The 108734-nt window shown below is 37.0% G+C and overlaps 5 protein-coding genes and 2 long non-coding RNA genes across 14 annotated transcripts in view; 3 read left to right on the forward strand and 4 right to left on the reverse strand.

The window, feature by feature from the left end:
* Nucleotides 1–5102: 5102 nt before the first annotated feature.
* Nucleotides 5103–25024, reverse strand: kdn (citrate synthase). The gene is made up of 9 exons (XM_074098475.1): nucleotides 24899–25024; nucleotides 18864–19025; nucleotides 18239–18468; nucleotides 15491–15647; nucleotides 13543–13742; nucleotides 10549–10681; nucleotides 8212–8357; nucleotides 7621–7783; nucleotides 5103–6512 (listed from the first exon to the last, which is right to left on the reverse strand). Exons 1-9 carry the CDS (start codon nucleotides 24941–24943, stop codon nucleotides 6351–6353), a joined length of 1398 nt encoding a protein of 465 aa, XP_073954576.1. The 5' UTR covers nucleotides 24944–25024; the 3' UTR covers nucleotides 5103–6350.
* A 3405-nt stretch (nucleotides 25025–28429) lies between these two features.
* On the forward strand, nucleotides 28430–51028 carry LOC141435724 (putative serine protease K12H4.7). Its single transcript, XM_074098489.1, has 9 exons — nucleotides 28430–28810; nucleotides 29198–29385; nucleotides 34988–35223; nucleotides 40420–40555; nucleotides 43631–43778; nucleotides 44879–45038; nucleotides 45482–45614; nucleotides 48076–48245; nucleotides 50276–51028. Exons 1-9 carry the CDS (start codon nucleotides 28619–28621, stop codon nucleotides 50386–50388), a joined length of 1476 nt encoding a protein of 491 aa, XP_073954590.1. The 5' UTR covers nucleotides 28430–28618; the 3' UTR covers nucleotides 50389–51028.
* On the reverse strand, nucleotides 51023–69079 carry LOC141435732 (probable citrate synthase 2, mitochondrial). 3 transcript variants are annotated; one of them, XM_074098502.1, is made up of 9 exons: nucleotides 68985–69079; nucleotides 66327–66488; nucleotides 63771–64000; nucleotides 60358–60514; nucleotides 59609–59808; nucleotides 58281–58413; nucleotides 55741–55886; nucleotides 54469–54631; nucleotides 53309–53600 (listed from the first exon to the last, which is right to left on the reverse strand). In XM_074098502.1, the coding sequence occupies exons 1-9, from the start codon at nucleotides 69027–69029 to the stop codon at nucleotides 53439–53441; spliced, it is 1398 nt and encodes a 465-aa protein (XP_073954603.1). In that variant the 5' UTR covers nucleotides 69030–69079; the 3' UTR covers nucleotides 53309–53438. The 3 variants fall into 3 exon arrangements, with proteins under 3 accessions (XP_073954612.1, XP_073954603.1, XP_073954622.1); XM_074098511.1 differs by lacking the exon at nucleotides 55741–55886 and having other exon boundaries at nucleotides 51023–53600; XM_074098521.1 differs by lacking the exon at nucleotides 63771–64000 and having other exon boundaries at nucleotides 59609–59828.
* Nucleotides 69080–80871: 11792 nt separating this feature from the next.
* On the reverse strand, nucleotides 80872–92941 carry LOC141435747 (lysosomal proton-coupled steroid conjugate and bile acid symporter SLC46A3). Of its 3 annotated transcripts, XM_074098542.1 has the most exons (10): nucleotides 90910–91198; nucleotides 90651–90684; nucleotides 88585–88779; nucleotides 87775–87949; nucleotides 86298–86483; nucleotides 85524–85814; nucleotides 83734–83888; nucleotides 82611–82779; nucleotides 82281–82440; nucleotides 80872–81774 (listed from the first exon to the last, which is right to left on the reverse strand). In XM_074098542.1, the coding sequence occupies exons 2-10, from the start codon at nucleotides 90660–90662 to the stop codon at nucleotides 81678–81680; spliced, it is 1440 nt and encodes a 479-aa protein (XP_073954643.1). In that variant the 5' UTR covers nucleotides 90663–90684; nucleotides 90910–91198; the 3' UTR covers nucleotides 80872–81677. The 3 variants fall into 3 exon arrangements, with proteins under 3 accessions (XP_073954643.1, XP_073954653.1, XP_073954635.1); XM_074098552.1 differs by lacking the exons at nucleotides 90651–90684; nucleotides 90910–91198 and adding an exon at nucleotides 92747–92941; XM_074098534.1 differs by lacking the exons at nucleotides 90651–90684; nucleotides 90910–91198 and adding an exon at nucleotides 91238–92241.
* Nucleotides 92942–93825: 884 nt separating this feature from the next.
* Nucleotides 93826–94804, forward strand: LOC141439701 (uncharacterized). Its single transcript, XR_012452628.1, has 2 exons — nucleotides 93826–94138; nucleotides 94229–94804. It is a non-coding gene; the product is annotated as an uncharacterized lncRNA (long non-coding RNA).
* A 3742-nt stretch (nucleotides 94805–98546) lies between these two features.
* LOC141435760 (uncharacterized) lies at nucleotides 98547–104354 on the forward strand. 4 transcript variants are annotated; one of them, XR_012452221.1, is made up of 5 exons: nucleotides 98547–98668; nucleotides 100168–100609; nucleotides 100810–101756; nucleotides 102979–103059; nucleotides 103629–104354. It is a non-coding gene; the product is annotated as an uncharacterized lncRNA (long non-coding RNA). The 4 variants fall into 4 exon arrangements; XR_012452222.1 differs by having other exon boundaries at nucleotides 100810–101324; nucleotides 101490–101756; nucleotides 102979–104354; XR_012452223.1 differs by having other exon boundaries at nucleotides 100168–100602; nucleotides 102979–104354.
* Nucleotides 104355–104454: 100 nt separating this feature from the next.
* The window catches only part of LOC141435768 (nuclear receptor subfamily 2 group C member 2-like), a gene marked incomplete in the record, with an annotated part of 21409 nt that continues 17129 nt past the window's right edge, over nucleotides 104455–108734 (reverse strand). The window contains 3 exon segments of the mRNA XM_074098583.1: nucleotides 104455–107312; nucleotides 108190–108336; nucleotides 108556–108704. Of these exon segments, the coding sequence (XP_073954684.1) occupies nucleotides 107074–107312; nucleotides 108190–108336; nucleotides 108556–108704 (535 nt within the window).

The following is a 108734-nucleotide window of genomic DNA, read 5'->3' on the forward strand; positions in this document are numbered from 1 at the left end:
AAGTAATTTATTTTCGAACATAGATTTGGACAGGATTTCGGCCTATCAAAATTCGGCTAAATTACATATATGCTAAACAAGATTATGCATAATAAAATTCGGCCATATTAATATTATGCTAAAATAAACTCGGTTAGTTAAACCATTATTGCATTATTCGGCTTATAGAGAATTATACCGAACTAAATTTCGGAAAGTTTAAGATTCGGCGTAAATAAATTATGCGAAACCTGTTATGCGTAATCAGTTTCGGGCATTAAAAAGTATGCCAAATAGATGTCACCCTTCTCGCTACGCTCACTCGGCTCATACTTGTAGTAGGATCATTAAAGGTACAATAAGTTGGGAATATGTAAGAAAAAACCTTTAGAATTGGGAACAAGCATTCCAACTATGTAGAAAAGAGGATGCCCTAAAGTAGGACGTATTTTTTTATTTATCTATTTTTACGTTTTATTTATTTGTCTACATCTTGAAATTTTGACATCTGGCTTCACAAGAAATAGATAATAGTAGATTGTACAACAAGAGCATAAAACGAACCATTTTACCCGAAGCGTTTCACACGAGCCGGTACGGCGAGGGTGGATAGACACCTCGAGGGGAAAATGGGTTTAATGCTAGTTTTACACTGCTTTTTATTACGTATTTTTTTACGTAAAAGTAAAAATTATTAAAAAATATACAAGGTGTTAATGCAGTCGTAACTTTTACACTAGGCACAATAAAAAAGGGGTTTAAAAACACAAACACAACTTAATTTAAAACTTAGTGTAATCGATTCTACTCTCGATTCTGAGCAAACTACTTTCTGGTTTTCTGTTAATTAATTAACATCTTGTATAAAAACTCTATTGTCTGTGGCTGTTGACACCTGATTACCTTGCGGTTGCGGCCTTGGTCTGAGAAGATTTTATTTTATGTCGCCTAGATCCTGCATAAATACCAACTTTACGAGCATGAGAAGTGAAAAACTTATTTTCCATAAGTTTTTTTATCAATAATTATTCTAACTTATATAAACAACTAAAAGAAACCATATATCAAACTCTTTAATTCGATAAAAAATAATTAATTTAATTACTAATTAATCAAGTAATCATCTTCAAATCAGCGCACTTTTCGCTATTTCGTGTTCCGTTTTCTCGGTATCTGTATGGAAAGAATACAAGTAAATTTAATTACTAACGCAACTGAACACAGGTATTTATTTTTGCCATTAATGCGTTATTAACTTCTTACTTTTCTTCTTACTTGCAATGAATTACGCATAAACTTGCTTTCGAGTAATCGTAGCCGTAGAAAGTAGCAGTAAAAAAAAATAAGAAAAATTATTAAAGTATCTTTTTTGTACCAAAAACTGCAAGGTTATGTATGCTGAAATTTTACTTAGTGTCACAAATGTGGTGTTACACTACGAATAAATAATAAGTAAGTCAGGAAATTCCACAAAACGTGGCCATACCTAAAACCAAAACGACTTATGATTCAAATATAAATCAATTTCAACAAAGAATTTCAAGGTTGCAAATAGATGTGCCTGTTGATTGGTTAAAATTCAGAAACAAAGGGATTGATTGGCTCGCGTGATGCAATTCAGATGCACAAACTACATAGACAACTGGCGTTCAGACGGATCACTTCTTACATCTATCGTTTCAATGACGTGTCATATATTGATAATGACAGCTTGTTTTTTAAGCGACTTACTTTAAGGAAAAGGAGGAGGTTATCAATTCGGTTGTATTTTTTGGCTGTTACCTCAGAACTCCGTCATTAATGAACCGATTTGATAAAAAAACAATTTTTTTTTCGTTTGTAAAGGAATACCTCTAATTAAGTCCCAAAGGCACAAAATCAGGAGCTGATGATTGGATCCTAAGGAAATCGAGGGAACTCTTCAAATATTGTAGGGACACCTATGGTAATTTGGATATATTTAGTAGTAACACGTGCATTTGCTCTTGAACATCATTTGATGAAATGGAACTAATGATAAAGACAAGTGAAGACCACAGTTGACCACCGGGGTTAGGTACTACGCAATAACAAGTATTTCATGGGTTTAAATGCAATTATTTTAACACAATTGCTAAGCAATTTATGCTCCTCGTAATGCATATGGTGAAATGGAACGGGTGGTGAAGCACCAGGACTCTTGAATAATGAACGTGTCTGCATCGGAAAAAGCAATCTTTCGTAAAAGGTGACGAGCAGTTGACATTAAACTATTGTATCTTAGATATATTATTCACACTAAAAATCGTGAAAAATATAAAGACTCCTTGTACCTATTGTTTGGGCGATACAGGAAAGAAGAAAGTATGAAGAGGGGTGAGGAAACTGACATTGACATTGTGAGCCATAGACCACAGACTTGATTTTGAATAATACCGACCATCTCCAACAGATAATGTATGTGAATATATTTGAACATTTTTGAATATAAATCTAATTTTGCGGCTACTTACTAGTGGAAAGTGATCCCTGGACATTTAAATTTTGCATTGTTCCTGCACCACTTCATAACACGTTGGCATGATGATAAAATAAAGCTGTTCACAATCAAAAATGCGAAAATTTGACGTGAGCTCGTTTGAATGACGCGCATGCGCACCTTAGCCCAGGACACGCTTAGGACACAGTGTACATGCTTAATTGCTTAATAGCGCAGTTAAAATTCCTGACTTATTATTTGTTCGTAGGAGTTACGAGGCATTTTTTGGTCTGTCATAGTGACTTCTCACTTATCGACTCTACCTAAATGATGTCGATATATTAGACTTTAAATAAGAGTACATGGGCGGCCGAGCTCTGCTCGGGCTAACACTCGATAATAAACGTTTTTCCAGAGAAGACCAAGCTAGATCGATTTGTCATCCCCGAAAACCAAAATTTATTCGAAATCGTTGGAGCCGTTTCAGAGATCCCCGAAATATATTATATACAATAATTGCTCGTTTAAAGGTATTTGATTAGATTAGAATTAAATCATTAGATTGTCGTAAACTTATTTTTCCGCGTACAAATGGATATTCGACTAAAGGTAAAAGAAGTAGTTTAAAACAGGATTTTTTTTTAAAAATCATCTCTTTCTTTTATAGATAGATACATCAATGGAATTGTTAACATTACAACAGATGAATTTCAACATAAAATTGAAAAAAAAAAACTGAACTGAAATTATAAAATATTATCCATTCATTGTTCTGTTCATTGCATATGTCTATTTCACATTTTCAACTGCTCAAAAGTTAATTGTGAGACCTCTCTTTAAGTTAAGGCCGCTTATTGTTACCTCTACTTTAATCTTATCTTTAGTACCTATGTTGTGTATCGATATATGTATGTATGTATATCGGAAGTCGATAAGTGAGAAGTCACTATGATAGGTCAAAAAATGCCCGCCCGCTCTCTGTACATCATCCATAAAAATTATGTACCAAAACTAGGTGGGGGCAGAATCGGCTGCGTTTACACCGGATATATGCGAGGATGCGTTCAGCACAGCTCTAGGTGAAACAGATCAGCACGGCTACTACGAAACACGAAGTTCGTATCGTACCGTCCCTATCGCTCTCGTATTAAATAGTATATGTGTCAGAGGGACCGCACGACACGAACTTCGAGAGTAGCCCTGCTGTTTCTATTGTGCATGACAAACACATTCCTCGCACATCTCTGGTGGTAACGCAGGCTCACTTAGCCTATCCTGGCACGCCCTTTATTCGGAACACCTGTGGCGTATTTTGGACTCTCAGTTGGTCGGCTTATCGTACTACTTTCTGAAGTTTTATGTGCGGATGCGGTTAATATATACCTGTACCTGTCAGCCCAAAATGAACGACAATAATATGAGACCTGATAATTCGTGAGCTTATGGAAATTACACGAAGTCAGGCCCCTTTCCCCCACTGGGCACAAGCCCAGGGCCCCGCGATGGATTTGGGCCCCCTTGTCCCTACTCCATTACCAAACAATAACCTATAGCTAAATAGTGCTTTATTATGGTCACAGGGGCCACATTATATCCTTATGTGCCCAGGGCCTCTAATAGGTGAAAGTCGGACCTGCACGAAGTTAAGTATCAGGTCGTAGATTCTGGGTCGACAAATACCCGGTTGTACATTCAACGCACTCAATAAGGCGAACACATGGCTTCACTAAACCTTAACTTGTAAGGCTCAAGACATCAGCCGAATCTTGTAACATTAGCCAAGGTAAATAAGCGCATGCCGCATCAACATAAAATAACGCTAACCAATTTCAAATTAAGGTGCGGCCAAACCGCTGCTTAAAAAACGGTAACGGTACGGAATCGCAGTGACCCATCGTATGCGCACCTTTTTTTTGCATGCTCTCCACACCGCTGCTTAAAATACACAAACGGTGCGGAATCGCAGTGACGTGCCGTAAACGTCACGACTTTTGTTCGTTAAAGACCTGAAGTTTACGACACGTCACTGCGATCCCGTATTTTAAGCAGCGGTGTGGAGAGCATGCGATAAAAACGGTGCGCATACGGTGCGTCACTGCGATTCCGTGCAGTCACCGTTTTTTAAACAGTGGTTTGGTCGCACCGTGAGCCGTCAAAGCACTGCAAGCCGAAATTTACTTAAGAATCTTACGCTGAAATTGACAGTGTTCGCCACAGTGAACATAATTCAAGACTATATTTTTGTATTTTTTTTATGAAGAAATTTTTTTTTTTTGAATTTTGATAATTTAGGGGTTAACGTATGTACATAGAGTTACTACTTTTAAAAAAGCATAACGGTACGAACTTCGAATCGACAATTTTTCAGAATGATCTTTATCAATATTATTTCAAGAGTCAATTTTATTGACGTATTCATTTAAGATAAGAGATCCTTTCAAAGTATTGACGACATGTAAATAGTAAATTTCAGCTTGCAGGCATTTATTGAAGCAGAAGCAGGCATTGGCTGAAGATTTGACGGCTGGTTTGATATTTAGCCTTTCAAAGATTTAGTTAAGTCTGAATACACCATTTGTTTTGTCTAAATTGTGCAACAAGGATACGTACAATAAAACTTACCAGTCTACAGCAATGAAGAGGGTAAAGAAATAATACAATCGAGTACTACACCGTACCAATTTATTTTTAGTATTGTCAAATTATTGGATCGCGTCTTGTTATGACACTCCATTTGCTGATTGATAAATCAACTAACTTACCCGCTGTATCCAACAAGGCGTAAGGCCCTCGAAACTACATGAAATGACATGAATAAATAGCAATGAATTCACTATGTAATGAGGTCTACGATATCCTAGCTCCCCAGGCCCACATTAGGTCGGACAAAGGTGATAATAAATACTTGTTCTAGCTCTAAATAGAAGAAAGATACAAAGTAATTTATAATTTGGCTTCATAGTCAGGCCGTAGCACCCTTCTTTGCAGTGACTGAGGATAGTGGTTCGCCTTGCGGCGGAGACGTAAGGCGTGCTACGGCCCTCCCTAGTTATTGAAATAAATCAATGACAATAGTGACGTACGTTTACAAGCTTGTAAAATACTTTGGTAACTTAATAAGATATAACCTACAATTACGCTGATAAATCTGAAAATACAAAGCTTGATGTGACATAATAATTTAAGTGTATCATAGGAAAGTATAGCGAAGTATGATCTATTTCTCTATGTAAACCAGTTCCCCTATTACCCCACTAGATAGATACCTATGCGGCTAAGCGCCACCCTAGGGCGACAACTAGAAATATGCGTACTATTAATATTCTATTGTCTCCGATACAATGTTGTAAAGAGCTATTTATTGATGTTAAATGGTCAGAAAAGAATACTGAGTCGACTACAAAGTTGTTTATTCACAATCAATACATTGTAGATGATGGTAATATTTTAATTTACTTTTAATTTTCTATGGAACAGTATGCACAGCATACCGCCTTATAAATTACACACGACTTCTACAACACTATGGAGTTCGTTCGTTAACGGCAGTTACGTGAGGTTGGCAGCTGAATCACACCACTAGTCAATTTGATACTCGTTATATAATATAACAAACATGATTTGCGAATAATAATAATTTACAAAATATATATATAACTTTAAACAATAATATCATCACAGAAATAAGTACACGGGACGTAGCAACATTTGCTAACTTTATACGTCAACAATAATAATTATTAAAAATTTAAACAGCTATCAAAAAATGCATCACTTACGCTTACTACTAAATGAATAATAAATTATTAAAGTTCTAGGTGACCGATTGATCTGTGGCGCGTGTGCGCCATTTGACTCGTTTTTGGTGTGAATCGAACTGTTAGTTGTTCAATTCTGTGCGGTGTGGGGGTGGTTACTTGCCGTACTGTTTGATGAGCATATCAGTGCTGAGAGACTTGGGCCGCTCGATGGGCAGACCGAGTGCGCGCGACCATACCATCTGCGCGAGCACGCCCAGCGCTCGCGAAACTCCGAACATTACCGTGTAGTAGTTCATCTCCGTCAGACCGTAATACTGCAACAAACGGACAATCTCGTCACACAACGCTCCAACTGTTTTTTTTTTGCTACTAGCGCAAAATGTAGACATAATGTAAACGTACGAGTGCTAGTTACTGTCCCAATAGTTGGCATCTTTAATCTTATGTAATTAGCAATAGAGATGACAGATTTGCTTCTTAGTCCCATAGCGTTTAAGATTACAATCAATAAAGTAATTCCGCTTTTTAGGTATTGTGATCGTGATCAAAATAATATTGAACTATTTATAATAATAATGTCAAATATAAACTAAACAACAATGTAAATTATGATCAGATGTCTATGCGCATATTAGGCGGTTATCACTGTTACCACACGCCGCTGCGGTGACGAAACTCGCAGCCAAATGGAGTACCATTCTGTCGCGCACTCATTGCTTTGAAAAAATCTCGTATCTCAAATCAATAGGTCAACAAAGATGAACTATGAAATAATGTTCATAAAGTTCACTCAGAAAAATAACCCATTGTACAGTAGGATTTTTTTTCATGTAGTAACGATATATGTATTACTTGTCCAGCTACAAATAAATGTTACGATATGCAATCATTCAAATAGAAAATCGATTAAAAGGAGCATAATTTTAAAAACAACAACATCAAAACTAAAGGCTTATTTTATTTCCGCCACTTTAGCGCGGACACGCATTGCACAACGAACGTGTTTGATAACGCTCGCCGGCTCGCTAATCAAACGACTGACACGCGAGTAGGTTATTTATATTTTGCACAAAACTACTAGCAAAGCTGTTCAACAACCGTTAAACATGTGTTTAACACATGTCAGGTCATAATCATAACACTCACATTAAGCATTTAATTATTCATCATCATCATCATCATCATCATCATCATCATCTCTGCCTATATACGCCCCACTGCAGAGCACAGGTCCTCTCTCACAGGCTTGGGGCATAGTTCTCACGCGGGCCCAGTGCGGACTGGGGACTTCACACACATTAAGATCGGACGCACTGCGGTCTGCAAATAAGCGTTGGAGAGGACACAGCGCGCTCCACACTTCGTTGTCAAGCCTCATTAGTTGTAATTTTACACTATGCTTATGCGTTGTAATGGATTTACCTGTAAGAGGACACCAGAGTGAGAGTCCACGTTGGGCCAGGGGTTCTTGACCTTGCCGAGTTCAGTTAGGATCGGAGGCACGACCTTGTAGATGGCAGCGACCAGCTTGAACAGAGGGTCGTTGGGCAGGTGCTTCAGGGCGAACTCGCGCTGGCACGTATACCTGGATAAAACATTTATAAACAAACAAATCAGTACAGATATTTAAAAATATGGTGCATAGCTATTGCTCACGATATAGTCTACATTCCACGGGAACATATTACTCGTCAGGGATTAAAATTAATGTACAATCCCTTCAGTATCTTTGTTACATATACTTAAGTAATGATTTTGTCATTACAAAATATACAAATAGCGAAATATAAGTTATTTTAGTTATATGTAGGCACGAAAATATTCAAAAAGAAACATGTTTCACTTCTAACGACTGATGATTTAAACATAGCAATATTAAAATAAACCTGATTCACACCAGTTGCAAAAAATTTAATTCAAAATAATTTTAAATGAAAGTGTCAGTTCCGCTATAATCTATATTCAATGTCGGATCATGGTTAAGAATAAAAGATATCATTTAATTATACATACCTAGGGTCAGTCTTCCTGAGCACGGCGTGGCCGTAACCGGGCACAACTTGTCCCGACTTTAAGGTCTTCCAGATGAACTCTTTGAGCTGCTCCTCGGTGAAGTTGTCGCCAACCTGTTTGCGGAGTTTCTCGAGCCATACAAGCACCTGGGATCATACAAAACGGATTGGGTGCGATGGAATTGGTTTACATATAGTTCTTTTTGTAAACACTCAACAATTGGGATGTCCCAATTTTTGACAACATATAATAAATCGAAAACCATTTGGAGAAATAGGCTTCGTGAAGCGTTTTCAGAAATCAGATTCCAAAAATGTGATAAACTGATTTAAATAAACAAAATTTAAGTAATGACCCTCATTTGACCCCTGGAGTATCTCGTCACAAAGGCAGTTATACAGCAGGTCTACACTCTTAAGCAAATTGACAGTTTGAAATGTTCCTGTCCTGCTTATATTAGCAAAGAGTGACAAAGATAGAACTTTAATCACATGATGCGCAACTGGCCTTAAACAGTTGTCATTTATCGTAAAGCCCGAAATGTATACGAGTATTCCCAATGTATTTTTACAAATTAAATTATTAAATTACTATGTTACAAGTAAATACAAAAGAATTTAAATATCAGATTTTTAAAAGATATCTATTTACTATCAGACCATTAAATAAACAAAGGAATAATCGACGCTAAAATAAGAGAAATAAAATAAAACTATTTGTCATGGTTCATTTAGGACCCTAAACTGTGCTTGAATTATTGTCAAATTGTAATGCCACAGATTATGTTATGTACGACCTGAATTTTTCCAGGCAATGGAATGTGGCTGTCTCACTGTGACGTCATCCAGCGTATTCCGTAAAAATGTATAAAAAAATTAATACTCATCCAAATTCAAAATCAATGAAAATGGTATCTTAAAATATCCTATTCTTTCCAAAAATAAGATAAAAACTATTGGTTATTTTTTTTGGTGCATCCCAATTATGTATTTTAGAATTACTTTTAAAATAGGGTCCTGGTCGTATGATGACGGTAGGACGTTTTTACGACGTAATTGTAAGTAAATAAATCTGTCATATCGAGGTATAATATAGCTTCAAAGATGTGTTCAGTTGAGGCGTAAATAGCGTTTCAATATTAGAGTCTATACTATAAATATCTTCAAGGTTAAAGTCTCATGTAAGTTTATTATTTTGCGAGTTATTAATTTAACATTGTTTTTTTTTATATTTACGGTCTCAGTAAGAGCTGCTCATAGCTTACGATTAGACTTTAAAAAAGTATTATAAAAGACTTTGGAGTACTTACAAATATTTCGGAGCGGCCTAAGTGATCAAAAATATCGATACATGAACTAACACCTTAATAGTGTATGTACCGTTATTTTGACCACCTTGGCCGCTCCACGTATAACTCATTCTCTTAAAATCGGTTTATCTGTTAAAGATTTGCGCATATTGATGAATTAAAACATCGGTATACAAAGCTAGCATTGTCTAGCCCGTCTCAATGTCATTTTTTTACAGAAACCGTAGTCAAAGAATGACGAAGAATGACAAGAAATGTGGCTATTATCTTCTTTTTGAATTGTTGATACAAGTGGCACTTCATTACAAACTGTGAACAACACAGTACCTGATGCCTCTCACAGACGTGAATATGATTGTTTCAACGTCAAAGTATTGCAGTGTTCTAATTATATCAGTTAATCGTACATACTTTATCTAATCCATGTAAAACGAGTCCAAAGTCACATTTAATATAACGTTAACAATGTTTATTTCTTCAAAAATATTATTTCTAGTAAGTACTTGGCGTAATTCAACATTAGCGCTTATTTATTTATTTTTCCGCCCTCGACCAACCAATGGATTTCTATGTAATTACGAGTATACAGGTATAGAGACAACAATTTTTATTTTCAACAAAAAAGCTGCAGTACATTCTAACAAATTAAACCATAACCTAACCTTTTAATAATCAATTTCACTATGATTTCCTTGACAAAAGTATGAGATGTCAACATGACATTAGTAGCACAAAGGTTCCACTCTGGGTCATGTTGATGATTAAATTTCTGCCACTGTACAGTCAAGGGCAAAGATATCGACACGGCCAAAGTTGCAAAAATATGTATACACGGCCTTAATGTTAAGTGCATAAAGTCGTGTATACATATTTTTGTACTTTGTAGCCTTGACTGTACACAGACTGGTAGATTAAAGCTGCCTCACCACCGATGGCGAAGTCAAAAGACGCGACTAACAGTGTGCGATATTTTCACAGCTTGTAGTTCAGAAGCACCGACGTCCGAACACTTTGCATAGCATAGTTACCTCTTGGTTGGCAAGTCCGTGGAGAGGTCCAGCGAGGCCGTTGAGACCAGCGGCGAAGGATAGGTAGGGGTCGCTCAGAGCAGAGCCCACCAAATGGCTGGTGTGCGCGGACACGTTGCCACCCTCGTGGTCGCTGCACGAAAATAGATAAAGTCATAAAGTAATCATCACTTGACTAAAAACATTTTATGGTCGAGAGATATCTTAAAGAGCATCAATCATAGCAAGGGTCACAGAGGGTTTCAATTCAAAGAAGGTAACATGCGTGTTTTAGACCTATATTTAAATGATGTTTTTATACCGAAATCATACCACCCCTAGGCAAGCTTGGTGTAGATATTGAGTTGCAATTGTCACTGACGGATTGAAGACGAGAGTCTTGTTATACATCGGCTAAGTTAAGCTAAACTCAATTCTCAGTTATAGGCTGACCAGGAATATAAAATACTTGACGCGAGGGCAGCACTTCTACGTTTTATATTGCAAAATTCTTTACACTTACTATACGGTACCTACCAGTCATATTGACAACTGTGTTGGTGATGTTATTTAAAGGAATATTTTGTAATCCTCCAGACTTTTTCTATGACAAATACTTTTATACATTGTGAATTATTTTCCTTCCAAGACTATGGATAATCTTTGGCATTTAAACGCACACATACACAAAATAACACTTTAAAATACGACGCGCAAACAATGTTAAACTTTGACAGCAATAGACAGATGACATTTGAATTTATTGTTACCAGTGCAGGAAATTACTTCTATTGATTTTCCACTATATGGCGAGGTTGTTTATAATTCTGGTCAGCCTTTATATTTAATTATGTTGAATAAGCTCGCAAAAAATATAGCTATCTCCAACTGCCAGAAGAGTAAGGCTGCCCTATGTGAACGAGCACAAAATACTCATTAATTTATTCGCGTGCTATTTAAAATGAGAATAAGTGTACTTATTGTAACTAATCGCTCATGTAAGGCGCATTGGTTACTAGGAGAGTACCTAATAAGATTTCTTAAATCGCATTGCAGTCATAATTAAAGTGTGGGTTAGATACATACAATACAGCATAAAGTTAGATAAGATAACATCACTCCAGCACACAACAAACAGCACATCATCTTTTGTACTAGGGTATTAGAATGAAGGACACCACACTCGTGACGTGAAAAAGCCTTATAATTTCGCATTGCTGAGTTACATACATATTACCGTTTATCATCCATCAGACACGTGACAACAATTCACGACCGCTTAGAAACAACACTATGTATGTATTTTGAATAAGTTTCTTAGTTCAGACATTTCATACTATTATTTGCATTGTTCAATGTAAAATACATATTTCTACAACAAAAACTTCAAACTTTTGTATTATAGTAACCTAATTATTATCATTATTAATTAGTGTATGCTTTGTTTGCAAAGTTATCTGATTCTACTTTCAATAGCATAAATAAGAATCTAAATTGTTTGGCAATAAATTGCATCTAAATTGGCAGTTGGTGCTATCTTTTATATTACTCATCTTCATCATCATTACGGATACTATAGTCATATATTATATAATGAATGAGTAAAATAATTAAGTGAGGAGTGTCGGTCGACACAAGCGTCACATGTAAGCCCCCGTCATAATGTTGTATTTCTTTATATGATAATGTTATCATACCATGCATGAGTAATCCCTATTGAAGACTTTATGGATGGGTTATCTATCAAAGGTAACTCCCATAATGTTTACAATAACACAATGATGAAAACTTAACCTTAACATCAGTCAGTTCAGAGCAGGGAAGTAACAACTCACGGTTTATACAGTATAGTAGCATCAACAGTAGCTAATTTACATGTAGGTACAGGTATTAACAAAATTAATGTTCTAAGCATGCTGTTATGTATATGTAACACCTGTTGTTTTCTCTTTTACTCAGCACTACAGTGGAGTTAACTACTTGGCTGGTCGTACTTAAGGTCACAGTTTTATTCAGAAGATTTTTCTCAAGCTCGAGACTGCGAAATCTTGGCTGTTACAAAGTAGGTAATATGCTAAAAGCAGACTCTGATGACCGCTGCGCGGTCATTGTTTAGATCAATGTAGGTACATTTGACGCAAAAATGGGCTACAAGATTATAATACGAGACTATCGAATCATCTTACATCTCCATTTCGAGAAGTCTTTCGACTGAAACCGGGCACTTCCACGTTATTTGCGTTCAACAACGTCTCGTCTATTTTAAGGATTGCTTGCGTTAGTGAATATCAATCCGTGATAGATAGCATATTCTAATGTTGATTTTCGACCGGCGAGGCGAGACGAGAATTGAAATTTGTATGCACTCTCGCGCGCCCGCCGCGAGCCGCTGCGGGCGCCGCCATACAAATTTCAATTTTCGTCTCGCCTCGTCTCGTTTCGCCACTCTCGCCTCTCTGGTGGAAAATCACCTTAATAGTTGAGTGAAGCAAACAGTAGTGAATAACATCGACTACTACCTGTATGCCATCATTAACAAGCTTTTTATTATTATTTAAATCACCGTTTGTCGTATTATCCGATCAAGCCGTGTTACAGCGCGATTTATAACATTTGCTAACTTAAGCGACACAAGTCTAGGCGATTTAGGACTACAGGTACAGTCGACTACAAAGATAGATACAGGCGATACAGCTACAGCTACTGAAATATGTGGGATCCTTTCGACTGCCATAATTTCATAAGTCATAATGTTAGTCATATTTTTTTTCCCGCTACAACCATACTTTTTTCATACATTTTTAAATGGTCAAGAACTCTGTTAGGTTAGGTTAGGTTAGTGGTTTCAGAGAAAAAGAGTTAAGTTATGACTAGCTGTATCGATATCTCTTTGTAGTACGCACATGAAAATGCAAGGCTTAGGTCATTTACCTATAGGTGACATTAGCGCTCAATCTATCTGCAGCAGTCCCTAATAATATGATCTACCTACTACGAGTAGCTTGATGTACTAACCTGTGGATGGTGAGGTACAGACGCATCAGCTCGGTAAACTGAGGGTCGTCGAAGCCGAGCATGGTGCAGTAATTGGCCGACCAATCCTTGTTGTCGTCGATGGCGCCGATGCCTTTGCCATCACGGTATGTGTTGCGGTAGATGGTCGCCGCAATCACCGGCAGTTTGGCGATCAGGTTCATGGAATCTTCGTACACATACTGTTAAATAAAATAAAAGCTTGTAAAAATATAATGGACCATTCACGGCCAACGCTACGACTTGGCACGCCACTATTGGCTGGGTGCGAAGTACTAGGTGGGGGTAATGAAATCTATCGCAGCGCTAATAGTGGCCAAAAGTAGAAATAATGTAGGCTCTGTCATCTGTCATACGCATATGAATCTGTCATTTAACAAAGCAATTTGTGTAGACTTAACTGCCTAATTCCCCAAAAGTCCCTGTTTTGTTCTTAATTCCTCTACATCCCGGACATGTCCGCATCCCCGGTATCCCCGTATATCGGGTATCGTCATATAGGTAAGGTACACAGTTCAAATAAATCTTAAGGGCTGTTGCTGTAAAGTAGGTACTAGAAACTTTATAAACATTTCTAAATTTTAAAAAATTGCCAGTAAATATCTGTCACTCCCACTCATGTCACTCGTCGTTAACTTTACACTAGACAGTTAGGTAGGTACCATCAGCCAAATAAGTGGTCTACCAATTTTTAAACAAGTTCCTATCAAATGAATATGTCGCTAAAGTCGAACTTTCAAGTTGACAGACACGTCTATTGGAATTATTGTTTTATGACTTGCAAACGATTATCAGCTTTAGGGTGGTAGACCACATATTTGGCTGATGGTACCTATATTCGTATGTCAAGAGTGTAAATAATAAGCTATGAATAAAACACAAACAAGATACGCACCTACTAGCTTTAATGAACACTTAAGGTATTTTTAGTTAGCGTGGCACGAAAGTCCAATTGTTATCTCAATATTAATAATGGCTCGAACGAAACGTATGAAAATTATCGCTAAATTGACTTCACACGATTATACGATACAGCTCTACGGCAGACAGACAGAGGAGGCTTAGTATAGGGTCCCGTTTGGCACCATTTGGGTACGAAACCCTAAACAAAACACTGAATTTTTGTTTGTAAACAAATAGTTATTATAATAATAGTTATTACTTTATTTACTTAAAATCATTAAATTCTCAATGTTAAGTTATTTTACTTATATTTTCTCAAATCTTTAAATCGGAGAAAAGTAGCTACAAATTTTAAAACCAAAATTTATTGGAAGAATATCGATATAGGTATCGATAAAAAATATTCAAACTACGCTCAAGTTCACGGATACAATATATTTTTATTTAATACATAATTAGAAATCAAGCCATATTTATGAAATAAGACTGTTTACCGCTTCATATTAGCATATTAATAAGTAAATTTGAGAATACATTCAATGAAAATAAGAGCTATGAAAATGGTACTTGTACAATCATATTTACCAGTGAAATGTATGTTTATTTGGGTTATGGCAGTAGGTTGTATCACAACTCAACACAGAACACGACACCATTCTGGAATCCTACCGTTTTATGCAAAAAATCGAAAGGATTGCAGAAAAAAACACAAAACAAATACGAAGAAAATTTTGACAGGAGCAGAAAGGAGGCTCACTGATTCAAAACGGGTCACGCTGTCATTTTGATTTTATCTCTTTCCCACACATAGCTTATGCCGTAAGGATCGGATTCTTCACTCGCACCACTGTGTAAGTCTATTTACGCTAGTAATATTATGTTTATGATCTACGTCGATGCTCGTCAACACTACTATATTTATACACTGCTGTGTTACAAGCACACAGTTAGATTTGTAAGAAATTAAAGCTAAGTTTGATATGTGTCATATTCCAAAATTGATACTAGAATTATTATTATCACTTACCTCCCAGTACTTGGACTTGTGTACACCCTCGCTGTAAGCTTTCGCGAAGGTGGACTCGCTGTTGAGGGCGGTGACTGCTGCGGAGAACTGGGACATGGGGTGCAACTTGCTGGGCATGTTGTTCAGCATAGTCACAACGTGTGCAGGAAGCTCGGCCCTACACAAAATTACGCGACGTTATAATACTAGATTCGAACCGTAGCTATTCTATATCCAGGGTCTACCTACTCAATTCATAAAAAAATACGGATTTTCGATTCAGTGATGTTTTCGCGAAATATTTAATATTAAAGTGCTAATTTTATTTAAAATCGAGCGTCCGCCTTCCCCTCTAAAAACTAAACTGTTGGTTTGAAAAAATCCAGTGTGGTAGTAAGTATATCAAATTTACAAGAAAAAATATAAGCGCCAAGTTTGCTTGAGAATTATTAGTAGTTTAAGAGTATGTAACAGCCTAAGGGCACGGGCCCACTTAGCGTCTTTCGAGCGTCGGCGTGTAGTAAACGCCCGCGCAGCGCAGCGCCGAGACGTAAAGTTCACGTTGCGGCGCCGCGACGCCAGTGGCGTCTTTCGGACGCCAGCGTCTCGTTAACGCCCGCGCAACGTCGACGCGGCGTCAATAGCGTTCGTCGACCGTCAGCGTCTTGTCAGCGCTCGCATAGCGTCACTGCGACGGACAGAGCGCAATGCAATCCACGCATTTCGACAGCCTCAGTTGAAACATTAGCGCCAATGAGAATATTTGCATATCTCTTCCCAAGCCTTTCTTTTAAGAACACGATCACTGTAATCTCTTTTAGACATCTCCCATACTAGCTTTTGCCCGCGGCTTCGCCCGCGTGGAATTCGGTTATCGCGCGCTGTTCCCTCGGGAACTGTGCATTTTTCCGTGATAAAAAGTAGCCTCTGGCCCATAAACTATCTCTATGCCAAAAATCACGTCGATCCGTCGATCCGTTTCGACTTGAAAGACGGACAAACGTACACACAAACACACACTTTCGCATTTATATAATATAGTATGGATTACAGGACAGTTTTGTATTTGTTGTATAAAAAGTTCAATGTCAAACTCGTCTCCTGTCGATGACTGCATTTCCGACATGATGTGTTATCTTCTGACTGACTTTAACCACAAAACACAGATAGTTCAGAAGTCAATCTCCTGAATGTACTTCACTTTTTATACCTACCTACGCTCAGCGGTCGCTCTAAGACTGTCATGTCAAGTTGTCAACTATGGCTTATGCACCAAAAAACTATCGTTGTAGTGGCACGGGAAAGAAACGGGAAGAATGGAAATATAAGTTAATGACAAATATTTTAATTTTACTGTCATTAGCGGCGAGTCCCGGGGGAGGGGGAGCTGCGCTGGCGCTGACACGTATCGGTATCTGACAGTCACCACCTGACGTCGAGGCGACGCTGCGCGGACGCCGCGTCGACGCTGCGCGGACGTTAATGAGACGCTGGCGTCCGAAAGACGTCACTGGCGTCGCGGCGCCGTCGGCGCTGCGCGGGCGTTTACTAGACGATGACGCTCAAAAGACGCTCAGTGGGCCCGGGCCCTAAGGTATAAATATACTTAAACTTGGAAGATTCCGCACAAAATACGAAATCTTAAAAAAATAAAACTTTATTTTTTCGTAACGACTACCCTTAGGCGCTAAGGCTATCTTAGACGTGTCCGATACACTCTTGGCCGGTTTTATTAAACTGAAACTCTTAGTCGATTTTCACACTCTCGTAGACTTTTAATGTAACACTGACTAGAATAATCAAAAATTATTCTTATTAAAAACTTCATTCCCTCTTGGATTACAAAAACAAAAATTGTTTAGTTTCGTTTTACGTCATAAAATTCGATATGCATTAGCATTCAATGTTTGCCGTTTCTGTCTACTTCAAAAGCTGATCACAGTGTCGAGTTTTACAACAGGAAAATTGTATGGTTCAAAGAATGTCCAATAAAAAGGTATATAGGTATATGTACCATAATAAAATGAGTGTACGATTCTCAGAATTTACAATTCACTGCACGTTCGTGGATTGTTTTTTTTTTTATTAACAGTTTATTTTATGGTTAATAAATAAAACAGTTAAGTCTCTAATATTGACCGCAGTCCCATGCGGACGGCGTTTAAACAAGATTATAATGTGATAGTGAAAATGTTATTAAACTTTATCCAGAAGTTCATCCAGCAGGGCTACTACGAAACTCGAAACTCGAAGTTCGTGTCGTGTGATCCCTCTCGCTCTCGTATTAAATAGTATGTCAGAGGGACAGCACGACACGAACTTCGAGTTTCGAGTTTCGTAGTAGCCCAGCAGCTATGTCAATACAAGGTTATCGTCGACATCACGCGATAGCCGCGGTGCTATCACCATCCCGTTCATGACATATTATTGGCACGCACGTGTTGATCATAAGTCCCAAGGCGTTTTGTCATTTTTATTTGTCGCCAAGTAGTTCTCTATCGTCCCAGCCTTGTTAGAGAGGGTTCAACATGGCGGGATATAAAACTTATCAACTTGCATGGCAACAGGTACTAACAATCATTCATTTAATTATAAGCTTATTACAGCTTTTTAAGCTGTAAGATAATTTAACAAAGTTTTAAAGACTCAAAATAGGCAGAATGAATTTTCATATGTTCATATCATAGACAGACAGACTAAATAACAAATTCACAAGACAAAATAGTGGAAGACCATATTATTACCATGGTATCTTATTTGTTTTGTTACCTCTGGGCCCATTCTTTGGATAGAGCTTTGACTTGCGCGTCGGTAGGCACGTCCCCAGTGACGAGCAGCCAGAAGAGACCCTCGGGCAGAGGCTCCTCGCCTCCTTTGGCCTTCGGCAGGGCCTTCTGGCATTCGGGGATGGACATGCCACGGAAACGGATGCCTTCATCAGCGTCCAGCACTGAGGTTTCCCAGACCAGACCCTTGATGCCACGCATTCCGCCGTACATCTATTGAAACATTAGGATAAACCTTGATTTGATTCTGACTGTCCAAATTAATTAAAATTGATGGTCATCCCACAAAATAGGTCGCACTAAAACAATAACTAAAGTGCTAATTTGGCAGGCACTATGCATTGTGCTGTAACTTCTCAGCTTACTTGACTATTTTGAGTGCATAAATTACTCGTTTTATTTTATCTCACTCACACAGTGCTACACAAAATACACATGTAGTAAAGTACTTTAAGTAAAGCAAAAAGGTTAATAATGATTTCGCATTTCCCTCATACTCTATGTAGGTTGGCTAAATGTTAAATTTAAATACAAAGTGCAACTGGAAATGCAAACAAGCTTAGTCGCAGATACTATTAGATACTTAGTCATGGACTAGTGTCACTGACCATGTCGATTGTGACCTCGCCGACTTTAGTGTTGCCATGCTTCTTGCGGAAGTCGCGAATCTTCTCCTGCTCTTTGGGGATCTTTTCCTGAAGAACGCTCTTCAGGTTTGTGGGTTCGGCGCTCAAGCCCCTCAGCAGAATCGATGCCGTCGGGCATGCTTTCTGTAAACAAAGAAAAACTCGTAAGGATATTGCTTGGTGTTACATTTAAAACTTTTTAGGACTGCATGCATACAATCCAAAAAGTTTTATGTTTAAAATGTCATTTGAACACGAATCGTCGCGTTAACACTGAAACATGATCTTTGAGAAAGAGTAAAAAGATAGTTTCTATAAAATAAGTGCTTTTGCAATTGTTTAAATTTTTCGTCAGCAGCAATCAGTCAGCAAAAACTACACAGTAATTTGTTGCCATTGGTGCTAGCTGTTCTTTTATTTGTATTACACACATTAGGTTAACGACAAATATTCCGTGTAAGTATTCACGTAAACCAGCGAGCGATCGCCTTTACCGACCTTTGGACAGTGAACTCCGTAATTAAATCAAACGCGATAGGCAATTCGTGAGACATAAACCCGCTTATTCAAGGTGATCATCCTCTGCGAGTCGCACCTATCTAGTGACGTGATGACGAATCTACTAAACGGCTCCACTGATTTGTCTGTACGTAATTCGATCAAAGCAATGATTGCGGGACTGCAAATCAATCTTCAGACGCGTCGAAGGGCCAGCGTCGGCCACACTTTAATGTAATTGAATCCTATTGTAATTGACAAGGCGATGTTAGAGTGCACAATTTGTCTGACTTTATTATTGTAACCACCTCGATACCAAAACAGTAGACGAGAGCGTAGGTATCTCCGTAGTTTAACCAAAACAAATCAATAACTACTTACAGAAATATAAATTGTTAGGTTTCTTTCAAATTAGCAAGTCATTAGAAATACATAGCATAGAATTTGAATATCTATTATTATAGCGAGTGTAACTGCAGCACAATCAGGTGCGCCTCTATTTATTTTCCATTCCAACGTCTCGTGTAGGTACATATCTTCCTTGAAACTGTTGCAAAAAAATTTAAGATTGAGGTCACATCACACTATGAAATTACACATCAACGAAGATTTCCTTGACAACTAACAGGAAAAATGTAGATATGTACCTTGAGATAAGGCAATTCAAGTTTAACTTCTTCAGTTCCCTAATATACCTACTATTCAAGATGGGTAATTTGATTTTTTACTAGAGGTTTGGTTTTAAATATAACAAATGTTTCACAGTAGCTTCGATTGTAAGCATAATGGCAGGGAGTTATCTAATTTGCATTTTAACTGAACTAAATAGTACTCAAAATATTTAATTCAAATTCCGGCTCGGACAATCGATTGAAACTCAAGACGCGAGTCTAATTTGAACTTCTTACGTAACTTACTCAATACAAAGTTCATACGGCAATGATGGCTACTGAAAATATATCGCTGTTAGTTTGTTACATCCTGTGGAAATATAGATGGAATAGAGTAAAGTAGGTATTCCCTTCGAATAGCCAGGCAAATAAGGAAAATTCAGTAAGCAAAAGCAAAATGTCAAAAAAATTGCGACACGTTTTTTTTCTTAACAAGATAATCGAGAGCGGTCTGGGGTTATAAGGAGAATAAAGTGGACACCAACAATTTTCGCAGCGTGTAAAGAACTTGACGCGGCATTCATTGGCTTTAATAAAATCTTATTCATACTCCATCCGTATTAATTCCCAGCACGTAGGTAGGTACCTACCTACCGAGTGATGTCATAGTCTTGTAAAAAATAATTTCGGTATACACAATCCGTAGTTGATAAAATGTGATCCTCCATTTAGTAATACCACAGAATATAGTATAGTACTGTAATACGTCAGTATAACACGAGTAGCTGAATACCTACGTAGTTGTTTACGAAACTGCTATCTTATACAACTCATTCAATCATGTCATTACACACACGAGTGTCCTCTTCACCTGGTTTGTATTCGTTTTCCTATCAACATTCCGGAACTCAGTGGCAGCTTACTATGTACTCGAACATCTGAGTGACCTAAACCTTAATTTGTCGAGCGATTAACGGTCCGATTACGAACAAAATGGCCCTTTTTTCTATTACTTAAACCGAGTAGTTTTTTTATATTCCTTGTTTGCAATACTTAATTCATTAAACGGCACAACGACGTCAACCAACCCAACTTGGAATCGGTAATTTACATAACATTATGATGAATAAAGCAGGCTAATGCTGTATTCAATATAAATTTGAAACCGTATACTGCAGGCGGTAAGTATTTATTTATTTATAATATTATAGCGAAATCATAAAGGAAAGCATCGTTCTATAAAAGTAAGTATATGAATCGATAAGATAGTATGAATCAATAAATGGACTCGTAATGCTACCAGCTTCTAAGGTATTATATAAAGTACTATTATAATCACGTGAATAATGCAAAAACTTATACCTATTATACATGTTTTTGGTGGGTGCTATAGCTATACTACTTTGGTTATTTGTAAGATTCAATATATTTACAGGCTAAAGCTAGTCATTATATACTTACTTAAGTAAGTTAACATTCTTCAGACATAAAATAATAAAGAAAGTTGCGATGAATAGGTTATTAGTTAAACTACCTAGGTAGATTAAGGTACAATTTTTAAATGCGGATATTTATATGCTCGGTAAGAATGCAAGCGCTGGCGCTTTGGCCATGGCCATGACCATGACATTGAAGAGCGCAGCAATGGACCGTCCGAGGAAGGTCCGAGGTGTTCTGTTCATACCCGTTTTGTATGAAACATTTTTACATAATACCTATCCACGTACTAGATATTAGCTCAGCACTCCTAACCACTAAGTACAAGAAAGTTAAGTAGGTACAAACAAACCCGTACTAAACAGATTACCACTTAGCCTAGGAATCCTATTGAGAGACATCCCCTAACAGGATAAGTTAGGATTTGTCTGTGCTTTAACCTATTTTGTACGAGTTTCTCATAAAGACAATGTTACTTAGGCGTTGAATTTTTGTAGCATTGCCAAAATTTTAAAAGCTGATAAGCAATTTAAAGTTGGCTAACTTTTCAACTAAAAAAATATTAAGCAAATACTTAGTCTAATTATAAAAAAAAAGTCGTTTTTGTGTACATTTATAACCTGAGATTTTAATAAAAGTATTGTTAAGGCACAGTAGGATATTATATAAAGGCATTAGAAGTATACGTACAAGCTGCACTGTTTGGCGTTGGTATTAACTGGTCAACATTTGGGCGCGTGCCGAGCGAGCGCGAAGCGCGAACATACATGACCTGAGTTTATCTTTAGAGTAGGGGGCGAAGCAGAGGACACGAATTGCAAACGAATGTCATGGAGAGCTGATAGTGAAATCTGCGAGTTTTCACGAACCGTAATACGTTATCATGATAGATGTAACGATTATCCGCATCTGGTGTTATCTGGAAAACGTGGCGGCACTGCCGGCCGCAACTCTCCACGTGACACAGTTGCCATCTCAACTCAAGAACTTTTGAAAGACAAATCAGAAAGCGTTTCAGACGAATGTTCGCGCGAGTGACTTGAAAAAGGAACATAACGGTCACGGAAACGTAATAGGAGTTAAACCCAACTCGCTCGTCATATCTTCGGAAATTTACTACGACGTATTAAGTAGGTACCTATACACTAAGTGTGCATCAACATTGCGTTTTCTTTTCTACGATAGAAATACGCGATTCTTTCGGCACTGACTAGTAGTGACTAGTGACGTGCCTGGTTATCATAGCGAAGCGCCACCGTGCGTGACACTGACACAGATCGGGCACAGCACAAGGTCAATGTTTCAGAAAGACGCTTGCTGGGAATTCCAACAACCGCGCTCAAGAGCTGTAGGTATTTACAAACAAAGTAAAGTGGTCAGTGTTTTACAAAGCCAAAGTTTTACTCTGCCACTCACCAAGGAAATAGGTATATGGTGTTGCTATTTGACGATCTAGCTAGGTATATTATATAAGTTTAACGTGTATATACTTGTAAATCAATCCTCTGGTAATTTTTACCCGACTGCCCGAAGGAGGGTTATGTTTTTCGAGCGTATGTATGTAAGTATATATGTATGTGGATATGTATGTCCATTTCTTTGGTCCTAGCTGCAGCCTAAACGGCTAGACGGATTGTAACATATGAGGTATCATTGGATTCGTCATAACTGTCGGAGTCACATAGGGTATATCATATTTCAATATGGCGTCTGCGAAAAAAAATATGGCGAAGGAATAAAAAAAATTTTTGTATTGTAACAATATGGGAATCAAATGAAAGCTAACCCATTCTAAATATATATGAGTTATAATACTTTTAATCTATTTTCACAGAAATATTAAAAATATATAAAATAATTTTATTTCTAATAGCATCAACTCAAGATGAGTCACGCAAATGAGGTGAAAATTGAAGTGGAAAATCTCATGGGTTATTAAGGAAATTTCTCAGGATATTAATTTAATAAATGACTGTACTTTATTGACTGTACTGTAAGGATACTATATCCCTACTAGGTTTAATCAAAGTAATAGAAACTTAGATTATACATTATAGCCTTGACTGATGAGATGGAAAAATACCAAATTTATTTAAGTCTTTACATACCTAATAGTTCAGGTGAAAGCTGATAATGATGTTGATAACATTCTATCTTGCTATGAAATCAAAAGTAGTGTTTAAGAATAAATAAATGTTTTAATAAAAACCAACCAACACCAATGATTCCTGAATAAATTGTAGTCTTAAGCACATCAGGTGACATCGGTATTTTAATTAGAATAAATAAATATATTTCAAGACCAAAGCTCACAGATAGTTCCACGGGCTCTGTTTATAATGTGAATTGTATATTACATAACTACAACTTTATCTAATTTTTAATCATTGATGATATTTACATAATAAATTATAAATTTATATTCAAATATTCATGATTATCTTCCTCATCAAGTTGTTCCACAGATATCCTTTTAAAAATGACCTATCATGTTGATGCTTCTAACTAGTGCATAAAAATATGATCCAGCTACAACTTAGTACATACATTGTTAGGTATAACTAACATACTGTAAGATTGCATAGAATTATAAAAAAAAAACTTTTATATGTACCTACCTATAATTTTATTTAGTTTCACCTGTCCCGTTGTCCAACTGTCTGTCTGTCTGTAGTCAAATCTTGCAAGTTAAATTCGACCAACTTCCAGTAGTTGGATTGACTTGAAATTTGGTACTTATGCAAAAAGTGTGACTATACAATAATCTGGTAGTGACATCCTGGTAGTCCGGTCAGAATTGTCTCCACAGGACGGAACTCTTCAACGGTTAATGGCATAGACTTGAAATTTGGTGTGCAAATGTAGTTTGGGTGACAATAAAAGTACAGTCAACAAAAAGTAGTCAGCAAAAAAAAGCTTTTATAAATTTTATTTTTTTACCGAAATCTTATTTACTTAACTGTAATTTACACTAAGACTGAGTGATAGGTACTTATTTCGAATGGACATTATGATAAAGAAGCTGACCTCCAAGTAATAACGTTATAAAATGAGCAAGGAAGTTTTCAACATGCAAGATCATTTTTATTTCAATCCTAAGTAAGCCTTTTTTTATATGGGTGTAGTCCACAACGCGTGTCGGTTTTTGAAAAAAAAAGCGTATGGCACTCAATATGGAATGGGACACGCTGCGGAAAACTACGGAATGTTTCACCGGACCGCCGGGTAGGCAACCAAGATTCACTGCAATTTAACGGCCACGATTAGTACTTAACACTGTCTAAAATGCAAGTTTTAACCGTGATATAAGTGTACAATTAACAAATCTGTATTCTGAAAAAACTAACATTACATAACTACAAACTCAAAATGTGGCCACGAAGGTTATAAAAAGAAATTAGATCTTTTCCAAAATTGTTACTTAAACCACCTTATAAGCATAGTAAATACGAATTTAATAAGAATATTTACCTGCACTTCTACTAATTTCGTAGATGTAATTCTGAAAAGAGCCATTTTTGATCCCGCCGAGCGCTACCTCTCACGTACCAACCACGCACAACTACTAGGGCAGTAGGTGTAGCTTCAGCAGAGCGCGCGGAACGAGCTAACCATCGATCCGGTCGAAAACCAGAGACAAGACTCGATTAAACGATCCGATCTGTCAAAATTACGACTAAACCAAGACTAAACTTACTGAAAATCTAAATTATTTGTAGGTACAACACGGAAGGAAAATGGAAATTTTACCCCAACATCAGACATGTCATGCATGTAAGTCAAGCCCAAGTCAAACCTTATAGGTACCACTTCCGCTCATGCTAGCAGAGTAAAAGTAAAAGTACGTAGTATCTCTTATTAGTCTGTGAGTAAAAGACATGGTATAATGACGCGTACACACCCCCAACGAAATATTCAACGTGACTCCGCACACTCGTTGATCTTCGAAGGTGCGTCAAATTTCAAGCAAACGTTCGTTGGCACCTGATTCCGGCTTGCATTCCCAATTAAAAAATGGACGACGACGATATCATTATAATTGATAGTTTTATATACTGTAATGAACTCTCTATACTTAAGTAACGTAAACGGCGTGAAATATAGACGAGGTATACGACAACCACTTACACCACGTTGGCGTTCTTTGGGCCGGTGTGCACCCACCATTAAACAGAAGACGCACTTTTCGTACAAAACCGAAGACTGAATAAAATTCTGTATTTTCATACTCTACAAATAATTTAGTACAAAAATTTGCACTTTTACTACCACAAAAAAAATACTCTAATTAATTGGCTGATAACTTTCGGTTTGCATTTTAACGCATTGTTACTTTTATTTTTAATTTGATTAGTAAGTGTAGTTTGGACTTGATGCAGCTGAAGGATGTATACTGGCTGTCAAAAAGTCATAATGCTGCCAGAGATCGATTACTTTAGCTAAATTGGAGGAATCCTTTCGTTCGTGACAACATAATAATATTACTTAACACATTAATATGAAAACAGTTTTAACCTTTTTAAGGTTCCGTAGCCAAAATGGTCAAAACGGAACCCTCGTAGTTTTGCCATGTCTGTCTGTCTGTCCGTCCGAGGCTTTGCTCAGGGACTATCAATGCTAGAAAGCTGTAATTTTGCACGAATATATATGTAGACTATGCCGAAAAAATTGTAAAATTAAAAAGGAAAAAAAAAAATTTTTTTTAGACACCCATAGACGTTAAGTGGGGTTAATTTTTTTTCTCATCCAACCTTGTAGTGTGGGGTATCATTGGATAGTTATTTTAATACCATTAGGGGGTTGCTTAAATGATTTTTTGATTCAGTGATTTGTTTGCAAAATATTCAACTTTAAAGTGCAAATTTTCATTAAAATCGAGCGGGGCCCCCCCTTTAAAATCTAAACCGGTGGGAGGAAAAATTTGAAAAAATTCAGGATGGTAGTAAATATAACAAACTTACAAGGAAAAATATAACGGTTAAGTTTTCTTGACAATTATTAGTAGTTAAAGAGTAAACCTTATTTAATTATTTTAGTACCTTAGGATACTAAGGTATAAAATATACTTAAACATGGAATATTCCGTACAAAATACGAAATCCTTAGAAAAATATTACCTAATTTTTTCGTAATTACTACGGAACCCTATTTTGGGCGTGTGCAACACACTCTTGGCCAGTTTTTTTTATTTAGCTCTTACTGTCTAGTACTTACGCTTTAAGGGTGTCTCTAACCATGGGTGGGGCTTTCAATTCAAGGTTCGATTCTACTCACGAAACTAAGCTACTTTTGTTAGGTAATATTTTCAAAAAACTTAAAATTAGATCATTTATAGATTTTAATTAAGAAGTTTAATTATTAAATCAGTGTATCGGACATGGCGGTGTTATCGTTGTCTCTTGGTACGAGGGCTTTGAAATATTTTTGACATTTATTTGACATCTCTAAGATAATAATTTTTCAATGTGTCGACAATTTAGTATTTATCACATACATTGAAAATTACATTTATTTTGTATGAAAAAATGAAATTAACAGTGGTGATGTTTTTAAAAAGTCGCAGAACAAAAATAGCTCAGTTATATGACTGACTAGAATTGAATCCTGGATTTAAAGCCACATGGTCAGAGACTCCCTGTATTACTGTCAAAATTTGAAGGATCCATTGCTTATTGCAAAGCAATGAGGACTATCGCGTATGAATTCGCCACTAGAGGCGCTAGTGTAGCGTGAGGTCTCCGAAATGTCAAATTTCATTGTTTTTGGGTGAGCTACGCGGGTATATTTATAATTAGAATAATTTTGTGAATATTTTGCAATATCTGAAATTAATTATGGCAAATATGCGTTCCGGGGCAATGAATGTCTGTGTTTTGAGACAGTTTTGTCTTTCGGAAACCTTTGTCCTCCTTTTTTTCCGAACAAAACGGGGACTATGCAACACTGTGGCATGCTCGATATTTATATGGTACGGTTTTAAGGTGAATTAAATATGATTTTAATCTAATCTTTGTTTTCACGCCCGTAATAACAGACTTTCAAAACCATACTTAAAAACCTCACGCAACAGTGCGCCATCTAGTGAGACAAAAAACGATAGCCCTCATTGAAAAATATTGAAATAGCTCACAGCATTTCGATATTAGCAGTCAATAGAAAGCGGGGGGCCACTCCAAAATTTGAGTTGTATCGTACCATCTCTCTCACTTTCTTATTAAATACTGTTGGCATGAGGGAGACGGCATATTACGAAGTAAGTTTGTCTTTCGAACTCTTCGTTCGTCTTTACAGCCTTATTCATAAAAAATCCTTAATTGAGGTTTGATCGGTCTGTTACTTAGCAGACTGATTAAGCTTGTTAGACGGTTGTCAAGAAGTATGATTCATAAACGCTTGCTAGCAGTCTGCTAGTTGTTGAGCTGCTGATAGACGGATTAGACGCGTTATGTTGGCCACCTTGACAAATCAAAGACAAAAAATGGCCTAATCGATAATTTAAAAAAAAAATTGACAGCAAATTACCAGGAAAAAAATAAAAAGCGAGATGTTTGTTTTCCCGCCATTTCCGATCCGCATGTTTATGTTGTGCAAAAAGCCATAATTATGTTAATCATCCTTATTTTTTTTTCATATTCATTGTTAATTTATTGTTGCTAATTTAGAGGATTTTTAAATACAAATTCCGCTGCGTAGCCCTGCCTTCACTATAAATATCTTCGGTACCTATGGTTTTTTGCTCTAGTCAAAGTCAGCTGTTCAAACTTGTGGCGGCCATTTTGTGACTTAGCAGAGAGATAAAGGAGGGTCTACGGTCCTCTAACTTTAGCAGAGCCTTGATCGACTGATTAGCGCTAACAGACGTTTATGAATCATGTTTTTTAGCATCGGGCCTTCAAGGCGCCTTCAAGGAGGCTCTAACTTTTTATGAATAAGGCTGTTAGTCTTTAGATGTTTTTTTTTTGGGTTTATGTTCTATAATCTGGCAACCCAGCCGAGTAGTATAATACCTATTACCTCGCCTCTCGCCTCGTCTTAAAACTTTGTCTCCCTATATATACTGTAGTCTTTGCTTTGTTTGTTTGACTCACATCACAACTTGTGTAGTAAGTTAAGCGTAAATAGACTATAAAATCAATTTACGATTAAATTGCTTACCATTATTTAGGTAGTTCCTCCTAGAAGCTTTCGGCGATGCATTGGTTCTTTATTTTAAGTATATGCCTACTCGAAGTTGTAACCGGCCGGCATTTTCACCTCGGCCGCAGTAAATATGGCAATTTAGGTGCTCCTGCCGATAGCAATGGTTTGAGGCTGCCTAAAGCGCAATGGTTTAAGCAAAAGCTAGACCATTCCAGTTCATCAGACCAGAGGACTTGGAAGCAGGTATGTTAGTTGTTTTTTTTTTAAATAATAAATTAACTTACAATACCCTCAATAAGAAAATATTGGTAACTGAATTATATTGAGCTGTTATATTTCAAAAAAATCACAGAACTGACCAATACCTCAAAACTCTTAATGTTAAATAGTTTTTATAGACGGAGAGCGGACTGCAAAATTTCGTTCACCTACTTGGTACCACGATGAACAGCACAATGGTTTCCCATCGAACTGATGCTGTGTCCGAATTTGATAGTCTGCCGCGGCGGAACTTGCCGAAAGTACCAAAAAAGTAGTCACTTCCGGTGCGAAAAAAGGGGCATTATTTAACCCATCTAATACTGAAATAATAGTCATATCGCTTTTTATCATTTTTCTTTTTATTTTCAGCGCTACTATGTGAATGACAGCTTTTATGATTTTAATAACCCTGGTCCTGTGTTCCTGATGATTGGTGGAGAGGGTCCCGCAGATCCAAGGTGGATGGTCAAAGGTGCTTGGATAGACTATGCCAAGAAGTTCAATGCCCTATGCATCAATTTAGAGCACAGATACTATGGAGAAAGCCATCCAACTCAGTAAGAATTTTGATTTATTTGTATATAAGGATTGCACAGCTTGGAGAAGGGGTTGTACATTATGTTATTAAATTTTGTACCAGGCGGCTTATATCAAATAAGGTGTCTGTCAAAGTTATCTGAAACTAACAAAAACATGGTGTATTTGGTTGTATCTTTAACAAGTTATTCCCAAGCCTTTTCTCAAGCGTTTTCTGGTTGCTATGCATTGTTAGGCGTTGCTGGGCGGCCAAGGAGACAGCCGCAGTGACGGTTTAGCGCCATCAACCGCCGGCAGGCAAAGAGTGAAAATTGAAAATTGATCTTTTTTCAAAATACCTGGAAGTGCTTATATTTCGGCGATGTTTTTACAAGATTTTTAATAACTTGCAATGTATGTTTGTTCCGTTGGAATCTTTCAACTCAAATTTGAAATGGATATCTTATTTGGGATACTTGCGCAACAAGACCAAGCCAATACTCATCACGGTGCACGATATGTTTAAGGGGTTGGAGATTCATAAAAGTAGTATACTAGATATGTATTCGGTAGGCATATAGGTTTCTTATGTTGATGTCAAATCATGTATAAAGTGTAATATTGATGATATCACCAGGCCAAAGCGACACATACCAACTGACGGTCTAAAACAAACTGTAATTAGAATGTTGGCACAAGAGTACAGAGATTTTTACAAACTGTTTACCGACGGATCAAAAACTATTCATGGCGTTGGAGCCGCTTTCTTGGATACGCAAGTGAATTGTTGTAAACAATATAAATTACATGCAGGACTTTGTATTATGAGAGCTGAACTGGTAGCTATGTACAAGGCATTAACATATGTGCAGGAAATCGGAAAAAACCAGGTTGTGATTCTATCAGATTCAAAGAGCGCGCTTCAACACCTGGCTCGGTGTACCTCGGGCACTCGAGGGATGCCGATAGCCTACGACATCTTAAAACTGGTGTACAAATTGCGCTCAGACGGTGTCCAATTGGTCTTCCAATGGATACCATCTCATGTTGGGGTGGGAGGCAATGAAGAAGTTGATAGAGTAGCTAAGTTAGCAGTAACGGATGGTATGTGTCTCTTGGATAAACCTTATGGTGCTGAGTTAATGCAATTAGCCAGGGAGAAGTGTTTTGCAAAATGGCAAGAAATGTTCAGTATTGTATCCACAACTAAGGGCATTTGGTACGGCACCATAGAGAGTAAAATCTTCAAAGTACCCTGGTTTGATAATTCCAGCCTCCCCAGGGATCTTCTCGTTTGGGCTTTTCGTGTGCGGTCTGGTCACATTCCACTGAACAGTTTTTTGAATTTGATGAGAGTTGTGCAATCACCTTTGTGTATAGGTTGTAATAAGACTGAAGACCTAATTCACTTTCTTTTGGAATGTGATCAGAATAAGGACATCAGAGACAGGTATTTGGATGGTATGGGCTTGTTCAATGGAGGTGTAAATGTAATTCTGAGTCGACCGCTTTCAGAGGAGGCGATGCTGATTTACAGGTTCATTAGACAGGCCTTTGCATCCAGAGACGTGGCTTCGGTGCAACAGAGAGCGTGAAATTTGTAGTGTGGTGTATATAACTGAGGCTCCCCATGAGGCTGACATAGTCACATTTGGTGTACTAAAGCCTCGTTAAAATACTAGATAAAAAAAAAAAAAAATGGATATCTTCAACCGATTGAGCTGAAATTTTCCTTGTATGTACAAATTCGACATGTATAATACGGCGTAACCTTCGGAGCTTCAACACAAGTCTCACTGAAACAGCAATAGAGCAGAACCGAGGGTCTAAAGTATTTATTCAGCAGCATAGAAGAAGCCACCTAACGAAGCGAAACTCACGATGATGGAACCGATTTGTCGACACAAATCGGAGTACACCGACAAGCTGCCAGAGATCAGCCAAGACGAGTTGCTACTGGCTCCGAGACATCTTTAAGAATGGAAAAGCCCCCGGTGAAGATGGAATTAATTCAGAGCTGCTGAAGGCTGGAGGAGCTCCTCTTATACAGGAGCTGCAGAGCCTTTTTTACTCCGTTCTTTACTGCGAGAGAACTCTAAAGGCGTGGAACGAGAGCTTAGTTGTTCTGTTTTTAAAGAATGGAGACAAAACCCTTAAAAGTTACAAACCTATCTCGCTCTTAAGCTACGTCTATAAGCTGTTCTCGAGAGTTATTACGAATCCGCTCACCAGGAAACTTGACGAGTTTCAGCAACCGGAATAGGCCAGATGTCGCGGAGGAATTGGCACCATAGACCATGTACACAGTACGGCAGATTATACAGAAGTCCGAAGAGTATAATCAGCCTCTGTGTCTGGCGTTTGTGAAATATGAAAAGGCCTTTGACTCTGTCGAAACCTGGGCTGTCCTGGAGTCCTTACAGCGATGCCAAGTAGACTATTGTTGTCTAAGTGTTAAGTAAGATATCTGTACGAAACCGCCACAATTAGTGACCAAGTACAGGGTCCGCAGTCCAAACCCATCCAACTGCGCAGAGGAGTGGGACAAGGAGATGTCATATCACCGAAATTGTTCTTAAGAGCATTGGGCGCGGACGTATACATCTTACACTTTGGATTCGCAGATGACATAGTCTTGATGGCGGAGTCGTTCGAGGAGCTGCAACAAATGTTGGACGGCCTTTCATCGACCTCACGTCGGAAAGGTCTCGGTATGATTGTGGATAAGACCAAAAATATGGTCAACGACTATGTTGATCCGAGCCCGTCATCTTAATGGAAACTTTCTTGAAGTAGCTTCGGAGTACACATACCTTGGGCAGATTTTGCAGCTAGGTAGAAACAACTTTGCGAAGGAGGCCAAGAGGAGGTTCAGCTGGGCTGGGCAGCATTCGGAAAATTACGTCGAGTTTTCTCGTCATCCATACTGCAATGTCAGAAAACGAATTTCAACCAGTATGTTCCACCCGTCATGAGATACGGAACTGAAACGTGGACACTTACAGTACGGATCCACCAGTTCAAAGTCGCTCAGCGAGCTATGGAACGAGTTATGCTCGAAGTTTCTCTGAAAAATAGAATACGCAACGAGACTATCCAACATAGAACTAGGATCGTCGACATAGCTCAGAGAATCTGCAAGTGGAAGTGGCAGTGTGCTGGTCATTCTATCTAAGAACCAACAACCGTTGGAGTAAACGAGTTCTTGAGTGGAGACCGCCTTTTGGTAAACCTGGTGTAGGTTGCCCTCTAGCCAGGTGGACGATCTGCGAAAGGCTGCTGGTAGAAGCTGAAAACAAAATAAAAACATATTTTATTATATATTTTTCGTCATTACCGTCAACATGTCGTCATTACCAATATAAAAAAATCATTACCATACTAAAGACATGTGGCAAACAATTATGTAGCAAATGATTGGCTAAGGCAAATAACAAATAGTCAAATAACATTTGGCCAATTTTTATACATAAGGTAGGTATATCAGTCATATATAATAAAATGAATAAATGTTAAATTATATGGCGGTGAGCGAGCGAAGCGAGCGAGCAAGACGAAACTAGGCAGTAGCGACTTGGATAGGTTAGGTTCAGCAGCCTAAGGCGGGAGCGAAGCGTAGCGTAGGTACCTGGCTTCCGCCTTAGCCTTCGATGTTAGGTTTTTTTTGTAACAGAACGGAAAAAATCATTGACTTGCTTGCTTGTTTGCTTGCTAAATTAAGGAATGCCAACGCATTTGACGAAAACACAAATGTCATTTTAAAAAAATCCCAGGTAATAATTTGCATAATAATCATTTATCAAATCATTAGTTGGGAAATGATATCAGTGCGAAATGTTGAGTTGGGAAATGAAATTTCGCCTAAATAAAAATATGGGATAAATAGTTTGGGAGTTAATAATCAACTAAATAATTTTCGCAAAAACATTAGTAAACCTGTTTTTTTAATAGATAAGTACTAATATAGATGAAGATGATGATAGACATATGCTTAATTTACAAACATCACTACATTTAACTAAGCAAAACAGCAATGAATTACATACATATTAAATTAATTGAGATAACTTAAATATGACTGTGTGCTGTGTGAACTCTTAAATGTTTTAATAATAAACTTTGTTATTATAAACAACAAATAAGTAGGGTATTGACAACATATTTACCTTATTTCGTAGCATGAACATATAATTGCCTAGTGATTTGTAATTTTCATAACAGCCTGGATCTTCATATTGTTTCTAGATCAACCTATGCTAAGACTAAACTTACCCGCGGCTTCGCACGCGTAATCCATTAGATACGGCAGTTGAATTTTAACTCCTGGGTTTTATTTAGTTTTTTTTCAGGGGGGCATTCCCAAAAACTACAGCGACAATTTCATTAATGTTGTTTAAATTATTTAAAACATTAACATTCATGTTTCTAATCCTAGGATTAGACACTTGAAATGTATAAAAAGTAGCCTATGTCACTCTGGGGCCCATAAACTATCTCTATGCCAAAAACCGTCGCTCCGTTACGGCATATTAAAAGAGAACGTGAAAGACGGACAACCATACACACAAACACACACACTTTCGCATTTATAATACTAGTATGGATTTTACAGATTATGTAAATACAGGCATTGATAATATGCATTGCACATATGTTCGGGCGTTTTTAAAAAAAATGTACCCTTTCCTTTTTTTTCAAAAATAATGAAAGGGTAGGTACACTTTTTTTGAAAACGCCCGTTCCTGAAATTATGTCATACCACAAAATAAAAAGTAAAAACTAAGCTAAGCTGCCTGATAAAATTACTTGCATGCCTCAGTTAACGACTTACAACAAAAGCATTAAAAATAAATACCTATTTACCCTTTTGTCGCGATATTATCATCATTATTATTCACTGTCATTACGCATAAGCTAAGCATGGATTAATAAAAGCCAGCAATTTCATATATCCTAGCTGAATACTTGGTATATATGCGATGAAATTAAAATATTCCTATTAGTTGTTGTAGGTATGATTATGACATGCCATTTAAATTATTTTTGGCATAAAATACCTTTGTCACAGTAAACTTAAGCTGACTTGAACATATGTAAGTAACAACTATGTATTTTCAATTGGATTACCTTCAGAGGTATTGATGATGATTATTTTCTTACATTTTTGGTTTTAATATGACCGTGACTCATATTGATAGAATTACTAAATTAAACGGTTCAACTCACGATTATAAGCCAGGAACCTAATCTAAATCTGCAAACAGGATCAGGATCTTAATAGTCAGGTCTTAATTTAGTAATTTTATTTTTTGTTTTGTTAGCAATTCGCACGCTTGCTCAACGAAATCAAAGATGAAAAAAAAAAACATATTCGTATCGCCGGGCAAAATTCGAACGCGCATCTCCTGTGGCTCTACCACTAGTAGTCTCTAGTCATACCAACTACTCTACCGGGGATCCGTCTAACCAGCCGAAAATCGTAATCGCTTTAAAAAAATGGCATGTGGTGCCAAATTCAAAATAAATTAGAAGTGATACATCATTTCTTACGCCTTTCCAACTAGCTGTAATTTTCCAATGTTAGTAAAAAAGGGCCCAGAAAATTTACGATTTCATGCATTATATAATAACCATTTTTTGCAGAGACCTGTCAGTAAAGAACTTGCAGTACTTGTCATCGTCGCAAGCCTTGGCAGATTTAGCTAACTTTATACATGCTATGAACAACAAGTATAAGTTCAGCAAGGACATAAAGTGGATAGCCTTTGGTGGATCATACCCTGGCTCGTTGGCAGCATGGCTAAGGCTAAAGTACCCACATCTTATTCACGCTTCAATATCATCCAGTGGTCCTCTGCTGGCTAAAGTCGATTTTATAGGTATGTATACCTGTAGGTATGCTTTTAGATGAAAGGGTTTAGCAGGCTAAGGAAGGACATGTGGCCCCTGTGAGGAATAGTTGAATTGGTAAATGTCAATTGTTTGTTGCCTCATAACTAGTAATCACTCCAACTTTCAGCGCTCTATCTTGACCTGTCACAGAAATAATGTCAATTTTTTTTTAAACTAGTTTTTCTCCTAATCCATAGCAGCTAAAGCATCGAAACAAAATCACAGCTAAGTACGTGGTTTGAGTGGGAGTATACCTTACAATTTTGTTAATATACCATACGAAAAATCAATTGATTATAATTGGTGCAACATACTGGAAAAAAAACTAACGAAAGTATTCCAGTATCAAGAGATCTTCTTCTGAAGGTTCGCTTTGAAAGTTTCATGTTCGTTGCCTAGCAACAAAGAGTGTATTATTTTGAATTAGACGTATCGCTGTCACAAAAGGTAAGGTACTGAATTGCTGTTTGAATACTTTCGCTAGTTTTTTATTTTTTTCTGTATGTTGCACCAATTATATTCAATTAATTTTTCGTATGGTAGTAGCTAATACTATTTACAATTTATAATTTTTTTTTCAAAGGTGTACGTTTAAAAAAACTTGTTGGAGAGAGCTGTCAAAAATGTTTTATTTTTATTTTTCACTTATAAAATATTAATAAAATTGTAAGATATACTCCCACTTAAACTACGTAGCTGTGATTTGTTTCGATGCTTTAGCTGCTATGGATTAGGAGAAAAACGAGTGGAAAAAAATGTAAAAAAAATACGTTTTTGACATTATTTCTGTGACAGTTCAAGATAGAGGGCTGAAAGTTGGAGTGATTACTAGTTATGAGGCGACAAATAATTGACATTTACCAATTCAACTATTCCTCACAGGGGACACATGACCTTCCTTAGCCTGCTAAATCCTTTCACCATCTAAGTAGAAGTGTTATATATGTATTAGATTGATTTTATTTGTCGATTGGATTGCTTGGTTATAGTCCATCGAAACTTAATATTCATTTGCCGCATTTTATAATGGAACCCTACATTGAACGTGAGCCGGCACGCTCTTGGCCGGTTGTTTTTCTAATGTTAAATTAGAATTAGACATTTTTATTGCATCAACTGTGAGGAGTGTACAGACAGAGTCGACATATGGTACAAAGTATCTATATAGCTACTCGTTAAGCCGGCCATACACGTTATGGTCCACCGCACAGGCACAGTGTATATGTAAGCTAAAGCAGTATGGAAGCTAAGCATATTTTTTGAGATAAATACCTACGCTCCAATGGATAATTAGGGTTGTTCACTAATTCGCGCTGTCTCTATGACGGCCGAATAGCTAAAAATAACTATTCTGAAAGTTTCGTATTATCAATTATATTTTTCACTACTAAAAATGCGCGCTTTAAAAACGGCAAATATTCAATTCAATTCAATTTATTCCCATAACAATTAACATTGCGTTGGATATTAAAATCTATTAAATATAGCCTCTTTTTGCATCTAAATGTAAACGTATATATAAAAAAAACAACTGAGATGGTAGAACGATAGATAGGTAGGTACATATTTCTTACAACTAATTTAAACTATAATTTATTGAATTAGGCGTTACTTTGCGGAGGTCCATATTATTGAACTATAGTTATTTGTGCAACAAGAGAGCAAAGTCGTTTTTTGGTGCGAGTGTTGATTTTGAATCCCGAGTAAGCGAAGGATTCTACAATTGAATCACGAGCGACAGCGAGTGATTCTAGGTTAGAATCCTGAGATCAGCGAGGGATTTAAACACACGAGATGCAAAAAAACTTTGGTCTCGTGTGACACATACAATTTTTCACCTCAACAGCGAGAACATAATTTAAATGTAACATAAGAATAAAACCACAAATACCTACCTGTTTACAAAAACATCACAATTTTTTAAATATAATCCGAAAGAAACAAATATAATAATCACATTTAAAACACTTACTCAAAAATGATACGTACAGTTGCGGTTACATCTTTAAAAAGCCACCAGAAAGTTAAGAACAGTACAAATCTCATAGGTACTCATAACATGCATTGTAATTTGAACCTAGAACTTCTTGTGCGTACTTATTTTTTAATACCGCAAAAAGCCTTTATCTTTGGGTCATTAAAAAGGTTGAACAATAAACGTACTTATAATTTATTGTTAATGTTATTAAACCTTTAAATATGATTTTATTAAGATTTAGATTTCTGTTACATAAACATAAATAGATTTGTTACAAATTCATTCAATTTGACGAATATTTACCTATTCCAACTGTAGAGGAATACGGAATTCCTTTATAAAAAAAAAACAAGAGAAGCGACTTTCGTGCAACGAGGTTGCATACTTTATTAAAAGATCGGGAAAATTTACATTTTGGAAATATTTCGTTGTCATGTAATTTTTTAGGTATCGATATATTTTTAATAAGTAAGTACCATACATTTAATTTAAGATTGTAATAAACACATTTGATCCTATCTCCGCTTTTTGCGTGTTGTAGTGAAATGACAGATCAAAGTGAAGTTCAAATATTTGGAATTCAGTGAGTTGACCCAATCCTGTACTCAGCATTTAAAAAAAAAATTAAAAAGTTACTTTGTCTCACGGAGTGAGCAAAATGCGATTTTGCTCACTGACGGCTCATAGCAAAACCTGCCTGTTTGAGGTGCTGAGGTGAAAAAAGAATTTCCTTGCTCACCCGCAAATTTCCAATTTTGCCAAACATTTGTTGGAACTAAATCATTCTTTATCGGACTCAAGATTCGTATGAAGTGTTACATTATTGTGGCAAGGAGTTTCGTCTCGATGTTTTAGAATGCATGGAGATAATTAGATACAACAGTATGTGGTCTATTATTACTGAGCAGGTAAATTTAGTCTCTCCCTTGCTACGGCTTGGATCTAATTTCAGCAATGGTATTTGATAAAACATGCCTTGACAGTAAATAAATAAAAATCAAGGTATTTTTGAAGGACGGTTAAAAAAATTATTAATAATTTGTGGGTAGTTTTGTTTTGTTTCATAAAACGTATGTGGGTACTTGGGGAGTTACAGTGATGCCGGCTGTACACACTCGCCGAGACACCCCGAGACTGACCGAGAACGAGTGTGTACATGATGCTCTCGCCTTGTCTCGCCCGCTCGGTTCTCGCCTCGGTTCGCCTCGGCCGCGTGTCGGTTTTTTGCGGCCGAGTCAAAGGGTCTCGTCCGCTCTCGCGAGGTAAACGAGACCAAGCATGTACACACTCGTTCATTTAGTTGCCCCGCTTAGTAATGATAATAACTAACAGCACAAAGACAAACGGCAGCAGCAGTTTCCAGGTCCATCGTGGCCGATATCCTCTGTTCAAATGACGTGCACGAGTGTGTACATGGTGTGCATTCGTCGAGAGCTTCCCGCCCAAGACTCTCGGCGAGAGGCGAGAGGCGAGTGTGTACAGCCGGCATGACAAGTTAAAACGGTGGTTGTGGTTCGTTAGTCTAACAACTGGTAGCATGGTGTACGGTTGTGTCACTCTGAAGATGAGCTCTGGTTGAGTTCGAAACGCGTCAGTGTAGTGTGGTGGTGGTGATAGATGGGTTTGTGTGATTTGTGTGTGTTCTTACAGTGTGGAGGTGGAGGAACTGCATGAACACGCATATTTTGCATAAGCTTAGCTATCGTAAGGTCGCGGGTGAGCAAGGAAATTCTTTTAGTTCATTAATTTAAACTATCATTAATAAAATCACTTACAGCATAAAAGAAAATAAACACTTAGTCGTCTTTTAAACAATTTAACACAATTTGTGGGCAAATCACCAAAAACAACCAAACGTTTTCCATCCCAGTCTATATACGTCCCACTGCTGGGCACAGGCCTCCTCTCAGAACAAGAGGGCTACCAAACGTTTTATATAAAAGAAAAAGCATTTTATTTAGTACCTAATAAATAAATAATATTAAATATAATGACCCGGATAACTCACGTCTTAAATCGAGTTTAGCTCGACATGTTTCGGGCTAATCCGTAGCCCTTCGTCTTCGGAGCAACGCGACTCAGCGGCACTCAGCGGGACTCAGGGTATTTAATATGAGTGAGTCTCACGGTAGTTTCATGTTCAAAATTTTAAATAAATAATAATAAAATAATAGTAACTCATTTTTACCTTTCAACATCAAAGCCCCGAAAATAAAAGCCCCGGTTTTGAAGGATCCGTGTTCAAGTAGTATACACTGCACAATATGTTCCAGGCATAGTTTTTAATATCGCGAATTGTCTGGGGCGCACGCAATGAGGGCTATCGCGTATGAATTCGCCGCTAGAGGCGCTAGTGTAGCGTGAGGTCTCCGAAATGTTAAATCTCATAGTTTTTGGGTGAGCTACACGGGTTTATTTATAATTAGAATAATTTTGTGAATATTTTGCAATACCTGAAATTAATTATGGCAATTATGCGTTACGGGGCAATGAATGTCTGTGTTTTGAGACAGTTTTGTCTTTCGGAAACTTTTATCCTCCCTTTTTTTCCGAACAAAACGGGACTACGCAACACTGTGGTTGCTCGATATTTTTATGGTACGGTATATGAGTTTATGATTTTAATCTAAACTTTGTTTTCACGCCCGTAAAATAACAGACTTTGAAAGCCACACATTTAAAACCTCACGCAAGAGTGGCGCCATCTAGAAAGACAAAAAACGATAGCCCTCATTGAAACAACGCAACGCGGCCACTACTCGTCTCTACTCTCGACGCGTCACTCGCGACTGCAGTACCGCGAGACCCCCTTCGGGGCCGAGTAGAGCGCGCGTCTGCGTGAGTGTGTTCGTTTCGATCGATTTGTTCGTAGCTTCAATACTGCTTTAGCTTATATATATACTGTGGCACAGGTTACCTGTGCAGGTTTGCCTGTTCAGGTAGCGTATATGGGGACGTTCCGGTGTAAAAAAGAAAAACGCAGGTACGCATACACACACAGGTTCACCGTACGGTGCCACTTGCACAGGTCAAAAAAACTGCATAGGTCGATCGGCAATTCGGCATACATGCTCCGGTCAACCTGCACAGGTAGACCTCTCCGGTAAACCGTAACGTGTATGGCCACCATTACGGGCACACAATATTCTTATAGACTTAATTACTTATGTATACTTAATTCTAAAGATTGATAAATACTTTTCAGAATACTTTCAAGTTGTCATTGGTGCGTTGCGAGAGAAAACGGGCAATGATGATTGTTCCACGCAAATTAAGCAAGCTCACAGAGAGATCATTGATTTAATGAAGAAAACTCCTCGCGTAGTGGAGAAGGAATTCAAGTATGTCCCCAATTACAACAGCAATTAGCTTTATTTAACGAACCTTCTATGAGTCTTTGAATACTAACTTTTTATAAGGAGCCATCTATTGATTACATAACACAAAATGTAATTTTTTTCAGCATTTTTTGTTTGCTAGGCGTTATTAGCCGTTGCTAAGGCGACCGAGTCGCCTAGCAACGGCTAGTTAAGTCGTCCTTTAAGTTTGCGATTTTAATGATGTTTTATAGAAGCTTCGATAATATAATAGTGACTGTCTGATTGTGTGGTTTATTTGTTTTTGTGCAAAATTAATGAAGCAATTTATGAACCACAAACCTCAATGAAGCCAACTTTGATAAAGCGCTCGCCAAATCCACGCCGTACTAATCACTATGTTTACCTATTGTTTTTTACACTAAAAAAATCATACTAAGTATTTAACACTATTTACAAGGTCTATAATACAGTCAAATTTATTCACACTATTGTATTTTTCACCTATGATGAGTTCTGTGACTTTTCGAGTTTGACAGTTTTAGAGATATACCATTTATCGAGTGAACTATCTATTTTTCTAAGAGTTATTAGTGCTTATTATTGAAGAAGTTGCATTATATTTTAAGAAATAATATTTTTCCAGTTTTCCGCCCACGGTTTCATTCGCGTGGAACCTGCAGTCTGGTTACATCAGCTAATAGAGATCGTTTATGGTTTTCATAGACTGGCCAGCGAAAGCAGTCCACGCATTTTTTACGAAACTTTAATCTGGTATCATTTTTGAGACTGTCAAAATTGACATATTGACATTCTAACCCGGCTTAGATAATTTTGACATTTCTGATATCACTGTTACTATCGAATGAACCGCGGCAACAGTGTTGCCATATCCACAACCAAGAAATCTGTACTACAAAGTCTAAAAATCTGTATAACATCTGTATGAATGAGATCAGTAACATAATATTCTGTTTAGTTTAATTGATTTTGTGTAATCGTAATAATATCAATCTTAGATCTGTGGGAAAAACTTAAAATTTTGTTCAGAATGAGCAATTCTGTTTTATTTGTACATATTGTTATTCGTTTTACAAACCATTTTTTTGCCCTCCTTCAATTTGTACCATGGTTCTTCATGAAGTGATTGCTTTGTTAGCAACAGCTCCTCCATAGTTTCGGTGCTTAATTTATTACGCTGTTCGGTTATCATTAAATTTACATATGAATGTTAAAATTGTTATCTGTATCTGTAATCGTGTCTGTGTCGTCAGCTTAAAATCTGTATACATGGCAACACTGCGCGGGAATTGCCGATAATATTGTGTCACGACACTACTCTGTTCCGTGTCACACATTGCGTAATTAAAAAATATATATAGTTTTCTATCGTATTCGATGGAGTCTATTTAATAGACACTGATATTGCTATATATTTTATTAAAGTACAGTTTTTTTTTATTATTTTGCTTCATAATAGAAATTATTTTAAAAAAATATTTTGCGAACATAGTATGCGTAATTCGGATAATTTTCAAGTGTCACAGAACTCATCATAGGTGAAAGATACAATAGTCGAGCTTCTTATTATATAATTACACAACATACGAAGTCCGCCGAATTTCCCGCGAATGAGCCGCGCTGACAGCCATTTTTTTTTGAGCCTCGCGCGGCGCGGGCAATGGTTTCAGAAGCAAACAGCCAGAACCAAAGAGAATGAGAATTTAAATTGTTTTTTATTACCCGACTGCCCGAAGGGTTATGTTTTTCGAGCGTATGTACGTATGTAGGTATGTATGTATGTATGTATGTATGTGGGTATGTATGTCCATTTATTTGGTCCTCGCTGCAGCCTAAACGGCTAGACGGATTTTAACATATGAAGTATCATTGGATTCGTCATAACTGTCGGAGTGACATAGAGTATATCATATTTCAATATGGCGTCTGCGAAAAAAATATGGCGAAGGAATAAAAAAAATATATTTTGTATTGTAACAATATGGGAATCAAATGAAAGCTAACCCATTCTAAATATATATGGGTTATAACACTTTTAATCTATTTTCACAGAAATATTAAAAAAGTGTAAAATAATACATTAATTTAAAAAAAAAAAAAAACCCGATTTCCAAAACTAAAAGGAAGAAAATAAGTCGGGACCCATTTAAATCGTGACGCTCAAAAACTCTTAGTACTCGTAATGGGTCCCGACTGTTTAACTTTAAATTAGCTACTTAACAGAGTTCTAGACCACTAGACTTATTTTCTTCCTTTATGGCAGTCGGGTTTTTTGATTTTTTTAATCTAATGTTTTATTATTCGAAATACTTGCACAAGTGCTTAAATTTCGCCGATATTTTAGAAGCTTTTCTTTAGCTTGCCCTGTTTGTTTATTTATTGTTTGTTTGGTTGGGTCAAATCTTGGGAGCTTAATTTTACCCACTTCCAGTGGTCCGATCGACTTGAAATTTGGCATACTTATGTAAATTTGGTGACAATGCAATAATCTGGTAGTGACATCTTGGTGGTCCTGCCAGGATCGTCTGCAGGAACTCCTCAATAGTTAATAGTTCTGATTTAAAATTTGGTACAGATATGTAGTTTAGATGACAATGCAAGACAGTCAATCAAAAACTTATTTATTATCAGCATTATATTTATTTGCAGTGTAATGTAACTATGTTTGCTCGAGCTGAATTTTTACACGCATGTATAAATCCAATGACAATGCAATATTATTATGACATGGAGTTGATCTGATGATACTCGTAAAGCTAGCGGGTGACCATAGGAACTCTGTGATAAACGACACGACCGCATCGAGTTGGGGCTCGTTTGATTCGTTTTGACGAGTACTTGGGTAACCAGGGGCATACAGTCAGCAAAATAAAAACTTATATTAGAAGAATTTTAAGAAAAACTTTTACTGAACTGTTTACGGAATCCTTCATGTAGGAGTCCGACTCGCACTTGACCAATTTTTAGACTCCCGACCTCCCGTTTAAAAATAATTACAATACATATATTACATTTATGTGTGTGTGTGTGTGCGTGTGTGTGTACATACAGTATATAAGATTAATTTAAAATTTTCAGAGTTTGCAAACCTTTCGCCAGCGCGTCGGTAAACGACCTCAATAATTTCTACAGTTCACTGGCCGACGATTTCGCTGGCTTGGTTCAATACAACGAAGATAACCGTATCAGTGCCGACGAGAGATATAAAAACTTGACCATTAATACTGTGAGAAAACTTGTTCATTATAATAGTACACGTCAATTACTACCGATCCACGTGTCGATGCTTATCATACGTGCATAAAGCCCAGTTTATACCTAGTGCCATCCACGAAGACGCGTGATTTTGTCAAAATTAGCCATTAATGACATTGTAATAAGAACCGCGGCAAGCGTCATCGCGAATGACTCTACCTATAGATCTGCAAGAAAATGACATAAATAGCTGCGCTCGATTGATCACTTCTCAAAGTTCCCTTTACGACCTCGCAACATGTAATGTTGTATACAACGTGCATCATTTATCATTTTCCTTGCAAGTCTAAACTGAGCTTTCGTCTTGAAAAATTGGTACCTACTTACCGTATTTTTAGCTTCTTGTGTTACTAGCCTTTACCCGCGGCTTCACTCACATAAACCATTAGGTCTAGCAGTTAAATTGAAATTCCAGAAACGTTTGCTAATATTCCCATGGGAATTCCCAAAAATCACATCGTGAATTTTATTAATGTCGCACAAAAAACACCCGCGCCATGTCTCTGATCCCAGCGGTTGAAATTTAAACAACTAGTCTTCCACTACCTATAAAACGCACCTTGTCCTCCCCCTTCCTTTCCTCCCTTCCTTCTCTTCTATGTCGCTGCAGCGATTCACTCGTAACAGTGGACGTCGGTTGATGATCGTTTTATTCTGATCCCTCATAACGACTTTCTTGGGAAAATAGTGTGCACTTGGCTCCGGTCGTCTAAGCTAGATAGCCCAGTGGTTAGAGATCCTGACTACGAAAAGCTTAAGGTCCTTTGGTTCCATTCCCGGTCGGGCAGATATTTATATGAAAATGTGAATGTCTGTTCTCGAGTCTTAGGTGTTTAATATGTATGCTTCGTAAGGCCCAACCTCTTAACATACGTCAAAGCTAATATGAACTTCACTAATTGACATTAAGTTTGAAATTCTATTGACCAAAATTTGACGTGGGTCTTACGAGGGTATTTAAGTGTGTATCTATTTAGTCGTTTCATAAAACTACACTCGTACTTTAATGCCTCTCATTATGCACCAGCCACATAAATAACTATTATACTATCTCTTTTTATTAAATTTTAGGTGTGCAGCATGCTAACAGATGACGGAGACCGCCCGGCTTACAAAAAACTTGCCGCGTTCAACTCTATCATGCTGGACAAGTCGAATCAAACCTGTATGGATTATAGCTACGACAACATGATAAAAGACCTCAGAAATACTACGTGGAGTCCCGAAGGAGGTGATGTGTCCTATTACTCTCATAGTAGGCTCAGACGGAGATGGCGGGATGACCTGGATGTATCTTTCGACGACTGGCCTCAGACTGCTTTTGGATCGAGAGGAATGGAGGACATGGGAGGCGGGCTTTGCCCAGCAGTGGGATACCAAGCCAGACTAGATAATAATAATATTTTTTAGTCTGAATTTACGAATTTGAATGTACATGACGAAACTGGGAAAAGTTACATTTCCCTAGTACCTAACGCGAAACCAAACTGGATACCTAAGTTTATTTAATTTGTTTGTATGTATAATTTGTTTGTATGTAGGGGAGTTTTCTCTGGAATTATAGAATATAGAAAGTTACGCTATCCCTCGTTAACATAAGCTGTTTAGCCCGGGAAAAGTTCAGTTATTGTACAACAGCTATGATAATTTATCATCATCATCGTTATATTTCAGCTCGGCAATGGACGTATCAAACGTGTACTGAATTTGGTTTCTATCAAACGTCTTCGGGCGAAATTGATTTCTTTGGTAACAACTTCCCTCTGGACTTCTACATTCAGCAGTGCCAAGACATATTCGGAAAGAAGTAAGTTCAAACTACGAGTAGTCACTTTAAAAAAACATTCCTACCTAGGAGTCTCCTTTACCACGAAAACCTTTTTGATTGGTATAAGAACTGGAGCCATTCGCCCCATCCTTCGAATTTTCACCGAACTTCAAAAACGCGCTCATGCGAAGGTTACGCTGCGATCTATCTGTTGCTTCGCGGCGCGTTTTCGACGACTGTCTTTTGAGATCCTATCTATGTCTATCATGTTAATGCGGGGGGGGGGGTTTCGCCCTCCCGTCCCCCCTTTTTATGTTCGTGCTACTTCTAATGGTGGCTGTTCGTTCCGTTACAAATACAATTGTAACCTAACCTATATAACTTATTTTTCTAGCCACAATTATATTGTTTTACCATTTATAGGTAGTTCACTATGACGCGTGCCGTGGTTCTTAATACAATGTCATTAATGTCTAATTTTGACAAAGCACGCGTCTTCGTGGATGGTACTAAGTATACTATTTTAATATTTACCATTACTTACACTAATCAAGAAATAGTACTTAATTTATCTTCGGACATAGATTTAGACAGGAGTATGTTATTCATAATAAAATTCGACCATGTTAATATTATGCTAATATAATTAGAGAGCGGATTTGAAGTAGCGATTACAAGTTTAATATGGATAAGACTAGTACCAGTATTTATTTTTCATATGAACTGTACAAAAAGGTGCGTAATAAATGGGATCTATTATGTTTGAGCTGTAGAAAACTCCTTTAATTAGAATAAAATATTTTTCTTTACATATAATTATTTAGTTTGTTGCAAGAATAAAATCTATTGAATTTGATTATCTATAAGATTGCATTGCGGTAAGTAAGTAATAAGATAACTGTAAGACCAATAAACAACATAATACCTAATAAATAAATCTATCTATCTAACCAATCGCAAGTCATATCCATATTAAACTTCTAGTCGCTATTTCAAATCCGCTCTCATTTTGCTTTAGTTCGGCTTATAAAGAATTATGCCGAACTAAATTTCGGCAAGTTTAAGATTCGGCGTAAATAAATTGTACGAAACCTGTTATGCGTAATAAGTTTCGAACATGAAAAAATATGCTAAATAGATCTCACCCATTTATTGTGTATGTGGCCAAGCCACTTATCATATAATGAGCCAGTCGAAGGTGGACCAGCAAATCAGCTCTCAAAATCACTTGGGCAGCTTTTTAAACCGACTTCAAAAAAGGAGGAGTTTCTATGTTCCAATGTTTTTTTTTTATGTATGTTCACCGATTACTCAGTCAATGAGGGCTATCGTTTTTTGTCTCACTAGATGGCGCACTGTTGCGTGAGGTTTTTAAGTATGGCTTTCAAAGTCTGTTATTACGGGCGTGAAAACAAAGTTTAGATTAAAATCATATTTAATACACCTTAAACCGTACCATAAAAATATCGAGCATGTCACAGTGTTGCATAGTCCCCGTTTTGTTCGGAAAAAAGGGAGGACAAAGGTTTCCGAAAGACAAAACTGTCTCAAAACACAGACATTCATTGCCCCGGAACGCATATTTGCCATAATTAATTTGAGATATTGCAAAATATTCACAAAATTATTCTAATTATAAATAAACCGGCGTAGCTCACCCAAAAACTATGAGATTTGACATTTCGGAGACCTCACGCTACACTAGCGCCCCTAGCGGCGAATTCATACGCGATAGCCCTCATTGTGGAACGATTTTCAAAAAATTTTTTATTCGGAATAGTACTTTTCTGAGGTGGTCCCATTGTCACCAAGTCAAGATCTGATGATGGGATCCTAGGAAAAATCGAGAGCAAACCTCAAATTTTATAGGCACACCTATGGCGATTTCGGCACTTTTAGCATTGAGATAAGCATTTACATTCAGAAAGCATAATTTGGTAAACTGGACCTGATGAAGAAGACCGTAGATGACCAATGGAACTCGTCAAAGCTAAGTAATGCGGCGCTTCGTCTTTCGTCTAGTGCCCAATTTACTGATCATTTGAATTTATTTATATACCTAGATAAGCGACTAAGAAGAAGCTTTAAGTTAATTATTCTTTCGAACTGATCTGATGCTGAAGCCGGAAGGTAGGCTACGGAACTCTGTTATAAAACAAAGTAACTAAGCCGTGTTTGGGCTTAATGGAATCGATGTGAGATTTACTTTGGCTACGAATCACTAAAAAGTGAGAAATAAAGATTTTTTTTAACAAAAAGGTAATACCAACTATTGTTCTACTCCTGCTGGGTCGTGCTGAGGCACCGACTTCGAGCTAGTAGGTACGTAGAAAAATATTTTCAAGGGTTTTGAAGTCGGTTCCATTTTTTTTGAGTCGGTTTAACTTTTTTGTTAAAAAAAAATCTTTTTCTCCACTATCATCTGATGTAATGTAAACATCATGTAAATTTCTCTTGCTAAAATCTTTTTGACTACCGAATAAATTATATCTTTTCCCAGATTCAATAAGGACTTTGTGAACGCGGCCGCCGAATGGACAAACAATTATTACGGATCGCTGGATATACCTGTGAGCCGCGTCGTCTACGTACACGGCTCTGTGGACCCCTGGCATGCTCTCGGCATTACCAAGACCCGTGATGACGCCTCCCCGGCCATTTATATCCATGGTAATTTGCAAGTTCGAACATGACGAATTAGGATAACACTAAGGGTGAAGCCAGACGAGCGTAATTCTTTGATTTGGGTTACTCTCGAATTTCCCTTTTCGCCAAAGGACCATTGCAGCTAGATGACATAACAGTAAGATACAGTCAACATAGAGAGTATTCAGCTGAATGACATGAAAGTAGAATACTCAGTCAGCAAACTGTCAATTTAGTAGAACGTCACAGAATTGAAATGAGCAAGTAGCCAAACGTTTGGAAATATAAATAGTCCGTGTGATTAGAATACCTAATTAACCGAAAGTAAAATTAATTGATTGACATGACCACAGAAGGAGTTATTAGCAAAACGTCTGGAAATTAAGATAGTCCGTATAATTAGAATACTTATTATGATAATATGTAAAAACTACAATGTTGAAGTGGCCAGGATTTCAACAATAGATAATAATCGATTGTGTGGAAAGGACTTTGAATTATCAAGTGTCATAATCAACACTTGCCATTTTAAAACTTAGTGGTCTTTGCATTTTAAGATCGAGACGTTTTGCTAACGGGCTATTTGGCGTCCATGTCTATTAAGTAATAAAGACATTCTAAGATAATTATGTTTCGCTACTAGAATATTTTAAATTGTAACATTCTAAGATCCAGACGTTTTGCTAAAAGTACATTTAGCGTTCATGTCTATATAGCAACAAAGAAATTACACAATCCAGACGTTTGAGCTATATTGACATTTGGCGAAAAGGGAAATTCGAGAGTAACCCTTTGAGTTGCGTGTCACGTATTTTCGGTCGAGTTATTGCTGCTGCATTCGGTTTTATGCAAAAGTCCAGTTTGTGCCACACACTCCAAATGAGTTGTAAAAATTTTATGATTGTAGGTACTCAAAAAATTACTCGCGTCTGGCTTCGCCCTAACTTCACGCATTCCACTGCCGGTATTTTTAGTGAATTTTCGCCAGGTATACGTACAGTCGGTCAAGTGAACTATGAACTTATTCCCCGCATCAAATGAAGATTTCTGTAAATTGCGTTTCCAATTGTCAAATATTCCTGAAAAATAAGGCTTTTACACGGCATAATTAGTTTTTCATGTTTTGTCCTGCGTAGCTAAAAACAGTTATGAGTCACTTGTTACATTTTTAACTTTAATTACGAGTAGGCCCATCGCAGTAAAAAAATGAACATTTAATATTGTTTTTAATGTTGTACTCATTTTTAATGTATGTAGGTACTTCAAATAGTTATTGATATATCAACGTTTAAAAACAGGCATATTTATGACTTGTATGAATGACCGTCTAGTTGACTTAGCGATCAAAACCAAATCAAAACATAACCTACCTAAGCCACTTCCAGATGACTTGACATTTCCAGATGACTAGAAACATGATATTTGGCATCAAGCTAGACTAGGCGTACCTATATAAAAAATAAAATCAGAAAACTGAAAATTATTGACAAAACATACAAGAAAATATAGAAAACTAGCTTTTGCCCGCGACTTCGTCCGCGTGTAATTCGGTTATCGCGCGCTGTTCCCTCGGGAACTGCATTTTCCGGGATAAAAAGTAGCCTATGTCACAATAGTAAGTACCTAATAGTAACAGTACTGGAACATAAACTATCTTTATGCCAAAAATCGCTTCGATCCGTCGCTCCGTTTCGACAAACTTTCGCATTTATAATATTAGTATGGTTATGGATAGCACAAAAAAGAGAACTATGCAGCTTAAACGTAGGACACTATTTCCTACTTGTATGCATGACAAACTCGAATAATTTCTGTAAAAGAAGTAATGATATTCCATAAAAAAACATATGTAAAATAATAACCTATAGTTCAATATTGAGAATTATGCGTCGTTGTTAATTTCGCTGACAAAATAATTGAAATCGTATTATAGGTGCCAAGTTCTGCGTAGAAAATTCTGAAATTTTAGTTACTAGAACATGCGACATTCTAATGCAAGGTCAAATCTTGACTTCGCTTGTTTGTCATATTCATCACAAGTTTATGATTTACAGGAACAGCTCATTGTGCCAATATGTACCCGCCTGGTGATAAGGACTTACCTGAGCTCAGAGAGGCGCGCGTCAAAATTGAAGAACATCTCTCCTCTTGGTTCGAAATGGTTTAATATTGAAAATAAGTAGGAAACTAAAGATCCATAGTTTTTCCAAACGCCGTGTTTAATGCTCTACACATAGAACCGTTTTATATCTGTAAAATATCACTTTATTCAATATGCTACGTTGACCGTAGATGCCGTAGAAGGTAAAAAATGATCACCCCGTTCCATAAAGGTAAGTTGTACAGGCAAGTGCAAAAATAAGTATCTATTCGAACCCCTCAAAAATATGTTACTACGGCCTTATTGCGTCGGAATTAGAGTCTGTGGTACTTATTTTTGAAACTTTGAATAAGTTCATATTTTGACACTTGACTGTACATGTTACATTTGCTACGGTAATTTTCATTTATTTACCATTTACGTATACCAAAATTTTTTCACGCCGCCAAAAATGACTGGTATTTAGTTTTGCTGTCGCATAATTTCCAAAAAGCCGTCATATTTTTTTTTCTATCAAATCACGAAGAAATTGTGGAATCGATAATAAATCGATTTATCTATCTGTCTATGGCCCTTTTCCGTAGAACTATAACAAATTTAGTTGTAAGTCCAATCGCTGCAGATAAAGGTTTTTTTTTACTTTTATAATTTGTACTAATTGTTATAAGTAAATAATTAACGGTTTTAATAAAACAATATAAAAACATTACTAATTTATTTCACACCCGAAGTTCACAATACCATTATGATTCTTTCTATTACTAGATAGTAACAGGTAATAGGTACTTCAATTATTCGATTTTGTAATTTCATAACTTGTTATTCATTTAATTTACGGCAGACGATGATTCAGGAAGGTTTACATTATTTCCTACATTATTTTATTATTATTCATTTCATTGTTCTTAATTCGTTGATAGACATGTATTACACTCGTACTAGTCTTATTTAAATGAATTATTAGATTATTAATATTAAGCCATTATTATTATTATTATTCTCTGAATTTATTTTTATTTTTAGGTTAGGTTTTTATAATATTTATAAAAAGTAAAATACAAAAAAGTACAAGCAAAATATAAATATTATAAAAACCTAACCTAGTTTTCCGCCGTTAACGGGGCAGAGGGCCCAAGCTACCGGTGGTCAGGGCCGCAGAGTGAGGAACCTTTGATCCAGCCATCTAGCGAGAGCCTCTTGATATGAGACTCTTCGCTATTAGACCGTTCAACGAAACAACTATCGGAACAATGATCGTCGAGTCAACATCTCACATAGCGGTCACCTCGTGAGCCAAATCAAGGTACTTGCTGAGTTTGTCCTTCTCGGCCTTCACGAGGTTCTCGTTATGTGGGATGGTGATGTCGACGAGCACTGCCTGGCGTTTTGATCGATCTGTCAGCACGATATCAGGCTTATTGGCTACAATAGTCCTGACCATGATGACAGATTGATCCCAATAGAGCGTGGCGCGACCGTTTTCGAGAACTGGCGCAGGGACGTACCTATATATACTATAGTAAATACCTATGGCATTGCACCTTGGAGTCCACTAGGCCGTAACGAAGAGCAATCTGCTGGTGGATAATCCTGGCACATAACTTAGTAAAGTTATCTGTGCAAATAGGTACTCGCCGTTAGCAAGATGAGAACAACCGGAGATAAATAATATGCCTAAGGGACTCCCCGGGACGGCGGCATGCCCGACAAATCTCGACCGTATTGTCCTTCAGGATATACCTCCGGTAGTTGTTCGTCATGATAACTTCATCAGCAATTGCACACACAAAACCCTCGGTTTCCCTGAAGAGATCCCCGAAACATAACCGGGCCACCGACGCGAGAAGGTCTACATCAGGCCCCGTTAGGGCCTTGTGAAACCGCCCGTGTTACACCGGGCCGTGTAGCTCCTTGCTGTTCCATACGTTCTTCCGGTCTTGTGGGCTCATTTTATTACCATAGGACTGCGCCATTTTTTCGTTTGCCAAGGATAGCGGGGTGAGGTCTGTTTTCTGCCACAACATCGCGGTGCATGTCACACTCGTTGCTAAGGAAACAATCCCTAAGGCTGCACACCTCGCGGTGTGGAGATTACTGGCCGCAGCCTCCACATTTCCGTGGGATGTACAGTCTCCTAACAGACGAGCGCATGGGCGTAGCCAGGGGGGGAAGCAGGGGAGGGTAGCTGCCCCCCATGGAAATTGTATGTTCTACAATATATTATGCCCCGTTTACCTATGAAGCAGGATCCCTTGCGCGTGTTTGCCCTACACACTACATATACCTTGTGTTTAATGTAGTTGTCTTTGTGCAGTGTGTATGACAAAACAAGCGGGGGCGATCTGACCTAAAAAAATCTGACTAGTCCCCCCCTAGGCTAGAAGCTGGGTACGCTCCTGTACGAGCGTGGGTGTAGCATGCGATGGGTAGAAGCAGTAGGCGGACCCTCCGGTCCAGGGCGTCTAAGCTCAGTCTGAGTCCTCCTTAGTATGCCAAAGGAATATGTGTACAGGGGCGTCACCCAGGCGTTAAAGGCGTGCACCTTATTATCACTTGACAAAAGACTGTTAAGTACCTTTGTGAGGCGATAAATATTATTATTATTATTACGTTAGTAATTTCGTTTATGTCATGATCATACAATAGGTAATTACCTAAGTTATTGCATTTTATAATAGATGTATCAAATATAATTATCGGATAGTGTACTGCTTTTGGAAGGTCACTACATTGATATAAATGAAGAAAAGCAGAGGACCAAGCACACACCCCAGACTTGAGGTCACCATTCACCATTATTTAGTGTATCACGCGTCTCATAAGTACCTACTCATAACTTGATGTTTTCTCATTTTACTTCTACGAGTATGTTATATTCTAGTCACTTAGATGCCCTACTGCAACCGGTGAATGTAAAGTTAAAGTTCTAAAACCTCTCATGCAGTAAAATTTAGCTCTTCCGTTCAGTAAGTACCAACATCATGGATGGATTGGGCATGGATTATAAAATTTATTAATTATACTCGTAAGCATATCTGATTTGTTATTCAGTGCCTTGGAATTATTGATTAATGGCGTCAAATATCCTATTTTGCGGTGTGGCGGGGTGTGGGTGGTTACTTGGCGTACTGTTTCATCAGCATATCGGTGCTGATTGACTTGGGCCGCTCGATGGGCAGCCCGAGCGCGCGCGACCATACCATCTGCGCGAGCACGCCGAGCGATCTCGAAATTCCTATAAAAACTGTGTAGTAGTCCAGCTCTGTCAGACCGAAATGCTGCAACAAACAGGGGACACTTTGTTATTGTTACACATGGTTCCAACTGCAGAACTAATAATAAGAGGAAGATTTCTGAAATTGATTGACTGATAATTGACTGATTCGTATTATATGTATAGTATAAGTTTCAGAGGGACCGCACGACACGAACTTCGAGTTTCGAGTTTCGTAGTAGCCCTGCTGATTTGAGCCAACACTACTCTTTTTCTTATATCCATCACCTTGGCTTAAGCAGTTTTTAAGATTTCACTGCTTTTATGGACAAATCATGTCAAGCAATTTCAAAGAGTCATTCAAAAATTAAAGAAAAAAAAATCAGGGTATTTTGGAACTAGAGTGTTTTGAGAACTATGCATTATGAGAATGAAGTATTACGCCCGCCACCTACACGGTGAACACGATTTGGGGTATTTTGGGAAAGGTGTATTTTGGGACTAGTTCTCAATGGTTCTCGTGTAAATCGAGAATGAGCCTTTTTGGAAATATAGTGTTTTGGGCCTAGTTTCTTCTGAGAAGAGGGGCTTTCGAAATTAGAGTGTACTTATTGACTAATAGTGCGTTTTGGGACTAGTGCATTCGCCACCGGAGAGCTTCATAGGTGCTTTGGTCTAAACTGTAAGCCTATTAATGTTTGTCGTAAATAAATAAATTATGCGCAGTAGCCCTCAAGTTCACTCATTGCATAGAGGGTAGGGGAGAGTGTAATCTGCCGTAGCCAGGTGAAATCTGCCCGTGCGTAGAGGGATGCGACAACGCACCGGACCCTGTCTAGACGGTAGAGCTTACTTTCTAGTTGTTATCAATACCTACTTTATTCTTGCACGTTGTCAATACTTTATTCTTGCACTGTAATAGGTAGTGTTACCTGTAGGAGAACACCATTGTGAGCGTCCGCGTTGGGCCAAGGGTTCTTGACTTTGCCCAACTCGGTTAGGATCGGAGGCACGACCTTGTAGACATCGGCGACCAACTTGAGTAGAGGATCGTTGGGCATGTGCTTCTGGGCGAATTCGCGAAGGCACGTATACCTGGATAGAACATTTATAGGGATGTCGACATAATCTGATTATAACATAAAAGACATACCCATACATTTAAAATTATAGTAGTAGTAGAAACTGTAACATTACATAAGTAACATAACATATTAAATTTCTTCTATTTTCTATCATTAATATAGAGAGGAGGTCTGTGCCCAGCAGTGGGACGTATATAGGCTGGGATGATGAATTATTTATTTATAAAGTACATTTATACAAATAAATATTCTGTGAATATTTGAAGCAACTACCTGTTGCCGTTATTAATAACGAGCAAAAAAAATCACGTTTGTTGTATGGGAACCCCCCTTAAACATTTATTTTGTTCTGTTTTTAGTATTTGTTCTTATAGTGGCAATAGAAATACATCATCTGTGAAAGTTTCAACTGTCTAGCTATCACGATTCATGAGAAACTTCCTAGTGACAGACAGACAGACAGACGGACAGTGGAGTCTTAGTAATAGGGTCCCGTTTTTATTACCCTTTGGGCACAGAACTCTAAATAGGTCTCTAATCAAGGGCACTTCACACACATTTTTCAGCTCAATTTCCCAAAATACTACACCCGACACGCACGAAGCCGGGGCGCGTCGATGTAGAGTAAATGCATTTTTTGGTTAGATTGATATATTTAATTTCGTAATATCTTTTGAATGGAATGTCCGATTTGAATAATTCAAAAAGTAATCTACAGGTATCGAAACCGTCTTGAATATAAAATTATTTATTTACAAAGGTATGGATAACATGATCTGATTTTAGTCGGCATTTCTGTGTGGTGTAATGCCGCCCTAATGTTTCTCTATGGACATTATTTGAATTTAGTAATGACATGGTTCTACCAATTTGTCTTTCGTTTGTAATGTTTTGCTAGATACCAATAAAACTAGTATTTTCATTGAGTATTTTACTTCACATAATGTTAATAGCTATTTGATACAGTTCCATCTCTAAGTATTAGGTAAGTATGCATTGTTTTGCGTCAACGTCAGATTTTTATTTTCTGTCTTTCACACTTTGTCGGCTTGTTCTTTCTGCCTATTGCTGTCGGACTCTATTGTCAGAATAAAAGATAAGTATCAAAATCATGCATACCTAGGGTCAGTCTTCCTGAGAACAGCGTGGCCGTAACCGGGCACGACTTTTCCTGACTTCAAGGTCTTCCAGATGAAGTCTTTAAGCTGTTCCTCAGTGTAGTTGTCACCAATCTGTTCGCGGAGTTGGCCGAGCCATATAACCACCTGGAAACAAAAGGGATTTGATTTTTTATTAGATGATATCAGTTTCCACACAGTCCTTTTTAAGGGTTCCGTACCCAAAAGGTGCCAACGGGACCCTACTGAGACTCCGGTGTCTGTTGTCTGTCTGTCCGTCTGTCACAGGGCTCTATATCTACAAATACTAAAAATAAAATAAAGTTACAAATTAAAGGTGGTCGTCATACAAGAAACGTGTTTTTTTCAGCGTTTTTTGGTTGCTAGGCGTTATTAGCCGTTGCTAAGACGACCGAGTCGCCTAGCAACGGGTAGATATGTCGTTTGAATATTTACCGTGAACTGCTTCAACTTTGCCCTCTGGCCCCAACATTGCCTGATTCAATTTAGAGTCGATAACTAGCACCCTTCTATTTTTTTAAACTTTTATTCTCCGTAATAATAATTCCCGTGTAGATAAAATTTTAAAACCTATAAGAGTGCTAAGTTATCGACTCTAAATCGAATCAGGCAATGTTGGGGCCAGAAGGCAAAGTTGAAGCAGTTTACGGTACCTTTAAGTTTGCTATTTTAATTATGTTTGATAAAAGCTTCGATAATATAATAATAGTGACTGTCTGACTGTGTTGTTTATTCGTTTTTGTGCAAAATTAATAAAGCAATTTATAAACCAAAAACCTCAATGAAGCCAACTTTGATAAAGCGCTCGCCAAATCCACACCGTATTAATCGCTATGTTTACCTATTATTTTTGACACAAAAAAAAACATACCTACTAAGTATTTAACACTATTTACAAGATTTATAATTTATTCACACTAGTCGAGCTTCTTATTATTTAATTACACAACATACGAAGTCCGCCGAATTTCCCGCGAATGAACCGCGCTGACAGCTATTTTTTTTGAGCCGCGCGCGACGCGTTGTGGGCAATGGTTTTAGAAGCAAACAGCCAGAACCAAAGAGGATGAGAATTCAAATTGTTTTTTATTCGAAATATTTGCAGAAGTGCTTACATTTCGGCGACATTTTTAGAAGTTTTTTTTTAGCTTGCCCTGTTTGTTTATTAATTTATTTATTGTTTGTTTGGGTCAAATCATGGAAGCTAAATTTGACCCACTTCCAGTGGTCCGATCGACTTGAAATTTGGCATACTTATGTAAATTTGTTGACAATATAATAATCTGGTAGTGACTATCTTGATGGTCCTGCCAGGATCGTCTCTGCAGGAGGGAACTTCTCAATAGTTAATAGTACCGTACCGACTTGAAATTTGGTACAGATATGTAGTTTATACGACAATGCAGTACAGTCAACAAAAAGTACATTCGGGAAAAAAGCTTGTATTAAAAATGAAATTTTTAACAAAAACTTATTACAAGCATTATATTTATTTGCAGTGTAATGTACAGTGGCGTAACTATAGGGTGGCAGGGCTGGCAAAATGCCACGGGCCTCCGACCCAAGAGGGCTCCGCCCAAAAGGCCGCGAGCTCAGATTTTTTTTTTTAACATTGTACCTGAGTATTTTATTTTACTTAAAATTAAACTAAGTACAACGTGACGATTTTTACTGATAGGGCCCCATCAAAAGAATTTGCCACGGGCCCCAGATGGTATAGTTACGCCACTGGTAATGTAACTATGTTTGCTCGGGTGGAATCTTTCAACTCAAATTTTAAGTGGATATCTTCAACCGATTGAGCTGAAATTTTACACGCATGTGTAAATACGATGACAATGCAATATTATTATTATCATGGAGTTGATCTGATGATAAAGCTAGCGGGTAACCATAGGAACTCTGTGATAAACGACACGACCGCATCGAGTTTGGACTCGTTTGATTCGTCATGACGAGTACTTTGGTAACCAGGGGCATAAAGTACAGTCAGCAAAAAAAACTTATATTAGAAGAATTTTAAGAAAAACTTTCACTGAACTGTTTACGGAACCCTTCATGTACGAATCTGACTCGTACTTGACCAATTTTTATTATTATCGGCACACACGCTATGAGGAAGAAAGCGGCATATGTATATGATGAGTGAATATTGAGGTATCCTTTAGCTTCTGAGATCGTTCCGTGCAGAAGTAAATTAAATAGCGTTTCAATCTAAAAGTGAAGTGATTGAAAATGTATTTTAGGTTTGAACTAGGTACATTAATAAAAAGCTATCGCGTTAACTTAAAAAACTTCAAAAAAGAACCTTAAAGCTGCCGCACATTAACAAATCAACCCATTAAAAACGCTACTGCCTATATTTCGCACACTAGTTCGCACCTTATAATGTAATGTCCGAACTGTTTGTATCGATACCACATCACATAAAATACAGCAATAATCTCGTGTGCAACATACATTTAGAGGCATTTGGTGTGCGGCAACTTGAAAGAGAATTAATGTGAAATATGTAATTACTTCTTGGTTAGCGCGTGCGTGGAGAGGTCCGGCGAGGCCATTGATAGCGGCGCCGATACAGAGGTAGGGGTCGCTCAGAGCAGAGCCCACCAAGTGGCTGGTGTGCGCAGACACGTTGCCACCCTCGTGGTCGCTGCACGACAGCAGATATTGAACACGTTTTAATCATCCAAACATCATCATCATCTTCAGCTTATGCACGCCCCACTCCCACACCACTCGTACAGGGTTTCTTCTCACAAGGAAAGGTACCCAAGTATCCGGCTCTGATTTGTTTTTTTTTTATATACATACATATGTTAGGCAGTAGTCTCAAATAAAGGACACGTATTTTTTTAACTATCCAAACTCAACCTATTCGGAGAAATTGACCTCCAAAGTACGTACTAAAAAGTGAGCTAAGTAGGTTTAGCTCACTTTTTAGTACGTACTTTGGAGGTCAATTTCTGCATAGAAAGTGCTGTTTTAGCAAATTGCTAGTTAATTACCTACTGACTATGGTGGAGGACATGAAAAAATAATGGACCGGTGTTTTTTTTATTTCGCTCAAACTACATTTTACAAAAAAAAGTGTCATACGAGGAGTTCAGACCGCTTCACACTTTTTTAAAAATATTAGTTTGAGCCGAAACAACAAAACACCGGTCCATTATTTTTTCATTTTCTCCGACATGTAATATAGGTTGTTTTTTTAGAAAAATATGGCTTTGTCCATTGAAGGACAATTTTGCCAGTGTCTAGTAGGTTTTGCCGTTGTACGGTAAAAAAAATCTATAAAACGAAATATGAGAGGTAATGGTGGATGAACGAACGGTTTTCGAGTAGGTAGGTTATCTGAGTGGCGTAGCTACCAAGGGGCTAGGCGGGGCAGTGCCCCGGGGCCCTCAAGCTCAGGGGCCCTCGAAATTCTGCTTTATAGCTGATGATAAAGTTGCTTAGCATTTTTAAAGTATTTGTATATATAATGATTTCACTTCAAAAAACCTTACCAGTTTTGATAGCAGTGGGCCCCATTTTTTTATTTGACCCAGGGCCCTAGGTTACCTAGCTACGCCACTGGTTATGTCGACACGTTATATAAATATAACGGTATTCTAAATCGATGATTGTCATACTTACCTACTTGTCATCAGTGAGTTCACTTAGAAATTTAAAGGCTCGTTCCTCAGGCTCGTTCTGTCAGTTCCTAAAATTTCTACTTCTCTCAAAATGGCCTTCTTCCAACAAACTTCTCTTTCTTATAACGTCTGCTATTTAGTTTCCTGTGATGGCTCTTTACTAAAATGTTCGCTCTCGTTATAGTAACATTTACGTAAGTACCTACTGACCTGTGAATGGTGATTTTAAGACGCATCAGCTCGGTAAACTTGGGGTCGTCGAAGCCGAGCATGTGGCAGAAATTGGCCGCCCAATCCTTGTTGACGTCGACGGCGCGGAGGCCTTTGCCGCCATGGTACGTGTTGCGGTAGATGGTTGCCGTGATCGCTGGCAGCTTTGCGATGAGATTCATGGCGTCTTCGTACACGTACTTCTCAAAACAATTTGTACCTATTTGAAATACTGGGTGGGCACCCACCCTGTTGTAAGGATCGAAAGATTTTAACAGCGTTTTCCTGACCATTTTCAAATCTAAAATGTCGTATAATATATGCTGGATTCGCCTTGCTTTTTGTGATGTCTTCATTTTTATGTACAAAAGCTGTGACGAAATCTCCTGTGCAAAACACCTTAAAGATTGTGGCGTTTAGAGATTACGTGGTCAAAATCGTTCGGATTCCTCGCGGGTACCCTGTATAATGGCCACTGCCGATTGTCCGCCATAACCACCATGCACCATGTGAGACAGAAATTAATCAAAATATATGTAGCCACTGATCAGTTTGAATTCAGTGCCAAGCTCAATGGGTAGGTTAGGTATATTAGATCCACTCCTGCCTTGCCGCCTACATACGAGTACATAAGAAGAAATGCTCCCCATGCATATGTTGGCTATTATGGCTTTAGCTGAGGCACCGACTTTTATCAGATCAGTAGGGAGGAACTAGGTATTTCCAGAACATACTAAAGTATCACATACCTCCCAATACTTGGACTTGTGTATACCCTCGTTGTAAGCTTTCGCGAAGGTAGACTCGCTGTTGAGGGTGGTGACTGCCACTGAGAACTGGGTCATGGGATGCATCTTGCTGGGCATGTTGTTCAGCATATTTACTACGTGTGCGGGGAGCTCGGCCCTACACAAAACAAACACGACATTCTTATTCACATTTAGATTCTGCAATACCTACCCAATTAGGTCTTTATTCGTAAAATATTCATCAGTGATCAGATTAACGTCAGAGATTTCGGGATTGTACAAAGGTTACGTATATTCTGATCCCGTGGGAATATCAGAGTAAAAACTTAGCCTAAGTATGTGTTATTTCCGAAATCCATCAATCTACTTACCTACATATCATGACTAATCCGTTATCTAAAATTAAAATACAACTAGGATTTGGCACGATAGGTGGATGCAATGCAGCAGTTCACGCTTTGCGCACCTAAATAGGTACCTCAAGTTTTAATTCGGTAAACAGGGACACCCTGTTGAATGAAATTAGAAATAATATACCGGAAATTTATAACTATATTATACTGAAATGATGAAACTTCAAAATTAATGTTCAAAAGCCACGAATTATTTTTAGAAGTTTTTTGCCAACAGGGTGATCCCCTCGGACCTGCCATTTTCAGTTTAGCTATTAAATTAACCCTATATCAAAATTGTTAACAAACAAAGCCTTAGCCTCCAGGGCCATGGAAATTGCAATTCCAGATGTAATCGACAATATAAGTATCAAAATTTCAATATTGTGCTGACCATTAACTATTTTGAAATATTGTCTTTTTGTACCTAAATTCATATGTATAAACTTTTATATATAGATACTGTATCCCGCAGTTACAGTTTTGCAGGGTTATGTGTAAAATAAAAACTAAAAAAATTCAAAATTTAAATGATTTATTCAGTAAATAGGCCGCAATGGGCACTTTTACACGTCATTTTTTTAAACTACCTACCAGCGCTTTCGGAAAGACCATCATTGCCAAGAAGAATTCGCCGCAAGAAACTTGTCAGAAAGTCATTTTTTCATAATAATATAATTACAAATAAAATACTTAAAAACTATATTATACAATTAAAGAAAAAAAATACAAAAAAAAATAATAATAATAAATACAGGGATGTATGGGGTCCCTTAGTTACAATACTAAACACTAACTATATCTAAACTATATCTACGTTCAGTGGAAGTGTAGAATGCTTCCACCGTCATAAATTTTAAAATAATAATAACAATAATTTAGTTCTGAAATATACACTTCAGGTCAAGTTACCATTAAGCTTTTGGATTTCGAAGGCAAGTTCACGTCTGCCGCCCCCAAAGTTAGCTCACACGCACTCATGTCATGCTCTGAAAGCAGAGCGGTGCCGAGGGCATGGTATTGCTTCCGTTCCCATAAGCTCTATGGGATCGTCTTGGGAACTTCGACGTCGCGAGCCTGTGACTAGAATTTAAACTAAAAATATAAAAGTTTAAAACCCATAAGCTTAACAATATACAGCCTTAAACATAGCAAGGGGATGTATAAAGTCCCTGAGTAAATAATAAAATTATTATACAGCAAGGGGATGTATAAAGTCCCTATGTTAATAATAAAATTCCTAATCTAAATAATTCAAAGATGTATATAGTCTCTAAATGTCAAAGTAAACTAATTAAATTAATTAAATTATACAATCTTCAGAGGTGTAAAAAGCCTCCAAGGTCAAAAACTAATAATAATTATTAAAATAAAGAAATGGAGATGTATAAGGTCTCCAAATGTCAAACTAATAAATATTATAAATTAAATTCTGCAACGCGGACAACGGCAACAGAACCAGAAACTAGACACGAAATGCGCCGGGACACTGCCAAGTCACACTTCACAACACTATACAATACAAATACACCGACATAAACACACACACACACACACACACACACACACACGAGTACATCACATCACACATCAACATCCCAATTTTTCATCGGCTTTAAGTTTTGGCCATGTCGCATCATCACATAAGTATACTCCTCAACTTTATAGTAAGCTTTCTTTAGGAGTGCACTCTTTATGTATTCTTTAAAAGAGTTGTGTGGCAATTTCCATGCTTCTACAGGAACTTTATTGTAAAATCTCACGCAGTTTCCCACAAAAGATTTGCTTACTTTCCGTAGACGGAATTTAGGAACTGCAAGCTTGTGCTTATTACGAGTATTGATATCATGTACGTCTGACACTTTCTTAAAGGACTCGATATTCTTGTGTGTATACAATATCACATCATGTACGTACTGTGAAGCTACTGTGAGGATGTTTACTTATCTCCTTAAAGCGTTCTCTAAGTGAATCTCGGGAGCCAAGGTTGTAGATCGACCGGACTGCCCTCTTCTGTAAAATGAAGATAGTTTCTATGTCGGCTGCCTTGCCCCAAATCAGCATACCGTAGGACATTATGCTGTGAAAATAACTGAAATAAACTAGCCGGGCAGTTTATACATTGCTAAATTGCCTGATTCTTCGTACAGCATAGGCGGCAGAGCTCAATCTACCAGCAAGACCAGAAATATGCGGGCTCCATTGTAAATTACGATCCAACGTAAGACCAAGAAAAACAGTCTCATGCACAAGATTCAGATTCTCTCCGTTTAAGGAAATAATTGTTTCAAACTGTCTTACATTAGGCAACGAAAATTTTATACACTAAAAATAATGTAATGTATGTAAAAATGTATGTAATGTATCTAAAATAATGTAAAATAAATAGGTACTTTTTGTACTTTCTTTTCTGGAAACATCAAAATTTCTTAATTGAAAGGTTGAAAAAACGATTTGCTGAGATAGACAAGGAGTGTGAAAGTAAAAGTTTATGGGAGTCATTTAAGGGAGGAGCAGTGAATACTGCAGTGGATGTTTGTGGCGTGACTAAAAAAAGAAAAGGAGAATTGCTGAAGAATGGTTGGGTAGATAAAGATGTGCAAAAGAAAGCATGGCTGAGTCCGCTCCTTTTGCCAATTTTTTTTTGTACTGGTAGGATAGGTTTAGTGTACATATGTTTTCATTTTTAACTTTTTTTAGGGTTCCGGAGCCAAATCAAAGCCAAATGGCAAAAACGGAGCCCTTATAGTTTCGCCATGTCTGTCTGTCTGTCCGTCCGCGGCTTTGCTCAGGGACTATCAATGCTAGAAAGCTGTAATTTTGCACGGATATATATGTAAGCTATGCCGAAAAAATGGTACAATAAAAAAGTCAAAAAAAATTTTTTTTTACCGTACCTACCTCCCATAGACGTAAAGTGGGGTTGTTTTTTTTTCTCATCCAACCCTATAGTGTGGGGTATCGTAGGATAGGTCTTTTTAAACCATATTACCCCCACCACCACAAAAAAAAAACATTTACCTCTCGGCCCATTCTCTGGATAGAGCTTTGACTTGCGCGTCGGTGGGCACGTCCCCAGTGATGAGCAACCAGAAAATACCCTCAGGAAGAGGCTGGTCGCTTCCGTGGGCCCTTGGCAGGACTTTCTGACATTCAGGGATGGACATGCCACGGAAACGGATGCCTTCATTAATATCCACCACTGAGGTCTCCCAGATCAGACCTGTGATGCCGCGCATACCTCCGTACATCTATTGAATCATTAGTGGAACAAAATTAACCGACTCAAAAAACATGAAAATAATTTTCCAAGACTAGGTTGAAGTCGGTGCCTCAGCATAGCAGGAGCCAGTAGGAGTGAACCTATGGACGTCTGCCTTACTTAAGTATATTTCGGCGGCCGATCGTGAAATCCGCCAGATTACGAAATTCCTAAGCATATCGTGAAATGGCGCCATTTTATGATATGCCTAAAAGTTGGCCAGGCATATCACGTCACGATGTGTCTCAGAAACAATACGGCAGATCGAATAGAGCAACGCATTCGTCGATATTCCTAGCTCTATACCGGGCACATCGTGATATGCCGAAGAAAAAAATAATTAGGTATTTACAACGAGCGGAACGAGGATTGTTGGTTAGTATGAATTGTGACAATTTATTGAATCAGGCTTTACTTTGCGGAGGTCCATATCAATGAACTAAAAGAATTTCCTTGCTCACCCGCGACCTTACGATAGCTAAGCTTATGCAAAATATGCGTGTTCAAGCAGTTCCTCCACCTCCACACTGTAAGAACACAAGCAAATCACACAAACCCATCTATCACCACCACCACACTACACTGACGCGTTTCGAACTCAACCAGAGCTCATCTTTAGAGTGACACAACCATACACCATGCTACCAGTTGTTAGACTAACGAACCACAACCACCGTTTTAATTTGTCGCTATAACTCCCCAAGTACCCACGTATATTTTATGAAACAAAACAAAACTACCCTCTAATTAATAATATTTTTTTTAACCGTCCTTCAAAACTACCTTGATTTTTATTTACTTACTGTCAAGGCATGTTTTATTAACTACCATTGCTGAAATTAGATCCAAGCCGTAGCAAGGGAGATGAAACTAAATTTACCTGCTCATTAATAATAGACCCCATACTGTTGTATCTAATTATCTCCATGCATTCTAAAACATCGAGACGAAACCCCTTGCCACAATAATGTAACACTTCATACGAATCTGAGTCCGATAAATAATTATTTAATTCCAACAAATGTTTGGCAAAATTTGACTTATCAGGATGCTCATTCCTATATGCCGAAACATGCTCTTTAAATCTAGCATTAAAACTGCGACCTGTCTGACGAACATATACTTTACTGCAGTCATTACAAGTGAGCTTGTATACACCCGATCTAGTACCTTTATCTACCTTCTCTTTGTGGTTACAATGTTTAGAGTACAAAGAGTTGTTAGTCTTAAAGGCTACCTTAACATTGTTTGATTTTAAAATACCATAAATTCTATCAGACAAACGACCAACGTATGAAATGCTACACCTATAATATTTGTTAGAAGACTGCGAAAGCAACACAGCGTAAATATTCACTATCCGTGCCTGCTTCTTCTGAACCAAACTATTTACCATTGATTTAGTATAACCATTTGACAACGCTATTTGATAAATAAATAGTATTTAACTCTATAAATCAAAATGTTCCCTAGAAAGAGGTACAGTTAACAATCTATGTACATAACAATGAAAAGCTGCTAATTTATGCTGCCACGGGTGATTTGATGATGCTGGTATCACGGCATCTGTGTACGTGGGCTTTCGGTAAATTTTGAATTGGTGTTTATTATTAAATCTAGTAATTGTCAAATCCAAAAAGCTTAACGAAAAATTTTCTTCTAATTCTTTTTTTAATTTTATTTTATCGTAAGGTCCCGGGTGAGCAAGGAAATTCTTTTAGTTCATGAATTGTGACTATTTGTGACCACAACGCACGAGCCGAGCGAGCGAACTAACTTAGCTAAATCATGAAATGGCGGCGGTTCATGATATGCCTAGGAATTTCATGATATGCCTAGGAATTTCATGATCTGCCTAAACGTCCTAGGCAAATCGTTAAACGGTGACTTTTGAACGATATGGCGGATGTCCATTAACCAATTCATGAAATAGCGCTATTTCACGATATGCCTAGGAGTTTCGTGATCTGGCGGATCTTACAATCGGCCGCCGACATATACATAAACTAGATATTAATTGGAATTCTGTCCCTGGCTGGTTCGTGCTGAGGCACCGATTTGAAACTGGTAGAAACATATTTTTGTTTTTTTGCGTTGGTTAATTTTTTTTCTCATAGTGTTACCTATTGTTTATTGTTACAAAGCACTTAATTGTAGTAAAATAAATAACAAAATTAAATTTATAAATTTTTCATTTCGCCAAGATTTGTTAATTTTATCTAAATATGCAGGTACTTACTACTTAGGTACCTATATAGTACCCACTACAGGGGTTTAGTGATAGTTTTCAGGTAGGTATACTTATATTAACTGACCATGTCGATTGTGACATCGCCAACTATAGTGTTGCCATATTTCTTGCGGAATTCGCGGATCTTCTCCTGCTCTTTGGGGATCTTCTCCTGAAGAACGCTCTTCAGGTTTGTGGGCTCGGCGCTCAGACCCCTCCGCAGAATTGATGCCGTCGGGTATGCTTTCTGTACACAAAAAACACTCGTAAAGATATTGTTACGATTAAGAAAAATAGTTTTAAAAAAAGCATTGATAGAATATGATTCATAGAATACATCAATTCATGACCTGTGGCCGTATTTTCTAACGCGCTGCCGTTCGCATTAGCATTCACTATCTCTTTCTACCCTCGGCTTACACCGTGTGACAGAAAGAAGTGGTAAAAATGGGTCAGGCTCTTTGATGTCAGGCTTGAAAAGCTCACTTCCCGAAACGTACACTTTCTCTTTATTTGACGGATAAATGTGATGCCGTCTCTGTATATATATGTAAGTACATATGTATGTGGGGTTTTAAAGTTGAATATTTCGCAAACAGATCACTGAATCGAAAAATCGTCTTGGCAACCCCCCAATAGTTTTACTTTTTTTGCTAATGTTTTATAGGTACGGAACCCTTCGCGCGAGAGTCCGACTCGCACTTGACCGTTTTTTTATATTGCCCGTGCGAAGAAGGGGCGGGTCGCTAGTACTTAGGTACATATTTATATTAAAAAAAAAAGTAAAACCGACTTCAAAAAAATAACAAAAAATGGAACCGACCACAAAACCCTTGAAAATATTTATTTATATTAGCACGAGCCAGCAGGAATGGAACAATAGTCGTCTACCTCACCTACATACTATGGGTTTCAATCGATCCTGCTGGGTAGTGCTGTCACCGACTTCGAGCTACTAGGTACCTACCTAGAAAAATATTTTCAAGGGTTTTTTGTCGGTTCCATTTTTTCTTATTTTTTTGGAGTCGGTTTTAGTTTTTGTTAAAAAAAATCTTTATTTCTCACTTTTTAGTGATTCGTAGCCAAATTACACCTCACAACAATTCCATGAAGCCCAAACACGGCTTAGTTCCGTTGTTTTATAACAGAGTTCTGTTGCATACCTTCCGGCTTCAGCATCAGATCAGTTCGAAAAAATCATTTACTTAAAGCTCCTTCTTAGTCGCTTATCTAGGTATATTAATCATGATTGTTTCGGTTTGTCTAATGACGAGCGAGCATTACTTAGCTTTGACGAGTTCCATTGGTCATCTACGGTCTTCTTCATCAGGTCTAGTTTACCAAATGATACTTTCTGAATGTAAATGCTTATCTTAATGCCAAAATCGCCATAGGTGTGCCTATAAAATTTGAGATTTGCCCTCGATTTCCCTAGGATCCCATCATCAGATCTTGATTTGGTGACAATGGGACCACCTCAGAAGATTACCCTTTCAAATAAAAAAAGAATTTTGAAAATCGGTCCACAATTGACTGAGTAATCGGCGAACATACATACTTAAATAAAAATACAAACATTGGAACATAGAACCTCCTCCTTTTTGAAGTCGGTTAAAAAAACAAATATCACACTCGAAATATTGACACCTTAGAGCAACTGGCTTCCTACCGGAAAGTTCCGTAGGATGCCCGTGTCCCGTGTTGCTCTAAGATTGACACACTCACCCTCGCCATGCTCTGCGGTGCCAAGTTATCTCATGTGATATTGGTTCTTTTCCTCCCTTGTTGAACAATCTACTATTAACTCTCACTTACCTAACACTTTCTTATGTTTTTTCAATCAATTATCGAAACTTAGCTTAATATTCGTTTTAAATAAAAAATTTAAACTACCAGCACACCTAATGTCGAAGAAACTGATAGTAGGTACTACTTAGGTATTAATTTTTCGTGAATGCCTTAAAACGATATTTTTTTGTGTTCTAGCTCCAAAAGGTTTCTTCTTTCAGGTGGTAGGACCTTGTGCAGGGTCCGCCCGGATTGCTACCACCATCTTGCTCGCTAATCCTGCCGTGAAGCAGCAGTGCACTGTTGTGTTTCGGCGTGGAGAGTAAGACAGCCGGTGAAATTACTGGCACGTGAGGGATCCCATCTTAGGCCTCTAGGTTGGCAACGCGTCTGAAATACCCCTGGTGTTGCAGATGTTTATGGGCGGTGGTGATCTCTTACCATCAGGAGACCCATTTGCTCGTTTGCCATCCAGTGAAAAAAAAAAAAAAAAAAAAAAGGTGGCTCGGTAAATGTCCATAGTACCTATAGGTAGGCAGGTAGTCCATGAAAAAATATATTTTAAGATTAAATAATGTACGTATGAATTAATAAGTATACTTGATAACTTTTTAAGACGTTAAAATCTTGGTTTAATCGATGAGAACTAAGTAGGTAGGTACACCAAAATTAACACAGCTAATGTGAGTCGGTTTTTGTTTTAAAAAAAGCGTATGACTCTCATTATGGGAGACGCCTCGGAAATAATATCTCACCGGACCAAGATTCGGTACAATAAACCCGCGACGAATAGTCTATATTACCATTAAAAATGCAAGATTAAGTAATAAGTACTTAAATATTATATCTACATAATATTGGTATTATAAGTGTTACAATAAGCGTTTTTTTAACATAATGAAGATTCGAACTTAAACCAGTTTCTAAGCAATTTATTAACAACAAAAGTATTTACCCGCGTTTTTAGTAATTTCGTAGATGTAAATCTGAAAACTGCCATTTTCGATACCGCCCAGCGCAACCCTCTCACGATTTGACTAGGTACTGTCAGTTTAGACCGAGTGCTTTTATACGAGTGCTCAGAGACGGATTTTATATCTAGGTAAGCGTGACGCACGTAGAGTTAGCATTGTTTGCAATATTATTGGTACTGAATAGAGTTAGTTCGTGGTAAATTAGACCGGGGACAATAGAAACACGTCATCACTGAAACAAGTCAAATTTCTCGAAAACTATAATACCTACGGGGGGTATCGTTGGATAGGTCTTTTAAAACCATTAGGGGTTGCTAAAACGATTTTCCGATTCAGTGATTTGTTTGCAAAATATTCAACTTTAGCGCAAATATTCATTAAAATCCAGCGTCCCCCCCTCTTTTAAATCTAAAACGGTGGGTGGAAAAATTAAAAAAAAATCAGGATGATATTAATTAAGTATATCAAACTTGCAAGGAAAACTATAACAGTTAAGTTTTCTTGAGAATTATAAGTAGTTAAAAAGTAAATAGCAGCCTAAGGTATAAAATATACCTAAACTTGGAATATTCCGTACAAAATACGAAATCCTTAGAAAAATATTACTTAATTTTTTCGTAATGGCTACGGAACCCTATTTCGGGCGTGTCCGACACGCTCTTGGCCAGTTTTTTTTTCATTGACTACCTGTTAATTGACCTATATAAACTAATGTCCCATTCTGAATCAAAAATAAATGGTCACATTAGGTAGTCTATGACGCAACACTCAGAACCTAAAATATATCAGAAAAAGTTTAAGAACATTTTTATTTCATCTAAGATCCAACCGTTCCAACCGTTTGGCTGTAAAACCGGCCATATATTTAGTACGAAGTGCAGTATTGGAACTACTTCGTGTCTTGCTGTCCCGCTGACGCTAATATTATTAAATACGAGACTGAGAGAGACAGTAGGATGCGATCTTTGATTTTCAAACATCTTAGTGCCCCCTTGTGTGCTAGACGACAGACGGACACGTGAGTGACAGCAAAGCGTTCCGTTTAGAACCTTCGAGTAGAGAATTATGTAAACTAAGCTTCTTGCAATAATAAGCAATGCACGGCCTATTCTTTGGCTAACGAAAAATTTCCTTTGCCTCCTCATCGATCATCTTATTTTTTATAATAAGTAAAATTGAATACAGCTGTTCAACCTTGAAGCCATCCTTCATCCAATAACGATGCAATAATGATTACGAATATGGAAACGCGATTATGAAAACTTTAATCGATCCTAATAGGAATATTAAAATTGCCAAAAGATAATTAATTCACGTTCATGAAATTCCTCTATTCTAGAAAACATTGTGCCCATTTGTTCCGCTTGTGCCACACACGCTTATGTCTCACAACAAATGAGTAAAACACGCGTCAATTCAAAAAATTGTTCATCCTACGCTATTCGTTTAACACACACACAGAGACACTAAACTTCTGAACTAAATAAAGTCTTGTTGTAACTTCGCTAAAACTGTGTCACTATTTTTAGCCAAGTCAAGATACGTATCGCTACTTATTATTTTATGGTAATACGTAAAAAATCGTTGTATTTTCACAGAGTTTGACTTTTTGCTTTCCTCTAAATAGAAACTAACTTCATTTATTTTCATGCCGGGTTTCGGTAGGGGTATCATGTTACCGCCATCGATTGGAGGCCCCATTCCGCTATGCCAGCAGTAGGTTCCTGGGCTTCACCCTAGATCCAAATTTGAATTGGAAGAATCATGTTGACTCCCTATGTGGCAGGTTAAGCAGTGCAGCCTATGCTTTGCGCAAATTAAAGCACATTCTGGCAGATGGTGCACTAAAGCAAGCATACTTACATACATACTTAGGACATAAAGCATATTACCTACTTGATTAAATACTACACTACGCACCCCTTAGGGCCCATAACCGTATTTAGTGTGGTGTGATAAAAGATAGGTTTGGCAGGGGGTAGGACCTTGTGCAAGGTCCGCCCGGATTGCTACCACCATCTTGTTTGCTAATCCTGCCGTGAAGCAGCAGTGCTTGCACTGTTGTGTTTCGGCGTGGAGAGTAAGACAGCCGGTGAAATTACTGGCACTTGAGGTAGGTATCCCATCTTAGGCTTCTAGGTTGGCAACGCATCTGCAATAACCCTGGTGTTGCCGATGTTTATGGGCGGTGGTGATCTCTTATTAACAGGAGACCCACTTGCTCCTTTGCCATCCAGTCGAATAAAAAAAAAGTATAACAATTTCTTGTTCTATAGCAGTCCATAGAACGTATCTCAAACACCAACATTGGCCCTATAAAAGATCTAAGAAGGTCGAGTAACGCCGATTTGGCGAAGTTATATCTCCATTTAATGTTATACCTAGTGGAACTGTAGCAATCACTGATGTATTAAACTGGTAGCAATGTTAGTCGTGACATTTTAGGTCTAAAAAGTTGATGTTATCGTAATCGTGACTTGTATGAACATTTATTGAGATACGGGGCACATTAACGCTATTATAGTGTTTTTTATACTGTAGTAGCGTTCGTGATTCCATTTTAGTGCTATTTTAATCTCTAATAGAGTCCGCGAATCCTATATAACGCAATTCTCAATCATTTTCTCGGCAAGTGAGTGATTTTGCTGTGTGAAGTAGTTAACCCAACCCAAAGATAAGAAAAATAAATAAACCTACTGTATCTTGCATCGTGGTAAGTTTGCTGTCTTATTTAGACATTGATTAAAATCACGATTAAAACGAATAATACTGCATAAAAAGCATGTGCGACCAAAGTTTTACCGATAGAATAGTATTAGGTTTAGGTTCTAGTATTATTAATGCGCCCTCGATTTATTGAGCTTTGAATAAAATATATTAATAATATAAAATTAAATTTGCCATAGTTCTTACTTTACAGACAAGAAGTACATTCGTGGCTCATACCGGCTAACTATTAGCACTCATGACAAAGTTTTGGCCGCCATCATCGTAAAATAAGGGTTCCATAAAACTTTAGCCAGGTCACACAAACTCTTTAAATAGAAATACATTTTGATATCCAGTGAAGGTTTATGATATACGTAGGTAATCATTAGTGTTGTTTTCTTTTTCAGTGCCGGTATAAGAGAAATGTTCCTAATAATGGACATTGACAAGTTAAATTTTCTACGGAACCACATTGCACTGGTTTTGCCCACACTTCACATATACTAGGTACCCACTGTTATTACAAGTGTGTGAAACGAGTAAAAAAGACGTAAGACGTAAAACAGTTGTGAAGCGAAACTAATTTATTTGCACGCCTTTGTTTGATAAAAGTTGCATATCATATTTTATGCTCATTAGCCATAATAAGTGGTTGAAACCTGAATGCAAGGTCTTCGGTGATTTTAAAATACTTATTTTAATCATTCGAGGTAATGAATATTCGATGAAATGAAAAAATAGGAAAAATTGACTTTTAACTGATATTCGATTAAAATTTTGTCGACATTTCAAGGGTAAAACTAAATTTCGCTATGATTTCTTTGGAAAATGTATGGGATATCAACATGACAGTAGTAGCACAAAAGTTCCACCCTGGTATGTGATTCAGTTTCCTTACTGTACATAATCCCAATCCCTAAGTCATGTACAGCTTGACTACAGTGCTTTCATTCTAGCATGGTGCGGGTGACACTTCATGCATGTTTCGTTTTACACAAAAAAACTTAAATTAAAAATTCTGAAAACCCCGACACACAAAAAAACGCCTGAAAAAAAAAACGCCGACAAAAAACCCCGCTAAAAAAGACAACTAAAAAGTAAAAAATAATTATGCACTAGGTACCTAGCTGTTGCCCGCGACTGCATCTGCGAAGAATTCGTTTATCCCTATCCCGCGGGGACTATGCTGATTGTGATTTCCCCTCATTGTTAGGTACTAACATACACTCGTATATTTAATTGTTCAAAATTGGTACTTGAAATAAATAATTTCATTTAATTTCATTTTTGGATTAATTCGAGCCAAAACATATGAAAGGTTTATGGCCCTTGTTCGCAGAACTGTAACGGACGTGCGTAGGTAGGTACCTACCTACCTACATGAGTGATGACGATGACAACTTTAATTTTATTAGATTAGAACCATATTAGAACGCATGAATCAGAGCCATAGAAATAGCGGCAAATTAAAAAAAAGATGTTGTTTAAGATAAGGTGTTGTGTGATTTGGGAGTTGGGGCGCAGGATGAGGGACGGAGGAGGTGACCCCCGTTCCGGGTCGTACTTGGTCTAGCGGGTCTCGTTGGCCATACAACGAGGCAATGCCGCTGGGGTGATGGGTACGTTTGGGCCAAGTACGGGTCTGGAGTAGTTTTTATTTTATTTTATTATTTAATTTATTACTATTTTTTTTCTCGTTTAGGTTTTTTTGGTATTTTGTATAATTGTTTTTTTTTTGTATTACTTACTATTTTTTTTGTAGTTTTAATTAATTATTTAATTTTGTTTGACATTGTTTGGTTTCTTTTGATTATTTGTGTTTATTTTGTTATTCTATTTTTGACATTTTTGTTTTATTTAGTTAGGATATATCTTTAGTTTATTAGGGAGATGTTGTTAGACTTGGCTGAACTGAACTGCAGACTACTTTTTTAGGTATAGGTATTGCAATACCTATACCTAAAAAAGTAGTCTGCAGTTCAGTCTATTCATAGGAATGGACAGAAGAAAAATAGGTTCTTTATAATACACGCTTTAGGAAGTCATTTTAAAAATTGTTTTTTTTTAGCATTCGATCTAAACTTAATTCTAATTAAAATATCGAAGACTTCAATATTAGTTTCAATTATTCATTAACTAGCTGTTGACCGCAACTTCGTTCACGTAGAATCCGTTTATTGCTATCCCACGTGGACTATGCAATTTTCCGGGATAAAAGCTATTCTATGTCCTTCCCCTGGACTTGTAGGTACTATCTGTATACAGAATTTCACCTAAATCGGTTCAGCGGTTAAGACGTGGTTATCAAACAAACATACAGACTTACAAACTTTCGCAATTATAATTATTATTAGTGACATTAACTTCAAAATACCATATACGGGACGGGACGGGACTTTAACGTCGAGGTAAATATAACTTGTGTAAAAATAGCGTGATAAGTCCCGTATATGGTATTTTGACTATGAATTAAAAAAAAAACCTATTTTGTTAAAAACAGAAACGTCTTCCTATAAAATACCTAAAGAGGCAGAGTTAAATTACATTCTGCAAGAAACGGAACGTTTATAATATTGCTAACTCATGAATTTTTTTTACATTATTTATAGTTTTAAATCGCCAGTTTGGATCAAAATGTGATGACCTTCAATCATATACGAATAGTTAACTATTCACAACTAAAGCACTGTAATCATAAACGAATAGTTAACTATTCACAACTAAAGCACTGCACCAAATTTGATGAAATTTGGAATTGAAAAAAAGCTTGAGCTTCATAGCAGTAACTACGAGTAGAATATTTTTAAACAGGGAAGACCAGATGAGTCCGCGAAACATTATTAAATTATGTATAAATATAAATCGAATTAATATTATGTAGCAAATTATACCAAGTGCCATCCACGAAGACGCGTGATTTTGTCAAAATTAGACAGTAATGTCTAATTTTTGACATTGTAATAAGAATATCTATACGTATTAATATTGTGTTATTTTGTAAGTATATTACGTATTATGAACATGAAAGTACCGTGAGACTCACTCATATTAAATGATATTGTAACGGATAACTCACGTCTTAAACCGAGTTTAGCTCGACATGTTTCGTAGCGTCGCGTGCTCCTGAGAAGAAGGGCTACGAAATAGCCCGAAACATGTCTAGCTTAACTCGGTTTAAGACGTGAGTTATCCGTTACAATATCATTTAATATATTACGTATTAATTAATCTACTCACAAACTAAACCAAATTACGACTTCATCGTATTACGAATTCAAAAAAATGTCTAGAACCCCTTCTTCTGTGACCTTCTAGAGTCCAATGTTATCCTGAATAGACTTTAGGTACTTTAACTAATTTTAAGCATTCTTTATTGAACGAACTAAAAATGAAAAAAAAAACACGCTATTTTATTATAAGAATCGATAGGATTTATTGCTCAGGATAAAATTTATCTAATAAACATTTGGTGATTGTTTGCCCCGCGTTGCATAAAAATAATAAGTTTCATTTTTAAACTTTTCGTTAGAACACCTCGTGTAAGAAAGAATTATGCATAAAATTATTATTAACATTTGTATATACCTACCTGGTGTTTTCTGTACTGCTTACTGTGTTGGTGTGCAATAAAGAGTTATTGTACTGTATTGTACCATTTAACGAATTTCTTATCAAAGTCTTCAATAAAGAAAGCTTGTAACTTGATAATTATGATGTCTTTGGATGTTAAGGCGATAAGAAAATTAATAACGTATCATTTACTTGTTACAAGTGAACGTACTAGGTAATGTTAATAAATATTATATTTCAAATAGGTATCTCGTAAAACAGATGAGTGTAAGGCCAGACGTTTATTAGATCAATTTTATTCGGAACAATGATCTTATCGATTCGTATAGTAAAATAACTTTAAACTTTTTAGTTGGTTTGATTCCCGGGTGAGACAAGCAGAGTTGAAGATCTTTCAATGCAGTTTTGTTTCATTTTAAAAATAAAGGAATGTTTCCTTTCAGTACAATTAGCTAACTAAAGGATTTAAGGTGGTTGCCCTCCAGGGCCCATAGATTTTTTCCACTCTGTATATACATACTTACTATATAATGTTTTTCAAAGAATGAGCCCAGCCGCATAATATGTAAAAACATACATATAAGTTGGGTGTATCAAGGAAAACTTTATCGTATTTATTGTCTTCAATACATAACATACCAGTATTCAGTTTTAGAAAATGTTTCACCACACATTAAAAGAATTATGTGACAGATGAATGTGGTGCCCTCTCTGTTTATTCGGACAAAACAAACAGAGACTGATCAATAAGTGGTGAAACAGGCTCTAAAACAGGTACATTCAATTATAAAAACCTAGCCAGTCACTGGATGGACTCTTCCTGTGTTATTACATATTTAACACCCTACAAATATAATAGTAACAAGAAATGCAAAACATGTTTAGAGGCTGCGTTTCCACCAGAGATGTGCAAGGATGTGTTGCAAGGAATGTGTTTGTCATGAACCAATAAAAACACTTCATTTACCTGTCCTCGCACAGCACCGCTCTGGTGGAAACAGCTGAGCAGAGCGAGGCGAGTTAAATGAAGTGTTCCTATTGGTTCATGACATGAAAAACACACTCTTTACACATCTGTGGTGGAAACGCAGCCTTAGATAGAGCCCGGCACGAGTCCTGTCACAAGTAAGCAAAAGTAACCCCAAAAATCAGTAGGTACTAATAAATCAGAATTGAATAATCACGTTCGCATGAATAAGCGAACCAAACAATAATACATTGTAGGACCTCCTCTCTCCTTCATATTATTTTTTGACTGACTGGTTGAACCAGGTGGTTAACTGCACAAGGGCGGAACCTTCGGTGCGCGAGCTAGACTCGCACTTGGCCGGTTTATTCCAATTTGGCGCTACTATCTCGTCCCAGAACAGTTTTGGTGGTGACTTTATCAGATACTTACCTACTATATATATATATATATATATATATATATATATATATATATATATATATATATATATGTGTCGCAGAAGGATGGGTAAAGAGAGAGCGACATTATTTTCTTTCTTAAGGGTAGCATTATTTACCTGTCGAATTATAATAATCGCACAGAGAGATAGATAGACAGGTAAGCAGATATGGTGTCAGGATATAAGTTCAGCATAGCAGAGTTCTGGTCTCCATCTTTAGCCCTCTTTAAGGTCGGTTATTTATTTATTACATTTCACAGCATAACAGTTAAACCAAAGCACTGAAATTCAGATACAATTTATAGAAAGAATACACAAAAAATATATAATAAAAGGTAGATTACCTACTTAGTTAGTATTTCACAGAAGAAGGTCGTCGTACATCCATCTTCTCGCAGAACCTCAAACATTCATCACACATTTCTAACCATCTACTTGCAAACAAATCACAGCTAGGGGTAAATTCGAGAAGCGAGTTTATCTGGTGCAAAGCTCGAACCAGAGGAGATTTTCTGCGAGACACTGTTCGCGCTGCCGGCGCCGCTAATAAATGGCGACAGCGTGGCCGGAGAAGAAATTTAGTCGGTGAGGGAACATACAGACGCATCAACTGAGCCACTAATTCAGGACAATCAGAATCTCCACGCAAAATCCCACTGGTTATAGTAAGCAATAATAATAAAAAATATGTTAATATGATAGAAATTATTACACTCGGGTTTCTCTTGTGAAGCCAATCTTTATTCAAATTAGGCTTAAATTAACATTGAAGCTTACTGCACGGTTCGTAAGTAACCTCAGTTGAGAAGATACCGGCAAGAAACTCAACGAGGTATTATCTTTTCAAAACAACACGCTACAATCGTTTATGTCGTTACAATTTATTATCACACTATCTCGTCGCTAACAGTGGAACATAGTTACGAAGGATGCTAAGAAATTATCAAAACGCGGAGAGTTCTGTGCTTGCCTCCATACACTGCGCGGCAAAACCAAAATCCATTCAATCCAAATCTCTTTCAATCTCAGAAATAAGGATTGCTATTAGGTGCACAAGCACTAAGTACACAAAATCACTAATAATTGGCGATTAACTCAAAGCACTTAGTCGATGCAAATTGATTACGTTAGACACTTGTGCTTGTGCTCAGCGCGACTGCTCGATCAAGAATATCGTCCCCGTTTTATAACAGACATTAAATGTCATTCTGACGTATATCGATCTACCCGCAGATCCGCAGATTCAGTATGAACTAAACACAGACCACCCCCAAGTGATACCTGACATGACCTGTCATCACTTGACGTTTCGATAAAGCAATAATAATTAAAGGAGCATTTAAAAGAAAGTGATAGTTCGATCTTAAATTAAAATAAACAGCTTTTTCAACAGTCACCAGTGTGGCCAGTGTAACGACGCTGCGACATATATATCTAGTTTAACACTTTCCACAATAAAAATACAATCTGGTCACAACCCTGTCTTTAAAAAAAATCTCGAAACAACTTACGAACTATTTACGTAAGGCTTAAGTTAAGTCACCTATCCGCCCAGTAAAGATATGCACGTAATCACAATCACTGTACGACGCTAGTAATATATACTACTCCATTCTTTCGCGCAAGCCTGATACGTATGTTTAATAAATTTCAGTGAAAAATTATTTTTAATGCAAGCTTTTTTGCTGACTGTGCCTTTTGTTGACTGTACATCCAACAGTGCGCATCCGAGTGTCATCCAACTTACCAAATATGAGGTCAATCCGACCACTGGAAGTGGTTCAAAATGAACTCTTAAGATTTGAGCCAAAAAAACAACAACGAACATGGTAAGCTTGTAAAAGGATACGACAAAAATAGGATAGAAACACTCGCGCATCGTGCAGTAATTTATTACGCGCATTGTATGATGACTAGGGTTTCGTCTATTCAGCACATCAGTATTTACCAAATTCAACATCATATTTCATAAAGTATAATTTTCTCGCGTCATTACGAGTATATTCACGGAAACAACGATACATGGCGTCTTAAATTACTTTGGAATATTGTACAATAGCAGATGGTTTGGTTACTTTGACTGGACACGTCTGTAATGTTTCTTGTTATTTTTAAATTGTGGTTGATATAAAATTTTCCATACATTATTTGGTATTCAAAGTAGTGTCGCTTGAAAAGCGTGACTACATTTTGAATCAAAAATTCCGATTTCTAACTTTTACAGTGTGCTAAAGTCAAGCTAATAGATTAACTTGAAACATTTCGGAATAATTTGAAGACACCATGTAATGTACAGTCGAGGCAACTCAATCAAGTACCAGGGTGGAACTTTTGTGCTACTAATGTCATGTTGACATCTCATACATTTGCCAAAGAAATCATAGCGCTAGGGATTGATATTAAGGGGTTTCTAAACAGGCCATATTTTACTGCAATTTGTGGCTGGCAACTACGGCCGTCCTTCTCTAACACCGTACGCAAGAGCAAGATGCAAATAATGGCCGGCCACAAATCGCAGTGAAAATGTAGCCCGTTTAGAAGCCCCTTTATAAAAAGGTTCCACCTTGGTACGTGACTCAATTTCTCTACTGTACCTAACTATAGACGGTGTGCTATGCATACAGTGAACTTGCAGGCGTAAATTCTTACATTTAAAAATGCTTTTTCAATACGTAAATATGTAAGGATAATAAATTGATTTTGTTTGATTCGCGAAATAGCGAGCGTAATTTAAAAACAAATTACTATGACGACGTGTAGGCTGAACCTTTCCAGCTAAATAAATAATAAATTAATAATGTAAGATTATCACAATTACTAACAGCTATACATGAATAAAACTCATCATTGTGGTAAAATAAATTTTGAATATCACTAGGGTCCAGCACTGAATTTCCCTTGATTTAAAATGTTTCGAATCATAGCACTATTGTAAAATAAAACATGAACTTAAAATTAAGATTATAATATCACTTCAAGGCGCCTATACTCTTAACTAGCCTTCCTCCTGGCGTGGTCTCCTCCTTTTAACCTTCTTCCAGTGTGACAACGTGCACGGATGGCCATTTCAGTCAGTAGGCGCTATTCGCACGTTTTTTTGTTCTCACCCTACCCATATACGCAATAGAACGTACTAAGCGTGCTAATTAACATTACTCCACTTTAATTTCGTGAAAGATGGCCATCAATATTTTGATAATACTGCCAATATGTCAACTTAACAACTACAACGATACATGTACGACAATGGTAACTACTTTAGTAGTCAACTTTATCTAACATAAATTTTATTAACTGGATGGAATAAAAACGGCGGGATCTGAGAAAGAATAAGAGGTTCCACTCTCATATCTTTCTTATTTTTCACCAGACATTGATGATTTTAAACGCCATTCGCTTTATATTCCAGTTTTGTATGAAGTTAAATTATATAGGAAAAAACTAAAAGGAAGAAAATAAGTCTAGTGGTCTAGAACTCTGTTAAGTAGCTAATTTAAAGTTCAACAGTCGGGACCCATTACTGAGAGTTTTTGAGCGTCACGATTTAAATGGGTTCCGACTGTTTAACTTTAAATAAGCTACTTAACAGAGTTCTAGACCACTAGACTTAATTTCTTCTTTTTAGTTTTGACAGTCGGGTTTATTGATTTTTTTAATTTAATGTTTTATTTTACACTTTTTTGATATTTGTGTATGTGAAAACGGTAGATTAAAAGTATTATTACCTATATATATTAAGAATGGGCTAACTATTAGCTTTCATTTGATGCCCATATTGTTACAATACAAAATATATTTTTTAATTCCTCCGCCATTTTTTTTCGCAGACGCCATATTGAAATATTATATAATCTATGTCACTCCGGCAGTTATGACGAATCCAATGATACCTCATATGTTAAAATCCGTCTAGCCGGCAGCGAGGATCAAAGAAATGGACATACATACCCACATACATATATACACTCGAAAAACATAACCCTCCTTCGGGCAGTCGGGTAAAAATTGTTTCATGCATATTCCAAAAATATAAAATGTTTCAAACTGGCAATATTTAGTCTGAAGTTGGCAAGGCAAGGATTTGGCACGCATAGACCGTAGTTGCCTACTCATTAAGTACAAAGGAATTGTGAACCCATGACAATGTAACTAAATATATTCGGTAAATATAAATATAAGAGACGATAATATAACTTTATTCCCAAAACCATTATGTTCACGTTCCGTTCAAAAATGCGGGTTTTACATTATAGCTGATGGTATAACATATATTTACTAAGTCCTACTACTACAATCATTTTCATTGAAAGGATTTGCAAATAATACTGTATGCTTGTTGTACCAGTTTCGTATTATTCGCATTAACATCGAACTCAGAAACTCAATCACTCATTGGTCCATATCTCTATTTACAAATTTAAAATAGTCTTTTCTTAAAAAGTAAGCAACAAATTGATTGACATAAGTGTAAATTTCATTTACCTACTTTTTTAACAGCTTTCACCTATAAAATTGCCAATTAATTGTTCCCCGTACATAATCAGCACTGGTAGGGGCCAAATTATTTTCGAACTTAACTCTGTAATTGCGCTTAGCCAGCCGCTGCCGCGACGCGTTCCCTTCGCTCGCTCGGCTCGCGTGTTGTGGTCGCAATTGTACATAACACTCCTCGTTTCGCTCGTCGTCGTACTTAATTTTCCATTGCCGTAATCTCTTTGAACTAGGAAATATTTCGCTCTTTCCAGTGCTGGTTATGATGGTTATGTACGGGGAACAAAGTAAAATTGCCCCTAGATTTTAATGGCATGTTCGACAAAACGGCAATTTCATAAATAAAGATAAATAACAGAGCCACAAATTTATCTGACTTGGTCACTGAATATATCTCTGAATTTTGACCACCGGGTCAGGTAAGTTTGTGGGTCTGTACAGTTGTCTAAAGCGCGCCATCTTTGTATAGAACATCATAAGTTTGCTGGTAGTTCGTCAAGACGATCTCTCTGATATTCTCTCCGATATTCCTTCTTCTTCATGCGAAACCAAAGACTCCAGGGTTCTTCCGCGTAGCATTATCTCCATTATACTGAAAATATAAAATGACATCAACCGCTAAAAATGGAAAAAATGCATTAATGTCGAATTGAAAAAATAAACTTCCGTTCTTGTTTTTAATGAATACTTTGTTTGTGTTTGTTTTTTTTTTTATACTATGTCCTTCCTTAATCTTAAAAATAAGCAAATTATTTTAACTTGCTTTTTTTCTTAATTTCATATGAAATTGAAAAGAGTGATTATTTTCTGAAAGGAAATTATTGGGTAAATATTGGTAAGTTCATTCAATTTAGCTCGACTCAAATAGTCTGCACACAGCGTTTTTAAACGCGTCGTCGGTTCGCGTTTTTCTTTCCATAGAGCAGCAGGGCTACTACGAAACTCGAAGTTCATATCGTACCGTCTCCGCACGACACGAACTTCGAGTTTCGTAGTAGCCCTGCAGACACAATTCGCATGCGTATCGTGTTCGTATCAATACTAACGCGCATAGACAGCGCGTTTAAAAACGCGGTATGCATAGGCCCTTATACTTACAATGCAAGTAGGAATACAACCGCTTGAGTACCCATCGTCAGATAGAAGAACGCGTTCAAATGGTCGGTGTTTAGTGTGGCCTTGTACACTTGCGAATAAATAATGGAAGCAAACATCGCCACCAAATTCTCCATAACTGACAAAAATGCGTACGCCACGCCTGAAAAAGTAATATCGTTTTAAATAAGTTTTTGTTAGAAATATTGTTTTTATTACAAGCTTTTTATCGCTGACTGCACTTGCACTGTCACCTAGCTTACATATACATACCAAATGTTGAACCCGATTTTCATACATACGAATTAAAAGTTATTAGTTTTGTGGTATTACCTCTTTCTGCTGGCGGGAGTACTTTAGAAGTCATGGACCGCACGAGGGGCGCCACACACGGCCCTAAAGCCGCCGCCGTGGCTCCGACGTACAGGAGCTTCCAGGAGGTGGCTTGGGCGTACAGGAAGTGGCCAGTCATGTGAGACGCAGCACCCAACATCACTATGAACTGTAACAATAGTATGTAATGTAGGGTGAGTGGCCAAACCCGATGTCTAAGTTGATTTATTCTGTAGGAATTTAAAATTTAGATGTTCCACATAATACAGTCAACTATTTCGACTTATCTGGTTTGACTACGCAGTTGGGGCTGGTGTTGGTGAGGTCCGTTTGCCAACTCTGACGTTTGAGCCACGTTTGTGATTGGTTAAATAACCAAATGAGCCAATCACAGGCACAAGCAAGACTGTAACATCAAACGGACCTCACGATGCTACCGCCATCTAGCGATATTTTACTTGTCAAAAACCCTAATTGCTTGACCACCCTTAGAGCTTGGTTTAGGGATGACGGATCTTGACAGTACTAAACTCAAGGTTTGAAGGTTTGAGTGAACCCTGGTCCGCTCAAGTTGAAGAAAAGGATGGTTAAAGTAGCAACAGAGCATCGGTTTGACCTGTTCTGATTCACGTTTGTTTGTTACAATAAATCCCTACTTAATATTATAAATTCGAAAGTAACTCTGTCTGTCTGTTACGCTTTCACGTCGAAACCACTGAACCGATTTTGATGAAATTTTGAACCCCAAAGATCAACATAGGATACCTTTTATTCTGGTAGAGGGCGCGACCGCGCGATAACCTAGATCCGCGCAGACGAAGTCGCGGGCATAAGCTAGTTAACTAAAAACATCAAAGTTGATTTTCGTTCAAGCACAGAATAAGTTAGGCAGGACAAGTAGTTCAAGTGTCAATCTGACATTCAGCCTTATTACGACTGACTCTAAATAGAAATTGTTTGATGGAGCCACTTTTCCTAAATTTGAATTGAATTGAAATAGAAATTGACAAAAAATTGAACCGACTACAAAAAACCTTGATAATAATTTTTTACCAGTCTGAAGTCGGTTGGTGCTTCAGCACGAGCCAATTAGTAATTCTTGAGCCAAAATTTAAATACCCACCGTATCTTTCCATCGTAGCACTTTAGACATTAGAGGTATTCCGAATAGCATCAATAGGACATATGCCGTACTATTGTACGTTCTGAAATTACTGTAGGCCGCTAGGTCCCACTGGAACACATTCTGCACGTATAAGTACATAACAGGGCGTTCGTCTGCAAAGTAAACAAGTATATCAAGTGTATAAAACATGGAAAGTAAACTTTAGATTGCAGGGAGATTTCCTTTATGATCTTTTCCGGTCGACCCGAATCAACACTATCTATGATTATATTCCTTAAATTAAAAAAATATAGTTTTTTTCCTTTTCAAGAGTTTCACTATAAAATAGTTATCTTGCTAACCTACTAATATTTTAAACTATAGTTTGTGTGTGCGTGCTTGTGTTCGTTTACCTACTCTTTCACGCAAAACCGCCCGGACAGATTTGGCTACAAGATAGCACAAAAATATGTTATCTCTGATTTACACATAGGACACTTTTATCCAGGGAGGATTGACATTCCCGCGGGGTATCGATCGAACATTGTACGTAAACAATTTTGCCATGACAGCCTGAAGATTGTTTTTAAATAATTTACTGGTAACCGCTTGTAACAAGTACGCGAATGACTAATCATGTCGTCTCCAGCATAAAGATAACATGTTATTGCAAGTTATCAATGCTTTAAATACCTATCACCATCACAAATATATGTCAAAGGGTCATATTTTATAGTAACGGCTCTCGCTGGCTAGCGTCATACCGTTGAAAATTTTATAACCAAGGTTCCGTGAATATGTAATCATTTTATGAAATCTTACAATGTAGCTGTTGCCCGCGACTTCGCCTGCGAAGAATTCGGTTATTACGCACCCTCGGGAACTATATCATTTTTGGGATAAAAATTATCCTATGCCCTTCTTACTTAAAATATCTCCATATGAAGTTTCATGATGATCGGCTGAGTACTTTAAGCGTGAAAGCGTAATGCACTTTTATTCGTATTTAAAAAAACAGTTCAGTAGTATTGCATGAAGAAATGTCAAACATCCACCGCATCCAATACAACAGCCATATATCTTCACAAACTGTTGCGTTTATATTAGGTACGACTTATAATAATAATCCGAACGCTAATTAGGGTTCCTACTACTACAGACCTACTAATACAAAATGCATCCGAAATTAGATTCTGATTAGCTTCTGCTTAAGGTATGATAGTCCATTTTACTACAGAACCCTAAAAAATTAAACATAACGAGCGTTGAATACTCCAACTGTATTAGTTGAACTGTAGCCCTGAATTTATTAGTTGATAATTATTATGCTATACTTATTTTATAATACAAGGTGATTCCATCCACCCAAATTTTGAACATAATTTTATACCTAATGGGAAAGAACAATATAATTTTATGAATGATCATTAAATTAACCTTTTAATTTTCGGGTTATCCATAATAATTAATTAAATGTACTTGTGCAATAGAACAAAAAAGATTAAAAAAGGTAAAGATAGTGTTTCATAAACAATCGAAATTTGAATAGAAACTAAATAATCACCTCAAATAAACTATAAAGGAATTCGAAGTACTATTTTTATTAGTACATTCAAGTGTAAAAATATGAACTTATTCAAAGTTTTAAAAATAAACACCACAGACTCTTATTCCGACGCAATAAGGCCGTAGAAACATATTTCTGAGTGGTTCGAATAGATACTTATTTTTGCACTTGACTGTACATATTAGTGGGAACATGACAATACATAATAATTATCCATTAGTAGTAATAACTTTATATTTACCTCTTTGGAATGTATATAAAGCCATAGATATAAGCAAGAACCATAAGAACAATCTGCGATAGCTAGTTCTCTTTTTTGTCAATGTGAGCATTGTTTGTTTTATGTTGTTTACGTCAAAGAAATCTGTAAATGGATTTCTGACACCAGCCTCTCTAAGCGACTTCTGTTCTGGTCTCGTCTGCCACTTAAGGCAAAAGAAACTGTATACAGTAGCTATGGTCATGAGGCTAGTATTGATCGCAAACATTATTGGAAATGATCTGTCCACGACTTTGGTGTACAACACGTTCCCTGTAACAAGACACATTCATATAAGCCTATAAATAGCTCATTGTGGAAGGTATATGTGTTACAAAGTATGGAAGCCAATATTAGTAAAAGTATCAGATAGATAACAATTCAGTGAATACTGTCGCTTAAGCCATTTATATGAAGCATGTTTAACAAGTAGGTTATCGTGATCAGATCTAATAGAGAATAGACAAAAGGCAGTAAACCAAAAACAATTGCCGTAATATCTACTTGCTCTGCATTTTAAAGTGGAGTAGGCCAGACGAGCATGTTTCACAAATGTGGATTGTTTTCAGTGGTTTGATATTTAATGATACTAATATTATAAATGCGAAAGTGTGTGTGTTTGTATGTTTGTGAGAAAGTGACATATGCTATTTTTTATCCCGGAAAAATGCACAGATCCCGAGGGAACAGCGCGCGACAACTGAATTCCACGCGGGCAAACCCGCGGGAAAAAGCTAGTATTTATATAGTTTTTACCAATAGCTACGCCCGATGACATAGTGCTCAGGTAAACGACATCCAATATGCCAACTCGCAGGGTTCTGTTGTTGAGAGAAGATACGTCAGCGATGTATGCAAAAGCACCAGCAAATATTGCCAAATCGGCACCCGTCAAGGCACTGGGGAATGCTGCTGTGTATATCATATATTCTAAGGGCCAGTCTGAAACAAAAATAGACATTTCAACATTTGCAACACAGTAAAATAAGTGTCATCACAAGTTAAATTACAGTCACACACACGTTATAGCAGTAAGTAACTAGGTACATTCAATCATTTATACAAGGGTGAAAAGTAATAAAAGTAGAAATATCTCGAAAAAGTTGGCACTTTTACTAAGCCGCAGTTCGTAAAATACAGTCACCTACATAAATTAACGTTGTTTTTTTTTTGGAATCTTTTTGTATTTTTTATTTCAATTCCAAATGTTCTGATACTTTTACGGTCATCCCGTAAAACCCATATCGAAAATACAAACTGAAATACAGATGCATAGAAAAACCAAAAAATAAGACCAGCGCTGGGAATCGGACCCACTCAGGTCCTCGGCATTCCGTGCCACGTGCTATACCACTACACCACCACTGGACAGTGATACAGACACGAATTTCTCCTATGCACCACATATCTCAGCTTGTTTGTTTTCTTATTTAGTATTTATTTATTTGGCAAAAAACCTAAAATACATAAGGCCTTATTCTAATAAGTCTTACAATATTATGCACCCTGGTAGGGTATAGCCACATTTATAATAATGTTATTTAATTCTATTAGGCAACTAAAAAGTAAGTCATCCTACGTACTTGCACTAAATTATTTAGTCACTTAAGCAGCGACACCAGCGACATCTATGCTGTAGCCCGCATCGAGAAACTTTCAGGACCCCATTGGAACTAACCGCTCACCCGGACAAGAGATGTCGTTATTAAGCAATCAAATTAAGATTGTTTTTTTTTAGAATCTTTTTGTATTTTTTATTTTGTATTACCTACATAAATGTTCATCCATCTTGACATTGTCTCATTGTGATGTGGCTATCAGATAAAGAGAGTGATGGTCAATATGCAATCAGTAGCAGAAGTAGATGAGCAGGTACTTTGTGGTAGTCAAAATGATATAAACACTCTTATTCTTATTACCTCAGCAGTACTCATGTAGTGTAATGGTCTAATATCGCAATCAGTGAGCAGAATTACAGAAATTTGATGAAGGGCAAAGCGATTCAATGTGCGTGCGAAGTTCCCAAACCGCATACTATAAGCTCTTGTTCTACTGTGCCCAGCAGTGGGACGTATATAGGCTGGGATGATGATGATGATGATGATGACTCATGTACTCGTATAGACCACTTTGAGCACTGTAACCACTCATCCACTTCTGCTGCTGACTGTATAAATAATACAGCTACAGACACTGGGTGTACATTGAAATACAATGGAACAATGGAGCATACCTTTCAAGCTGTTTACTGTTATCATTATGGAAAAGTAAAGTTTTCCAATGAGTCCAGCCAGTATAACAGTCTTCCTTCCCCTCTTGTCACTGTACGATCCTAAAAAGAATGCAAGGATGAGCGGCACTATGTGCGTGGCTATGCCGTTCCACTGCAGGAAGGTAGACACCGTCACCTGCAATCAGGGTTCTGAAATAAGAGAAGTACAAGGGTGTCAGAAAGCTTTAAACACCCAGTGGTTGATTTTCATTCTCAGTAAAATCTAGTCTATGCTTATTAGGATGTTGCTTTACTGTACTACATTAAGTAACGTCATAAAAAATTTACAAAGGAGTTAACACGTTCGGCGCCGGCAACGTTCTGAAGTCCTTACGCTTTGCAGGCCGAAATGATTGCAAACACGTATGTGTGTCAACTGGCGAGTGCAAGGTATAATAAAATATCACGGGACAATTCACACCAATTGACCTAGTCCCAAAGTAAGCTTAGCAAAGCTTGTGTTATGGGTACTAAGCAACGGATAAATATAATTATATAGATAGGTACATACTTAAATACATATTAAACACCCAAGACCCGAGAACAAACATTCGTATTTTTCATACAAATATCTGCCCCAACACGGGAATCGAACCCGGGACCTCAAGCTTCGTAGTCAGGTTCTCTAACCACTAGGCCATCTGGTCGTCTAATGTTTTGATCACTAATGTTTTGTCACTAGCACCGAACATGTTGAGGAGACAAGTTGTTAGAAACTCTTAGTCATAATTTCTCTTTTGACAATGGGCAACATTATATAGACCGCATTACCTGTACTTCAGTGTTGACATCGGGGTAAGCCGTTATATTGTAGCATATTTCTGGACTGTATCCGTGATTGACATTGCAGGCTCGAAACACATAGAATGTCTGCTCGACTACATTGGTTATCATGAAAGCCATCATATACAAGAACATTGTAGGCTCTACTGTTATGTATTTGTACCATGGTGCTCTTATGTTTTTCTGCGGTAAAATATTCAATATTAATACTGAAGTTTCCATGATAACATATTATGAGGACGTTAATAAGAGACTGTGGTTAGATTAAGACTGAACATGCTTAAAATTTTATTACCTTACCCACATTGACATAAACACAATCATTCAACCTATAATGTCTCAGATTTTTTTATCAGATTCTAATATGATGTAAAAAAAATAATGGGTGTGAAATTGTTTTTTTTTTGTAAATTAACAATACACCGTAAATTAGCGCTGATATTATCAGAATATTATTTATGTGGTAAAGTCAATTTAATAGTAAGCTAGGCTAGAAATGTTGAGAACTAAAACAATTACTTTGCTCACCCGCAACCTTAATTTTATGCAAGATATTATACATGTTCATGCAGTTTATGCAGTTAGACATCTGGTTTTAACATCTGGTAGCATGGTGGTGTATGGTTGTGTTGCTCTGAAGATGAGCTCTGGTCGAGTTCGAAACGCGTCAGTGTAGTGTGGTGGTGGTGAATTGGTGATAGATGGGTTTGTGTGATTTGTGTGTTTTTACAGTGTGGAGGTGGAGGAACTGCATGAACATGCATAATATCTTGCATAAACGTTAGCTCTCTTAAGGTCGCGGGTGAGCAAAGTAATTGTGTTAGTTCATTGCAATGGACTTCCGTTAAGTAAAGCCTGATTCAATAAATTATTTATATAACAAAAATTCTATAAAATATTTTTGGTTTAAAATAAAGAGTTGATAATGCCTTTAACAAAGCAGGTGTTCACTTTTAGCCAGGTTTATTATGGGGTTGACCACAGAAAACAGATAAAAGGAATTAGTTTAAATGAGATGGATAAACTTTATTTTCTTCTAAGCAAAGTAGGTATACTTTATAAAGGATTAAATTTACTTAATTCATATTTAATTCTAAGTTTTAAAAACTTAACCTTATAAGTCCTGACTAAGTTTACCATAAACAATTCTACAGACGGAGCCAAGAATTCTAATTTTGGTGATTTTGGAAATTATCTCAATAAATTTAAAGTTCTCATTTCATTGAAAAATTTGTGCTTCATATACAGTCAAAACCGTTTATAGCGACACCAGTTATAACAACATTTCAGATATAATAACCGAAAAAACTAGTTATAACAACCAACCATGTATAGCAACCAAATATTGCTGACCCTTCAATGTCGTTGTAGATGGTTTAGACTGTTGTAGTGTGTTCAGCATATGTTTTTACAAATTATTTGTACTTCATGACATGAATGAAGTACAATGAAGTACCTACATGAGGACTTATGAGGTTAAAATGAATTTTTATTGTGTAATCAGTACCTACAACTTGTTGACAATTACTTATAAGATAATACGTCTATCCTATTGACAGTAATGTGATATGATAAGAATTGAAAGGAGCTAGATATATCTTTATTTTAAAGTACTGAGATAAGGAGCATTTATTTCATCTCATGCAGGCTTTAATGGATTATTGTTATCAAACTGTTGTTTGGTCATATTATGTATGGAGATGTTTTATAAGGAGCAAAATGCTTCCAATTATCTAAATTGTAACTTTAGAAAACTATTTCATTTCTAGATCAAGGGCAATCTTCTTTATTTGTGTACAGGTTGATTTACAAGAGATGGCAAAAATGGATTGAATGAGTGAATGAAAGTATCTATGTGTAACCTATTTGAATACACTTAACACAAATGTGATAATGTCATGCCTCTGTTATTTTCCTAAAAAAATGTCTAAGTGTTATTACTTCGTTCAATCCATTTGTGCCAGCTCTTGTGAATTGACCTGTGTACCTATATAAAAATTATTTATTGTTCAAAGAAAAAAACTAAAACAAATGACAAACTTTGAGATACTTACATGAGTACACATTTGATACTTTTGCTACTAAAACCTTTCTACCAGAACATACATAAGGTCGGGGTACTTTGGCCCTGAAAGGTAACTTTGCCCCTTGGGATTAACTTGGTCCTGGTTTAATTATTGCTTTGAGAATATGGCTCTTTGCGATGTTGTTGGTGTTAATTGATCATTCACATTTTTATGTTTATATTGGACCCTTCTTTATGTGGGTTTGTATGGGCCAAAGTTACCCTTTAATGGGTCAAAGTACCCCAACCTTTAATACACCATAAAATCCAGCCAATTTAGACACAGACACACACTAACAGTTTCTTCAATTTTCTAAAATTATTCATTTTTTTCTATTTTATTGATAAACTGAGTTTTTTTATTTTGAGGAACGAAACGCTAAATTGGAATAACAGCTTGGTAATGACTTCAAACAAGTTGGTAAAAACTTTAGTGAAGTAAAATAAAAGAAGTAAAACTAGTTTTGACACGAAAATATTTTTATGCTGTGGTTAAAAAATTACCAGCGGCTAAGTTTATGTAACAAAAAATCGAAGAAATGTTTTGCTAGTGGAAAATAAATTGAATAAACTAACCGCAATATAAGTTTCATCATCCTTAGTAGTCCCGTCCATTTTCACACACGAAAATAAATATTTTATTACAGCAAAGTAAAAGTTTAATGCTTTTTAAGTAAATGTGCATAAATTCATTTTATGCTATTTGTGCTTTTTTACTACCTTGCCGGCTTTGCCTCTGCCGCCAAAGCAAACACGTAGTAAAACGAAATGGAAGAAATGACAGTCGCAGTCACACGCAACGCACTCGTAGTGCTCGTATACGTAGTATCTCTTAGTAACGTGCTCGCTCGCTCGAGTAGCACGAGCGCGCTCATTGGTTGGGGTGGGGTGACACTACATGGAAATACCGACCGGATATTTCGTTTACACGCCCACACAAACTGCTGGGCTACTACGAAACTCGAAGTTCTTATAGTACCGTCCCTCTCGCTCTCGTGTTTATTAGTATAAGTGTCAGAGGGACCGCACGACACGAACTTCGATTTTTGAGTTTCGTAGTAGCCCAGCTGGTCAGCTGGGGTGTAGTTAATGTACAATTTGTTAATGCACGGCCTGATAATCCGTGCTTATGTGCACGAATTATCATGCCGTGCATTGTCATCCCGTACCGAAATAGCAGGGAACCAATAATGTACGACGTGATAATCCGAAGCATTATGTCTTCGAATTATCATGCCTTACGATTTCTGTGATTGAAATAAAAAAAACCTAACGAAGGGCGCTTGCACGCCCTCGCCCTTCAACCTAACCCGGCCGGGTCGGATCTGCTCCGACTATATCGATCTCGCTCGCTGCGCTCGCTCGATCCGCGGCGAAAAATGTCTTCATTCGAATCGATTATATCACGTCGTACATTATCACTACGTACATTACAGCGCGTGCAATATTTTGTACGCCCTGATAATGCGCGACCATGATAATGTACGGCATGATAATACGAAGCAATAATGCTTCGGATTATAATGTCGTACATTATTGCGCGTACATTCGGAGTTGTACATTATTGTTGCCCAAAATAGAGATGACAGTTATAAAGACAGTTGTTTGTGAGTTGCCAAGTTATAATGTTTACTTTTTGTTCGTGCTTTTCATTGGTACCGTAATAACTAAATAAATATATTAATTTATACTATTTAAAAAAACAATAAACACAATAATATTGTAACTACAGGTAGGTAATGAAAGATGAACCTGCAAAACCGCGGCAAATTCAAAAAAATGCAGATGGTATCACCCGGTACATATCACCATGTAATAAGTAATAGTACAAGTACAGAAGCTTTCTGTCGTACAAAAGTGACGATTAAGCATAAGAATCGTGCATACTTTATGCTTCTCTGTCTATCGCATGCCTATTGGAAAATAAGTAATTATTTAAGACGATATGTTAAACAAAAAAAGGTTACTTAGTTAGTACGAATATTTTTGAGAAAAAGTGAATCTTAGGAACCACAATTGTATTGACCAATTTGACCAGTTCTGAAAGGGATATTAGTATCAAAATATTTTGCCATGCCTACTAACCTACAAATTCGGTGACCGCATCTAAACACTTTTTTTCTGTTTGAACAAGGCTTCCCTCTGCTTGTTTTTGTTTTAATTAGTTTATTATGGTAAAAATAATCTGCCACACACCACTTTTGATTGTTTTACCGAAGGTTTTACCCATCTTTCAGCAGTTCTTTAAAAAGAAAACTTAGATAATAGTACAAGCTCAAGTGTCTGTTTTCTTATACTCTTTGGTCTGTTTGCCCATGACAGTATTTGAATAATGTTGCCACTCAAATAATAGCTTGGTTCATCTTTCATTAGCCAAACTCTAAAACTGAAATTAAAGTAAATATTTAAAAGCTTAAACTAAACAAGTACTTAGATTAGAGTCACATCAGTGGCCTGGTTATAAGCATTGCCGCCAACAAGCCTAGAACCTTTATTGGATCCAACGCATTTACGCCTATCAATGCCAGTACCTACGATAAGGAAGAGGGTCGTCTTGACCACCCTAGTAATCGCATCGATTCCAGCAACTCTAGACCCATCCATGCGGTTTTTTTTTTATTCGATTGGATGACAAACGAGCAAGTGGGTCTCTTGATGGTAAGAGATCATCACCGCCCATAGACACCTGCAACACCAGGGGGATTGCAGATGCGTTGCCAACCTAGAGGCCTAAGATGGGATACCTCAAGAGAGAGCGAAGAGAGTTTGTTGAGAGGCGACAGAAAAAGGCTTAATGGTGCCACCTTGATGCCGTGGACTTTATTGACCTAAGTCGATAGGTACCAATGCCGCGTTGCACATATCTCAAGCATCGAACTCAGGGTCGGAGTTGGAACGACTTCCAAACTGGCTCAGATATTCTGCTGTAACAAACTAGCATCACATTTGTTAGCAAGCGGCGCTTGTTTTGACGGGATCGTGGCCTGATAACACAATATTTTTATTAAAGACTTGTCATCACATTTAATTCCGGCTTCAGGTGGCCCAGGGCTGGCTCTAGCAATTTGGGTAACGGCACCACTTTTCTTCGTAACTAATATTCCTCAACTTTTTTATAAATATTTTGGACCTTTTTTTCGTTTATACCTGGCAACAAACTTTTGAAAGGCGGGTCACGTCAATAATATTTGAAAATGTAAATAAAATGTTTTACAAGTTCTAAACTCGTATTTCGTTTAAAATGATCACAGTGGCTATAAAAAGCGGAGTTTGCGTATTTGTAATTTCATAGCCCTGTAAAATATACTAAGCAACTATGTTACGTACCTACCCCAGAAACTAAATCGATCAGTGCTTCAATCTTTGATAATTAATTAAATAAATAGATTTTTGTAGAAAATTACAAGAAACAGTAATCTGTACCGACAGGAACTGGTACTGGAGTCGACCAACCAATTAAATTGAGCGATCATTTTGGTAAGCGCCTAACATCTTACTCCTTCTTACTCCTTGATAATCTCCTTTATTTAAAACAAAATTGCAAAAATTTCGTTATTTTTTTTTCAGGAGAACTTTACTAGCAAGATGGGAAAAAGTTATTTAGACAATTATCCAGCCTACGGGACATGCGGTTGTATAAATCTCCGACTCGGTGCCTTCATTATATCTATCCTAGGCCACATTCCGAGCATTTTGTACATGCTCTTTTGTGGTTCTGGGATTGAACTATTGACCAAGTTTGGCGTCTCGCGTTTCGTAGCGCAAATTATTGTCCCAACTTTTATTGTTTTAAGTTTAACGTCGATTCCCATGCATATTATTCTTCTAGTAGCTGCTTTAAAATATAACGAATATCTGGTTTTAATGTATCAATGGTTTATAGTAATATATTTGTCATTCGATATGCAATTAATATTAGTGATAGTCTTTATGTCTCTACAAAAAGGTTTTGTGACGTTTGCTGTGTCACTTTTGCTGTGGGAGGTGTGTTCTTGGATAATTTTGTGTGGAATTATTTTACCTGTAGTTAACGGTTTTAGAAAACGCATACGTGCAATGAATACCTAGTTTAGCGTCGAAATTTGTAATGTATCTAAAGTTTGAAAATATTTTTTCAATGTTTGATTAAATTTCAGCCAATGATCTTTTGTTTGTTATATTTAAGGGCTATGCTCCTGGTTAGCTCATGAGCAATGTACCGTTAGATAGCACTGTTATCAATATTGCTTTTTTCCGGTTTTTTCGTAAATTATGAAGAATTATTTCACCAAAAATTAATGGCTGGAGTATCTAAGCGTAACCGAGTTTTTGACCCCACACTCGAAATGAAATATTCCGCCAAAGCCGCAAACGAGTTGCTTTAGTTTAAACGTGGTTTGAACGTCAATTACGGCAGTAGGTATACGGACACTAGGAGCTCACGCAAATAGACAGCGCCAGCTAGCGAAAGTCTATTGCGACACTTAGCTACCCGATCGGGGTACTCCTTCGATTAATATTCTCATTTTTTTGTCGAGTCACGAAATCTTGTACCAACTGTACTTGAAAATTTTACTACGACCTAGAAAATTTATAAGTATTTTATTGATAATTAGAAGCAGGGTCTTGGGTAACTGTTCGCATATTATAATACGAGTGTTCATAATATGTGTACGATAAATTGAGAAATTACTGAGATTCTGACCACGGTTTCTTGTCTCGGTTGATGGTCTTGCTATTATTCAGGTTATATTTAGTTACTTTTCGTAGTTACTACCTACCCTTGATAAAGTGGTCATGGTCGTCGGTTGAAAATCGGTAGCAAATCTACAGGACGACTTTCTTGGGAAAATAGTGCGGTGGTTTGTCCTTGCCTTCCACACCGCAGAGCTGGAGTTCGGAATTCGTAGTTGGCAATAGAGAGCGCTGCCACCAGGGCTCTTAGTCGCCTTGTACGACACGCACAGGCATGCACAGGCAATCAAGCTTATCAAGGGCATCCGTAAGGCCAGTCCCGTAAGACACTGATACACATGCTCTTTAGTAGCAAGAGAGCATGCTACTATACTGTTGAGCAAATGCCCTGTTCACACATGCTACTATCGAGCATGCTTATTAGTGGCATGCTCGAGCCGGGGTGGAAGGGGAAAGGTAATAAGCAAGTGTGAACGCGTTTGCTTCAGTCCATGAGCATGCTCATTAGTGGCATACTCATAAGCATGCTTATAAACATGCTAGTGAGCATGTGTAACAGTGCCTTTAGTTGGATATACCTAATATTTTATGAACAGTGCTTCGTGTAAGCTCTTTCTATCAAAATAGGTAATAAAACCGGCCAAGAGCGTGTCGGACACGCCAAAAATAGGGTTCCGTAGCCATTACGAAAAAATGAAGTAATATTTTTCGAAGGATTTCTTATTTTATACGGAATTTTCCAAGTTTAGGTATATTTATACCTTAGGCTGTGCCCTTAGTGTAAGTTTTCGTTACAAAATACGTCTCGATCGCGTTCGCGTTAAAATCTCAATTCGTATGGAAACACGAACATCGCACAAATGTTCCGCTAGAGGCGCTGTTCGTCTTTGCATACAAATTGAGATTTTAACCGCGATCGAGACGTATTTTGTAACCGAAAACTTACACTAAGGGCACTGCTATTTACTCATAAACTACTAATATTTCTCAAGCAAACTTAGCCGCTATATATAGTTTGATATACTTACTACTATCCTGATTTTTTTCAAATTTTTCCACTCATCGGTTTAGATTTTAGAGGAAATCACCCCCACTTTACGTCTATGGGAGGTACATTAAAAAAAAATATTTTTGAATTTTTAATTGTACCATTTTGTCGGCATAGTTTACTTATATATCCGTGCAAAATTACAGCTTTCTATCATTGATAGTCCCCGAGCAAAGCCGTGGACGGACAGACAGACAGACAGACAGACATGGCGAAACTATAAGGGTTCCGTTTTTGCCATTTTGGCTCCGGAACCCTAAAAAAAGCATACAGAGTTTACTACCCTAATATCATCATCATCATCACTCAATTTCTGTGGTAAGACTTTTGGTAGAGAATTAGTAATCATAAGCTGCTAATATATATAAATTATTAATAAGTTGCTAACCATGAAAAGAGTTGACGAAGAGTTTATCTAGGCTTCTGCATGTGGATTTCTCAGTTCATATATATAATTACTAGCTTAATCCCGCGGCTTCGCTCCCGTTGAAGAAAAAAAACTATTCTGTAGTGTAGATATTCGAATTAATAAAAAAAACCTTGCACCTCTGCGATCCTCAAGGAATATGTTTGCCAAATCTCATGCAGTTTTTAGGCCATGTTTTGCCTTTATATGTATAAATAAATTCTTACGAAATACTTACATAACAGCAAAAGTTCACCCACTCGCCGATAACTGGTATCAAATTGCGGTAAAAAATTATCCCGTGCTAATTTTGTACCTACATATCTCTATAAATTGATTTTGTTAGGATATCATGACCGATGATTTGGCACAATCAGCAGAAGACTACGAGCGGTTCCAAAATCATCTACACTCCCTTTGTTACCTTGGCAGTAGAGTCGAAAACAGTTGTCAATTCGTATCATATAACTACCTAGTTATTGTAAGTATTATCTGCTAGGATTTTTTTTATCTGTCAAAATTTAACTGCCATGGTTTATGTTATGAGCTACAGTACAGCCTAATGACAGACGGACAACTGAGTCTTAGTAATAGGCCTCATATTAAATCACAGGAAAGGAATTTGAAAAGGTTAAATGAAATATATTTTTTAACAGTTTTACCATATTTATCCACCATAAACCCCATAAAGCGCGCTACACACTATTACTCTGCAGTTTTGTTGATTAGCTAAATATATTTTAAAAAAAATCAAATATTAGTTTGATTTTATCTTAATTGTAAATTATTGCACCAAATGTTATGAATACCTGAAGAAATACAAGCACAATACCAGTTTTTCAACCAAAAATTACAAAATAATTAAGTTTTTATTCAGGCGTCTAGTATTTATGTAAAAGTAAGTAAACAAAATGACTTCTTTAAATTGTAGAAACTCTGGGGCCTTGGGGGCCAGAGGCAAAACAGCTCTTCCAGCAGATATCTTCTCGGCTGGTAAATACCTCAAGGGATCGGCGGGCTGGTGCTTACCTTGCACAACGCATCAGCCTAGCTATCCAGAGAGGTAATGCTGCCAGCCTCCTAGGAACGGCCCCCCAAAGCAGCAGCCTTGAAGACATTTTCTATTTCGTATGTTTTGTAAATAGTAAGTAGATAGTAGTTGTATTTTTTTAAATTTTGTATATGTGTTATAACTGTGCTTTTCTGTTAATAAATCACAATAGATTGGGAGCTAAAAAAAAATATATAGAATCGAAATTACCTACTAATAAAAATAATATTCTATCGTGTGTTTTAAAAAAAAGGAATGTACTATTGTACACACATTTTATTTCAGTGGCAACATTGTCGTAGATTTTTTGGTCTTGAATTCCAGTTTTTATTATACATTGGCAACTAAAAAAAGTTAATGGTGTACATTGTCATCTATGTGCCGTAAGGAGAGGAAAATTTTAGCATTAACAGCTTTCATTCTTTGTCGTCGATACGCATCTTACGAATTTTCGTCTCCTATTTGTTGTTTTTTTTTTTACTGTTTTTGTTAAGTGCGAGGTGCAAACTTAGCTTGGTCGTGTAATACATACCTACCTTTAACTAACACCACACACCTACCTATACCTATCAATATATATACGTAATAGACAGCTATCGTAGCTATACATCTATATAGAAGACATTTAGTCACCGACTCAACCGCTTGGAGGCGCTTTAGTCGAGACCACAAATATACGTGAAGTTAGCTATCTATTACCGTATACAAACACACTCATCTATGGTCGATGATGGCATAGGATTGTCATTCAATCTGAGTGAAAGACGATTTCCTTTTAAAAAACGGATACTTAACTGAAATAAATTAGTATTCGGCTTCGACACACATGTAAGTAAGAGATCATATTTTATCTAGCTACTGAATATCCGTTAGTAAGTAGGTTTTGGTTACAGGATTTATGTACAAACACGTAAGAACGCCAACTTTGAATAGGTATTCAGTCAGTCACGGTCGTTGGTTTTCAAATGCTAGTCCAACCAATTCGTTTAGTTGTTGATTAAAGTATGATTAAAACAGAGTCCGTTACTTATAACAAGTTAGGAAGAACTGGAACAATAATTTAACGAAAGCAGAGATGGTGGATTACACCACAGATCGTTCGTTGAACTTCGTTGGCTTTTTGACGACGCGACGATCCACAATGTGTTCCATCTAAAGGTTCGATTCCTTTGATGATATCGCCAATTTTCGGTTCGCCGGTATACGCCAACAGGATGATTATCGACCTTCGCTGTTCAGTCAGGACCAACGAACGAACCAAAATCTATTCGATGTATCTAAGCCGCACAGCTTTACATCAGACAATTTCAAGATGGTGTAGGCAGGAGTAATATAAGTCTTGAGACTATATTTTTTAAGTATTCAAATGTGATTGCTCAGTAAGATATAGTTTACCTAAGTTCAATATTTTATAAGAATATAAAGGAAAGTCCACCATGAGCACTATAACCGTGAAATGCAAGCAGCAAACACCTATTTTATATACTTTTATTTTTTTTAACCAACGAATACTTCAAATTTTCAAAGTCGTAACTCCCGAATTTTGACCGGTATTGGGATGTTAGTATGTATGTATGTATGAAGGTTACGGTTAATCTGTTCCCTCATATATTCAAAACTGATAATTATAATGGACCAACATGTGTACCTATTAGGTACTTTTTGATGTAGCTCGAGTCGCTACAGCATACTCAAATAATATCGAAACAGGGAAGGTGCTTATAACCTAAGAGTACACGCTTAGGCGCTTGTAAGTATTTTTGTTCTAAGTTGGATATTTCAACATGAAAATGTCTCATTTAGTCGTAAATTCACTTTTAAAATAAATAATTAAATTAAAATATTCTTATATAGGTATCCTTCCTAGAGGTGACAGATTGACCTCTGTTTTGTCATAACTACGGGTAGTAAAATTTTTAGGTTTCTGTAGTCTACTAAAACCCTTATAGTTTCGCTATGTCTGTCCGTCGGTCTGTCTGTCTGTTTGCTTGTCTGTCCGCGGCTATGCTCAGAGACCGTTAGTACTAGAAAGCTGTAATTTGGCATGAATATATACATATCAGTCATGCCGATAAAGTGGTTAAAAAAAAAAAACAATTTTTTTAGGGTACCTCCTACGAATAAATATGGTACCTCCTATAGACCTATAGAAGTGGATTTGTTTTTTTTTCTCAACTAACTATAGTGTTGGGTATTGTTGGATAGGTCTTTTAAAACCATTGCGAAGTTTCCGAAACCATTTTTCGATTCAGTGATCTCAAACATGTCAAACCATGTCACCGCCAGGAAGTGTACTATGATTTATTTATTTTGATTTGTTATTGTAGATCCTAGCAAATACCAAGTTGCCACTATACGGCCGTAATCTATTAAAGACACGAATAGGCAAATTATCAGCCGTATCCAGGAAAATTGTGATCCACAACGCGGAGAATCCGTCAGCGATGCGAACCGATCTGGAAAATGGACCCATACACGTATTCGGTCGGCAAGGGTCTTGCAAGCCATACTACTGCAAATTTATCTCGTCTTCTGAAAATGAGGAGGAAGATGACGAAGATTTAGTTGACCACATCAAAGACCGTGCAGCAAGTGTTTGGGCCCTAATATGTTCCGCTAATGAGTCCGTTATGAATAAAACACACAGATTATCAAATGAGACAACAAACATCGCCGAAAATTTGATGAGTATTGTCAGTAAATATAACTGTGGAAAACGCTTTAATTTGTGCAAAGGAGGTTCCTACCAGCGACGTGTCCAAGTGGCTGGTATTTATAATAATTATTATCGTTTACGTTACCTAAAATTGCTAAAAGTGGCTCCGAAACAGTAAAGTTTCGTGTGCTCTGCCTACCCCATTTGGGAATACAGGCGTGATGTTTGTGTGTGTATTATCGTCTTATATTAGAAACGTACACTAAGCCCAAATGTTTAATCAAACATGCATGTTTTTTCTCGCTTATTTTAGGACTTAATCATACGATTGGATACAAATGGCATAATACTGCCTGTGTAAAATGTGTGGGTAAGATGCCTGGTTACACATTCCAAAATTACGTTTTGCGTAAACAAAACTCTTTTTTGCGACGAACAAAGCATACTCCACGAAAACGATAGTACAATATCAACCGTACCGAAAATCGCCATTCCGATAAGGACTACGGGCCAAATGCCACAGACCCGGTGGATGATGTCTCAATAGAACAACTGACGGTCCTTTGCATGACTAAAATTCAAGAGCTACATAAAACTGCCGAAGAAATAAAAAAAATAGAACAATCAACGATTGGGCAACATGAGAATGATCTTTATAACTTTTACCGCAAAGACAGATTAACAGCGAGTAACTTTGGGATGGTAAATTATTGATTATAACTTTCATACTATCGCGATCATTACATTACGCGGGAAAAAGGAAATTTCCCGATAGTAGCAAGAAATGGTGAATTAAGCATGAATAAAAAACACGCCTATTATTATCAGGTCAGAAAACATTTGAACATTTTGGACTAGATATTGCTACGTTCTATTTTGGTATTTGTATTACTTATCTATTATACATTATGATTACATTGTATCTTTAGATACAAGGTCAACTTCGAGTAACGAAGGCATTAAAATGCTATTTCATTGGATTTATTTCCTCAGCACATCCAATAACAGTAATTGTGGTGGAAAAAGACGAAACTTTCATAGAGCAAATGATGCCGAAATTAATAACATTTCACAAGAAATGTTGACAAGATATCATCAGATCATATTGAGAAGTCCCCAAACATGCCAAATGTATAAAAGTCCCTTAAATATTTATTTTGTTCCTGTTGGCCATCCTTATTATAAATACAATGATTATAGAGATGAATTTCCGAAATACTTACGGGATAGATTATTAGAGACTTCAAATGTGGTTTTCAAGTAAGTAATTTTTACTATTTAATTTTTTATTACTATTTTCCGAAACTTTCGCGGGATATAGGGTGAAGAATAATATTTTAGCTAATACCAATGATAAATAATGCTAAATATTATGATGATAATGGATCGAATTCGTGCAAAAACGACCGAACAAATTTTGATGAAATAACGATAGTATAAAAATAAAGTAAGAATTTAAAGGTTAATTTAAACTCATACAACTAAAGTATCTTTTTGGGTTCCGTGCCCAAAAGGTGACAACGGGACCCTATTACTGAAACTTTGCTGTCTGTCTGTCTGTCTGTCTCTCCGTCTATCACAGGGCTCTTGAGCCGTAATAGCTATGGCTCATAGTAGAGGATCCGAAGTAAGATCGACCTTCACCGATTTATTAATCAGTTAAAAATTATATTTTCTGAAACAACTTAAGTTTCTGAACAGAAAATGTTCATAAATATAATTTACCTACTAAAATTATAAAAAAAATCATTATTATAATATGTGGCTTTTGTTCAGAAACTTATTTTATATAATATAAAGTAATACTTTCTATCCGGTAAAAAATCGATGAAGGTCGATCTTACTTCGATCTAGACCATTAATATGAATCTATTTGATAAACTGTTAATAGTAGTAGGAATCATTTAAAACTGACGTTTACGCGACTATTGTAATTTCACATTGGTGAGGATGAATTCCCTGTCGGCGATAAGTGATGCAACACTTAGTAGGTACGCATGTACTCATCATATAGTACGTAGCTGATCATATTGAAACATACAGTCATTATGATAAACGTAAATTGTTAGATATGTGTATATAGTACGCAAAAATCTTTATTTAATTATACTGACGTATGTACATTGACTATTATTACGTAATAATATCAGATTATTAATAGAACGGTGAACGAGCGCACATGTCATTACCTAACTGTAGGCATCAATATAGTGAATGGGAATTCTGACATAAATGTGACCGTTATGCTATGATTTACTCTTGATTGCAAACTAAAGTGTAATTCGCAAACTTTATTTTATATAAGCTAATGTATACTTTGGATACTGCTTACTAGATCTAATGTAACGCAGGAGTCATGAGCTTGATCGCGATTGGGTTAAAATGCTATTTGTACAGTAGTGATGACTGCTACCTAATAGACTGACTTACCTAATGTGATGCACTATTTTTCGCAAAAACAATGAATTTAATAACTTTACAGATATTTGTAGTTACTAGAAATGTAACGCACCGCTACCAGATGCTTTTTCAGGAGGATTGAGGAGGTTTAAACATCCATTGAGTAAGGAAAACACAACTTTAGTGCATTATTGGATATGTTTTTTTTGCAGCATATTAATATAACCATAGTGAATGTTTGTTACTCCTTCAATCTTAAATGAGGAGGAATGATGACGGATTTGGGTAAAATTTGGTATTTAGATACCTAGATGTCTGGAATAACTCATAGGCTATTTTTTATCCCGATATTCCCATGGAATAAGGGCACAGTGCACAGTGCCCTTAGTGTAAGTTTACGTTACAAAATACGTCTCGATCGCGTTCGCGTTAAAATCTCAATTTGTATGCAAACACGAACAGCGCCTCTAGCGGAACGTTTGCGATGTTCGTGTTTCCACTTCCATACAAATTGAGATTCGCGAACGCGATCGAGATGTATTTTCTAACCGAAAACTTACACTAAGGGCACAGAACCACCATTTTTTGCTAATACTTACGGCATGAAACTTCGTTATTTTAAATTGATTCAAATTACCATCCATCATCATCATCACCATATCATACTATATGCTAGAGAAAGGGACAACCGCATGACTGCCACTTAATTTGATAATTAATATTATTTTTCAGTGATTAAAATAGTAGATTGTACAACGAGACGCTCAAATAGCCACCCGAGCCACGATAGACACGTCGAGGGGAAAATGAGTTTAATGCTCGAGTTTTACACTCTGCTTCTCACTTAGATTGCGAGGAATGAAATAGCAACAGTGGAAACAATTGTTCACTTCCTATGTACTTACCTTTTATTTTTTATGCATTAAGAGATAATTATATTTTTTTAGTTTTATTGCTATATTTTGATTGTTTTGATTGATTTTTAGTTTTATATAAATTAAACATTATTAAAAAAAATGTAAAAACTTTTTTGTTTGTGGCTGTTGACACCTGATTACGCTGGTCTTAGACGAAGATTTTACTTTATGCACTAGAGCATAAAAAGTCATTTTATGTCACCTAGATCCAGCTTATGCTACACGAACTTTACGAGCATGAGTAGTGAAATATATATTTTAGGTAAACATTTTGATATTATCTGGTGATTCAGTTTTAATGGCAGAACCCATATAATTATTTATCTACATGCATATCATAACTTCCCTATTATATGTTCAGAAACGACTATCAAATGGCCTTTATTAAGAAACCCGGTACCTGCGGGTGCATCTTAATGTTCACATTAAGGTACAGTGCATCTTAATGTTTACATTAAAGTATCGGTAATACTTTTTTTAACAATGCATATCTGTACATATTGTAGAAAACTTATGACATGCATGTAGATAATAATTATTATTATAAATAAACTTTACGTTTTTATTATCTGTTTTATTTAAGCTTTGGTAGGTACTTCAAACTAGTTATCAGTAACACTAACTTAAAAATACAGGCCATATCTAAACATATTATAGAAAACTTATGATATGCATGTAGATAAAGTTATGTATGCGGCTATACATAATTAATACTCTCATTATGCACCAGCCACATAAATAACTATTAATGATCGATATTATTTCCAAGTGATTTTTAATTAAGATTGTTTTTTTGGAATCTTTTTGTATTTTTTTATTTCAATTCCAAATTTTTACTTTTACGGTCATCCCGTAAAACCTAAATTGAAAATACAAACTGAAATATACTGACCACTCACCATCCATGAAGGACCATCAGTGGTGTAGCGGTATAGCACGCGGTACGGAATACCGAGGACCTGGGTTCGATTCCCTGTGATGGTCTTATTTTTCTGGTTTTTCTGTGCATCTATATTTCAGTTTGTATTTTCAATTTTGATTTTTAATTAATATTTAGATTACCGTTTTAAAATTATTTGGTGATTAAATTTAGGTGACAGATCTACTATTTTAGGAACAAATATTATTTATTAGGTTCCCAAAAATGCATTTATTAGGTGATCGATAAAATAACACCCAAATAACACTACCAACCTACTTATTTATGCGGCTTTGTACTTAATTGCTATTTAGTCAATAAAAAAATCAGAGCGCTCTTTCTAGTGCTTCACTTATATTTACGAATATTTAGGTATACAAAAAATACAAACTTCAAAGTAAATACTATTTTTGAGCTCATCTAGATCTCAACTAGAATCTGTTTGTGAAATACCTATATGGCTTTAATTTTACACACTTGCACTTCTCTCCATAATGTCAGTTCAGTTCAGTACGGGATCCGTAAAGGAACTAGCAATCGAAGTTCGTATCGTACCGTCCCTCTCACTCTCGTTTTAAATATCATAAGCATCAGCGGGACGACAAGACACGAAGTTCGAATTTTGCACTTCGTAGGAAGGGGCCAGATCCTGTACTACAACTGGTGTCCGCGTTTTTAACATTTACAGTGAAAAGATTCCACAAAGGGCCACAAATCAACAGGCCATTTTGGAGTTTGAGAGTTTGTAAGTACTTATATTAGTATGCCTGTACTATTACCATGTGTTTACAGTGACCGTACTCGATAGCGACGGCGTAAATTATTTGTGGATGCGCTGTACAATTCTCTATACAAATAACGCTATCGAGTACGGTCACTGTAAACTCATGGTAGTGGTACTGAAGTACTTAATTCTATTTTATTCACATCTTATTAATACATTACTGAAACTGAACTCTAGCGGTCTACGAAATGTAATATTGTACATAGCCTTGTTCCTTAGCAGCCACACTTTTATAATAGATAATATTCAGATCGCAAATATTTTTGGGTTCGGAAAAAGACATGACTAGAAACGATTATTATTTTAATTTAGTGACTAGACGATTTTCGATCCCGATTTGACAGACAATCGATTAAATTACTTCGCGACTCCTACTATAAAAATCCAACAAAATTTGCCAAAGGCTGTTTCCATTCAATTGTTCTCTTCATACACATTACACATCCAACAAAATTCTACATGTTAGGCCAATGTCGACGAACGTAAAACCGGTATAAGATTGGGATCGGCTAAGTAAAGTTTTTTCAAGAGGTGCACGTTATATTTTTATCTATACTACACTTGCATAATAAGTGTAGAGGTATCAATACCTACTTACTACATCAGTATAGGCTTCAAAATCGTCCATTGATTCTTCTTGATAACCCATTATCTATTACCTACCACTTTTACATTCAATATTACTTAAAAATAACGAAGTTTCATGACGACGTTTCATGAAACTTCGTTATTTTAATAAGTTTTGTGGTGTAAAATTGGGTTACAGTAAGCATAGCTAAGTTTTAAAGATACTTATAAAAGCTTCTCTGTGTGTGTGTGTGTATGCTTGTTACTGTTTAACGCCAAAACTAATGGACGAATTTGGATAAAATTGATATGTAGTTAGCTAGACTTCTGGAATAGCACGTAGGCTATTTTTATTGCGATGTCCCCAGGGGATAAAAACCTAATGTCTCATTTAATGATGATAGTGATAAGACTAGCAAAGTGACATTTGACATCGCATTTTTTTTAAAGTATGCTAGGGATCAAAAATTAAAGAGCTGCTACTCCTAGCTTTTTAGGACCTGTGCCCTATTTCACGAAGCTCTAAACAAGTTACAATTTACAAGCGGTAGACTTTGTGTAGCAGTATGCACTGAAAGGAGACACCGCTTGTAAAATCGTAACTTCGTGAAATGGGCCGCAAGGACTTACGAAAAAAAACTGTACTTTGCCAATTATTCCAAACAGCAATCAGTAATGAGGGTTATCACAGAGGCAAAATATCGCTAGATGGCGTTAGCATCGTGAGGTCCGTTTGACGTTTGCTCGTGATTGGTTAAATAACTAAATGAGCCAATCGCAAGCAAACGTCAAACGGACCTCACGATACTAACGCCATCTAGCGATATTTCGCCTCTGTGAAACCCTCATTGGGCAATGCAAACGAATGGTAATACAAGGTACTTATAATTTACTCCTACAAGTTATACATTAACATTAACATTATACAATCTTAGCAAGTTACAATACAGAAGTGCCCTATTGCATCTAGGGGAATTTGTTAGTAGTGAGCTATATAGCAGTGTACATTAATATCCGCGTGAGAGTTGAATTGATGGCTTCGGTTGCTGTAGAAGGAAACAGCAGGTCCTCAAGGACGCCGTAGTTGGAGACGGAACAGATGTTCGGCAGCAGTAGCATGATACGACCAAACCGCGTGGAGTCTATTCTAGAGCAATGCTCTTGGAGTAACATTAGTGTCTGCTCTTGTAGAATCTCCAGCTGGGATGACAAAGGACTCTCGAACGACTCTGTCAGCATTAAACACAAAATACACGCTCACCAATAATAAATATCAATAAGGCTTTAAATGATTGGCGTACATGTGGATATAAACAGCTGCATACCGGTTAGTACTACTAGTGTCTAGTGTCTTCGTATCTATCTATTATATCTAAGAAAAAAATTAGATTACAATTGTTATCATTGCCATACATATCGTCACTACGAATAAAGCCCGTATCTCAAAATCGATAATTTTACTCAGTGAATTTTATGAACATTATTTCAATTTGTTGGCGCATTGATTTGAGATACCTACGAGATTTTAGCGCGAATGAATAACAAACTATACACACATACATACTCACAATTTTTCGCATTTATAATATTGTACTATTTGAGTTGAACATGAAACTACCCTGAGACTCGCTCATATTAAATATATTAACACATGAAACATGTCGAGCTAAACTCGATTTAAGACGTGAGTTATCCGGGTCAATATATTTAATATATTTGAATTGAATTGATGCTCACGTAGTTAATAAAATAAACGTCGCTAAACTTAAAAAAAAATGACGTTACACGAAAACAGTACGCACTTGTCATTGCATACATCTGTCTCAGGTTATTGGATAAATAATATTTCTTTAGTGTGTTGGTTACGGTTAGTGTACATTCGGAGTAAGCGTAAGCGGGATACATGTCATAATTGTTGCACTTTAAACGAGTCGATGATAATTTAAGGTTTTGCTGCTACTAGAAATGTCACCGACCAAGGGTAAATAATTATGGCATGCGAAAAGTTACATCATTTAGGAAGATTACCATGGATACATCTCTTTGTAGTTGACTGTACACTGTACAGCCTGAAATATACGTGTAACCAATAGCAATTTTACTCACCGTTTCGATATAACAAGGCAGATTTTAACCAGTCGTACTCGGATTTATCCAGTCTACATTTTGCTATCCTTTTGACGATGTCTGTTATTTTTTTTAATTCGAATTTATTGCTCAATTTTTTTGCTCCCGATGCTAAATGTATGTCATCTGCAAATAAATTAAAAAAAATATTTTTCATTTTAGCAAAAAGCAGGTAGTAGCTAACTAGGTAGAGTCAGCATCAAAAGTAGCTGGTTACTTTTGTACATTGTGGTCACGTAGGTACTTAGCGCCATACAAGATTGACAAATGTGTTAATGTGACAGAGTAAAAAAGTAACCGGCTACTTTTGATGCTGACCGTACTTCTCTGATAATGATTACGTACCTTCGTCAAAATAATAAGAATATTGGGCAGCTGCGATAAGGAACAACTCTCGCCAGTTTTGGTGCACCAGAGGAAGCTGATCTGAAGATTTTAGTTGCATAAAGGAGGGTAACCCATGCAGCCATTTTATAGAAGCTACTAGAAGTTTTTGCTGCCGCGGATCGTGTATGTGCTCCCGC

This window comes from Choristoneura fumiferana, chromosome Z (genome assembly GCF_025370935.1).
Source record: "Choristoneura fumiferana chromosome Z, NRCan_CFum_1, whole genome shotgun sequence".
NCBI lineage: Eukaryota > Metazoa > Arthropoda > Insecta > Lepidoptera > Tortricidae > Choristoneura > Choristoneura fumiferana.

Excerpts from the sequence above, each read along its gene's own strand:
- kdn (XM_074098475.1), bottom strand. The coding sequence starts at position 24,943 with ATGGCTCTTTTCAGAATTACATCTACGAAATTAGTAGAAGTGCAG. Across the intron at positions 7,784-8,211 it reads CTCAGGAAGACTGACCCTAG|GTATACGTGCCAGCGCGAGT; the intron begins GTATGTATAATT and ends TGTTTTATCCAG. Across the intron at positions 6,513-7,620 it reads ACTCTGGTGTCCTCTTACAG|TATTACGGTCTGACGGAGAT; the intron begins GTAAATCCATTA and ends CGTTTGTTGCAG.
- LOC141435724 (XM_074098489.1), top strand. The coding sequence starts at position 28,619 with ATGCATTGGTTCTTTATTTTAAGTATATGCCTACTCGAAGTTGTAACC. Across the intron at positions 29,386-34,987 it reads GGAGAAAGCCATCCAACTCA|AGACCTGTCAGTAAAGAACT; the intron begins GTAAGAATTTTG and ends CATTTTTTGCAG. Across the intron at positions 45,039-45,481 it reads TACGTGGAGTCCCGAAGGAG|CTCGGCAATGGACGTATCAA; the intron begins GTGATGTGTCCT and ends GTTATATTTCAG.
- LOC141435732 (XM_074098502.1), bottom strand. The coding sequence starts at position 69,029 with ATGGCAGTTTTCAGATTTACATCTACGAAATTACTAAAAACGCGG. Across the intron at positions 64,001-66,326 it reads GCGATGTCACAATCGACATG|ATGTACGGAGGTATGCGCGG; the intron begins GTCAGTTAATAT and ends ATGATTCAATAG. Across the intron at positions 60,515-63,770 it reads TCCAGAGAATGGGCCGAGAG|GGCCGAGCTCCCCGCACACG; the intron begins GTAAATGTTTTT and ends TGTTTTGTGTAG.
- LOC141435747 (XM_074098534.1), bottom strand. The coding sequence starts at position 91,276 with ATGGACGGGACTACTAAGGATGATGAAACTTATATTGCG. Across the intron at positions 82,441-82,610 it reads ACTCCCGCCAGCAGAAAGAG|GCGTGGCGTACGCATTTTTG; the intron begins GTAATACCACAA and ends TTACTTTTTCAG. Across the intron at positions 81,775-82,280 it reads GTTGTATTCCTACTTGCATT|TATAATGGAGATAATGCTAC; the intron begins GTAAGTATAAGG and ends TTATATTTTCAG.